The 142,493-nt window shown below is 42.9% G+C and overlaps 9 protein-coding genes across 15 annotated transcripts in view; 3 read left to right on the top strand and 6 right to left on the bottom strand.

Annotated features, from left to right (window-relative positions):
• Positions 1–7,114, bottom strand: part of LOC109868030 (E3 ubiquitin-protein ligase RNF165) — a 20,457-nt gene extending 13,343 nt beyond the window's left edge. Inside the window, exon 1 of one of the 2 annotated variants that reach the window (XM_020457401.2) lies at positions 6,928–7,114. In XM_020457401.2, coding sequence (XP_020312990.1) covers positions 6,928–6,988 — 61 coding nt within the window. In that variant the 5' untranslated portion in view covers positions 6,989–7,114. The remainder of the gene's footprint in view (positions 1–6,927) is intronic. The other variant, XM_020457400.2, reaches the window with a different exon arrangement.
• Positions 7,115–9,567: 2,453 nt separating this feature from the next.
• ark2n (arkadia (rnf111) N-terminal like PKA signaling regulator 2n) lies at positions 9,568–26,525 on the bottom strand. 3 transcript variants are annotated; one of them, XM_020458408.2, is made up of 5 exons: positions 26,237–26,407; positions 23,769–24,644; positions 13,214–13,405; positions 12,538–12,649; positions 9,568–12,178 (listed from the first exon to the last, which is right to left on the bottom strand). In XM_020458408.2, the coding sequence occupies exons 2-5, from the start codon at positions 24,571–24,573 to the stop codon at positions 11,980–11,982; spliced, it is 1,308 nt and encodes a 435-aa protein (XP_020313997.1). In that variant the 5' UTR covers positions 24,574–24,644; positions 26,237–26,407; the 3' UTR covers positions 9,568–11,979. The 3 variants fall into 3 exon arrangements, with proteins under 3 accessions (XP_020313997.1, XP_020313999.1, XP_020313998.1); XM_020458410.2 differs by lacking the exon at positions 13,214–13,405 and having other exon boundaries at positions 26,237–26,482; XM_020458409.2 differs by lacking the exons at positions 9,568–12,178; positions 12,538–12,649; positions 13,214–13,405 and adding an exon at positions 14,082–17,690 and having other exon boundaries at positions 26,237–26,525.
• A 14,432-nt stretch (positions 26,526–40,957) lies between these two features.
• Positions 40,958–43,585, bottom strand: haus1 (HAUS augmin-like complex, subunit 1). Of its 2 annotated transcripts, none has more exons than XM_020457545.2 (9): positions 43,361–43,585; positions 42,650–42,824; positions 42,298–42,433; positions 42,033–42,167; positions 41,805–41,928; positions 41,494–41,559; positions 41,337–41,408; positions 41,201–41,248; positions 40,958–41,105 (listed from the first exon to the last, which is right to left on the bottom strand). In XM_020457545.2, the coding sequence occupies exons 1-9, from the start codon at positions 43,370–43,372 to the stop codon at positions 41,028–41,030; spliced, it is 846 nt and encodes a 281-aa protein (XP_020313134.1). In that variant the 5' UTR covers positions 43,373–43,585; the 3' UTR covers positions 40,958–41,027. The 2 variants fall into 2 exon arrangements, with proteins under 2 accessions (XP_020313134.1, XP_020313133.1); XM_020457544.2 differs by lacking the exon at positions 43,361–43,585 and adding an exon at positions 42,963–43,151.
• On the top strand, positions 43,344–49,449 carry atp5f1a (ATP synthase F1 subunit alpha). 2 transcript variants are annotated; one of them, XM_020457542.2, is made up of 11 exons: positions 43,344–43,495; positions 44,806–44,884; positions 45,127–45,296; positions 45,599–45,772; positions 46,466–46,632; positions 47,190–47,490; positions 47,689–47,913; positions 48,134–48,241; positions 48,580–48,724; positions 48,949–49,099; positions 49,231–49,449. In XM_020457542.2, the coding sequence occupies exons 1-11, from the start codon at positions 43,436–43,438 to the stop codon at positions 49,307–49,309; spliced, it is 1,659 nt and encodes a 552-aa protein (XP_020313131.1). In that variant the 5' UTR covers positions 43,344–43,435; the 3' UTR covers positions 49,310–49,449. The 2 variants fall into 2 exon arrangements, with proteins under 2 accessions (XP_020313131.1, XP_020313132.1); XM_020457543.2 differs by having other exon boundaries at positions 43,373–44,662.
• A 309-nt stretch (positions 49,450–49,758) lies between these two features.
• Positions 49,759–72,064, top strand: LOC109868658 (transitional endoplasmic reticulum ATPase). The gene is made up of 18 exons (XM_020458370.2): positions 49,759–50,245; positions 55,240–55,351; positions 55,557–55,729; positions 55,850–55,992; positions 56,509–56,639; positions 59,799–59,930; positions 60,115–60,217; positions 60,458–60,591; positions 66,229–66,364; positions 66,598–66,710; positions 67,505–67,669; positions 67,903–68,025; positions 69,353–69,565; positions 69,799–69,977; positions 70,223–70,352; positions 70,632–70,787; positions 71,158–71,312; positions 71,559–72,064. Exons 1-18 carry the CDS (start codon positions 49,971–49,973, stop codon positions 71,662–71,664), a joined length of 2,679 nt encoding a protein of 892 aa, XP_020313959.2. The 5' UTR covers positions 49,759–49,970; the 3' UTR covers positions 71,665–72,064.
• A 35-nt stretch (positions 72,065–72,099) lies between these two features.
• hwa (huluwa) lies at positions 72,100–74,300 on the bottom strand. The gene is made up of 3 exons (XM_020458371.2): positions 73,556–74,300; positions 73,269–73,464; positions 72,100–72,660 (listed from the first exon to the last, which is right to left on the bottom strand). Exons 1-3 carry the CDS (start codon positions 74,159–74,161, stop codon positions 72,494–72,496), a joined length of 969 nt encoding a protein of 322 aa, XP_020313960.2. The 5' UTR covers positions 74,162–74,300; the 3' UTR covers positions 72,100–72,493.
• A 7,361-nt stretch (positions 74,301–81,661) lies between these two features.
• On the bottom strand, positions 81,662–85,903 carry LOC109868545 (dnaJ homolog subfamily B member 5-like). Its single transcript, XM_020458176.2, has 4 exons — positions 85,680–85,903; positions 84,460–84,715; positions 83,446–84,014; positions 81,662–82,589 (listed from the first exon to the last, which is right to left on the bottom strand). Exons 1-4 carry the CDS (start codon positions 85,776–85,778, stop codon positions 82,356–82,358), a joined length of 1,158 nt encoding a protein of 385 aa, XP_020313765.1. The 5' UTR covers positions 85,779–85,903; the 3' UTR covers positions 81,662–82,355.
• Positions 85,904–89,887: 3,984 nt separating this feature from the next.
• LOC109868802 (urea transporter 2) lies at positions 89,888–106,043 on the bottom strand. Its single transcript, XM_031803375.1, has 8 exons — positions 105,895–106,043; positions 105,396–105,585; positions 96,076–96,205; positions 95,117–95,182; positions 94,565–94,712; positions 93,885–94,019; positions 93,730–93,779; positions 89,888–92,957 (listed from the first exon to the last, which is right to left on the bottom strand). The coding sequence occupies exons 1-8, from the start codon at positions 106,019–106,021 to the stop codon at positions 92,709–92,711; spliced, it is 1,095 nt and encodes a 364-aa protein (XP_031659235.1). The 5' UTR covers positions 106,022–106,043; the 3' UTR covers positions 89,888–92,708.
• Positions 106,044–123,686: 17,643 nt separating this feature from the next.
• The window catches only part of LOC109868604 (KN motif and ankyrin repeat domain-containing protein 1), a 23,935-nt gene continuing 5,128 nt past the window's right edge, over positions 123,687–142,493 (top strand). The window contains exons 1-7 of one of the 2 annotated variants that reach the window (XM_020458285.2): positions 123,687–123,939; positions 124,072–124,147; positions 136,950–137,066; positions 138,124–138,959; positions 139,223–141,092; positions 141,252–141,413; positions 141,923–142,031. In XM_020458285.2, the coding sequence (XP_020313874.1) occupies positions 137,030–137,066; positions 138,124–138,959; positions 139,223–141,092; positions 141,252–141,413; positions 141,923–142,031 (3,014 nt within the window). In that variant the 5' untranslated portion in view covers positions 123,687–123,939; positions 124,072–124,147; positions 136,950–137,029. The remainder of the gene's footprint in view (positions 123,940–124,071; positions 124,148–136,949; positions 137,067–138,123; positions 138,960–139,222; positions 141,093–141,251; positions 141,414–141,922; positions 142,032–142,493) is intronic. The other variant, XM_020458284.2, reaches the window with a different exon arrangement.

Raw genomic sequence — 142,493 nt, 5'->3', positions numbered from 1 at the left:
TCAGGGGCAGAACGACAGATTTTTATGTCAGCTCAGGGATTCGATCCAGCAACCTTTTGGTTACTGGCCCACCACTAACCACTAGGCTACCTGCATTACATGTCTACGTAATGACTACGATAAGCATTGGTTCTAAATGCTCTATGGGTTCATTTTTAGCTGATGATTAGATATTTTGTAAGAAATTACACTTATTTAAATACATTTCTTTGATACAGTGGTTATTCAATTACAATCCGGAGGGTACTTCAGATCAACTCTAAATTTGGTCATTATTCCTTTTTCCCCCTTTGTACATCATAGCCTACGTAATTCAAAGCAGATTCTGCTTGGTTATCCTTTTGCTACAGTAGATATTGCCTTGAGACATAAGAACCCTAGTGGACCTCAGATCCATAAGAGGAGAAATTGTGTTTGCTGGCTGAGGAAGTAGAGCAGAATTTAAAAAAAATTGGCTTCTGGTTTTGGTGGACCACAGGATGCCGTTTCACTCCGTTCTGTCGCAATGTTTTACGTCACTGTTGTGCAAAGATACAGGGACCCCAATAACAAATGGGTTAAACAGACCCTACTAAAAACTAAGAATCAATTATATATTTTTTCCCCATTCATATAGGCAGTTAACCCACTGTTCCTCAGAAGGCCATCATTGTAAATAAAAAATGTTCATCACTGACTTACTTAGTTAAATAAAATAAAAATAATAACAAGGTGGAAACTATCAGTGCTATGATGATTATAAATCATAAATGGACCATAGAAGGAATATAAAATAGCATATCAAATGGCCTTATTTGGCACACATTGCACCTCTCACAGCATCTGCAGCATAGTCTCTCTCTGCACATAACTCTCTCAGCGCTGAGCTCGGGCTGTAAAATCTCCTGACTGGTGCATATCTGAGCTTTCAGCCCCTCCAGAGAAGCATGTGCACACATACAGCCAGCCCCTCCCCACAGTGCGGCATGTCTCCCCCGTTTGACTGACAGGCATGTAGCCCTGCCCACCCATGACTGCAGCAGTCTGACCCGGCTGTCTCTGCAGTTTTATAATCACTGCTACTATTCTCCCCAACATAATCCTCATCTACACTACACACCCCATTCCATCGGTAGCATGAGCATCCCATTACTTTACAATGCACGAATAGGGGAGGGGACGAGGTAATGTGTAGGCTAAGCAGTGCAGTAGCTATCAACCAATCCTGAAGGATTTAGTATGGTCGGCCTACCCCGGCAGTATGAAATTGGTTTGAGGGGGTAGCTAAGAAAAAACCTTATGCATATAAATAACCCAAAAGATTCAGAAGTCATTATGGATAGGTGTCCCGTGCTTAATACAGTAAAGTAAGGCACTTGTATTAATGGTATGTGTACCATTTCATCTCAGGATTAGAACGCAAATGTAAAACGAAATATAAAGCAGCTGCTTGCATAGAACACTACAGCAGTGTTGAATAATGTATGCCATTGACTGCCTAATATGACCTTGTAAGTATTTGAAGAATAAGGCGCTGACAATAGCCTTTACCTGCGTGCTCTAGGTAGGAAGGCTATGAACCTTAGCCGGACCTCTTAGTACAAGCAACTGTCATAGGAAGTCTCTCCTCACAAGAACATGAGATAGCTAGTTGGGACTACACATCACAACTATCTTAAGATGAATGCACTAATTGTAAGCTGCTCTGGATAAGATCATCAGCTGAGTGACTAAAATGTAAATGTAATGAAGGCAGTCTTGAGTATGCATGCTCTGTACAATAAATGGAGTCTTATTGAATTGGTCACGTGAAGACCAAATTGAACACAATCTAGCATACTTTTCTATTATCAATAAACAAATAGGCCTAGCCCACAAACTTTCTCCCCGTACAAATGTTTTGCCATATTCTAAATCACACTTATTTAGGCTAATTACATCAGTGTGTTAAAGTGATACACCCACAAAGAAGTCTGCCGAAGACATAGCAAAGAGGTACCAACGACACTCACTAAGGTGTAATGCTGGTCACAGACTTAATCTACCTTAGTAGGGTTTATGCAATGTATTTTACTGTCTATTTTACTGTAAATTGTATTGATATGTTCAAATCCACTTGGAATACAGTTTGATTCAAAATACAGGCAGAGAAAGTTGTTTTGCTAATTGAGTTCTGTTTGCTGCTGATTGATCTAGGTCATCTAAACAGCTAAGTGCCATTGCATAATGAACCAAAGGAGAATATGCATCTAAGTGCATACAGTGGGGCAAAAAAAGTATTTAGTCAGCCACCAATTGTGCAAGTTCTTCCACATAAAAAGATGAGGCCTGTAATTTTCATCATAGGTACACTTCAACTATGACAGAAAAAATGAGAAGAAAAATCCAGAAAATGACATTGTAGGATTTTTTATGAATTTATTTGCAAATGATGGTGGAAAATAAGTATTTGGTCACCTACAAACAAGCAAGATTTCTGGCTCTCACAGACCTGTAACTTCTTTAAGAGGCTCCTCTGTCCTCCACTCGTTACCTGTATTAATGGCACCCGTTTGAACTTGTTATCAGTATAAAAGACACCGGTCCACAACCTCAAACAGTCACACTCCAAACTCCACTATGGCCAAGACCAAAGAGCTGTCAAAGGACACCAGAAACAAAAGTGTAGACATGCACCAGGCTGGGAAGACTGAATCTGCAATAGATAAGCAGCTTGGTTTGAAGAAATCAACTGTGGCAGCAATTATTAGGAAATGGAAGACATACAAGACCACTGATAACCTCCCTCGATCTGGGGCTCCACGCAAGATCTCACCCCGTGGGGTCAAAATGATCACAAGAACGGTGAGCAAAAATCCCAGAACCACACGGTGGGACCTAGTGAATGACCTGCAGAGAGCTGGGACCAAAGTAACAAAGCCTACCATCATTAACACACTACGCCGACAGGGACTCAAATCCTGCAGTGCCAGACGTGTCCCCCTGCTTAAGCCAGTACATGTCCAGGCCCGTCTGAAGTTTGCTAGAGAGCATTTGGATGATCCAGAAGAAGATCGGGAGAATGTCATATGGTCAGATGAAACCAAAATATAACTTTTTTGGTAAAAACTCAACTCGTCGTGTTTGGAGGACAAAGAATGCAGAGTTGCATCCAAAGAACACCATACCTACTGTGAAGCATGGGGGTGGAAACGTCATGCTCTGGGGCTGTTTTTCTGCAAAGGGACCAGGACGACTGAATGGGGCCATGTATCGTGAGATTGAGTGAAAACCTCCTTCCATCAGCAAGGGCATTGAAGATGAAACGTGGCTGGGTCTTTCAGCATGACAATGATCCCAAACACACCGCCCGGGCAACGAAGGAGTGGCTTCGTAAGAAGCATTTCAAGGTCCTGGAGTGGCCTAGCCAGTCTCCAGATCTCAACCCCATAGAACATTTTTGGAGGGAGTTGAAAGTCTTGCAAACACAACAGCCCCAAAACATCACTGCTCTAGAGGAGATCTGCATGGAGGAATGGGCCAAAATACCAGCAACAGTGTGTGAAAACCTTGTGAAGACTTACAGAAAACATTTGACCTCTGTCATTGCCAACAAAGGGTATATAACAAAGTATTAAGATAAACTTTTGTTATTGACCAAATACTTATTTTCCACAATTGGTGGCTGACTAAATACTTTTTTTGCCCCACTGTATATGTCAAGGTAAAGAAGTGGCGAAGTATTGCTGTCAATATAAACATTTTACTTGCTAGTTTTGAGATATAGGCTAGCCTATAAGTTTGTTTTATATGTAACATTCAAATGCCCTGTGTTTACCCACTCTGTATAGCTATTGAATGGCTGGTGCCACTTCTGTCAAGACACTTCAAGAACAACATAGTAAACAGAACCGACATAGCATTTATATCAGTGTTTAATGTTGTGTGTTATGTCGAGGGACTTCAAGGTGCGCATTCAGCCTATCAACAATACCCCAATACTCCAATCCTGGTCAGTATCTGAAAGACGCCAATTCAAGACTAATATTTCACAAAAAAACGTAAAGCCAAATTCGTCAGTTGCGTGTGACACTGTGCATAATACGGAATAATACTTTCGTAACCCGACAGCGACAATGTTAACTTTACTAAAACCGAGACAGGCGGAAAGGATGAAAAGAGGAGCAAGTTTTGGTCACTACTGCTATAGTATAGAAGCAATGTTGACAAGAGACCGTTAAATACAGATGGAATGTGTATTGATTGGGGGGGGGGGGGGGGGGGGGGGGGGGGGGGTTGACTGTATGGTTCCTACATTAATCACTGCCTCCCATGTCTCAGTCAAAATTAATTTTCACAGCAGGACAAGAGATTTGGCTGTCCCTAATACTATGATTGGGACTCGGGAGAGAGAAGCACCTTAAAGTGCCTCTGCAAAGAGAGATGAGAGCACTGAGAGGTAGAGGGGGGACTGCCTCAGTGACAGCAAGGTGGGGTGGAAACACACATGGAAATCAGCAAAAAGCACACTGAAGGTTAGGAAAAATACTAGAAGTCTTTATTGGAAAATATTAGTATGTGTGGCACTGTGTGATAATAGTAATAATGCAACTACATGCAAATAATGACCAAAGGCAAGGCCTGACCATGCTCTGTAGGATTAACAGAACAGAAGCAGCATCCAATGAGTAGATGTGTATGCTACAGCACATTTCAGTACAGCAGGGACATCTCTACACAAAGATTACATTGTAATCTGCTGTTCAATGTGAAAACATAAACAGAATTTTAAAAATGATCATGCATTAGGTTCTAATACAAGAACATACGGTAGAGAGAAAGCACAACCAAAGAATAAAGACACTTTGATTCTAAAAGGAGTTCTACAGCAGTGCGTGATATACACATCCCTGTAAAATGGATACCATTATGTGGAGGTGTGTAAGATACTGGGGAGTTTGGCATGATAGTGGATAACAAAACGAATTTTAAACGGCGAGTTGAGTTAAGACTCGTAGATTCGCAGTGACAAACTAAATGGATTAATTAAATTAGAAGAAACAATGGCTCGTACACATGGTTAGGATTACGACTGGCCGTTTAGCCACTAGAACAGGTGCAATGGACCATCAAAGGTGGCAATTTCAGATCGTTTGAGAAATAAAGACACGCAAATTAGAATGCAGATATATTGCAGCCAGTTACTGTCCAATTGGTTTAAATGTGATTAGGATGATAGCATTTGGGAGGGGGAATGAATGTGATTTATGTTTCAAACAGGCCATCAGATATGGAAGTGGTACAATGCACCTTTGATTGAAGGGGGATGACTGGAGACAGCAATCCACAAGTTCTATCAAACCTGGCTATAATCGAATCGGGGGCCAAGGGGTCAAAATGTATCCACTTTACAGAAATTTACAGCAGAATGTAGTCTATCCACACTGAATGGGAAAATCACAACGACATTTTATAGTAATAGGCCTAATGCTACAATGGATTATGTACTAAAGAGCAACATGACAGTTTAAATAAAGACAAACTGTTTTCTAGAGAAGGTGTTATTCTTTAGTCTGTTACACAGAAGGATACGGTATGAGTGGGAGAACTCGGGTTTTAATGCCAATGTCGTCTTCAGATGGAAAGAGGAAATGAGGAAGGGGTTCACAATACAGCTAGATGCAGAGAACAGGCAGAGGCTACGGCAGACAGCAGCAGATGATCGTTAGCTACACAATGAAGGGGACAAAGGTCTGAGAAATGCGGAATGTAGCGCCAGCCTCGATACTATGGAACAGGGAAAAAGAACACAAATAAAAGCACAATGAAATCATTGGTGCTACTGCATGTATTTTAAAATGCACGTTCATATTAGTATAATTATATAATCAGCACATATAGCCTTTTGCTGCATATGGAGGATGTTATTTTGGTCAATTTGGGTAGTATGGTGTTTGCAATCGAGCAAAACAAAAGGCGGTCAGTTGTGCTCATGTTTTCCCTTGAACATATTGCTAGATAGTCTCAAAATAGAGATGGGGTTTGGTTTCGGGTTTGAGACAATAAAAACAATTTTCCAAACCTAGGGGATAGTGTTCTTGACCGTACTATATGTTCCTAATAAGAAAACGCGTCGTAGGCTGCATCACATTTTAACCCACCTGACCAGCTCCTATTGCCACGTTCAATTAGTAATTTTAGGGCGTTCATCGCATAATTAAAAATGTATATAAATATAAATGATGGATTTAGCCGATATTTTAAAAAAGTACAGCCTCAACCAATAAACACATCTAGCTACACAACAGATTCGCTGAAGGCAACAACTAACCCACCCCACACACCATGTTGTCAAGACTCGAGGCTCGCCAACACCAAAATGGATAAACAATTGATGTCACTGATGTCATGTTCGCTAACCAGCTGTTTGGTCAGATTAAAAACACACAGTTGTTACGGTATTAGTAGAGGGTGAAAAATATAATTAACCGTTAGTGGGACAAACGAAGCCACTAGCTAGTTAGCTAACGTTACATCCAAAATGACGGTATTCTACGGACTACGCGCGCGTCTATAACCAAAATATTAGCCTGTCCAGATAAACTAGCTAGCTGTCTTGTTCAGCTAGTTACCATTTTGTTTAGTTGCCTTGAGAGGATAACGTTTGACAATAATACGTGCAAGGTAGAACGGATGACAAAACATTAACGTTACTAATTCGTTATAGCTGTATTAGCTACATAGCTAACTATTTTGCATATGTCGTTTGACATGGTTCGATTACAACCTTTACTGCAAATCCGGATTTTATTCGCTCGAGCGCAGCTGTCTGGTTAGCTCAGCAGCTAGCTTTCTGGACAGCTAGCATTATTAGCTTGGCCATTGCAGATGACAGCTAGTTAGCTTTAATATTTACATATATAGGAACGAGAAGAGACAAAACTGGATAGAATAAAGAAATAACTGTACCTCTATTTCTCACAGAGCCAAATACGGGAAGAACCAAATATCCGACATGTACTAACACCATCCTGGCTCCCTTTGTTGTATCACTAGCCTGTGAGACAGATGGTCCATGGAAATGGTCCCTTCCAATCCCTGCACATTCAAACGGGACAGCCTTCTCAGCTGCATCTCAGACAAAGACCGAATGAACCAATCAATGAACACCTCTGTTCGGAAGCCTTTTCATGTGGCACCCGGGACAGCCAATCAGATTAGCGACCAGTCTTTCGCAAATAAACGGAACGTCTTATCGACGCCCAGTCTAGTCTATCAAGCTCAGATCCAATGTTGAATATCATTGCATTTATTTCATACCAATACACCTTACTGTGAAAATTTTTGCAATGTTCCTATACCCCAGAACTTGTTTGTTGTAGGTATATTGTAAGCAAGGCTATGACAGAATGATAAATTGTCATGCCATGGCATCCTGGCAAGACTCAAGTCTGCACCACCAGAATTAAGACAGGAGCTGAGCAGAGGTGCATACTACAATACAGGATCAGCGAGGATCAGCGGGGCGGTAGGGTAGCCTAGTGGTTAGAGCGTTGGACTAGTAACCGGAAGGTTTCAAGTTCAAACCTAAGGTACGAATCTGTCGTTCTGCCCCTGAACAGGCAGTTTAACCCACTAGGCCATCATTGAAAATAAGAATTTGTTCTTAACGGACTTGCCTATTTAAATACAATTTAGCGAGCTAACTTTGATTAAGCAACCAGAAATAACAATAGATTTTATGGTACATAAAAAAAGGAGCTACATTTAGATATGTATTTTTTTAATACATTTTATTTCACCTTTATTTAACCAGGTAGGCAATCATACCATGCCCATTTCCATCCTATAGAATACTTAGGCATGATCCTGCTTTGTAGTATACCCCTCAGTCTGACATGGGAACAGATGGAGAAGGGAGGTGGAGGGGTCATTAAACTCAGCCCCATATGTCACTCTCTACTCAGTGGTAACCCTTAGGCCGCCTAGCCTACCACGATCCCTATATAATCACCTCTGGTCTTACACAAAGGACCCTAAGCTCTGCTACTGCACCCCCAGCTGTACATTCTCTCTAGGCCTTTATGGAGGTCATGCTCCAGCCATTGGATCCCATTTACATGTAAAATTCATATCATTTTGACTGAACAACATTTTCACATCCCTGCTATCAAACTGACCCTTCATTTAGTGTGACACCAGTAGTCACACAGGTCATATGGATCAAATCGGCAAAAAAAGGGATAACCCTTCCTATGCATTGTTCCCCAATGAGAGGTTTGGTTGATTGTGTATTCTTGGTATAAAATATGAATATTCAGACAAACAAATAGCACTACACTGATCTCCAAATTTTAATTGGAATAAAATCCCCATCACATAGCTATCATCTATATATAAAAAGGTAGACCTGCACACAGAATTTTTGTGAGTCAAGCCATGACATATTCGTAGAATACTGTGTGTAGGCTACGATGTTATGCAAAGTGACATCTCAGTAGTCCTCCAGCAGGCAGCAGCTACCAGAAGTGAACTCAACACTATTTCCATACCTATGTTATATACTATATGGCTTTACATTGATTGCGGTACACACACACGTCCCTTTCAATAGTCTAACAAAGTGAAAACTTACATGTTCCTGAATGGCATAGAAAAGATGTGATAGAACTTTATAGACTTGTGGACAGTAAACAACATTGAATAACCTAGTATTTTACCAACAGTAAACAACATGGAATAACCTAGTATTTTACCATTCATTTCAAGGACTTACTTATTGGTCCTTACTTCCATGCACATTCCTTTGTGATTTCTGCTGGGAGAGGGCCCTCTGGTGGTCAGGTGTGTACTCTACAATCACAGATGTGATTTCAACTGCACAAACTAAAGGCTACACAAATATGCAAACACCCCCTTCAGAGCTGCATAAAATACCAGCACAGAACAATTTAATTTATTTTTTAGGCTAGTAAAATATTAGCAATTCTTCTTCTGCTCACCAATGACAAGAGGACTAGCCGTGGAAATTAGCATACAGCTGTGGTGGTGCCCTAAGGATGAGCAGAAGGGCTCCAGGGTTGAGTTTACGACAGGCAGATTGCACAGCTCTGGTCTCTCCACATGTCCTCCTAGCAGCCGGTGCCTCTTTGCCTTACCTTTGACCCTGTCCCTTTGTGGGTGAGGGGTCGTATTGTTCATGGAGAGAGGGATTTGTCTAGACAGCCTGGCCGAAGGCCAGAAAGGAACAATGAGTGATCAGCGGAACCTCAACCCCCATAACTTCTCGTGGTAACAGACACACACACACATTATCATGCATACCCTTCTACACACGTGTTGGCATTGATAGATTAACACCTTTTCCATATGCACAAAGTTGGTACTGACATGCTCACAAGCCCATGCCAATGTCCTCACAGGCACCGGTCATGTACGGCACAAATGAGTGTCAAAGAGAGAGATGGGTCAGCACACAAGCATTTTAGGATGATATTCGGTAGTCACTAATAAGACAATCAATTTTCCCCCAACAAACAAATCATCTAGTCAAACTGGGTTAAGAGAACGTGATAAGGGAGCAAACCAATTGGGTAAAAAAAATCAAAGTACTTAAATAATACTCCATTTATTTCGTTTTAAAATGGTTTCCTTTTAGTTCTACAGACATATCATTTCAAGGAAGTCAGGGACTTGCAGACAAAATAAAATATTAACACTAATTTCTTGTTAATTTAAAATACTGACAGTAAAATAAACAAAAATAAACAGAATAAAATAGTTAAATTACTGAGAACGGGTTGAAACAATGTTTTACTTGACAAAAAAATAAATGGTATGTGCAACCCTACTTGAGCATCGCTGCCCTAGTTTCATACAGAAAGCAATCCACTAAGCCTAAAGGCATGAGCAATGTCTTACTTTACTGACATTTAACAGAAATCATAATGAAGAGCTAGCTACACGACAAGAATGGGCTTAGAAGTGCTGCATGCAAGAGGTTTGGAATAAAAGCGTATTTTTCAGTGCTATCTGCATACAGTGGAGAAAACTGGCCAGTTAAGAGTCAAGGTGATACTGAAATGTTGATATAATTATGACGTCTTCATCTAATTTCTACGGCGTTTTGCTCTGGGAGGAGAGTGATGTATTCAAGTTGAACTCAACTCATCAAGAATAAATTCAGAGCTCAAAATAATTTCATAGGTGCTAAGGAAAATAAGTTGTCAAAAGCTTAAATATCACAAGTCTCTAAGGTTAAGTATTTCATTGACAAAGGTTCCATTAGACTTTGGTTCAGTTCCTGGTGTCGAGTAGGACTTTTCCCCTTTCTGTGACCAGCAGGAGTGAATTAAATGCTTCAATATAACCCTCTCATGAGGGAGACCAGGGAGGTTCATGCAGTTCAAATGGATCTGATGTGTCATATTGGACCATTGGTAAAAACTAACCAGGCCTGCAGTACTGCATGAGTACAATAAACACAAGAACCACAGGGAGTCCTGAGGAATCAGGGATAAAACCATTCATACATTAAATATGTCTCTCTATAAAGCCCCCAAATGGACACAAACTCACCTGCACTTTGCTTCTTAATATCTATGTTGTAAATTCACATCTATTATTAAAATATCATTTTTTGTAGAGACAGCAAAAATCTGCCATGCTTTAAGATAAAAGAATATACATGATTCTGAAAGAAAATAGTGCACATTCCAAGGCATTCAGGCCACCTTTGCTTTGCAATGTTCAATGGAAGATACATTTCCTCAGTTGTAAAAAGGGGGTCCCGAGAGGTTAGGAGGAGAGATATCTCATTCACACTGATATACACACAATCCATATAAATGCAACCAGTCAGCCCTGCATGGTCATACATTCACTGACTACCAGAATGACAACTGGGACACTATCAGACTGTTCTCCATAGCAACAGCTTGGCTCAACAGACAGTGGACCTGTCTTACAGTAATAGTACCGTACATAGCCTGCACTGCCAGAGGACTGCAGCAACTGCCTGAGTACTGTGTGTCTGACCACTTGCTACCCAGAGGGGAGAAAGAAGAGAACTGAACAGACCAGTGTTGTGGTTTGTTTCCTTGAATAAGACAAAAAAAAAATAGTTGATCTAGCTAGCTTGATTCAGTTACTATCTTAAACACATATGCTCCAATCATTGAAAGGAAAATTATCAATAGTACAAATTATATATATTATATATATTTTTTTACTAATCACCTTCTTTAAGCACAAAAGGGTAAACAACATAATCAATGTAGTTTGACCAGTGAGGGTAGAGCCAGTGTTAAAATCTTAACATATACCTAAGTGACATCTCTATTGGAGTACGGAGCAGGTCAGGTCAAGCCACCAAAGCTCCGTCACATGCCGGCGTATCATGCTGCAGACAGTGTACCAGCTGCCGTTAAGTATCGACTGTAAGCCCAATCCAGTCAGTTGGAGAATAGGACACCAGTCTGTAGTGCAGCAGATTTGAGCTACTGATACTGCCCTACCCTCATGCAGCAGCTTCAAGTCTTATGTTACAGCTAGCGGACAGACAGAACACAGTGCCTACCTACGTACGGACAACAGTCCTCAGGATCAATGAGGTCCAGGACAGGGAGAATATTGCTATGTGTTTTACTGTAACACCTCTGTATGGTTCAATCTGCACTAGTGTCTTGCCCTCTTGATTATGTATTTTAAATCCATGATCAGGGAATCATCTTTGTTAAAATGGCTTTGATATAAGGTTCTACAGTAGGTTAATAACATCAGAGGAAGTCCATGAGGCTGCGTCTCTAATTACACTATACTCCCTATATAGCTCACTCCATTTGACCAGAGCCCTATGAGGTATAGAGAATAGTGCGCTTTATAGGGAATAGGGTGTCATTTGAGACGCAACCCATGAGTCACAGGTGGTGGCTGTACCACTCAGGAAGGGCCTATGCCGTGGTAGGGAGAGGCTGGAGGGGGAGGAGAGGGGAGTAAGGAAGTCTTCAGTGCACGAGTTGCTCAGAGTAGGTATCTGTGTCTGGTGTCCTCGTCTAAAGTGAGGTCCACTACCTCCGGAGGGGACACCCAGTTGGGCTGGGGGGACACGGTAGTCCAGAGCTGGGAGGATTGCCTCGTGCTGTTGTTGAGCTGCTCCAGTGAGTTGGGCTTCCAGGCAGAGGACAGGCTCTGAATTACCCCGCCCCGAGGATGGGCACATCTGTTAAGAGAAAGGGCACAATAACACAACAAGGACATTAGAGCAATGTTAGAGAAACATTAGGGTAACAACATTATACTGATGACTTAGTTACGAAAACAGTTAGTTCATTGCAGTGCACCAGTTCCATGACAGTCCCAAGCAGCCATTGCCTTTATGAGCTGTTGACCGTGTTGGTGTTACACAGTAAAACTATATTGACCGTTTTGTTGCGGCAATAAAACATGACTGCATGACCATAACTCTTAAAGTAACATGTTGTAGAACAACACCATTATAAGGATTACAGTTTTGTAGTGGTTGTAGCGCAGGTAAATCTGCCCTCGACGTGTGTTCCAAGTTATGCTTTCTGAACTCACCTGGTGTTTTCTTGCACTCCTACTATTTCTACCTCACTGTCTGAGGAGTGGATGTTGATGTGGCCCTTGTGCTGGGGGGGTTCTCTGTGGGCAAGCTCTGCCTCCATGTGACCTGCAACACAAGACGTTTTAGAAAGTACAGGGACATGTAGAATAGCAGTACACCTCACGGACACAGACATTAACAAAAACAAAAGTAATTGAAAAATGATGCAATCCACACCTTTTCTGGAAGTTTGATGGACACAAATATCTGGTTTACTCTTCATTGCAGCAGATATCTATGTAAATTTACATCTATGTCAATTGACCAAATGAATTTCTATGAAATACGTGTACGGCAACTCAAAAAATAAAAGGCAAACAGAAAAAACACATTTGCAGCACCTGAAAGGAAAACACCTGTACTGTAGACAGCCTGTATCATTTCTGCTTCGAACTCCTAAGATCCCCCTTTTCAACCGTGGAGCACAGTACAAAACGTATGTTTTATTCAACTGATCTTCCACCATGTTTTCATCTCAGATGTTGGTTCCTAGTTCCTAGGCTACTGGTTGCACTAACATTATCCCTGTTAAACAATCTCCTTGCGCCTGTCAAACTGTTATCGGATTATACAGTAAGTCTTCCCAGAGAGTAGACATTTTCAGTGTGATACACCGGGTTTGTAACTGACCTGCTGAGAGAGAGCACAGATGCTGTACTCTTACTGCCCCAGAGTTTGCTGCCATAGCCTGGTCCCTGTGTGTTTTTAGCCTTTCATGTGTTATCACGGTGGTCCGGCGCACTCGCTCCGCAGTCACACTTAAGTTCTCCTGGTTAGAATCAGTGTCTGAAATATCATAGTGGCACACTACGGGAGTCCCGTCTGTAGAAACAGAAAACACTTCATTATTCAAACCACGTCGTCTCTCAGGTTAGCGAACTTCAGTGCTCACAGTAGAAAGTAGCTACCTCCATTAGCACAATAATTGCATTGCTAGTATAGCAGCTCATGATAGGATTTCAGCCTTGGTATCGGAGTGGATCGGAGACAACTTCCAATATCTTAATTGATATTCCCGACTGCTAAATGCCACCTGCCATTTATGATGAATGAAAAAAAAAACATTTCAGCTGTAAATATATTTGTTGCCAGACAATTAACAAGTTAGGTTGAATAGTAATAATTTAACTAATTGCCCCATAAAGCATTAGCATATAGCAAATATGCCTATATAACTGCTTTGTTTTGCTCAACTGTAAATGTTTGAATACAACATCTAGGCTATGAGCCTTATTCAAAATGTCAAGATGACTGAAGATGTTCATAATTCATAGAATGTGTATAATCTGTGCACAGAGTTGATGTACAACTATAGCCTATTCTGTGTGTTCTATGCATGACCTACTAATATATAGTCTGCAATTAACTCATAAACAGATTACATAATTTATTTTGGGTATCATTTTTAATGCTTTTCAAATAACAGCCATTCACAAAAAAAAAAAAAAAAAAACTACCAACGGATGCAATCATTACAAACAACAAAAAAACTGAAATGTTCTTTATACAGTTCAAAACGTTTAATTATCATGTGTATGCAATAACGCAAGTAAACAATTTAGCAGCAGTTTGACCAGTTATCAAAAACAAAAAAGCTGCTCCAAAAAAATATGATAAAATGTAACAAAGGGTTAACTTAGTTATGTTGTAGAAAAACCCTGGTAGAGTATTGGGGGACATGCGTTGGTTGAGTGTCTGCTCTGTTCTACCCTGTAAGACAAGTCAGTTACACATAGCCTAAGCCACATGACCGAGGGTCATCTAGACCAGGGTTTCCTAACCTCGGTCCTGGGCACCTTGCTGTGTAGTGCTAGGGCAAAAACCTGCACCCAGAGGGAGCCCCAGGACCAGGTTGGGGAAACTCTGATCTAGACAGCATACTTTGAGAGCGCAGACAGTGCAGTATGGGAGTCAAGTCAAGAGCAAAATGGGCACCAGTGTTACAGTGGATGCCAGGCACTCAAGTCTAATACAGCCAAAGTCATGACCAAACACCCATTTCTAAAATTGATCTTAAAAATCTGATTTTAAACCTAACCCCCAACTTTAACCACACTGCTAACCTTTTCCAGGCTGGTCAGGATTAGGAACAACTCCTGTTCCTCATAACTAGTGAAGATAAAAGAAGCTCCAAAAGTATTAGGACAGTGACATGTTTTTGCTTCTGTACTCCAGCACTTTGGATTTGAAATGATGCCTATGCAGGTTAAAGTACAGACTGTGAGCTTTAATTTGAGGGCATATATCTTAAATCGGGTGAACCGTTTACAAAATCACATTACCTTTTTGTACATGGTCCACTAAAGTTGGGGGACTAAATGTATTGGGACAATTCAATTGTATTAAAGTAGTCAAAGGTTTAGTATTTGGTCACATATTCCTAGCACACAATTACATGAAGCTTGTGACAATACAAACTTGGATGCATTTGCTGATTGTTTGGGTTTCAAATGACTTTGTGCCCAATAGAAATGGTAAAAAATGTATTGTGTTATTTTGGAGTCACTTTTATTGGAAATAAGACGTTTCTAAACATGACTACATTAATGACAAAAAAGTGCTGTAATTTCTAGACAGTTCAGCCAATACGGATGAAAATACACAAATTATAGCTGACAGTCTGCAGTTTAACCTCAGTCATTGTATCATTGTAAATCCAAATACAGAGCACCCACCCCAAAAGAAAAAGTGTCACTGTGCCAATACTTTTGGAGCTCACTGTAAACCAAGATTCTCTCTTTGGTAAACAATCTTGTGTGTTGTATAGCTTTATTTAACTCTGCATCATTGGAAAAGAGCTTGCAAGTAAACATTTCACTATAAGGGCTACTACACCTGTTGTACTCAGCGCATGTGACAAATACAATATGATTTTAATACCGGTCCCCAATGGAAAATGACCATGAAGGTATTTGATGCACTTGTAAAAATCAGGCTCTTTTCAGCGAGCTGCTGACATGATACAATACTGTGGTAAACAAATGGAAGACCATTTACAGTACTGGGATCCAAACAGGACAAGGCGGCAAACTAAATATGTCAGATGAACTGTGCATCATGAATTTGAAGGCAGGAGACGAGAGCTGGACCAAGTCCTGTTAACATAAAACCAAAAGGAAGTTGTCACTCACTACAATTCATGAGCATACGAGCAAAGGTTTACCTTGCACACACAGGCTAATCAAAAATTATTCTTTGACATATTCATGAAGGGAAGTTCACATGCAAACAGTAAAATTTTATGCAGATTAAACAGTGTGGAATTGAGAACGGTGTAACTATATTGTATATGCAGTACATTTTCATGTGCAAATTACAATCCTCCAAAAGACCACAGCCTATTGAATATGCTTCCAGCTATGTTCCTTTAGCTATGTCCTGGATGGGCAGGTAGTGTTTGAAGTCATTCTTGTTTTCATAAGTAGCTGGAGAAGGTTATTCAGACTCAAAAAGGCTGCATTGTCACCTGTATGTTATGTAGGCCTATGTAGAAACCAGTAATCATTGACATGCGCTATACTTTTCTGGAGCGTGAAACCTGGTTTCAGTTTGATAAGTCATATCAATACAACTACTATTCAAAAAAATTAAATACAAAAAAAAAGGCAGAATTTGCTTTAAGCACAGGCCAGATTGGCAGAAACTATTTTAAGGATATGGACAGACATGAAGCTCTTGATGTGTTAACTCCTATTCAGCACAAAAGATCCCACACCCATGATATCACACGAAAAAAAAAAATCTCTCTCCACTGCCATCATAGTATTAGGCCTAACCTTTCACACTCAGTGCTACCACAACAGAAGTTCAGGTCAAATTAAAAAAGTATACTTCTCTACCTACATATAAAAAAGTTCAACAATGTTCTGATTTGGACATCCAATTTCAAGGAATCGTATGGGGCAGAATATATTGTGTTAAGAATGTAATGCTCTCTAGAATGTTTACTGTTAGTAAAGCTATGCCACTAAAATAAAAGGCCGTGAAAACATTGACAAGTATTTAAATCAATGACTAACCCAGTGCCCAGTGGATGTGGCTTTAAGTAAAATGGCACTATGACAACGTTCTTATTCCTAGCATTCTGTATGACAAGGCACATGCCATGAAGCAGCCCCCTGCACAAGTGACTGTCTGGGGTTCTGTAACACACGTTATTGTATGAACTGACACAGTATGTTAGCTGGTAAACATGTATACTCTTGGAATAGGCATACTGAAAGCAATACAATGAGAGCCCTGACTTGACAGTCGGTCGATAAAATATGCATTGTCCGTGTCAATGATGCAATTTTTTCTACAAGTTGCAGTTAGAGTAAATTGGCTCCAGGAACCAATTGGATATTAAAAAAACGCATTCAAAAGACTTAAATCTCACAGTGATTCAGCACCCACAGCTGCCATGAGCCACAAAGCTCACGGAGGACTTGAGTGTCACAGTCAAGGCCATGCTTACCATGTTAATTATGTAATAACACACATATTAGGGACTTCCAGTAAAATTGGAGAGTTGGTGATTAACCCCCCCCCCCCCCCCCCTCAAAAAAAAGTGGAAATCAGATAAGCACATTTGCCATCATCACCGTATGTGTGAAACTTTATCCATTTGGAAAATACAGCACTAAACCACTCCACAAGTCCAACAAGGGAATCTAAACGTTCAAGAGGCCGGGGTCTGGAACTTCCAGATTTCCATTTTGGGTAGCCACAGGCACTACATCAGGCAGGATGTTGTTGTTGAGGGGGTCGGGGGCCATGCTGCTCATGGTGACATTGGCGTTCTCCCGGGCCAACATGTACGCCGCCATTGTCTCCTGCGACTCCGATGAGGGCAGGAAGGAGCTGGACGGACGCGGCGCCCTGTGGCGGTGCCGATGGTGCCGCCCGGGGGCGTCGCTCGAGTGGATGGACGAGTCGACGCTGTCGTCCGAGTCGAGGCGCGTCAGCTTCTCCATCCAGACGCGGAAGCGCTCTTCTGTCTGCCGCTGCATCACAGCGAAGCGAGTCATGGCCTCCTCCAGCACGCTGCCAATGCTGTTCCTGTCCCACGAGCCACCGCCGTCCAGCAGGCCCTGCATCTGAGCGCTCACTCCGGATCCCTCCGCAGCTTTAAAGACATTGAGGCCAAGCCATAAGAAACACAGTAGCACTTCATGTTCGCTGGTGGACTGTTTGTTTTATTTATAGTTATTAAAAAAAATAGAAAAATGACAAGTTTCGTTGACGTGCAGATCGACTTTTTCATGCTGATGGACTACGTTCATGCAGTTGTAGCAGTCAGGTCTGTGTACGGAATGCAGTAATGGTTGATAAAATGGAGTCCTATAGATCCACTATAGACAGAAATTGGTGTTAAGAGATTTAGTTGCTGTAACTCATTGTAGCAAGTGTACTGAAGATTTACCGTGCATAGTTTGTGATAAGATTAACTTTGTGGTTGTCTAACTTTGTACACGAATACAGCGTAAGAAATAACCCATACAGACACAGAACCAAGCACAACGGTTTTGACATTTCTCCTTGGACATCAAATGTACAGCTAGACATTACTTATTTGAACTAGCAACAATTTCAAAATGCAATTCACATAAAAGATGTCTACCTACGCAGATCTAGAAGAGTTATGTAGTTGTGGTAATCAAGGAAAGCGTGAAGGGGGAAAATGTCAGTTACAGCTGACTATTGCCATGTTCGCTACAAATTATCTTCAACTACAATATCCCTGCTTGAGTGCAAGCAGAGCAATGCACCACCAACTCCATGTTATGGCAGTGATTTAACCCAGTCTAAATTAGAACAACAACGCTACCTCAAACTAATATCTATGTTGTCACCCCAATGCCAAGATGCAATGTCAAAACTCACTTTATCAAACCAGATAGCAACATCATTGAAATACCAAGTCTTAGAAAGAGGAAATGACTCAATATAAAGTCACGAGTTTAAAGCAATATAGATCTTCATTTGATCTACAGTACTAGTCTTAGTGTATTTGAGCCATTGTACTCATTGAAGTTGAGCAACACATCCTTAATGTGAATAAAAATCTTTTCCTCCAATTATCAGGAAATCAATTCACAGGAAGTCAAAAACAAGGGCCATCAATAAAACAATGTACAATTAACACAAAAACCACAAGATAATTCATCTTAAGTGTTGTCAAATATATCCTAGCCTATGATTGATTTTTTGCTAACTTCGACAAGATGCTGTGGTTAACTAATTAATGCATTTTAAAATGAGGACATCCTAAAATGGACACCGCATTCCCAAACACAGCAGGTGAATCAGGTGCCTATTACACTTGAAGCATCTGTTTAACAGTAATCCAGAGCCTTGACGAACAACTACATCAAGACCTACTGCGCTGAAAACAGGCACTGGAGCCTAGGGGAATCTCAAAGGGCCACATTCAAATAATTCAACAGAAGTTCTCAACCGAACCAGCACGATAAGGTGCTACGTGGCAAAGGTATGGTGAATTAATGGAAGGCTCTGGGGATGGAGACATCTCATTCCATTAATCCTCAATCTCTATTTTGACCAAGGACAGGAAGAAGTCAATCACATTACAATGGAGCCTTCGATGTGAATCACAGATTTACTACTATGTTTATGTCACAGCTTTGAGATACTCCTGTATGTTTATCACAAGGTTACTACCACACAGTGAGGTCATATACTGTTGTAAAAAACAGCTCGCTATGGCAGTACAGACTGGAAAAGTAGAAATAAAACAATGACCCAATTGTAACACTCAGTAAATGGTATCTACATTCCACACAACATGCAAACAATGACAGTTTAAAAAGAACACTTCCTACGGGTGGATTACGTGAAGACGTGATTGGTTGTAACCTTCAAAATGCATGGTGAATGGAGACAAATGAACAGTTATTAAAACAATTAACATTCAGTGATGCCTGTGCTAGAAGCCATTGAAGATTAGCAAACATTCATAAACAGAAGCGTCAGTGTGTTTGCATTGGCCGGGGATGCTATTGTTACTCGACATCTCTGGTAAACGTATGTGAAATGATTCATGTGAGATGTCTGTTGCAACTGTTTATGAGAAATGGTCAAAATGATCTGTGATGTCTGTAGTAAATTGTGATTATTACCTTACAGTGCACTAAATGTGGGTTACATGGAATCCCTGAGGTACATGGGTCTTTCTATAGACTAGGGTACCAGGCTTTCCTATGCTGGAAAACTTGTTACAGCTGTTAAGTAATTGATAAGCCATTTTTTTCATGTCATTACATTAAGGGGGGAAAATACAGTAGCCATTTAACATAAAATTCACAAGTTGATTTAAAACCTGTTTATCCCTTTCTCATGATTGGCATCTTGACGGATGTCCAAAAATGTGACAAAACATTACTTTTCTGTCCTTGCATTTGTGGCAGTGTAAGATGTCCTGATATCATACATCTTTCATGAATTAGTTCAATTAGACATTGAACCCTGTAGTTGTTCTATTTCGAGATTCCAGAACTGCAATGTAACTACTTAAAAATGTTATGTAATGGGGGGAAAAGTTTATGGGCACACAAATCTCCCAAAAATGTATGTGATTGCAGAATCTAATGCTTCTAACAGAAAGAAAGTCACCGTACCTTGATACTGAAAATCTAAAGCTCGAGTCATTTAACGTGGTTCTTCAATAATTATGCATAATACATGTTGGATGCGTATTTGGTGTCCAGCTGTTTAATTATACTGTGATATTTTCACACATCTGATTCAGGAAGGAATTTTCTGAATGACGAACAGCTGTTGTGAAAGCACATGTGATGAAACAGCGCAGGTGCTGGAAAAAGGTGTCCGCAAAAGAAATGCCCAAAATATTTAGGGTCTCTCATTCCTTATGCTGGTGAAGACCGTTGTGCCTGGATCTACATTGGATCTAATATCCATGGAGAATTGATAATCTGTCTGCTAGAGTTAGAGATGGGTCTCATTAGATTTAACAGAAAGCGTCAGAGTAATGAGTATGTTTTTGTGCCTTGGATTGGACGAGTCTACTGTTTGCAATTGCGTAGGATAGACAATTGTGCAACCCCCAACTCTGTTCATTATTCTGGATATAATGACAAATAAGGCCTAATAGGCATCTTCACAATATGATCTGGTAATGAAATAACATGACAAATACATGTTAGTTTCCATGATACACCTGCAATTTTAAGCAATACAATGCACTTGAAGCAGCCTACCTAAACTTGAAGAACAGATATTCAAGTACTAGAATATGCCTACCTTGAAAAATCTCCTAGAATTTGGTGCTTGAAAAGTCCTTGTAAATGATTGTAGCCAGTTTATAAGTTCTCCTGCTCCCTGATAATGTGTGATTTCCTTTTGGATCCATTTTGTGAGAGATGTGGCCACTTCCGTTTCTTTCCAACCACTTCAATTGATGGGTGTTGCGCTACTCTGTTGCGGTAAAACCACGTAAAGTGATTATGAAGACAAGATCGAGTGCTGGCATCAACTTGGCATTCCATACAAATCCTTCCATTATAAAAGGAACTGGGGTTTTAGCCACTCATGACAAAAATCAGCCTGGCTGGGTAGCCTAGTGGTTAGAGCGTTGGACTCGTAACCGGAAGGTTGCAAGTTCAAATCCGAGCTGACAAGGTACAAATCTGTCGATCTGCAACTGAACAGGCAGTTAACCCACTGTTCCTAGGCCGTCATTGAAAATAAGAATTTGTTCTTAACTGACTTGCATAGTTAAATAAAAGGTTAAAAAAATAAAAATAAAATGGTGTGCCTGCGTCGGGCCACATAGGACAGAGAAAAACCATACATTCATCCACTTCATTTGCCTAGTTAAATCAAGGTTAATTTATTTTATTTACTATTTTTATTTTTTTAATAATAGTCAGACAAGTCCACAGTATTTTCACATTTTAGAATGTCATTTTAATATCAATGCCAAATTCTTAGTGGTAATGGCCTAGTTTGACAGTTCTATATTATGCCCTATATGTTCAATTATATAAATTAAACAATTGTATAACACTGAGATCCTTGAAAAGTACAAAAAGGGCTTGAAAACATCTGAAAGACCTTGAATATGACTTGCCAATGTCTGTATAAACCCTGCTTTAAGAATGTATAGTCCTGTTGTAGTATATATGTAGCGTTATGGGGCAATTGGCATATTCATCCAAGTACACGTGGAACTGCCAAAACTTATTTTTATTTCAACCCATCTTGAAATGTTTATCCCAACGTCACACATTGGCCCCATTATTTATAGAAAGACCCAAATGCATTAAACATGGGATACAGTGTCTCCGGAAAGTAGTCGGACCCCTTTACTTTTTCGACATTTTCTTATGTTAAAGCCTTATTAGAAAATTGATAAAAATTGCCCCCCCCCCCTCAATCTACACACAATATCCTATAATGACAAAGCAAAGAGTACATTTCTTTCATGATTGAAAATGCATTAAGAATAAAAAGTGAAATCTCACATAAGTATTCAGACCCTTTACTCAGTGCTTTGTTGAAGCACCTTTGGCAGCGATTATAGCATTGAGTGTCCTTGGGTATGATGCTACCAAGCTTGGCACCCCTGTATTTGGGGAATTTCTCCAATTCTTCTCTGCAGATCCTCTCAAGCTCTGAAGTTGGATGGGGAGAGTTGTTGCACAGCTATTTTCAGGTCTCTCTAGAGATGTTCGATCTGGTTCAAGCCAGGGCCCTGGTTGGGCCACTCAAGGACATTCAGAGACTTGTCCCGAAGCCACTCCTGTGTTGTCTTGGCTGTGTGTGTAGGGTTGTTGTCCTGTTGGAAGGTAGTAAACCTTTGCCCCAGTCTGGGGTCCTGAGCACTCTGGAACAGGTTTTCTTCAAGGATCTCTCTGTACTTTGCGCCGTTCATCTTTCCCTCGATCCTGACTAGTCTCCAAGTCTCTGCCGCTGAAAAAAAAAAAACATTCCCACAGCATGATGCTGCCACCACGCTTCACCATAGGGATGGTGCTAGGTTTCCTCCAGACGTGACGCTTGGCATTCAGACCAAAGAGTTCAATATTGGTTTCATCAGACCAGATAATCTTGTTGTTCATGGCTTCCGTCTGGCCACTCTACCATAAAGGCCTAATTGGTGGAGTGCTGCAGAGGTGGTTGTCCTTCTGGAAGGTTCACCCACACCCACAGAGGGACTCGAGCTCTGTCAGTGACCATCGGGTTCTTCGTCACCTCCCTGACCAAAGCCCTTCTCCCCCGATTGTTCAGCTTGGCCTGATCTTTGAGGTTTTAGTGGTTTCAAACTTCTTACATTTAAGAATGACGGAGGCCACTATGTTGTTGAAGACCTTCAATGCTGCAGACATTTTTTGGTACACTTCCCCAAATCTGTGCCTCGACACAATCCTGTCTTCGAGCTTAACAAACAATTCCTTTGACCTTTAGGCTTGGTTTTTGCTCTGACATGCACTGTCAACTGTGGGACCTTATATAGACAGGTGTGTGCCTTTTCAAATCATATCCAATCAATTGAATTGACCACAGGTGGACTCCAATCAAGTTGCAGAAACATCTTAAGGATGATCAATGGAAACAGGATGCACCTGAGCGCAATCTCGGGTCTCACAGCAAATGGTCTGAATACTTATGTACATAACGTCGTTGATTTTTTTTTTAATAGATTTGCAAACACTTCAAAAAACCTGCTTTTGCTTTGTCATTATGGGGTACTGTGTGTAGATAGATGAGGATATATACATGTTTTTCATCCATTTTAGAACAAGGCTGTAACATAACAAAATGTGGAAAAAGGGAAGGGGTCTGAATACATTCTGAATGCACTGTGTGTGGTGAATATTACCCCGTGGTGATTGTTACCTGGGATGTCTGTGGTGATTGTTACCTGGGATGTCTGTGGTGATTGTTACCTGGGATGTCTGTGGTGATTGTTACCTGGGATGTCTGTGGTGATTGTTACCTGGGATGTCTGTGGTGATTGTTACCTGGGATGTCTGTGGTGATTGTTACCTGGGATGTCTGTGGTGATTGTTACCTGGGATGTCTGTGGTGATTGTTACCTGGGATGTCTGTGGTGATTGTTACCTGGGATGTCTGTGGTGATTGTTACCTGGGATGTCTGTGGTGATTGTTACCTGGGATGTCTGTGGTGATTGTTACCTGGGATGTCTGTGGTGATTGTTACCTGGGATGTCTGTGGTGATTGTCTTGCCGCCTGATGTCTCGTCGTCGTCTTCAGAGGAGCTGGTGCTGGAGTCACAGGTGAGGTCGCTGTCGCTCGTACTACTGTCCTGCAGCAGGTTGTATTTCTTCCTTGCCGCCGCCTCACGCTTCTGCCTAAGCAGCCGAATACGCTCCTTGTGCTTTTGGCTCCGGTGACCTTTGACTTTAGCCAGCCGGCCGTTGGTCTGCTTCTCGACGCCTGCTCCTCCCACCACAGCGGGCTGGCAGCGGTTTTTCTTGGCTGCCATTGTGTTGGTTGACATCTCGCTTTCAGAACGTGAACGACGGGACTTTCGCCCACTTGATGCAGATGTTTGACCCCCTGCTGCAAGTCTGGTGTCGGCCCCGGGCTCTGTGGAGCCCCCCTCCACTGTCGCACGTGAGGCGGATCCCTCCTCACCAGAGGAGAGTGTGTCCGAGTCGGCCAGGTGGCCGCTGGAGGAGGGCGAGAGCATGCAGGGGTTGGAGGAGTCACTCTCGTAGGCACGGCCCGAGGTGGGCTTGTCGCTGCCGGTGGAGGCGTGCGGAGACTCAGGGGAGTTCCTTCTCAGCTCCATCATGAGGCAGGGCATGGAGAGAAGGCTAGGCTCACCCTCAGTCTGCAGGGGGCTGTCCCCCTCCTTTTCTCCTGGAGGAGAGCTGGTGGTCTCTGTTTTAAGGGGCTCCTCCTGCTCCCCCCTGACAGCAGCAGCTGACCCCCCCTGCACAGGACGCTCTGGGAAGATCTCAGCATTGACAAACTCCTCTGTCTTCTCAGTGTCTGCCATCTTCCTGCTAGTTGAGCGTAGGGCCCCGTGGTCTGACTGTTTTAAACAGGTGGGCCAGGACAGGAACTCACCTGGAACAACAATATACGATATCACAGAGATTTAACTTTGGTTCAAAAAGACCTACTCTTGCACCCACTGTAATATTGATATATCTTTAAGACTAAACACATAAATTAATCATCCTCTTGCAGGATCTTTAAAATGACGCAGCACAACAGACCGATTTATGAAAGGTGTAACTCAGTGTTTCCCAACTCTGGACCTCAAGTACCTCCAACAACACACATTGTCTTGTAGCGTGTGTTTACATTTTAGTAATTTGGCATACATTCTTGTGCAGAGCGACTTACTGGACCAAAGCTCTTAACCGCCAGGTTATCTGCCGCTCAAAAACCAATAATGAATCAAAAGGGTAACATGGGTTTTTGGTAGCGTTATCACCTAGATGATGGCAAAATCTATTCTACTGGTTTAGCTTTGAACCCCCACATGTGGTCAGCTTACAAATATCAGCTGGTTCCAAACATGTTACCATTGTGTGGAATGTTGGTCACATACCTGTAGGGAGAAGACACCTACAAATAGTGAGCCTCTTCTTTCAAACTGTATAATGAACTCTTCATTGCTCATATTCACAGCATTCAACCAAAATACACCTAAACTTAAGATAGATGTGGCCCAGCTGGTAGACTGTCGTTTAATATATTACCCAAAGTTGTGCTATGGTGCTTTCAAGAAAACTGGGAACTTGGGGGGAAACAGTCTTATCATGACGTCAGAGATATTCAGGTCGGAGCTCTAGAAAGATGCCAGAGTTTACGACTTCCGAGTTGGATGACCGTTCAAAAAATTCCCAGCTGGGGCTGGTTTTTGTCCGAATTCCCAGTTAATTTCAATGTACTGACGTGGGATAATTCAGAGTACCCCAGTTGTTATGAACGCAGCATTATAACAGTAGTTATGTGGCTATATATAAATGGTGTCATAACACCACTGTGTGGGCAACAACGAAACTCAAGTCCGGGGTTCTTTGCGCCACACCTTCCAGTAGCCCAGGAAAAGAGCAAGCTCAGACAGAGCCTCATCTATCAAGTATGAATAACATCACTGACCGTTTTAACACAAAATAACGAAATGTTGACCTACGTAGCTACCTGGATTGCTAGCTCGACAACATAACTAACAAACAATTAAACGCAACTATCAACTGGCTGGCTAGCAAGCAAAACATATGAAGCTAACGTCAACTACACTAAACATAAACCAGTATCGCGGAAGCTGGCTTCCTTCATCCTTTACTAGTGTTAGCTATCTAGCTTGATGGTAGCTTACCCGTCTGGCTAGGTAGCTAGCTAACAGGGAAATTATTTAGGCAATCTATGGTGAGGGCTTCGTTGGCTATCGAGCTATGACTAACGACGTTACCTAGTTTACTAAGCAAGTTTCCCATAAAACGTTGCTAGAGGGATTTCTAAACATAGTCCACCACCCATGCATGCATTTGTGATAGCGCTAGCACTAACTCGATAGGCAGCTAGTTAGCTACCTAAAATGGAAGCGACATATGCTAACGACGATTCCATTTTAACCCAGCCCAGCAGCTAGCCAGCCAGTTCGCACTGACGGCGTAGCTAATTTGCTAGCTAAACTAGCAACTTACTTGTGTATTACGTTATACGCTTGTTTCTTCAGTGTCCGACTTCTGTGACATCTTCATTAATTTGAACGTATCACGCAAGCGAGACATACAACTAACAAAGTAAATGTGGCTTGTAAAGTGAACCTTGGTCCACTAACGGATACCAGCTAGCTACTTATTTCAAAATGTCCCCATCAGCCGTTGTTCACATACAAATGTGTGCGTCACTTCCATGCGTGAGTGACATAAAAAAATTATTAGCGCCTCCGTGAGTCTTGGGAGAGGTATGCCGCGTTTAGGACAACTGGGAACTCGGAAAATAAACGTACTTCACTGGTAAAAATCGTTTAACGGTCACTCCGAATTCAAACTCAGGCATCTTTCTAAAGCTCCAACTTGAAAATCACGTGTGACATTATTAGAACTAGTTTTTATAACATTTTCCGACAAGATAGAACTGCCAAAGGGGATGCAGTTGCAATCTACTGCAGAGATAGCGTGTAGTCATACTATCCAGGTCTGTGCCCCCAAAATTATAGTTCTACTTTTAAAAATCCACCTTTCCAGAAACAAGTCTCTCACAGTTGCAGCTTGTTTATAGACCCCCTTCAGCCCCCAGCTGTGCCCTGGACACAATATGTGAATTGATTGCCCCCATCTATCTTCAGAGTTCGTACTGTTAGGTGACCTAAACTGGGACATGCTTAACACCCCGGCCATCCTACAATCTAAGCTACATGCCCTCAATCTAACACAAATTATCAAGGAATTTACCAGGTACAACCCTAAATCTGTAACCTCTAAATACACCTTTGCTGTCTTCAACCAGGATCTCAGCGATCACTGCCTCATTGCCTGTGTGCTTAATGGGTTTGCGGTCAAACGACCACCCCTCATCACTGTTAAACGCTCCCTAAAACACTTCAGCGAGCAGGCCTTTCTAATCGACCTGGTCCGGGTATCCTGGAGGATATTGACCTCATCTCGTCAGTAGAGGATGCCTGGTTGCGCTTTAAAAGTGCTTTCCTCACCATCTTAAATAAGCATGCCCCGTTCAAAAAATGGAGAGCTAAGAACAGATATAGCCCTTGGTTCACCCCAAACTTGACTGCCCTTGACCAGCACAAAAACATCTTGTGGCGGTCTGCATTAGCATCGAATAGCCCCCGCGATATGCAACTTTTCAGGGAAGTTAGGAACCAATACACTCAAGTCAGTTAGGAAAGCTAAGGCTAGCTTTTTCAAACAGAAATTTGCATCCTGTAGCACTAATTTCAAAAAGAGAATAAGAGCCCCTCCTCCCGGCTGCCCACTGCACTGAGGATAGGAAACATTGTCACCACCGATAAATCTACAATAGTCGATAATTTCAAGAAGCATTTTTCTACGGCTGGCCATGCTTTCCACCTGGCTACCCCTACCCCGGCCAACATCTCAGCACCCCTTGCAGCAACTTGCCCCCCCCCGCTTCTCCTTCACCCAAATAGCTGATGTTCTGAAAGAGCTGCAAAATTTGGATCAATTCTGTCAATCACCGCATTTTTATCGGCAGACTCAATAGCCTTGGAATCTCAAATGACTACCTCGCCTGGTTCACCAACTACTTCTCAGATAGAGTTCAGTGTGTCAAATTGGAGGGCCAGTTGTCCGGACCTCTGGCAGTCTCTATGGGGGTGCCACAGGGTTCAATTCTCGGGCAGACTCCTTTCTCTGTATATATCAATGATGTTGCTCTTGCTGCTGGTGATTCTCTGATCCACCTCTACGCAGACGACACCATTCTGTATACATATGGCCCTTCTTTGGACACTGTGCTAACAAACCGCCAAAACGAGCTTCAATGCCCTACAACACTCCTTCCATGGACTCCAACTTATTTTAAATGCTAGTAAAACTAAGTGCATGCTCTTCAACCGATTGCTGCCCGCATCTGCCCGCCGACTAGCATCACTACTCTGGACGGTTCTGACTTAGAATATATGGACTACAAATACCTAGGTGTCTGGTTAGACTGTAAACTCTCCTTCCAGACTCACATTAAGCTTCTCCAATACAAAATTAAATCTATAATCAGCTTCCTATTTCGCAAACAAAGCCTCCTTCACTCATGCTTCCAAACATACCCTCGTAAAACTGACTATCCTACCGATCCTTGACTTTGGTGATGTCATTGCACAAATCACTGAAGCTGGAGTCTTATATCTCCCTCTCTTTAAGCATCAGCTGTCAGAGCAGCTTACTGTACCTGTACACAGCCAATCTGTAAATAGCACACCTAACTACCTCATCCCCATATTGTTATTTATCCTCTTGCTCTTTTGCACCCCAGTATCTCTACTTGCACATCATTATCTGCACATCTATCACTCCAGTGTTAATGCTAAATTGTAATTATTTTGCCTCTATGGCCTATTTATTGCCTTACCGACCTACTCTTCTACATTATCACACACTGTACATAGATTTTTCTACTGTGTTATTGACTGTACGTTTGTTTATGTGTAACTCTGCATTGTTGTTTTTGTCGCACTGCTTTGCTTTATCTTGGCCAAGTCGCAGTTGTAAATGAGAACTTGTTCTCAACTGGCCTACCCGATTAAATAAAAGGTGAAATAAATAAACGAAGGTTAAGTATGTAACCATGGTTATGTGAGCTATATGGATCGCTCCAATATATTGGTATCACTCCGCGGGGAGGGATACATCCGAGGTGAGGATTTACAGATTTCCTCCAGTGTAGACCTGTGTCACGGCTGGGGTCTGCCTCTATATATAGACTCCATGTCTGCTACACATGTTCTCTACATCATTTTTGAGGCGCCTCTAGCACTGTAGAGGATTGGAGTGATCCACATAGCGCACATAACCGTGGTTACAGTACGTAACCTATTGGTATACCCATACCAGATTTAGTTGGTGCTAGAGGGACCTGGCCAGCCAGCGACAAAATCCCAGTGCGGGACAGAGACACAGGGCCCGTCAATGTGGAAAGGGGGGTCCCGGCACAATTCCCGGAAGCGGAGGCGACCAACCGCAGAGGGAGGTGCCACATTTACCAGATAGTACCTAGCAAAGGAGCAAGAGGAAGCCCAGCTGGCCGCAGTACAGATATCAGCGACGGGCACTCCTCTCAGTAGAGCCCGGGATGCAGCCACACCTCGTGTTGAATGTGCCACCGGAGAGCCCAGCAGTGACCTGCCAGCCAGGCAGTGTGCTGTCGTAATTGTGTCCATGGTCCAGTGAGAGAGCCTCTGCTTTGATATCCTAGCCACCAGGACTCTCTCACCATAGCAGACAAAGAGCTGGTCTGTTGTTCTCACTGACCGTGTCCGCTCCACATAGGCAGCCAGTGCCCGCACAGGGCACAGCATGCCGGAGGAAGGCCCAGACTCCCCCAACACTGCTGGGGGGGTCGTAAGCAGACAGGATAAAAGGAATGTTCACATGCCTGTCTGACAGAACCTTCAGGAGGAATGAAGGGTTGGGGTGGCGAGATGGGGTTGGGGCGGCACCCAGAACATACCCGAAAGAGTATGGAGCTCACCCATCCTCTTCATGGAAGTAATTGCTACCAAGAAAGCCACCTTCATAGAGAGGTGTTTCAGGGAGGCAGACTCCCAACGGTTTGAAAAGCGGCTTTGCCAAAGCTGCCAAGACCACATCCAGATCACCATTGAGCGAGTCCTAGGTGGACGCAGGGGACAAACCCCCTTCATAAACCTGGAAACCAAGGGATGTCACCCCACTGGCCTGTTCATCCACCACACATGGCAGGCAGATATAGTGGCCAAAAACCCTCTCAGAGTAGTTGCTGCCAAGCCCTCATCCAAGCGAGACTGCAGGTATTGGAGGACATACTGCACCCCGCATGACTCGGGCAAAACCTCAATAACAGTGCAACAAGAGCAGAACAACCACCAGTGCAACTGGTATGCCACAGTTGTAACCGGTGCCCTTGCGCTCTGCATGGTGTACATTACGCCCTCCTGTAGTCCTAACATGGACCATTGGTGCAGTTCAGCAGCCAAGCCCATAGGCTGAGGCGGTACAGTCTCGGATGCCACAGAGTTTCCCCGGCCTGCCACAGCAGGTCAGGTCTCAGGGGCTGTTGCCAAGGTGTCCCAAACAACAGAGACAAGAGAAGGCTGAACCAGGGTCGCCTGGGCTAGTATGGGGCCACCAGCAGCAGACGATGTTCCGCCATCCTCGTCCTGTCCAGCACAGTCTGGATCAGGGGAAAAGGGGGAATGCGTAAAGCTGCACCACCTGGGGATGTAAGCTCCAGTTCCAAGGTGGCGGGCCATCCCTCGAGAGCATATCTGCTGCCACATTCAGGATGCCAGGTATGTGAATGTGGCAGGATGACGGTGGTGCTTCGGGTGCAACTGGAGGGAGTTGAACCACCGTTGAAGAGCCTGGAGATGGAGCAGGCCCAGGGGAATCAGCAACGAGGCCGCCGTCAGCAAACCCAACAGGCGTTGGCAGGTCAGGGCAGATACAACCCACCCCTGTCGAAAGTGGTCGAGGCAAGATAAGATCGCCTAAACCCTTCTGGTGAGCTCACATGAGGACTAAGTCCAGTTCCATGCCAATAAAGGCCACCCTCTGGGTGGGTGTCAGATGACTTTCTTGTCATTACAGTAATGCCCAGTCCGATGTGGGTCAGGAACATGTCTCTGTCTGACAGGACCTGGGTCCTGGTCGGGGCACAAATCAGCCAATTGTCCAGGTAATTGAGGATCAACAATCCTCGGGGTGTGAGAGGTGGCCAGGACAGCGTCCATGCACTTTGTGAAAGTGTGGGGTGCCAAGGAGAGGCCAAAGTGAAGCAAATCGGAGGTACTGCCAATGAGCTGGGTGAACAGGAACATGGAAGTACGCATCCCTCAGGTCCAGCGTCACAAATCACTGGTTCCTGGACATGCCTTGCAATACGCGGGCTGGGGACAGCACGTGGAACCTCAGTACCTTCTAGTACCCATTGAGGTTGCGGAGGTCCAGAATTGGTCAAAACCCTCTGTCTCTTTTTGGGACCACAAAATAAGTTGAGTAGAACCCATCTAGCCTTTCTGATGTCTCGATCCTGCAGAGGGCACCCTTGTCCAGGAGTGAGGAAATCTCCACCCGCAGGGTTTTCTTCAGGGGGAAGGCCACCGTGGTGACCGTAAAACCCCTGAAGGATGGGGGCCGGCACCGGAATTAGAGTCGGTACCCCTCGAGCATTGTGGACAACACCCAGGGGGACTCCACACCCTCCTCCCACTTTGCCCTTTGAGACCAGGAGAAGCGGCTGAGGCCGGTGAAGAGTGTGTCAGGGATCCTGCCGGGGCCCTCCTCTCCTCTGGTGCCCCCAGCGCGTCCCTAAGGTGGTGACGGTTGACAGGTTGTTGCTCCACCGCACACACTGTGCACCTCTTCGCTGTCGTCCCTCAGCACAAGGCGATGGGGCAGGAGAGGGACCCCACTGTTATTCGGGTGAAGGTGGGTGGCAACGGTCCGTCTGCCTTGGACCCAGGGCCTAAGGAGAGGGCATGAACTGTCTCAGGGTCCAACTGTCCCTACGAACCTTATCGGTCTGCTCCAGAAAGTCATCAACCCCTGGGCCAAACATCAGCCCTGGGGTGATGGGGAGAGTGGCAAATGTGCTCTGGACAGCAGCTGGCAGACGGGATTGGGCCAGACAGCGATGGTGCTGGGAGGTAACCACCTGTGCCATGGCCCGTCCGTCGGCGCGGGTCACATCCCTCTGGAGCAGTGAAAGCAGGCGAGACACCTCCATCGCTTTCTGGAGGAGCTCCTCTGTGCCGTCCTGCAGCCGGGGCAACAGAGTCTGCAGGTAGGCCTGCAGCAACATGGTCGCGTTGGTAAGGCGGCCAAGAGAGCAGAGGGAACTATATGTGGCTTTCAAGTCCACATCAAAGACTCTGGGGAGTCCCGGCTTTGGTCACGTGTTCAGCCCTATAATCTCCCGGTCCAGGAGGACCATGGCAGCTATCATGGTGTCCATGGTAGGGTACTCCCAGAAGCCGATTGACTCTGCGCCTGCAACATAACTCCATGGTCCAGTCTCTGCTGCGAGTTGGAAGTGGCCCCTGGCAGAGGCCCAGCTCTCCTGCAAGGCCTCGCAGACTCAGCAGAGATGGGGACAGACGGAGAAACATCATCATCATTGTCCACCAGTTTTGATGTCCAGTGAAGTGGCTACCCGAGTGAGTAGGCTCCTGGGGGGTGGTGAAGCCCTGCTGCTGGCTTCTGATGGCTTGTCAGCCTGGTAGCCCCGCTCACTGTGGTGTACAGTGCCAGTTTCATCCCCCAGGAACAGCCTATCACTGGCCAACAAGGAACAGCTGTCGTCGCCATCGAAGCGATCAACCTCCTGACGCAGGGCATGCGCCCTCTGCTCAAGGTGGTCCGAGCGGTGCGACTCCTGCCCCCGTCCAGGACTGGCAGCAGATGGGCTCTGCCTGCGTTGGCTCCGGCAACACTTCCTGGGAGGGGTACTGGGCCCAGTAGAGGGACTAGCAGCTTGCTGGCGCACCACTCCTGAGTGAGGGAGCTCGTCCCCAGCCTGAGCCCGAGCCTGGCCGACCCACTCGCACATGGCCTCCAATCGAGTCAGGCTCAGGTGTTCTGAGAACACCACACAAACAGGCATCCAGTAGGGCGCTCCACCGCCCTCTATGGTGGCTCAAACCCAGGCAGTGCATACACAAGGTATGCGGATCCCCAGGGGGGAAGCCTCCCTCACACCTGTCAAAGGGAAGCCATAAGCTCAGCCAAGCCAACAATGCCACTGAGCAGGTGCCGAAGCCCTGGGGGAGCTTATGTTGTGACCCGATTGGAGGAATAGGATCCTGGTGAGGGAAGAATTACCCAATACCTCTGCAAAAATATGGGGAAGACCTGTGTGGGAAAAGCAGGCAGACAAAAAAAACAGCAACCAGCTAATGGATTTGATTTATTTGTTTTACACCACCTGCAATATTACATAACCGGTTCAATATCCAAGCAGTAAAAACAGCACCATATGATGGAGTAACTCCGTTAAGGAACTCCAAAGTTATTGTCTCAACGTAGTGGAAAGCCCACCACGATACTCTTACACTCTGCAGGGGAAAGAACAAGAAGAAAAACTCACAGGGCAGCATGTTAAAGCAATTCACAACACACATATAGAACAAGCCAGTCGGCAAGTTGTGTAAGGTAAATTACAGTTTGTGGCAGCAAGAGCCATAGTAATGGATGCACACGGAGTTGTAGTGTAAAGCTAACGAAACACAAGTATGACAAACCACGGCGGAAGATACAGATCAACCACGCGCAGCAGGTAGAGCACTCAAGAGGGGCTGGCCATGTGGCCAACTGCTCCAGGCTGCAAACAGCCAGTGACTTACCAAGCGAACTTCAGATGGTCTGTACCTGATCAAATCAAATTTATTTTTGATCAAATTTATTTATCTAGCCCTTCGTACATCAGCTGATATCTCAAAGTGCTGTACAGAAACCCAGCAGAAACCCTAAACAGCAAGCAATGCAGGTGTAGAAGCACGGTGGCTAGGAAAAACTCCCTAGAAAGGCAAAAACCCAGGAAAAAACCTAGAGAGGAACCAGGCTATGAGGGGTGGCCAGTCCTCTTCTGGCTGTGCTGGGTGGAGATTATAACAGAACATGGCCAAGATGTTCAAATGTTCATAAATGACCAGCATGGTCAAATAATAATAATCACAGTAGTTGTCGAGGGTGCAGAAAGTCAGCACCTCAGGTGCTGAACAGTTGAAACTGGAGCAGCAGCACAGCCAGGTGGACTGGGGACAGCAAGGAGTCCTCATGCCAGGTAGTCCTGAGGCATGGTCCTAGGGCTCAGGTCCTCCGAGAGAGAGAAAGAAAGAGAGAAAGAGAGCATTAGAAAGAGTATACTTAAATTCACACAGGACACCAGATAACACAGGAGAAGTACTCCCGATATAACAAACTGACCCTAGCCCCCCGACACAAACTACTGCAGCATAAATACTGGAGGCTGAGACAGGAGGGGTCAGGAGACACTGTGGCCCCATCCAATGATACCCCGGACAGGGCCAAACAGGAAGGATATAACCCCACCCACTTTGCCAAAGCACAGCCCCCACACCACTAGAGGGATATATTCAACCACCAACTTACCATCCTGAAACAAGGCCGAATATAGCCCACAAAGATCTCCGCCACGGCACAACCCAAGGGGGGGAGGTGCGCCAACCCAGACAGGAAGATCACATCAGTGACTCAAGTGACGCACCCCTCCTAGGGACAGCATGAAAGAGCACCAGTAAGCCAGTGACTCAGACCCTGTAATAGGGTTAGAGGCAGAGAATCCCAGTGGAAAGAGGGGAAACAGCCAGGCAGAGACAGCAAGGGCGGTTCGTTGCTTCAGAGCCTTTCCGCTCACCTTCACACTCCTGGGCCAGACTACACTCAATCATATGACCCACTGAAGAGATGAGTCTTCAGTAAAGACTTAAAGGTTGAGACAGAGTCTGCGTCTGAGCCAACAGGAAATGCAAATGCGCAACGCCAAATGCTAATAGTACTCGCTAAAACTCAAACTTTCATTAAAACACACATGCAGGGTACAATTAAAGCTACAGTCGTTGTGAATCTAGCCAACATGTCAGATTTTTAAAATGCTTTTCGGCGAAAGCATGAGAAGCTATTATCTGATAGCATGCAACCCCCCGAAATACCTGAAGGGAACGTAAACAAAATAATTAGCGTAGCCGGCGCTACACAAAACACCGAAATAAAATATAAAAACATGAATTACCTTTGACGAGCTTCTTTGTTGGCACTCCTATATGTCCCATAAACATCACAATTGGGTCTTTAAAAAAAAAGTCCATTTATGAAGCCCGTCTGATCCAGGAAAAAGCAGCTTTCCAAAACGCAACGTCATTTTTTAAAATTAAAAAAGTCTATAAACTTTGACAAAACACTTCAAACTACTTTTGTAAACCAACTTTAGGTATTAGTAAACGTTAATAATCGATCAAATTGATCACGGGGCGATCTGTATTCAATAGCAGCAAGTCTTGAAATCATGGTCCATATTCTCTCTTTCAAAACTTCCTCCTGTGTACTCGATGACAGGAAGTGCCTATTTCTCATTTCACCAAGGATTAACTTCAACCCAATTGCCAAGACTGGCAACATCGTGTGGAAGCTGTAGGCATTGTAAACTGGTCGCTATCTATTTTCCCTTGCCATAGACAATACAGGCAACTGGCGGAAGGATATATATATTTTTTTGGTGAACAGTTTTCCTTGGGCTTTTGCCTGCTCCACACGTTCTGTTATAGTCACAGACATGATTTAACTAGTTTTAGAAACTTCAGAGTGTTTTCTATCCACACATACTAATTCATATGCATGTACTATATTCCTAACATGAGTAGCAGGACGTTGAAATTTTGCGCGATTCTTAACAAAACGTTGAAAAAAAAGACCCGATTTTTAACAGGTTTTAAAGGTTGAGACAGAGTCTGCGTTTCTCACATGGGTAGGCAGACCATTCCATAAAAATGGAGCTCGATAGGAGAAAGCCCTGCCTCCATCTGTTTGCTTAGAAATTCTAGGGACGATTAGGAGGCCTTCGTCTTGTGACCGTAGCGTATGTGTAGGTATGTACGGCAGGACCAAATCAGAGAGATAGGTAGGAGCAAGACCATGTAATGCTTTGTAGGTTAGCAGTAAAACCTTGAAATCAGCCCTTGCTTAACAGGAAGCCAGTGTAGGCAGGCTAGCACTGGAGTAATATGATCAATTTTTTTGGTTCTAGCAGACGTATTTAGCACTAACTGAAGTTTATTTAGTGCTTTATCCGGGTAGCCGGAAAGTAGAGCATTGCAGTATTCTAACCTAGAAGTAACAAAAGCATGGATACATTTTTCTGCATCATGTTTGGACAGAAAGTTTCTGATTTTTGCAATGTTACATAGATGGAAAAAAGCTGTCCTTGAAACAGTCTTGATATGTTCGTCAAAAGAGAGATCAGGGCCTGGAGTAACGCAGAGGTCCTTCACAGTTTTATTTGAGACGGCTGTGCAACTATTAAGATTAATTGTCAGATTTAACAGAAGATCTCTTTGTTTCTTGGGACCAAGAACAAGCATCTCTGTTTTGTCCGAGTTTAAAAGTAGAAAGTTTGCAGCCATCCACTTCCTTATGTCTGGAACACAGACTTCTAGCGAGGGCAATTTTGGGGCTTCACCATGTTTAATTGAAATGTACAGCTGTGTGTCATCCGCACAGCAGTGAAAGTTAACATGTTTTCGAATGACATCCCCAAGAGGTAAAATATATAGTGAAAAACAATAGTGGTCCTAAAACGGAACCTTGAGGAACACCAACATTTACAGTTGATTTGTCAGAGGGCAAACCATTCACAGAGACAAACTGATATCTTTCCGACAGATAAGATCTAAAACAGGCCAGAACATGTCTGTGTAGATCAATTTTGGTTTCCAATCTCTCCAAAAGAATGTGGTGACGGATGGTATCAAAAGCAGCACTAAGGTCTAGGAGCACGAGGACAGATGCAGAGCCTCGGTCTGATGCCATTAAAAGGTCACTTGCCACCTTCACAAGTGCAGTCTCAGTGCTATGATGGGATCTAAAACCAGACTGAAGCATTTTGTATACATTGTTTGTCTTCAGGAAGGCAGAGAGTTGCTGCGCAACAGCCTTTTCTAACATTTTTGAAAGGAATGGGAGATTCGATATAGGCCGATAGTTTTTTATATTTTCTGGGTCAAGGTTTGGCTTTTTCAAGAGAGGCTTTATTACTGCCACTTCTGGTGAATTTGGTACACATGCGGTGGATAGAGAGCCGTTTATTATGTTCAACATAGGAGGGTCAAGCACAGGAAGCAGCTCTTTCAGTAGTTTAGTTGGAATAGGGTCCAGTATGCAGCTTGAAGGTTTAGAGGCCATGATTATTTTCATCATTATGTCAAGAGATATAGTACTAAAACACTTGAGTGTCTCTCTTGATCCTAGGTCCTGGCAGAGTTGTGCAGACTCAGGACAACTGAGCTTTGAAGGAATACGCAGATTTAAGGAGTCCTTAATTTGCTTTCTAATAATCATGATCTTTTCCTCAAAGAAGTTCATGAATGTATTACTGCTGAGCTGAAAGCCCTCCTCACTTGGGGAATGCTGCTTTTTAGTTAGCTTTGCGACAGTATCAAAAATAAATTTCGGATTGTTCTTATTTTCCTCAATTAAGTTGGAAAAATAGGATGATCGAGCAGCAGCGAGGGCTCTTCGATTCTGCACGGTACTGTCTTTCTAAGCTAGTCGGAAGACTTCCAGTTTGGTGTGGCGCCATTTCCGTTCCAATTTTCTGGAACTTGCTTCAGAGCTCGGGTATTTTCTGTATACCAGGGAGCTAGTTTCTTATGAGAAATGTTTTTAGTTTTTAGGGGTGCAACTGCATCTAGGGTATTGCGCAAGGTTAAATTGAGTTCCTCAGTTAGGTGGTTAACTGATTTTTGCCCTCTGACATCCTTGGGTAGGCAGAGGTAATCTGGAAGGGCATCAAGGAATCTTTGTGTTGTCTGTGAATTTATAGCACGGCTTTTGATGCTCCTTGGTTGGGGTCTGAGCAGATTATTTGTTGCCATTGCAAACGTAATAAAATGGTGATCATGATCAGTGATTAGTTCATTGACTATAACTGCCTTTGAAGTAAGGGATCTAACATTACGTAGCCCTATTTTGAGATGTGAGGTATCACGATCTCTTTCAATAATGGCAGGAATGAGGTCTTTATCCTAAGGAGATTGCTAAGGCGAACACCGCCATGTTTAGTTTTGCCCAACCTAGGTCGAGGCACAGACACGGTCTCAATGGGGATAGCTGAGCTGACTGTGCTAGTGGCAGACTCCACTAAGCTGGCAGGCTGGCTAACAGCCTGCTGCCTGGCCTGCACCTTATTTCATTGTGGAGCTAGAGGAGTTAGAGCCCTGTCTATGTTGGTAGATAAGATGAGAGCACCCCTCCAGCTAGGATGGAGTACGTCACTCCTCAGCAGGCCAGGCTTGGTCCTGTTTGTGGGTGAGTCCCAGAAAGAGGGACAATTATCGACAAATTCTATCTTTTGGGAGGGTCAGAAAACAGTTTAACCAGCGATTGAGTTGTGAGACTGTTGTAGAGCTCATAACTCCCCCTAACTGGGAGGGGGCCAGTGACAATTACTCGATGCCGACACATCTTTCTAGCTGATTTACACGCTGAAGCTATGTTGCTCTTGGTGACTTCTGACTGTTTCATCCTAACATCGTTGGTGCGGACGTGGATAACAATATCTCTATACTCGCCAGTTTTAGCTTTAGCCAGCACCATCTTCAGATTAGCCTTAACGTCGGTAGCCCTGCCCCCAGCTTAACAGTGTATGAACGCTGGATGATTAGTTTTAAGTCTAATACTGCGGGTAATGGAGTTGCCAATGATTAGGGTTTTCAATTTGTCAGAGCTAATGGTGGGAAGCTTTGGCGTCTCCGACTCGCTGCTTAATGGGGAAAACTAGTTGAACGTTTCTGTCGGCTGAATGAGCATTCCTACAGCATTTCCCTCCAGAAACCATGAGAAAGTAGTCCAGCTGCGGGGACCGTGCGAGGGGATTTCTACTAACGTTACCATCTGTACTTACTGGTGGCACAGACGCTGTTTCATCCTTTCCTACACTGAAATTACCCTCGCCTAACGATTGCGTCTGAAGCTGGGCTTGCAGCATAGCTATCCTCGCCGTAAGGCGATCGTTCTCCTGTATATTATGAGTACAGCGACTGCAATTAGAAGGCATCATGTTAATGTTACTACTTAGCTTCGGCTGTTGGAGGTCCTGACGAACCACGTCCAGATAAAGCGTCCGGAGTGAAAAAGTTGAATGAAAAAAAGTTGAGTGAGGGAAAAACTAAAAATATAAACGGTAATTAAAAAGTAAAACCGTAAAGTTGTCAGGTAGCAAAGTAAGGTTGGCAACAAAACGCACAGCAACACGTAAACAAGTCTGCAAGTTGTGACCGGAAATATTGGAGTGATCCAATATAGTGAAACATAACATAATCAGTACTACTTGTTGTAGGTGCACACAATCGTGACTTTACATTAAAACGGCGATATGTGAATTCTACCATAGTAGCCGTTATACCTTGGCTAGTAGAAAGGGTCTAAAGTATTTTTTAAACTAAACTGTTCTTGCAAATACACGTTTTCTTCCGAATGGAGGGGCAAAAAAGTATCTTATGTCTGTGTTCAGTTTCATATGATTCTCCAAAAACCAGAGAATATGCCTTTTGCATGCGGGTCGATCTCACAGAAAGCTGCTGAGGGGAGGACAGCACATAATGGCTAGAAGTGAGCAAATGGCATTGCATTAAACACATGGACACCATGTGTGTGTATTTGATACTATTCCACCAACTCTGCTCCAGCCATTACGACGAACCCCATCCTCCCCAATTAAGGTGCCAACAACCTCCTGTGGTAGGTCTTTGTTTTGGTCGGACTGTGTGATGTGCTACCAGGCCAGCGCATCACACAGTGCGACCAAAACAAAGATCTACACACATCCAAGAGGCATTTCTCACTATGAATATTTTGTTGAACAATCTGCAACTGAAGGTATAACGGCTACAATGGAAGAATTCACTATTTCCGTTTTAGCGTATAGCTAACACCATCTATGATGCACACTGTATTTTGGTTTAAACATATCACTAATTTAAGAAAACTACACGGAGTGTACAAAACATTAAGAATGCCTGCTCTTTCCATAACAAACTGACCAGGTAAATGCAGGTGAAAGCTATGATCCCTTATGGTAACTCTGTTAAATCCACGTCATTCGGGGTAGATGAAAGGTTAAATAGAAAAATGTAAGCCTTGCGAAATGTGTATGCCATTCAGAGGGTGAATGGGCATTGTAAATAAGAATGTGTTCCTAAATGACTTGCAGTTAAAAGTTAAATAAAAAGCGGGGTATGGTAGTAGGTGCCAGGCGCACTTGTTTGAGTGTGTCAAGAACTGCAACACTGCTGTTTTTCACACTTATTAGTTTCCTGTGTGTATCAGGAATGGTCCATCGCCCAAAGGTCATCCAGCCAACTTGAAACAACTGTGGGAAGCAATGGAGTCAACATGGGTCAGCATCCCTGTGGAACGCTATTGACACTTTGTAGAGTCCATGCCCTGACTAACTGAAGGCAAAAATCGGTGCTCCTAATGTTGAGCAAACTCAATGTAAAAAGCACTGTGCACCTAATGTTTTGTACAGTGGAAAAGGCACAGTATGGTCAATCGGTCATCTGCATTTGCCGTGCAGCATTTACGGTAATACGGCCTTCGCAGACGCCATGGCATTCATTCAACTTGCACTTCACAGAGCAGTGGTGTAGAGCTGTTGTCAAGGAATGGAGTTTGCATTTATACAGGACCTTCTGCCCCCACCTACTGTCAAACAATCATGTAAATGCAGATATATGGAGCTCTCCGCATTGTTACAACATTTGGGATGCGCAGTGATACGGAGCTCAATTTGGACCCTGCATGCCTCCGGAAGCTCTGTGATTGCATCACACCCTCCAAAAACGGAGCCTCGAACCACATTTTAGATCTCGTAAGACAAATAAGTTCCCCGTTTAGTTAACACATTTAAAAAATATATATAGCCCAAGCAGCTCATGACAAGTTGGATGAAAAACATTACGATTTTCATTGACATTTATTATCATTACATATACTTTCTACAATTACAATCCCCCAAATTCATGTGTCATTTTAAAGGCCGCCCTTTAGGCAAGGAGGAATTCATGAAGTCCACCTTCATCTCCAGTTCAGCATCAACTGCAGCCTTAAACAAGGAGAAAACAGTTCAATTAAAATATAATTGACAATGTACAGTAACATCACAATATTCCTGTTGTATTGTAGAATGGCAAAACTCACCAATTCTCGCTTTGCCTCTTCAATTTTCACTTGAGCAAGAGATGGACTCTAGGGAACAACGATATCATTAAGCAGAGCATATCACCAAAATAAAAGGAAAATTCAAAGTCAGTTAAAAAATAAAACATTTCTTAACTGGGCTCAAATCTCTGTAGGGTTCGAGTTTCTTTGACAAAGGTAGAATTTCTTGTTTCAACGTGTAGACTTGCTGCAAAGGGAAGATCAGAAACTCATTGCAATACATTTCACAGCAAAGCAGAACAGCCAACACTTCCATCATAACATGAGGATACCTCAGATAGCTCCATCAGAGCTTGGTGGGAGATTCGATTCTCCATGTGTCTGGATGTTAGCTGGTCCTGAGGATGAGATAATGAAAATGCATTGCTTATGACAAAAGATTAACATAAATGCATTTCTACCAGTAAAAAAGCCCTAACCACCTGACAATGTTTCCAAGGTTGACTTTTGACTTCCCAGCTCAATAAATCAAAAGCTACCCCAATCCAACATCTCAAAACCAGAAAGGATATCTTGACCTGTGAAGAAAAAAAGAGAGTAAACATTAACAGCACATAAGATGACAGAAGTCAAAGGCACTGACCTCTGCCTTCTTGTTTCGGTATGAGAGGTCTTTGGATTTTGCTTTGACAAAGTCCATATTCAGCAGTCTTTCTTCTGCTTTGGCACTCTCCACCTCTTGAGCTTTCATTGTTTTCTTGATGTCCCTGTAATCAGATGATTACGTAGATTAATTAACTCTAGAGCTTTACAGATGTGAGCATTTAAAATAATTTAACATTTCAGGTTCATGACTGTGTGATCCTCTTACTCTTGGAAGGTTTTCCGTAGAACAAGAACGGACCCAAGTTTATTTCTGAGGGCATTAAGCTCCCTATCAAGTCTCCTGTCCGTCTTTTCAGATTCCAGAAGCTCATTGGTCAAGTTATTCACCGCTGGCACAAAGCTAAACAAACAGCATGGATGTAAGATTATATTCTTGCAAGTTCATCATGAGAATCCATCTTGTATGGCTTTCTGTGAGTGCCATTGTGTGTACTTCTTTCAATAGGCAGCATTGTACATCAGTGCATTACCTGCTCAGAGAGGTGTCTCGGACACCAAGTACCTTAGCGTTTGCCACCAATGCTGACAGGTAGTCTGATGCAGGTTTTGACAAGCTTCCAGAGGATAAGCCCACTCCTTGTAAAACAACATTCTGGAGATGAACACCTAGAAAGATTGATTTAAAATCAAAGGAACAACATTACAGTGCAAAAAAGAAAGACCCTGTGCACAGCTGTGTGTCTAGACAACATTACTGTATTGACATGTCAGCCAGAGTGGGGCTTGAAGTTGAAACAGTGACACATAATATTCCCCAAGTGTCTCAATCATTCAGGTTACCACTTAAGATTCATTTAACAGTACATGCAATGTTCACTTTACCATCAGCCTGATACTCAGAAGTTTTCTGTTTCTGATCCTCAATTAGCAGGGAAGTCTCATTGCATCGAACTTCACTTGCTTCTGCAAGCTGGTACAGTATGTCGACAGTCCGTGTGTTAACTTCATATTCTGGAATAGTTTGATCTCCAAAGACTGTGCTGAGCCACTTGCTCACCTGAAAAGTGTAAACAAACACCAAGTTTACTGCTAACTCACTAGCTTGTTAGCATAGATTTTCAGCCCTGAGATGGTTTAAAAAAACAGAAATTTATCAAAATAAGAGCACAATCAACATCTCTGCTATTAACACTACCTTCTTGTTCTTTTCACACATATCAACGGGCAAGCCCAGACAAACAATACAGTAAAAGACTGACTCTAGGCTGAGAGTAGCTTTCTGAAAGTAATGGGAATCCTGACTGAACCGAAACGTTTCCCGCGCACCGTTCATTCAACAGCTTCCGGTTTGAGATGCATTTGATTGGATGTTTGAAATAGACCCAGCCAATGAGAAAAAAAAAAACTCTTTATTTAAAACGGAAGTAGTGTTTGGTCTGCCCATGAGTGTTCAAATAGATTGACATAAACAAGATTGCATCAGAGTTTATGATGACAATATTCATATCCAATAATATGCAGTTGATAGCATTAATTAAACAATTATTTCATATGATTTTGCAAATATTTCCGGTTCACAGTATAATTTTTTACCCTGTCCTCCATCTTCTTTACGTGATTTAACCAGTAGGTGTAGTTGGACAAATCCGCGTAGAAACATTAATAGCTATGCTGTCAGTTCGCGTTGCCGCGGCCCTTGTCCGCACCCTTCCCCGACGGGCTGGATTTGTAAGATTTTTTTGTGTTGTCTGAGTTGTGTTTTTATACTTTTTGAAACAGTTATTCCCGCGTTCATGTTCGAGTCGGAAACTCTGAAATGTCAGACGTAATAACCGGATGTAGTTATACACATGCCGCGTTCAACGAATCAGCAAGGGTTAGTGCTATCCGGGGTCCTACCTTAACCCTAATCGTAAACCTTACCCTTTTTTAAAATGGTAAATTCAATGGGGTATTGACGTCCCAAGGATCCCGGATTGCATGGACAAATGAACAAGTCGGACATTTCCGAGTTTCCTAGTTCCGATTAGCAAGTGAACACGTCATCTATGTGTTTGAATATTGGGAAATTACGAGTCCGTGCAATAACCTGTTACTTTCTTAAACAGCACGGCCAAGAAGGAGACACCTTTTATTGACAATCATAAAGAAGTATACCTTAAAATAAAAAAAATACGGGTCCGTGCATGCAGACGGCCATCTTGGACTGTTTTACACAAGCTATCTTCACCTAACGTTAGATAAATATAATTGTAAAAGTCTATACCGGTAGTGGTATTTGTAGTTTTGACACATTGATATAGCTGTGTGATCAATCAACCAGTCAAGTGACTGTATGGATGTCTCATAGGGCTGCGCACATTTGTCCCAGCGTCGTCCGGGTTTGGCCGTAACGTTAATTGTAAATAATAATTAGTTTTTAACTGACTTGCCAAATTAAATAAAGGTTACACACGTCATTCCTTATGACGAGGGAGGGGAGGTGGGGTTAGTAAACGAGCTCTAACTGTGACAAATATTTTTGAAGTCATCCAACTCGGAATTCCAAGTCGGAATCTTTCTAGAGCCCCGGTCTTAAGATCACTGATGTCATGTTTTTACCCTTTTCCGGAGTCCCCACTTTTCTTTAAAGCACTTTTCTTTTTTTACCTCGGATGACCAGATCAAAATGACAGTAGTTCACCCAAAGGCGTTACACTATAGTTAATGTAGTTAATGTTGTAATGTTATGTATCTTGTCAGCCAAGTGGTACAACTTAATTGTTTGTTATACATGCTCAGTGCATTTTGTTGATCGTTTGCGAATTAATGATGCCTATCAACATCGCAACTCATCCACTGACAGTTGACAGTGAGAAGAAGCAAGAGAAATAGGAGGCACAGTTTAATGGCAGGGTAATTTTAAACATGTATGGTAAACTAGTAACACTGTATCATTACTCTATTCAAAATATGAATATATGATGCAGATTTGAGGGTCACTATTTTGCATTTAAAGGATTTCAATTGTAACATGATCTCAACCACTGTCCTTGCAGGTTTCCAAAAATGTTTATGCTGCTGCATGTGTAGGAGCCAGGCACCTGCACACCACAAAGCCATGGATGGCCAAGACGGGTCAGAGTTATTGACTGATACATGTTGCCAAACTTTGTAGTAGCAAAGTCCCTTGAGAAAGTGGATTGTACTAAGACATTTTTTATAGCTTGGGGGTAGGAACAACCGTTATTGTCTTGAGCAGCCCATGTTCAAAATGTATTCTTGGTAAAAGTAGCATCTTTATCTTCATGGCATCTTCTCAGTTTCCCCGAAGTCTGATTACTTGGTTAACTCTCAAATGTCATGCATGTGTACTGCAGGAACAGCAGAGGTCTCGTCCATTCTGGAGGAGAAGATCCTGGGGGCTGACACTAGCGCTGACCTGGAGGAGACTGGTCGCGTGCTGTCCATCGGTGATGGTATTGCCAGAGTGTATGGTCTCAGGAACGTGCAGGCTGAGGAGATGGTGGAGTTCTCCTCCGGGCTTAAGGTGAGGCTGTCAGTTGGGTGTGATGACTTGCAAGCTGATGATGACATAAGTCTTTGCGGGGGGTGATATATACTGCAGTTGTACCATTGAGCAAGTGCCATGCTCAACGGTGATGTCTGTCAACATGCCTAGTAGATTATTTAATGAAAAGTAAATCCCTGAGGTGGACAGCTGAGAGTTTGCCATTCTGTTGATTTATTTCTACTATTCTCGCATAACGCTATCCAGCGATGTGTTGTCTGCTGGTCTATTCTACCGAAACTCTGAACTCTTGAGTAACAGTGTTTTCTAATCTCATCCAGGGCATGTCTCTGAACTTGGAGCCTGACAATGTCGGTGTTGTGGTGTTCGGTAATGACAAGCTCATCAAGGAGGGCGATATCGTCAAGAGAACCGGAGCCATCGTGGACGTGCCCGTCGGTGAACAGCTGCTGGGTCGTGTGGTGGACGCTCTGGGAAATGCCATCGACGGCAAGGTCAGGATTTGCCCTGAGGTTTACTCGTAGGTTATGATAAGCAATAGGATTTACAGCGTTAAACTGAGCCTCAGTGTTATGAGGTTGCCATGACCAGCAGGGTGAACCAAAGGCATTGCAGATGAGTGCAATGCATGATGATGCACTCGCATAGGATCAGCACATGTGCATGCGTATGCTTCTCACTCCTGCTATGCTGTGTGATGACTGCAGAGAAGATTAGCCTCTCGCTTCTCTTGCTCTTTGTTGATGTCAGCACTATACTGCAGTTTATGTTGTGCATTACTGCATCTACTTTTGAGAATATTCTGGGCCTAGATCAGTGTTTTTCAACCTATTGTCTGCTGACATCTGGTGGCCCGCGGGGGTACTGCAGTCCGAATGTTTTATTTTTATAAATAAGTTGGGACTATAATGTTAAAATGTTTATATTACTTATCACAATGCATATGTTTAGCAAAAATCCATTTGTAATAATAGGCCATTAATCTGTTAGTTGCTGATTAAATGTATTCCAAATCTGACTGCTAAGATATTTTAAGTAAAAAAAGATATCTGCAACTCCGCGAATGGTGGTCCTCAAACTTTTGACAGTGATTTGGTGGTCCCCGGAAAGGAAACGGTACCGCTGGCCTAGATACCTGATAGTGATGGGTGTAAAGTAATATTTTCTTTGCTACTGCTTCTTTGTAGGGTCCCCTTGGGTCCAGCATCCGTAGGCGTGTGGGTCTTAAGGCCCCTGGCATTATCCCCCGTATTTCTGTGAGAGAGCCCATGCAGACTGGCATCAAGGCCGTGGACAGCCTGGTGCCCATTGGCCGAGGTCAGCGTGAGCTGATCATCGGTGACAGGCAGACTGGGTAAGTCTATAGCCCTACAGGTGTGAATAGTTTAGTGACTGGCTAGGCTCGGTATTCAATTCCTAGACCATGTGAACTTGAGTTGTAGTAGTTGCTAATGGAAAAAATTGGAGGGGGAAAATGAAGGAATGTCTGTCTTATCCACTTATGTCTTATTCCTAAACCAGCAGTTCATCTTGTTGTTGAGGACAATGGTCAAGTAAAGACCTGTTAATCAGCTCCTTGTGTTTTTCATGGTAGACATGTCATATGTCGACTTATGGTCATACATGTGTAGTGGATGCGGAAATCACCTGTAGCAAATTGGCTGGAGTACATCGGTGACCTCAAACCTTCCCTAAGATCTAAAGGCAAGTGTCGCTCAGAGTGACAGACTTGTCACTTGGTGTGTTGGCTAAGACGGTTGGCTTTGAGTTGTGTGTGTTGTGCAGAAGGTTGCTTGTCCATTCCCCACTTGGAGCAGAACAGAATGCACTGCTGTTACACATGCATGTTTTGTCATTCACTTGAGTTTTTATAAATGATACAATCTTCATTCCAGTGTCTTTCCTTCGTAGCAAAACCGCCATTGCCATCGACACCATTATCAACCAGAAGCGCTTCAACGATGGCACTGATGAGAAGAAGAAGCTGTACTGCATCTACGTCGCCATTGGTCAGAAGAGATCCACCGTGGCCCAGCTAGTGAAGAGGCTGACTGACGCCGACGCCATGAGGTACACCATTGTGGTGTCCGCCACAGCCTCCGATGCCGCTCCCCTGCAGTACCTGGCCCCTTACTCTGGCTGCTCCATGGGAGAGTTCTTCAGAGACAATGGCAAGCACGCGCTCATCATCTACGACGATTTGTCCAAGCAGGTCAGTTCAAGCGATGGGGCTCGGAGGTCGAAATGTGATTAAGGTTGATCTTAAATAACTCTATTCCTCAGTTAATACACTACTTCCAGCAGCCCTATGTGGCTCTGACAATGCAGTAAAACACGATGGGGTATAGGGTGGCACTTATTCTATGCTCAACCTTCATGTGACGCAAACCTTGCTTCCCACCTGTCTCAGGCTGTGGCTTACCGTCAGATGTCCCTGCTGCTACGTCGTCCCCCCGGTCGTGAGGCCTACCCCGGGGATGTGTTCTACCTCCATTCTCGTTTGCTAGAGAGAGCAGCCAAGATGAACGAAAACTTCGGAGGCGGCTCCCTCACCGCCCTGCCCGTCATTGAGACCCAGGCCGGTGATGTTTCCGCCTACATTCCAACCAATGTCATCTCCATCACAGACGGACAGGTGTGCTAAAAGATGGATTTCATAATTAATCAGGAGTTGAAAATATAACTCTAACGATCTGATTTAAATGGAGCTACCTCAAACCTATCCTCGCATTTATTCCTGATTTGCCATTTTTGGTAATGGCACTTTGTCATTTTAGGATTGATTGACTGTTTCGGTGTTTACTCTATTGAAACACTGAACCCATGACTCCACTCATGCTTCTTTCCTCTCTCAGATATTCTTGGAGACTGAGTTGTTCTACAAAGGTATTCGACCAGCCATCAACGTAGGTCTGTCTGTGTCACGTGTCGGCTCTGCCGCCCAGACCAAAGCCATGAAGCAGGTGGGCCACTACTTTCTTTCCCCAGTATTTGTCATTTGGCTTTAGGCACCTGCCTTAGAAACTCACACGAAGGGGAAAGCGTCCCACTTTTGACTTCCGAGTGGCGCAGCAGTCTAAGGCACTGCATCTCAGTGCAAGAGGCGTCAATACAGTCACTGGTTCGAATCCAGGCTGTATCATATCCGGCTGTGATTGGGAGTCCCATAGTGCGGCGCACAATTGGGCCAGTGTCGTCCAGGTTTGGCCGGGGTAGGCCGTCATTGTAAATAAGAACTTGTTCTTTACTGACTTGCCTAGTTAAATAAAAAAATGACTGATCCTGTTTCCTCCCTGGTAAGGTGGCTGGTACCATGAAGCTGGAGCTGGCCCAGTACCGTGAGGTGGCTGCCTTTGCACAGTTTGGTTCCGACTTGGACGCTGCCACCCAGCAGCTTCTGAACCGTGGTGTTCGCCTTACTGAGCTCCTCAAGCAGGGGCAGTACTGTGAGTATCTCCTAGGATGTGATGTTCTAGTCACATTTGTATGATTTTACTCAACTGAAATGTTGATTAATGTGTGCACAGTCCCTGTTAAATAAATTGCTTGTGTAGATGAAACTGAGCTCTGTATTTCCAGCTGGTCATCCTTGGTAAAATGTCTCTGTTTACTGCTGTGCTTCATTTAGTCCCTTGCCTATGTGACTGACTGCATTCTTTTTGACCTGCAGGCCCCATGGCCATTGAGGAGCAGGTTACAGTCATCTATGCTGGTGTGAGGGGACACTTGGACAAAATGGACCCAACCAAGATCACAAAGTTTGAGAAGGCTTTTCTTCAACATGTTCTCAGCCAGCACCAGGACCTCCTAGCACAAATTAGGTAAATCAAATCAACTACCACCACGTTTTTGCCAGCTTTAGTTTTATGTTCAGTATTGTTATTTTTGTACTTTTGTATGTTATCGTACCATGGCGTGAACATATTTTAACACCTTTTGTTTCTGCTTGCAGAGCTGATGGCAAAATCTCAGAAACCGCAGATGCCCAGCTTAAGCAGATCGTCTTGACCTTCCTGGCAAGCTTTGAGTAGTCTTATTTTTGGTCAACTATTTTGTCAATGTTTGCATAGTGCGGATGTTAAACCTTAAAAACAAATCTGAAAATAAAGTGGCATTTGATATTACTGTACAGATGTCTCCTAACAGAGAATAAAGTCTTTCTACTCCAGGACCCATGGATCTTTTTTTGACTGGTTCTCGTCCTCTCTCTTCCAAAAGTACATTTTGGCCATTTAGCAGACTTACCGTGTCCAAAGTGACTTACAATCAGTGCATTCAACCTGGAAAGGTGATGAAGAGTAGCCTGGCTGATGTGGCCCACGTGACTACACAGAGCTGGTGTCAGCCAGATGACATGAGGGTCACGTACCAAGATAATCCAGTAAACACTTCTTCAAATGAGTTGAGCACAAATTAAGTGTTTACTTTCACTTTTTACTGCAAAATGCTGGATATCGCACTGACTCACTTTTTCCCAAGTTGGCCTACTCACTGAAAGGCCCTCAAAAGCATTATTTTAAAAAACAACCTTTGGCCAGAAAAAGCTAGTTTCCCAGACATCAATGATGGATAGTCATATACTAGTGTTTTTAATAAGAATCTCTATCTAGGTTATGCTTCACAATCACAAAGCATTATCAACAATAATTTTGAAGTTTCATCTGAATTTGGAACTATGTCACCTATGGCATAATGTCAACCGCAACGCCGATCGGAGCGTGCGTTCGTAAATTCACTCTGGCTATCTACTCCGATTTCAGAGCACTCTCGTCTGTGCCAGAGCGCAGAATAACTGATGAATTTACGAACACATTTAGCGCTCGCTGGCTCTCCAGAGTGAATTTACGAACGCACCTAGAGTTAGCTGTTGGTGTTGCACTCACTGAAGAGAAACACACGAGAAGAGGAAGAAATCAGGTTTTATTTGTTGGACATACCAAGCGAAGCACCATGGCTTCAGGAGGAGAGTAAGTTGGCGTTGCTAACTAATGTTGGTTTTAACTTTACCTAGATAGAATCCGGTAACCAATAATGTTCGCTTTGTTAGCTAGCTTTCGGGTTCTAGTACAAATAACTAGCTAGCTAGCTACCTTTTAGCTAATATCGGTATGTGTTTTCTATGGATGTAGCTAGGCATATAACTAGTAGAAGAGAACAGAGAATACATGCAAATAATATTGTTCCACAGAGTTATGGCCGCAAGATTATACCAGTGCCGGTTAGCAAGCTAACCTTAGCTAGCCATGTCAAAGATAAAAGCCAGCCATCTACCAAACTGTTAGCTAGCAGCTTAGGTAGATAACGTTAGCTAGCTACTTAGCTAACTGACAGCGACATGAATTTGTGTTTGTCATGTTGTGCCAACATTTGCTAAGTGATGTGTATGTATCTAGCTAATTTGACAGTGAATTTGCTACAATTGGGTAGTCAACTAGCTACCTAAATTAGCAAACTCGTGCTAATGACTGTCCACTAGCTCTCGCAGTTTTTCTTGCTGTGTCATGTGGGGCCTACACAACACTGTTAGCTAGCTAGATGCACAGCTGAATGATGTAAACGTTTAGCAAAACATTAGCATTTTGTACAGTAAACATCAGTGATGCTCCCTTTTTTTCCCGTTCAAGAGTAAATATACATCTTATGTAGTTAGTTATATGGTACCTAATAGCTACTACTCCTCCCCTGTAGGATATTGCTGAATTTATATGGAATGTCTTTAAGGAGGCAATTGATTTAGGGGTTCTGCCCATTTCTATGACCAGGCCTAATTTCTGTAATCCACAAACCAAACAAAGATCCTATGATTATAGAAAATTGGAGACCAATCACATTAATGAACAATGATGGAAAACTACTTGCATCCATCTTTGCAGAAAGACTTAAAAATGGTATTGATCAAATCATTGATGATACCCAGTCTGGTTTTATGAAGGGCAGACATATGTAATAATATCCGACTAGTTTTGGACTTGATAGATTACAATGAGCACCTTATGGCTTTATTTTATTTGTAGAATTTACAAGGCTTTTGATACAGTTGAACACTTATTTTTGAGACTATTTTTGGGGGTTTTGGTCAATATTTTCAATGTGACACTTTATAGTAATAGTAACAGCTCTTAAATTATCCCATGGAACCTCTGCGATTTGATATTAGAAGCAGAATTAAATAAGGATGCCCATTTTCTCCTGATTTGTATTGGTCACAAGTTATTGCACTTAATATCAATAAGGATAGTTTTAGGGGTATTCAGATACAAGATAAAGAGAAAATGTTAACAATTGTTTCAGGACACCACTTTTTTTCTCAGATAAGATCATAATGAAGTCAGGACAGCGATTGAGTGTATTAATGCCTTCTCACATGTATCTGGTTTATCTCTGAATATTAGGAAATGTGAATTATTTGCGTTGAAAACATGTGACTTAAACTCTGTAATATCCATGTAAAAGATGTGATCACATATCTTGGTTTTAAAGTTTGCAAAGATCAGAAAGGGCCAATTTAAATGTCTCTCCTATTGTAGAGAAAATTGGAAAAATATTTAACTCCTGGTTAAGTGATCTTTATCTAGATGTTTACTTTCGTCAAAATCTGAAGGTCTGTCCAGATTAGTTTATACCTCCCTTGCCTTGGATGTTCGTCTGTCAGTAACTAAAATGGTTGATCCTAAATTCTTCAACTTCATATGGAGGAATTAACCTTAATAAGAAAAGCTGTAATATGTAGTACCCAAAGTGAGGGAGGGTTGACTGCTCAGGATTTTAAAACCTCAAATATAATCTTTAAGATCAAATGCATACAAAACAATTTAAGAAATAAGGATTGCATTTGGAATATAATCCCTAATTTAATATTGGTGGTCTAGAGTTCTTAATCAAATGCAGCTTTGATGTGGCTAAGATCCCTATTAAGCTTGCTAACTTTCATAAATAAGTACTTCTAACTTGAAACCTTATGTACAAACAACTTTTCCCCACATAGTAGATATACAAGCTGTGATAATAAAGACATACAAAAGCAAGTCTTTCTTTTTCCAGAACTAGTTTGACAACCGCATTATCTGGGTTAAACAGTTATCAAATAATGATGGACAACCATATGATTATCCAGAATTCATTATTTAAAAATAAACTACTATTAATGTAAATTTGAAAGACTTTTATTTTGATCCAAATTATATGGACCTCGATTTGAACTTTCATTGTTAATGTTTATTTTTCATGGAAGATTCTTTATCCATAAAATGAAGTGGGCAGAGAACAAACCCGTCTTCACATTGTTTAAGATAATTTCAAACTAATGTTTCAATTCTATCAGTAAGTTTAAAATAAAAAAGCAATACCTACCATAATACTTTTTGACAAATTGAAAAAGTATCTCGACATTTAATACCCCTGTCTGTTTGTTTACTGTTTGTATATTTATGTTTTTCTATTTGTTTTATTGTTCATAAAAATAATAATACTTTCCTGTTAATTCTGCTAACTAGCTAACAGTGTGGCAGATTACATTTCAAAACCCATCAAAATAGAATGCCCATTCCAGTAGTTAGTTTCACTACTGTATAATTAGAAACTGAAAGCAACTGGCCAATAGTTATTCTATCTGTAGTCAGTAGGGACACTTTACTTTTCACCCAAAGAGACTACAGTTGATTTGATATAATAAGCACATTACGTCACACTAAGGGTTAAAGGAAACCCTTTTATCGCTTAGCAAAACTTTCCTACAGTCAACTAGCTTGTCAGTATGTCCTCCCAGGTTTAATGTTCAAGTATGTTACATCTTGCCAGCTGATATATTTAGCATCTCTTTGATTTTCCCTCAGATCGAAAAATTATGATCTATCCACAGCGATTTTAAAGCAAAAGACCAGGCCTAACCGGTTGGTTGTGGATGAATCTCTCAATGAGGACAACCGTGTGGTCTCGTTTGACAACCACATTATCTGGGTTAAACTGTTATCAAATAATGATGGACAACCATATGACTATCCAGAATTCATGAGCACACACATTGTTACATTCACTCCTGAGGAGTTTCAAATAGTTAAAAAGGTGCTATTCTTCTTTCAGGAGAATATAACAATATTCAAAGTGCAACTGCTGAGGATTTTGTAGCCTCAATTCAGCTAGAAGGAATTTACATTTTCCACACACACACACACACACACACACACACACACACACACACACACACACACACACACACACACACACACACACACACACACACACACACACACACACACACACACACACACAGAGCATTCGGAAAGTATTCAGCCACCTTCACTTTTTCCACATTGTTACATTACAGCCTTATTCTAAAATGGATTGAATTGTTTTCCCCCCTCAATCTACACACAACACCCCATAATAACAAAGCAAAAACAGGTTTTTAGAAATGTTTGTAAATGTATTGAAAAAAAACAAAAAACATTTACATAAGTATTCAGACTCTTTACTCAGTACTTTGTTGAAGCACCTTTGGCAGAGATTACTGCCTTGAGTCTTGTTGGGTATGACTCAAGCGCTGTCAGGTTGGATGGGGAGCATCGCTGCACAGCTATTTTCAGGTCTCTCCAGAGATGTTAGATCGGGTTCAAGTCCGGGTTCTGACTGGGCCACTCGAGGACATTCAGAGACTTGTCCCGAAGCCGCTCCTGAGTTGTCTAGGCTGTGTGCTTAGGGTTGTTGTCCTGTTGGAAGGTGAACCTTCTCCCCAGTCTGAGGTCCTGAGTGCTCTGGTGCAAGTATTCATCAAGGATCTCTCTGTACTTTTCTCTGTTTATCTTTCCCTCGATCCTGCCTAGTCTCCCAGTCCCTGCCGCTGAAAAACATCCCCACAGGATGATGCTGCCACAACCATTCTTCACTGTAGGGATGGTGCCAGGTTTCCTCTAGATGTGACGCTTAGCATTCAGGCCAAATAGTTCAATCTTGGTTTCATCAGACGAGAGAATCTTGTTTCTAATGGTCAGAGTCCTTTAGGTGCTTTTTGGAAAACTCCAAGCAGGCTCTCATGTGCCTTTTACTGAGGAGTGTCTTCCCATCTGCCCACTCTACCATAAAGGCCTGATGGTTGTCTTTCTAGAAGGTTCTCCCATCCCCACAGAAGAACTCTGGAGCTCTGTCAGAGTGACCATCGAGTTCCTGACCAAGGCCCTTCTCCCCCGATTGCTCAGTTTGGCCTGGCGGCCAGCTCTAGGAAGAGTCTTGGTGGTTCCAAACTTCTTCCATTTCAGAATGATGGAGGCCACTGTGTTCTTGGTGAACTTCAATGCTGCATAAATTGTTTGGTACCCTTCCCCAGATCTGTGCCTTGACACAATCCTGTCTCGGAGCGCTACGGACAATTCCTTCAACCTCACGGCTTGGTTTTTGCTCTGACCTGCATTGTCAACTGTGGGTCCTTTTATATAGACAGGTATGCCTTTCCAAATCATGTCCAGTCAATTGAATTGACCACAGGTGGACTCCAATCAAGTTGTAGAAACATCTCAAGGATGATCAATGGAAACAGGATGCACCTGAGTTCAATTTCGAGTCTCATAGCAAATGGTTTGAATACGTAATTAAATAAGGTATGTTTTATTGTTAATAGATTTCCAAAAATATCCAAACCTGTTTTCACTTTGTCGTTATGGGGTATTGTGTGTAGATGAGGGATTTTTTTTTTTTTAACATAACAAAATGTCAAAGGGTCTGAATACTTTCCGAAGGCACTGTGTAATGAAATCTCTGTCAAGATGTTACTATTCCCTCTGCTGGAATATACTGGAATGTAGCCCTAGGATAAGTGAACTGGAACAAAGTCTTGTTGTTGTCCCTTTTATCGCTTAGCAAAACTTTCCTACAGTCAACTAGCTTGTCAGTATGTCCTCCCAGGTTTAATGTTCAAGTATGTTACATCTTGCCAGCTGATATATTTAGCATCTCTTTGATTTTCCCTCAGATCGAAAAATGATGATCTATCCACAGCGATTTTAAAGCAAAAGACCAGGCCTAACCGGTTGGTTGTGGATGAATCTCTCAATGAGGACAACAGTGTGGTCTCGCTGTCTCAGGTGAGGCATTGGTGGGGTGAATGAATGGGGCTGGGACATTTTAGTGAACCCCCAGTCTGCACTTGAGTGATACATATTTGTTTCACCAGTAACTCACTCATTCCAGTTTTGTGGGCTGTGTTAGACTGTTACATCTTCACTGTGGGAGGTTCTATGTTAAATCAATAGGATTTAGTGTCTGACTGATTCCTCCGTCCCGCCCTAGGCCAAGATGGACGAGTTGCAGCTGTTCAGGGGAGACACAGTGCTGATGAAAGGAAAGAAGAGACGGGAGACGGTCTGCATCGTGCTCTCTGATGACACCTGCTCCGACGAGAAGGTCCGCATGAACAGAGTGGTCCGCAACAACCTAAGAGTCCGCCTGGGAGATGTTATCAGGTGAGATGGAACTGGATAACTTTGGCATCAATGCAGCATCATGTGTAAAACCAGACCTCTGCTCCTCCTTCAATGTACAGTAAAGCCCTGACATAATTCATTATTTTGGTGGTCCCACAGTATTCAGCCATGCCCAGACGTGAAGTACGGGAAGCGGATCCACGTTCTGCCCATTGATGACACTGTGGAGGGGATCACAGGGAACCTGTTTGAGGTCTACCTCAAGCCCTACTTCCTGGAGGCCTACAGGCCCATCAGGAAAGGTAACAGTGATCCAAACTCGGTCCTGTGCCCCCCCCCCCCTGCATGTTTTGGTTTTTGTCCTAGCACCACACAGCTAATTGAAATAATCAAAGCTTGATGATCAGTTGGGTATTTTAATCAGCTATGTAGTGCTAGGGCAAAAACCAAAACATACAGCCAGGATGGGCCCAGGACCGAGTTTGGGAAACTGTGATCCAAAGGACAACCTGGGGTGTGTTAAGGCAGGCACCATATGGGATTAAACATTTTGAAACTGAGGAGGTACTTCCTCCACTTGAACATGACCCTATACTCCAGAATAGGTTCAGGGTCATTTTCATTAAGGCATGATTTTTTTATTTGATAAGTACAGATGGTCCCTCCTTGTTTCACTTCGATTCAGAGTGTTCTTTCGATTTGTGTGTACAAACAACCCTTGTTTGCTGGCACAGCCAGTGTGTCTCACAATATGATTATGAAAAATGCCAAGGCCAGAGGATTAGGCATGTGGGTCAATGCTTAATCTCTGTTTGTAGGGGACATCTTCCTGGTGAGGGGAGGCATGCGAGCTGTGGAGTTCAAGGTAGTGGAGACGGACCCCAACCCCTACTGCATTGTGGCCCCAGACACAGTCATCCACTGTGAGGGGGAGCCCATCAAACGAGAGGTACGGCTATATTCAGTACCAGCACTGCTGCAGTTTTCTATAGATCAGCAAGTCTCTATTACTACATCTTCAGTTGGATCTTGTGCATGAGAGCAAGTTAACAGCTGTGCTCTGGACACCATATGTGAACTGATTGCCCCCCATCTATCTTCAGAGTTCGTGCTGCTAGGCGACCTAAACTGGAACATGCTTAACACCCCAGCCATCCTACAATCTAAACTTGATGCCCTCAATCTCACACAAATAATCAATGAACCTACCAGGTACCTCCCCAAAACCTTAAACACGGGCACCCTCATAGATATCATCCTAACCAACTTCCCCTCTAAATACACCTCTGCTGTCTTCAACCAAGATCTCAGCGATCACTGCCTCATTGCCTGCATCCGTAATGGGTCAGCGGTCAAACGACCTCCACTCATCACTGTAAAACGCTCCCTGAAACACTTCTGCGAGCAGGCCTTTCTAATCGACCTGGCCGGGGTATCCTGGAAGGATATTGATCTCATCCCGTCAGTAGAGGATGCCTGGATATTTTTTTAAAATGCCTTCCTAACCATCTTAAATAAACATGCCCCATTTAAGAAATTTAGAACCAGGAACAGATATAGCCCTTGGTTCTCCCCAGACCTGACTGCCCTTAACCAACACAAAAACATCCTATGGCGTTCTGCATTAGCATCGAACAGCCCCCGTGATATGCAGCTGTTCAGGGAAGCTAGAAATCATTATACACAGGCAGTTAGAAAAGCCAAGGCTAGCTTTTTCAAGCAGAAATTTGCTTCCTGCAACACTAACTCAAAAAAGTTCTGGGACACTGTAAAGTCCATGGAGAATAAGAACACCTCCTCCCAGCTGCCCACTGCACTGAAGATAGGAAACACTGTCACCACTGATAAATCCACCATAATTGAGAATTTCAATAAGCATTTTTCTACGGCTGGCCATGCTTTCCACCTGGCTACTCCTACCCCGGACAACAGCACTGCACCCCCAACAGCAACTCGCCCAAGCCTTCCCCATTTCTCCTTCTCCCAAATCCATTCAGCTGATGTTCTGAAAGAGCTGCAAAATCTGGACCCCTACAAATCAGCCGGGCTAGACAATCTGGACCCTTTCTTTCTAAAATTATCTGCCGAAATTGTTGCCACCCCTATTACTAGCCTGTTCAACCTCTCTTTCGTGTCGTCTGAGATTCCAAAAGATTGGAAAGCAGCTGCGGTCATCCCCCTCTTCAAAGGGGGGGACACTCTTGACCCAAACTGCTACAGACTTATATCTATCCTACCGTGCCTTTCTAAGGTCTTCGAAAGCCAAGTCAACAAACAGATTACCGACCATTTCGAATCTCACCATACCTTCTCTGCTATGCAATCCGGTTTCAGAGCTGGTCATGGGTGCACCTCAGCCACGCTCAAGGTCCTAAACGATATCTTAACCGCCATCGATAAGAAACATTACTGTGCAGCCGTATTCATTGATCTGGCCAAGGCTTTCGACTCTGTCAATCACCATATCCTCATCGGCAGACTCGACAGCCTTGGTTTCTCAAATGATTGCCTCGCCTGGTTCACCAACTACTTCTCTGATAGAGTTCAGTGTGTCAAATCGGAGGGTCTGCTGTCCGGACCTCTGGCAGTCTCTATGGGGGTGCCACAGGGTTCAATTCTTGGACCGACTCTCTTCTCTGTATACATCAATGAGGTCGCTCTTGCTGCTGGTGAGTCCCTGATCCACCTCTACGCAGACGACACCATTCTGTATACTTCCGGCCCTTCTTTGGACACTGTGTTAACAACCCTCCAGGCAAGCTTCAATGCCATACAACTCTCCTTCCGTGGCCTCCAATTGCTCTTAAATACAAGTAAAACTAAATGCATGCTCTTCAACCGATCGCTACCTGCACCTACCCGCCTGTCCAACATCACTACTCTGGACGGCTCTGACTTAGAATACGTGGACAACTACAAATACTTAGGTGTCTGGTTAGACTGTAAACTCTCCTTCCAGACCCATATCAAACATCTCCAATCCAAAGTTAAATCTAGAATTGGCTTCCTATTTCGCAACAAAGCATCCTTCACTCATGCTGCCAAACATACCCTTGTAAAACTGACCATCCTACCAATCCTCGACTTTGGCGATGTCATTTACAAAATAGCCTCCAATACCCTACTCAACAAATTGGATGCAGTCTATCACAGTGCAATCCGTTTTATCACCAAAGCCCCATATACTACCCACCATTGCGACCTGTACGCTCTCGTTGGCTGGCCCTCGCTTCATACTCGTCGCCAAACCCACTGGCTCCATGTCATCTACAAGACCCTGCTAGGTAAAGTCCCCCCTTATCTCAGCTCGCTGGTCACCATAGCATCTCCCACCTGTAGCACACGCTCCAGCAGGTATATCTCTCTAGTCACCCCCAAAACCAATTCTTTCTTTGGCCGCCTCTCCTTCCAGTTCTCTGCTGCCAATGACTGGAACGAACTACAAAAATCTCTGAAACTGGAAACACTTATCTCCCTCACTAGCTTTAAGCACCAACTGTCAGAGCAGCTCACAGATTACTGCACCTGTACATAGCCCACCTATAATTTAGCCCAAACAACTACCTCTTTCCCAACTGTATTTAATTTGAATTTATTTATTTATTTTGCTCCTTTGCACCCCATTATTTTTTTATTTCTACTTTGCACTTTCTTCCATTGCAAAACTACCATTCCAGTATTTTACTTGCTATATTGTATTTACTTTGCCATCATGGCCTTTTTTGCCTTTACCTCCCTTCTCACCTCATTTGCTCACATTGTATATAGACTTGTTTATACTGCATTATTGACTGTATGTTTGTTTTTACTCCATGTTTAACTCTGTGTCGTTTTATCTGTCGAACTGCTTTGCTTTATCTTGGCCAGGTCGCAATTGTAAATGAGAACTTGTTCTCAACTTGCCTACCTGGTTAAATAAAGGTAAAATAAAAAAATAAAAAAATAAAAACATCAAAGCTGGAGTTTTCAGAGATGGGATTTTTCTTGATTATTCAGGAATTCCTGATTTTTCTGATTGTAGAAAACAATTTCTTACATTTGTATGCTATCTGTAGCCTTTTGCCCTAGTTTCTTATGCTTTACTAACCACATCTATTTCTGTGTTCAGGATGAAGAGGAGTCTCTGAATGAGGTTGGCTATGATGACATTGGTGGTGTGAGGAAGCAGCTGGCCCAGATTAAGGAGATGGTGGAGCTGCCCCTGAGACACCCAGCACTGTTCAAGGCCATCGGCGTCAAGGTGAGCTAAATACACCTCTCATCCTTCACGTCAAACCTTGTGTACAATTATTAGATACATGCCTAAAACTGGTTTCTTGTTTTAACCATACATTTTGATTTGGTTTGTTTATGCAGGTGAATGAATTGCTGTTGAATTACATTTTCATGTAAAACATTTTTTATCACTTCTAATTTTCATTCAGCCTCCAAGGGGAATCCTGCTGTACGGACCCCCTGGAACAGGAAAGACTCTGATCGCCCGTGCTGTGGCGAATGAGACTGGAGCCTTCTTTTTCCTTATCAATGGTGAGAGACATCAGCATTTCGTTAAATTCCATTTCAATTCAGTCAATGCATGAAGTGGATTGAAATTCCATTAAAAATACTTAAATGTTTTTAGTTAGAATTTCAATGCAATTCAATGACTGAATTTTTAATTGATTGACCCTAAATCTGTTGTTCATTGATGGTCAGAATTACACATTCAGTGTGTTTGTTGTCAGGACGTTTCCTAGTAGTTGAACTTGTGCCTGCTAAATGTTTCAGGGCCTGAGATCATGAGTAAACTGGCCGGAGAGTCTGAGAGTAACCTGAGGAAGGCCTTCGAGGAGGCTGAGAAGAATGCCCCTGCCATCATCTTCATTGATGAGCTGGACGCCATTGCACCAAAAAGAGAAAAGGTGGGTTCACATCTTCTGATACAGTTTCCTTCTCATCCAATAGACCAATGTTCTTCAATCCTGTCCCAAGTCATGTTCGTTAGGGAGAAAGTTTTGAAACTGAGTGAAACGGGAAGGTACTACCTGAACTAAAGTTTTGCTACAATGTGTCCTACTGAACACAACCCTGGAGGCTCACAGGGTGTGCAGGCTTTTTTTCAAGCCCAGCTCAAACACTTTTTTTTTTTTTGTTGAATCAGGTGTGGTAGCACAGGGCTAGAACAAAAGCCTGCACTCCCAATTGAACGTTTGTGATACTTATGCTAAAATGTTTATTCTCCTGAGCCATTTACTTTTATTATTTCTTAATGTTGCATTGTTGAGAAGGAACCTGCAAGTAGTAGTGGAGAGTCGCATGTGCGTACCCATAGGATGCATGGGGTGTGAGTAGCTCCGTTTTGTACCGATAAAACTGGTTATATGTAGAAGCCAGACAAAAGTTTTTAAATCAAGCCCCTAAAAATCGATAGATCAATATATCCCCAAGCAACTGGGAGAGAGTGAGAGGTCAGTTGTGTACAATAGCGACCCAATCCGTTGGTTAAGCGAACGCGACGGCACTAATTAAACAAGCCATGGCTTCCCCCAGAGTAAAAGACAAGGAGCAACTTGGAGATGCAAACAATGGTAATAAACAGCTAAAGGATATCTAGGAAAACATAGCTAAAATGCTCTCAATGCCCATCAAAACAAACAAACTGCTACAAGCTGTTGTTAAAAAAGTAGTCTATCAAGGCGTGTGCATGAATGAACAAGACCACAAAATTAGCCTTCTGGTAACAAAGTTGCAAACTTTAGATTAATTGGATCAGCAAGAAATCAGAATGAGACCAAACAACAGGAGAATATTGTCCTGCCGGAAGACGAGGAAAAGGGAGACGTTTCCAGCTACCTGGTCAAATTGATAAAAGGAACTTGACGTGAATATATCACCAGAGGATCTGGAACGATAGCATAGGATGGCGTGAAACAGAAGAACACTAAATACCCTCGCATGGTAATCGTCAAGCTGTGGAACTATCAGACCAAAGTCAACATGCTGACTGCACAGGGGTGAAAGGAGATCAAAATCCATGGCCAGTCCATTCGATTCATCCAGGACCTGACTGCTAGGCTGAGAAAAAACCCGCACGGATTACATTCCCACTCCTAAACAAGCTATAAGAAACCTTTCCCGTTGAAGGAGAGCCACCTGCCCTGAGGAGAGGAAGGATCAGGAAAAAGTGATAAGCACACTAGGCTACATACCTGGTCTAGGCTACATACCTGGTCTTGGGCGTCACATACAATATTCTTTCCCCCTCCCCCAATACCATATTATACTTTGCTCAAGTAACTGCTGTTCTCTAGGAAGTAACGATGTAGCTGATGCCAATGGGTTACATGGACACTGAAAAGAAAATACAAAAAAGGAAATATAGCATGTTGTCAATAACTATTCTGTGGGTGGGTGGATGTTTGACTGTGCATATAAACAAAAACATCAACGCAACATGTAAAGTGTTTGTCTCATGTTCCATACGCACAAAAAGCTTCTCAAATTTGGTCCACAAATTTTTTTACATCCATGTTAGTGAGCATTTCTTCTTTGCCAAGATAAACCATGATTTTTACACAGGTGCACCTTGTACTGGGGACAATAAAATCCCACTAAAATGTGAAGTTCTCACACAACACAATGCCACAGATATCTCAAGTTTTGAGGGAGCGTGCAATTGGCATGCTGACTGCAGGTATGACCTCCAGAGCGGTTGGCAGAGAATTTAATGTTAATTTCTTTACCATAAGCCGTCTCCAAACATCAATTTAGAGAATTTGGCAGTATGTCCAACCGGCTTCACAACCGCAGTATGGTGTCGTGTGGGCAAGCGGTTTGCTGATGTCAATGTTGTGAAGAGTGCACCGCGTGGTGTTATGGTATGGGCAGGCATAAGCTACAAGCAACGAACACAATTGTCTTTTATCGATGGTTTGAATGCCCAGAGATACAAGGATGAGATTCTGAGGCCCACTGTTGTGCCATTCACCTGCTTCAGCATGATAATACACACCCATGTCACAAGGATCTGTACACAATTCCTGGAAGCTGAAATATTCCCAGTTCTCCCATGGCCTGCATACTCACCAGACATGTCACCCATTAAGCATGTGTGGGATGCTCTGGATCGATGTGCACGACAGCGTGTTCCAGAACCCGCCAATATCCAGCAACTTCGCACAGCCATTGAAGAGGAGTGGGACAACATTCCACAGGTCACAATCAAAAGCCTGATCCACTCTCTGCGAAGGAGATGCGTCACGCTGCATGAAGCAAATGGTGCTCACACCAGATACGGACTGGTTTTCTGATCCACACTCCTACCTGTTTTTTTTAGGTATCTGTGACCAACAGATGCATATCTATATTACCAGTCAATGAATTTCAATTGACTGATTTCCTTTATATGAACTGTAACTCAGTAAAATCGTTGAAATTATTGCTTGATGCGTTTATTCTTTGTTCAGTAATAATCAAACTCACAGGAACTATTTTAGCAGGTAACCTAAATCATGCATTCAGCTAGTGAGACAGACATGGAAATATTTTTTTTTTAAAGGGATTCAAGGAACCTCCAAAGAGGCTGAAAAACAATCTCTACAGGACACCTGGAGATTATTATTCCCAACTACAAAAGACAAAAAAAAAAAAAAAAGCTTGAATAGCTTTTTCAAGAAATGCACTCAACATTATACTGGGATCTAAAATCGATAATATAGCGATATCGGATCATTCTCCTGTATCATGCTTTTACACCAACAGAAAATACACTTAGTGACAGAATATGGAGAATGAACAGCGCATCTTCAAGACCCTACATTTTATTATATATGTGAACAAAAAATGAAGACCTTTACAAATGTGGACAAAGAAAAGCAGACCCCCAACATCATTTGGGATGTTTTTAAGGCGTACATTATCAATCTCCTAATCTCATACTCTGCAAAAGTAAAATCTTGAGTTAGAAATGTAAATTAAAGAAATAAATCTTTGAAAAAGCCCATAATTTTTTTTTTTTTTACAAGGTAAAGAAGGAAATACAATTTCTGAACTTTAAGCAGGAATTTACTCCTTGAAGAGAGCCAAAAACTGCAGGTTAAACTCAAAGCAGCATACTATTTAATGGGAAACAAACCTGGTAAACACCTCGCAGCCCTCACAAAATGAATACGCAAAACCAGTTAGTTTAAAAAAGGATAAGGATACAAACGCTATTAATAATTTTAGAAGCTTTATTAAAATAACCTTTGGACTGATCCTATAGCCGCCTTAGACTCAACAACCTTCACACAACTATCAGCAGAAAAAAGGACTAAAAATGGAAATCACAACACGCATCACTAAATTCAGTGCTTCTGAGTTCCATGTATCAAACTGTTATTTCAGTTATATTAAAACCAGGAAAATCTTGAGTCTGTAAAATAACAAAATTCTAACAACGGTATGGCAGAAGTATTACCAGACTTGACACACAAACAGGGTTTGTTAGACACTTACAAACAAAAACATGTTTTAGTATAATACAATGTGCTAAGAAACAAGATGGCGATTCATCAATAATGACTATTGATGCCGAAAAGGCTTTCGACGGTCTTGAATGGCCTTTTCTATTAACTTTTTGAAGCATTCAACTTTCCAGCTGATTGTACATTTCGCAAAAATATATACAAATGATACATTATCTGATGAAATTGCTGTAGAAAGGGGTACGAGACAGTACTGTCTCCACCCTCCTGTTTTGGACTGGCAATGGAACCGCTTGCAAAAATAAACAGGACCTAAACATAACAGGTATTAGTAAACATGAGTATAAACTAAACTTATTTGACGAAAATCTCCTGATAGACCTGAATAATATTAAACTCAATGCCTCCTTGTTAAAAATATTCTCAGAATATTCTAAGATCTCAGGATATAAAATGTACGTGGGAAAAAAACGGAAAAGGCAATAGGAAAAATAACTGGTGGACCACAAAAAAATATTAAACGTACGATGCTTAAGTGACAACACATTCTAATATTGAGACTCTTTGCTACGAGACTCGAAATTGAACTCCGGTGCATCCTGTTTCCATTGGTCATCCTTGATGTTTCTACAACTGGATTGGAATCCACCTGTGGTAAATTCATTTGATTGGACATGATTTGGAACGGCACACACCTGTCTAAATAAGGTCCCACAGTTGACAGTGTATGTCAGAGCAAAAACCAAGCCATGAGATCGAAAGAGTTGTCTGTATCGCTCCGAGACCGGATTGTGTCGAGGTACAGATCTGGGGAAGGGTAGCAAAAAAATGTCTACAGCAGCAAGGTCCCCAAGAACACAGTGGCCTCCATAATTCTTACATGGAAGAAGTTTGGAACCACCAAGACTTCCAAGAGCTGGCTGCCTGGCAAAACTTATCAATTGGGGGAGAAGGGCCTTGGTCAGGAACATGATGGGCACTCTGACAGAGCTCCAGAGTTCCTCTATGGGGATGGGAGAACCTTCCAGAAAGACAACCATCAGGCCTTTATGGTAGAGGGGCCAGATGGGAAGACACTCCTCAGTAAAAGGCACATGAGAGCCCGCTTGGAGTTTGCCAAAAAAGCACCTAAAGGACTCTGACCATGAGAAACAAGATTCTCTCGTCTGATGAAACCAACATCATTTGGGATGATAGATTGAACTATTTGGCCTGAATGCCAACCGTCACATCTAGAGGAAACCTGGCACCATCCCTACGGTGAAGCATGGTGGTGGCAGCATCATGTTGTGAGGATGTTTTTCAGCGACAGGGCTTGGGAGACTAGTCAAGATCGAGGCAAAGATGAACGGAGCAAAGTACAGAGATCCTCGATGAAAACCTGCTCCAGGGTGCTCACGTCCTCAGACTGGGACGAAGGTTCACCTTCCAACAGGATAACGACCCTAAGCACACAGCCAAGACAACGCAGGAGTCTGAATGTCCTTGAGTGGCCCAGCCAGAGCCTGGACTTGAACATCTCTGAAGAGACCTGAAAATAGTTGTGCAGCGACACTCCCCAGCCAATCTGACGGAGCTTGAGAGGATCTGCAGAGAAGAATGGGTGAAACTCCCCCAAATACATGTGTGCCAAGCTTGTAGCGTCATACCTAAGAAGACTTTAGGTTGTAATACTTAGGTAAATGTGATCAGTTTACTTCATTTTTTAGTAAAACATTTAAATGAACCTGTTTTTGCTTTGTCATTATGGGGTATTGTGTGTCGATTGAGGGGAAAACGGATGAATCTATTTTGGAATATGGCTGTAATGTAACGAAGGGGTTTGAATACTTTCTGAATGCATTGGTTGTTTATAACATCGAATTGTTATACATATAGAATCGCAGGATTCGCAGTACATATTGTATTGGCACCTAAGTATGGTGATATTGTATCATAAGGTCCCTATCAATTCCCAGCCCTACCTGCAAGTAAGCATTTTGTTGGACGGTGTACATCATGTGTGTCCTGTACATGCAACTAATACAACTTAAAACATGGGTCTCCTTGGGGTCAATAAAAAAAGTAATTAACCCTCTATATTGTCCTGTGTAGACACACGGTGAGGTGGAGAGGCGTATCGTGTCCCAGCTCCTCACACTCATGGACGGCCTTAAGCAGCGTGCTCACGTCATCGTCATGGCAGCCACCAACAGACCCAACAGCATTGACGCCGCCCTCAGGCGATTTGGTAAGATCCAAATTGTAGACCTAGAATGTAACAGGTTCGCGTCTTAAATCAAGTTCTTAGTTTTGCCAGAGGTCTCTTGTATTTGACTAATATCTTCATCCTTTAAAAAAATTCTTTGTCATTACTGCTTGTGAATCAGCAGGGTTGGTGGTAACATAGAAATACATTGAAATTGAATCTATTTATATGCTGGTTAGGGAGGCTGACCTTAACTGTGTGATGTTTCTCCTCAGGGCGTTTTGACAGGGAGGTGGACATTGGCATTCCTGACGCAACAGGCAGACTGGAGATCCTCCAGATCCATACCAAGAACATGAAACTGTCCGACGATGTCGACCTCGAGCAGGTGTGTGTGTGTGTATATAACACTACTGTAATTTACAGAGTGAGGTTGTTGTTACGAGAATTTTGTTCTCAATGTTCTTAAACTGAACATCAATTAAACTACTCAGTCTGCAACCCAAAGTTTGTAAGATTCTGGTTGAATGAAACAGAGTCCCAGCTTGCAATAGTCAGAATGTTTACTCACGGGAGCGCTCTGAAGTCCATTATACACGAAGACATCCATTTTTATAACTTACGCACATACGTCCACACAAACAGTAGATATCCTACGCACATACATACACACGAACAGTAGGTGAGTTGTATCCTTCTCTCACCACTGTTTATCACTACCCAGCCGACAGTTCCATTCCCCCGAGATTAGAGGAACCTTGAGAAGTACTCCCTGTCCTATCATAAGTTTCTCAGAGTTCTAGCCAGGTCGGGTCAAACACAGCTGAATTGTTCTCGGTATTTTCTTAGGCACACACTGTCTTGCCTATACTTCTAAATGGTAATGTCTTAACCTACATTAAATAATTCTAGTCTTATGATTCAAATACATTTCACTCCATTATACAGTGACAGGGTAGAATACTTTTAGTCATTATCTTAACATTACCTTAAACATATAAATCATTTAGTTATTATCTTACCATTACCGTAAACATATAAATCACATGAATTTCTATTATATCAGTTGTCAATTAAACATTTTGTGTATGTAAGGTAGAATGAAAAGTTGAGAGTGGGTTTAAGTGAAGTCCCCGCCATGTTGATACTGTATGTGTGACCATGTCTGTCTGTGCCCTCCAGGTTGCCAATCAGACTCACGGCCACGTGGGTGCTGACCTGGCTGCTCTGTGCTCTGAAGCCGCCCTGCAGGCCATCAGGAAGAAGATGGATCTCATCGACCTTGAGGACGAGACCATCGACGCAGAGGTCATGAACTCCCTTGCCGTCACCATGGACGACTTCAGAGTAATGAACTGGATTATTTTCTCCAACACACACAGCACTCAAAGTAGCTTCTACTGCACTGAGAACTTTATTCAACCTTCGGTTTTTCATCACTATGCAAATCTGCAGCATCCAGTATTTGTCTTTTTGCTAATGATCTGAGGACAGCCGTAACTATTGAGAATTAGAACCAGTCGTAGCAGAGAATCGTTAAGCCAGCTGCACTAACCAGTTGTATGTGGGTTGTGTTTCAGTGGGCTCTGAGCCAGAGCAACCCATCTGCCCTGAGAGAGACTGTGGTGGAGGTGCCCAACATCAGCTGGGAGGACATCGGTGGTCTGGAGGATGTCAAGAGGGAACTCCAGGAGCTTGTACAGGTAGGCCACGTTCTAGTCGTGGGGTATGTTACTGATGAGATGCAGATTTATATACCACAAAATCTAATGTCATTTGTTGATTTTGTATCATTCATTGAAAGAGTGAGGAGTCTGAATGATGAATCCCTTTACAGGTGTTATCATTCTACAGTGGTCCTGAACGTGACCAGTTTATTGTAATTTTCAGACATTCACAGAAGTAGCGATAGCATACACAATAATCCAAACTGGGAAAATGTAGCCTACATTAGTCCTAGTGCTAACTGAGGAAACCACAATATGAATTAGCTAATAGCAATTACTATTCATAATTCATCACATCACGGGTGAGCTCACGATTGATCTAAATAATTGAGTAAATCACTTTCTAGAAATCGTAAGTAATCAGACCATGGGTAGTTTGTGTGCGCCGCCATGTTTGTTTTTTCTCGTCAACCAAAGATATGAGGAGTTTGGTCTGTTTGCAAGTATGCATCATGAAGAGGGTGTGTCGTCTACGATAATTCACTTCCCTTCATTCACTTCTGGAAGTTTACCCTTCACTTCATAACATCTTTTGTCTGACAGACATTTACTTGATACCCAGAATGCATTGTCTGATGTTAACAAACATGGCTCCACACATAGCTGGCAAATAGCTTAGCATTAGCTCATTATAATCAGTAGAACATTCAAAAAGTATTTTACACACATCGGTATCCATTGCAATCTATGCAATAATCAGAATGCATTATTTATCACCAGTACTTGAAAACGTGAATAAAACTGTAAATACATTATGCTCCATTACATACCTACTGTATGCTACAGTAGAAACGACAACACGATATACAGGATATAAGGCACTAACTTTGATAGGAACGCACACATGTCTAAAGTTATTATTTGTAAGGAAAACAACAAGCAAGGCAATGCAAGCACCAAACAGAATGTCTGCATACTTGATCTGCACAAACATTGGTGAAGTGCTTGGGCTCTCCTTGAAGAGAGAAGTTTGTCTTGGTCAGTAAAGCCTCAGACATAAATTGTCCTCAACACTGAAATGTGTTACTTCTATGTGAATTAATGAGGAGGTGGAACAGACCGCTGTTGTTAAAAAAATATTACTTGTTAGAAATAATTTTAAATTGTCATGTGGAAAAATAGCCTACAGGCAGCGTGTGTTAACTGTCCTGTTACCAAACAATCACATTTTGGAATAGTGAGTGCATTCTGACATCACGTGCATAAAACAATTCCTGCCGGGAAGACTGTTAGAGATATTTGGAACTCACGTGAAAAGCTTAATTAATGGTTTGTCTAACCTTCACGATCTTCTTCTCTTCAGTACCCAGTGGAGCACCCAGACAAGTTCTTGAAGTTCGGCATGACCCCATCCAAGGGCGTGCTGTTCTACGGACCCCCAGGTTGCGGTAAGACCCTGCTGGCCAAGGCCATCGCCAACGAGTGCCAGGCCAACTTCATCTCCATCAAAGGGCCAGAGTTGCTCACCATGTGGTTCGGCGAGTCTGAGGCCAATGTCCGAGAGATCTTCGACAAGGTAAGGCTAAACCGATTTATCGAGATACCTCTAACCTCATATTTACCTGTATTATATGTTGTAGTTGTATTTTTTTTTTAATCAATTGTATGACATCTAATTTGTGTGTTACACATGCACAAAAGATGGTTAATAAATGTGAGACACTTATTCTCCTTTTCCATTGCAAAACATTTTCTGTTCTGTGCCCCAATGAACCTATATCGTACCCTCCTAAACCCTCGATCTTCCAGGCTCGCCAGGCCGCCCCCTGCGTGCTCTTCTTTGACGAGCTGGACTCCATTGCCAAGGCGCGTGGCGGCAACGCGGGTGATGGTGGCGGAGCAGCCGACCGTGTCATCAACCAGATCCTGACGGAGATGGACGGCATGTCCAGCAAGAAGAACGTCTTCATCATCGGCGCCACCAACAGGTTGGCCATCATCACCCCAAAGAAGAGCACTCTGCTTCACTGTTAATTTGAGTTTAAAAAAACATTTCTAGCACTAGGCTTGCTGCTCTACGCAATATTTTTTAGGATTTTACTTGCAATGATGATATGTGGTAGTCTTCCCGACCTCAGTTGATTGCACTTTGTTCTTAGGTGGACAATAAGGTACTGTAAAATGAGATAGAAATGTAGGTTAAGCTAAATGACTAAACTGTGTGCCGTACTAGGCCTGATATCATCGACCCGGCCATCCTGAGGCCCGGCAGACTGGACCAGCTCATCTACATCCCCCTGCCAGATGAGAAGTCCCGCATCAACATCCTCGGAGCCAACCTCAGGAAGTCACCCATCGCCAAGGCAAGCCTCTATCTATTTATGTGTATCTGACCATGCGCTGACATTGTGCTGACTGAACTGTTTTTCCGACCTCGGTCAGCATGTTCTGATTTGAGGGGTTGGGGCTCATTAAATGTCTTCATTCTAGGCTGGGCTACAATGTAATGGGTAGAAAATGGATTTGTGGGAAAAGTTGTTCATATGGAAACTGCTGTGTGTGTGAAACAAATGTATTTTATAATCCCATTTACTGTTTGATCTTTGTCTGGAAGTACTCCCTCTACCCCTGTATGATTAAAGGATGTGGACCTGGATTTCTTGGCCAAGATGACCAATGGTTTCTCTGGAGCAGACCTGACAGAGATCTGCCAGAGGGCCTGTAAGATGGCCATCAGGGAGTCCATCGAGAACGAGATCAGAAGGGAAAGGGAGAGGCAGACCAACCCCTCAGCCATGGTGAGTTTAGTCACTAATGAATCTGTATTTGTTCAATGACGCAGTCTAGACTATAGCTAACTTTGTGCATGTGAAGCCTGGATAATGTAGGATCTGGGCAAATCACCAGCAGATTTAATTTCAGGAAGACACAAAACAACATTTCTGTATTCAATATTAAATGACTGAGTAAATCAACTGGGACATTTCTTTGATTTCTATTCATTATGTATACACAGAAAATATTTATTTTACAAGGGAGAAGGGATGATGCATTTAACCTTAAACTGATTTACACACATACCGGAGGAAGAGAAGGCGTGATTGTATTTTATAGATACGTTCTTTAACCCCCCCCTTCACCTCTTTCTATCCCTCTTGCCCCCCACAGGAGGTGGAGGAGGACGACCCTGTCCCAGAGATCCGTAAGGATCACTTTGAGGAGGCCATGCGTTTCGCCCGCCGCTCCGTCAGCGACAACGACATCCGCAAATACGAGATGTTCGCCCAGACGTTACAGCAGAGCAGAGGCTTCGGAAGTTTCCGGTAAGCAAAACGCACATAATACATAGCGGATGGTGGTGTTGAATAATACTGTTACCTATCTCCGCTCCCATATATCCTAGATACACCACCACTGGGGATTTTCATTCAACTTTTCTTACAAAATACATCTATTCCATGTACAGCTAACAAGCCATGTGTTTTACATAAGGAATGTACCGACAATGGCAAGCTGGCTCCCCCTGATATTTACTGTAATGAGTAAAACAATTCCTGTCCTCGTCTCAGGTTCCCCACTAACTCTGCGCCAGGGGCCGGGCCCAGCCAGGGCTCTGCTGGTGGCAGCGGTGGCACAGTCTTCAACGAGGACAATGACGACGACCTCTATGGTTAAACCACACCATGACCCACAGTGGACCAAAACACAACCACTCTGTGGACCAAAGTTTCCTCATATACATTCTGGCAAATCTGTACAATGCCGCACAATATACACAAAAAAAATCCCATTATTTACAAACCTTTCATCCCCCTTTAATATTTAGACAGCATGTTGCAGCTTGTCTGTGTTCTGGCACTGCAGGACTTTTTCAAACCTTGTATGGATTTAAGAAGGGGGGGCAGAATCCTGTGTGAGTACTTCTGACTTCATATGTGCAACTAATGAAGGATATAAAACTAGCCTGTTATAGAGGAAAGGGAGGGGAATTGCTTATGACTTGTAATGTATGAATATATAGGGTTTAAAACATTTAAATTGTACGAAATTAAAACAATAAATTAACTGGTGAATAGTGGGTGTCAGTTTGCAATTTGTACAGATCTTTGAAAAGGGAATAAACTTCAACCATGAAACCAATCAATTATTTTTGGGAAATATGTATTGCTTGCAATACAATCTTTATTGACAACTTTAGTAGTGGATGAAATCAAATGTTCAAGCAATTTTAGTGCATATAATAAATGTGCTTATTCAAGTGTAACAATCAATGTGAATAGTAGAAGTGTCTTGGACAATGAATATACATAGTTTAATGAGAATAAATGTGTGATTTACAAAAGTGAGTGCAGTTCTTTACAAAACTGGTGTGTGTGTGTGGGGGGGGGGCAGTTACTTTTGGCTAAATGGAAAAAGTGATAATCTGTGTTAGTGCGCTTTTTAGAATTAAATATTTGGAGAAAAATATGTAGCCTAATATTAAAATATTTCATGTTCTCTGGCATCATACCCAATAATGCTTGGTATGCAATGCAGGCATGTGATGTTTCTGTTTGGGTATGTTTTTCTCCCTCACATAGCACGGGTCGTAATAGTCCCATTCCATTCCGGAGTCCCACACACCGTTGTTGAGACCGTCGCTGTCCGCGGATAAAATCCGGAGCGAGACACCTGGAGAAGCGTTTGCGTAATCAGCTTGGCAGTGATGGAAAAAGTATCAAATTGTCATACATGAGTAAAAGTAATGATACCTTAATAGAAAATGACTAGTAAAAGACACCAAGAAAAATACTTGAGTAAAAGTATTTGGTTTTAAATATACTTAAGCGTCAAAAGTAAAAGTATAAATCATTTTAAATGCTTTAAAATTATGCAAACCGGATGCCCCCCCCCTTTTATTACAGGGATAGCAAGACAATTTACAAACGAAACGTGTTTAGCGAGTCCGTCAGAGGCAGGGATGACAGGGATGTTCTCTTGATACATTAAGTGCGTGAATTGGACCATTTCGTGTCGTGTTAAGCGTTCAAAATGTAAGGAGTAGCCTACTTTTGGGTGTCAGGGAAAATGTATGGAGTAAAAAGTACACTTATTTAGAAATGTAGTGAAGTAAAAGTCAAATAGCCCAAAAAACGACTTAAGTAGCACTTTAAAGTATTTGTACACCACTGTAGGTAGGCTGTGAAAGGCCATCGCTTTCTAATGGTGGAGAACATTTGATATTCATACTTCTGTAAATGTAAAACCGCTATGTTCTAGTAGGCCTAATGATAGCTCACCGGCGCTTGCTCCAAAGTCGCTGTCCAATCCAGGGCCCATGGTGGAATAGTTGTCAGATACAACAAAGCATGACATCTCTGGAGGTATGTTACTGGTATATTCGCATTCGAAGTCGACCATATCAAACTGGTGTTCTATGTTGTTCAATAGCTCCATGGTGCTGCACCGACGCATGGGCCTCTGGTCAGATGTTACCTGCGTGCGTAAAAACAGTCATTCATCACGTGTATCCAAGACAGACTTCAAGGGTTACAAACTAACTTTAGGCTAGAAACCACGAACTAACCGTTGAGTGTGGATTATTTAGCGCAGGCGAGTTGGGTGGTACAAGGTTAGGCCGTTCTACCTCTGAATCACTTGACTGCGGTAGGACAGGGGCGCTTCTGCGCCAGTTCATTTTGTTCCTACTGTACATTCGTGACCTACGCGTCTGGTCGACCCTGGAGGTGGCCAATATGGTGCTCTGCGTCCTCAGAGACTCCAAGCCACCGCCTGTGGCCCCGTCCGGCCGGATGAATCGGATTCTCTGGTCCACTGCTGCCCTCTCCTTTGACGAAGTTCTTGAAGCGTTCGAGGGCTGTGCCCGAATTGTCTCTGCAACCGAGATGTAATCCCCTTTCCCATCTTGATTTGGCAACAATGGCGTCTCGGATATTCTGGTCATTCTCTGGCGCATCGACAGAGTAGACTGTAACATACTCTCGTAGTCCTCTCGTTGTCTTTTTCTGTTCTTCTTTGAACAAATGTGTAATTTGTAACCCAGAAACAAACAGTTCAACAACAACAGAAGAACCACACACGGTAAGAGTAGAATAATAAGTAGCGTTAAACTGGTAATTGGCAAACCATCACTCCGATTTGAGGGTGGTGTTGATGGGCCTATTTGCGACATTTCATAACAAATAGTTTATAGGATCCAATTCCAGAACACAAGATTTGTGAGTTTGTTCAAAATTACTTATCCTAATTGGTTATTTTCTGTGAGCACGCAGGTGTTTTGTGGCACCAATCAATTTCACTCTCCTGCGTTTGAACTCTGCACAATGAGTGCTTGGATTTTGTGCTTGGCCAACCCTGTGTCTATGGTCTCTTAGATTTTCTGCTTCAAGATCTATCCAATTTGTTCGTGTCACCACAATACATCTCTGCATTTAAATGAGCATATTTTACTCCCAAAATTAACTATTTGCCCACAGTCGAATATATAGACATATAGACAACCAAACGGAGGCCTACTCGAAAATGTTTGAGACAATCAGTTGTGTTGTGACAAGGTGTTATACAGAAGATAGCCCATTTGGCAAAAGACCAAGTTCATATTTTGGAAAGAACAGCTCAAATAAGCAAAGAGAAACAACAGTCCATCATTACTTTAAGACATGAAGGTCAGTCAATTTTGAAAATTGAAAGAACTTTTAAAGTTTCTTCAAGTGCAGTTTCAGAAACCAAGCACTATGATGAAACTGGCTCTCATGAGGACCGCCACAGGAAAAGAAGACCCAGAGTTACCTCTGCTGCAGAGGATAAATTCATTAGTTACCAGCCTGAGAAATTGCAGCCCAAATAAATGCTTCAGAGTTCAAGTAACAGACACATCTCACCATCAACTGTTCAGAGGAGACTGTGCAAATCAGTCCTTCATGGTTGAATTGCTGCAAAGAAACCACTACTTAAGGACACCAATAAGAAGGGACTTGCTTGGGCCAAGAAATATGAACAATGGACATTAGACCAGTGGAAATCTGTCCTTTGGCCTGATGAGTCCAAATTTGAGATTTTTGGTTCCAACCGCCGTGTCTTTCTGAGATGCAGAGTAGAGTGATATTCACATGTGTGGTTTGCACTGTGAAGCATGGGGGAGGAGGTGTGGTAACACTGTCAGTGATTTATTTAAAATTCAAGGCACACTTAACCAGCATGACTACCACAGCATTCTGCAGCAATACGCTATCCCATCTGGTTTACGCTTAGTGAGACTATAATTTGTTTTTCAACAGGACAATGACCCATCACACCTCCAGGCTGTGTAGGGGCTATTTGACCAAGGAGAGCGATGATGCTGCATCAGATGACCTGGCCTCCACAATCACCTGACTTCAACCCATTTGGGATGAGTTGGACATTAGAGTGAAGGAAAAGCAGCCAACAAGTGCTCAGCATATGTGAGAACTCCTCCAAGACTTTTGGAAACGCTATTACGGGGGCTGAGTCGCTGGCTTACTGGTGCTCTTCCATGCCATCCCTAGGAGGGGTGTGTCACTTGAGTGGGTTGAGTCACTGATGTGATCATCCTGTCCGGGTTGGCGCCCACCTATGGTTCATGCCATGGGGGAGATCTTCATGGGCTTATACTCGGCCTTGTCTCAGGGTAGTAAGTTGGTAGTTGAAGATATCCCTCTAGTGGTGTGGGGGATGTGCTTTGGCAAAGTGGGTGGGGTTATATCCTGCCTGTTTGGCCCTGTCCGGGGTTATCGTCGGATGGGGCCAGTGTTTCCCAACCCATCATGTCTCAGCCTCCAGTATTTATGCTGCAATAGTTTGTGTTGGGGGGCTAGGGTCAGTCTGTTATATATGGAGTATTTATCCTGTCTTCTCTCGGAGGGCCTAAGCCCTAGGACCATGCCTCAAAACTACCTGACCTGATGACGCATTCCTGTCCTCAGTCCCCTTGCTGTCCTCAAGTCCACCTGCTCGTGCTGCTGCTCCAGTTTCAACTTATTATTATCTGACCCTGCTGGTCGTCTATGAACGTTTGAACATATTGGCCATGTACTGTTATTATCTCCACCCGGCACAGCCAGAAGAGGACTGGCCACCCCTCAGAGCCTGGTTCCTCTCTAGGTTTCTTCCTAGGTTCCAGACTTTCTAGGGAGTTTTTCCTAGCCACTGTGCTGTTTGGGGATTTTGGCCCGGTTTCCGTACAGCACGTTATGACATTGGCTGATGTAAAAAGGGCTTTATAAATGAATTGATTGATTCCAGGTGAAGTTGGTTGAGTGAATGCCAAGTGTGTGCAAAGCTGCCATCAAGGCAAAGGGTGGCTACTTTGAAGAATCTAAAATATATTTTGATTTGTTTAACACTTTTGGTTATTACATGATTCCATGTGTTATTTATTCGTTTTCATGTCTTCACTATTCTACAATGTAGAAAATACAAAAAATAAATAAAAACCCTTGACTTACTAGGTGTGTACAATAGTTTATTTCACATTTTTATTGGGACAAAGTGATCCCTGACGGCCTAACCCTGATGATGCTGGGCCAACTGGTCGGTATTCAGCCAGGATAACTGGCTAGATTAACTACCATTAAAATATATATATGGTTAATTGTTAGCTAATTGAGTGACCTCCCTAACAAGAGAGGAACTGCTGATGCACATCCACATTTCTAAAATCACACCGGTTGTATTTTACTATTCTTACTCTCAGTAAGTTGAGACCTCGACTGAGTTCCTAAAAAATACATTTGATTCAATTTTATCGTTAAACATTGTGAAGTTTTGCAGTACAGTACTGCTCAAAACCTACTGCAACCACTGAGGATCTGCAACAGTTTACCACAGTAATCCTTTCTAGCACGATATACACTTATTCCAGAAAGCACACCAGATATACCCTGGCATTATGTGACTGAGCGATGAGGAGAAACAAATGTTTTTTGCAGAATATTTAGACAAAGCCTGGAATAAAAGAAAAAGGGCTACTTCTAATTAAATTGTACAACTATTTAGCTTCTATGTGGTAAATGGCACGTGTGTATATAGATGGTGTAGAGGCTTGTCTCCCATATGAATCTTCTATGTGGTAAATGGCACGTGTGTATATAGATGGTGTATAGGCTTGTCTCCCATATGAATCTTCTATGTGGTAAATGACACGTGTGTATATAGATGGTGTAGAGGCTTGTCTCCCATATGAATCTTCTATGTGGTAAATGACACGTGTGTATATAGATGGTGTAGAGGCTTGTCTCCCATATGAATCTTCTATGTGGTAAATGACACGTGTGTATATAGATGGTGTAGAGGCTTGTCTCCCATATGAATCTTCTATGTGGTAAATGACACGTGTGTATATAGATGGTGTAGAGGCTTGTCTCCCATATGAATCTTCTATGTGGTAAATGACACGTGTGTATATAGATGGTGTAGAGGCTTGTCTCCCATATGAATCTTCTATGTGGTAAATGACACGTGTGTATATAGATGGTGTAGAGGCTTGTCTCCCATATGAATCTTCTATGTGGTAAATGACACGTGTGTATATAGATGGTGTAGAGGCTTGTCTCCCATATGAATCTTCTATGTGGTAAATGACACGTGTGTATATAGATGGTGTAGAGGCTTGTCTCCCAAATGAATCTTCTATGTGGTAAATGACACGTGTGTATATAGATGGTGTAGAGGCTTGTCTCCCATATGAATCTTCTATGTGGTAAATGACACGTGTGTATATAGATGGTGTAGAGGCTTGTCTCCCATATGAATCTTCTATGTGGTAAATGACACGTGTGTATATAGATGGTGTAGAGGCTTGTCTCCCATATGAATCTTCTATGTGGTAAATGACACGTGTGTATATAGATGGTGTAGAGGCTTGTCTCCCATATGAATCTTCTATGTGGTAAATGACACGTGTGTATATAGATGGTGTAGAGGCTTGTCTCCCATATGAATCTTCTATGTGGTAAATGACACGTGTGTATATAGATGGTGTAGAGGCTTGTCTCCCATATGAATCTTCTATGTGGTAAATGGCACGTGTGTATATAGATGGTGTAGAGGCTTGTCTCCCATATGAATCTTCTATGTGGTAAATGGCACGTGTGTATATAGATGGTGTATAGGCTTGTCTCCCATATGAATCTTCTATGTGGTAAATGACACGTGTGTATATAGATGGTGTAGAGGCTTGTCTCCCATATGAATCTTCTATGTGGTAAATGACACGTGTGTATATAGATGGTGTAGAGGCTTGTCTCCCATATGAATCTTCTATGTGGTAAATGACACGTGTGTATATAGATGGTGTAGAGGCTTGTCTCCCATATGAATCTTCTATGTGGTAAATGACACGTGTGTATATAGATGGTGTAGAGGCTTGTCTCCCATATGAATCTTCTATGTGGTAAATGACACGTGTGTATATAGATGGTGTAGAGGCTTGTCTCCCATATGAATCTTCTATGTGGTAAAAGACACGTGTGTATATAGATGGTGTAGAGGCTTGTCTCCCATATGAATCTTCTATGTGGTAAATGACACGTGTGTATATAGATGGTGTAGAGGCTTGTCTCCCATATGAATCTTCTATGTGGTAAATGACACGTGTGTATATAGATGGTGTAGAGGCTTGTCTCCCAAATGAATCTTCTATGTGGTAAATGACACGTGTGTATATAGATGGTGTAGAGGCTTGTCTCCCATATGAATCTTCTATGTGGTAAATGGTATGTGTGTATATAGATGGTGTAGAGGCTTGTCTCCCATATGAATCTTCTATGTGGTAAATGACACGTGTGTATATAGATGGTGTAGAGGCTTGTCTCCCATATGAATCTTCTATGTGGTAAATGGCACGTGTGTATATAGATGGTGTAGAGGCTTGTCTCCCATATGAATCTTCTATGTGGTAAATGACACGTGTGTATATAGATGGTGTAGAGGCTTGTCTCCCATATGAATCTTCTATGTGGTAAATGACACGTGTGTATATAGATGGTGTAGAGGCTTGTCTCCCATATGAATCTTCTATGTGGTAAATGGCACGTGTGTATATAGATGGTGTAGAGGCTTGTCTCCCATATGAATCTTCTATGTGGTAAATGACACGTGTGTATATAGATGGTGTAGAGGCTTGTCTCCCATATGAATCTTCTATGTGGTAAATGACACGTGTGTATATAGATGGTGTAGAGGCTTGTCTCCCATATGAATCTTCTATGTGGTAAATGGCACGTGTGTATATAGATGGTGTAGAGGCTTGTCTCCCATATGAATCTTCTATGTGGTAAATGACACGTGTGTATATAGATGGTGTAGAGGCTTGTCTCCCATATGAATCTTCTATGTGGTAAATGACACGTGTGTATATAGATGGTGTAGAGGCTTGTCTCCCATATGAATCTTCTATGTGGTAAATGGCACGTGTGTATATAGATGGTGTAGAGGCTTGTCTCCCATATGAATATTCTATGTGGTAAATGGCACGTGTGTATATAGATGGTGTAGAGGCTTGTCTCCCATATGAATCTTCTATGTGGTAAATGACACGTGTGTATATAGATGGTGTAGAGGCTTGTCTCCCATATGAATCTTCTATGTGGTAAATGACACGTGTGTATATAGATGGTGTAGAGGCTTGTCTCCCATATGAATCTTCTATGTGGTAAATGGCACGTGTGTATATAGATGGTGTAGAGGCTTGTCTCCCATATGAATCTTCTATGTGGTAAATGACACGTGTGTATATAGATGGTGTAGAGGCTTGTCTCCCATATGAATCTTCTATGTGGTAAATGACACGTGTGTATATAGATGGTGTAGAGGCTTGTCTCCCATATGAATCTTCTATGTGGTAAATGACACGTGTGTATATAGATGGTGTAGAGGCTTGTCTCCCATATGAATCTTCTATGTGGTAAATGACACGTGTGTATATAGATGGTGTAGAGGCTTGTCTCCCATATGAATCTTCTATGTGGTAAATGACACGTGTGTATATAGATGGTGTAGAGGCTTGTCTCCCATATGAATCTTCTATGTGGTAAATGACACGTGTGTATATAGATGGTGTAGAGGCTTGTCTCCCATATGAATCTTCTATGTGGTAAATGGCACGTGTGTATATAGATGGTGTAGAGGCTTGTCTCCCATATGAATCTTCTATGTGGTAAATGACACGTGTGTATATAGATGGTGTAGAGGCTTGTCTCCCATATGAATCTTCTATGTGGTAAATGACACGTGTGTATATAGATGGTGTAGAGGCTTGTCTCCCATATGAATCTTCTATGTGGTAAATGGCACGTGTGTATATAGATGGTGTAGAGGCTTGTCTCCCATATGAATCTTCTATGTGGTAAATGACACGTGTGTATATAGATGGTGTAGAGGCTTGTCTCCCATATGAATCTTCTATGTGGTAAATGACACGTGTGTATATAGATGGTGTAGAGGCTTGTCTCCCATATGAATCTTCTATGTGGTAAATGACACGTGTGTATATAGATGGTGTAGAGGCTTGTCTCCCATATGAATCTTCTATGTGGTAAATGACACGTGTGTATATAGATGGTGTAGAGGCTTGTCTCCCATATGAATCTTCTATGTGGTAAATGACACGTGTGTATATAGATGGTGTAGAGGCTTGTCTCCCATATGAATCTTCTATGTGGTAAATGACACGTGTGTATATAGATGGTGTAGAGGCTTGTCTCCCATATGAATCTTCTATGTGGTAAATGACACGTGTGTGTATATAGATGGTGTAGAGGCTTGTCTCCCATATGAATCTTCTCTTTGTTCCAGACTGGGTTCAAATGCCTTCTGTTTCTTTTTTTCTGTTTTTATCTGTATGTATGGATGTATGGATGTATGTATGCATGTATGTATGGATGTATGGATGTATGGATGTATGGATGTATGGATGTATGTATGGATGGATGGATGGATGGATGTATGTATGGATGTATGGATGTATGGATGGATGTATGGATGTATGGATGGATGTATGGATGTATGTATGGATGTATGTTTGCATGTATGGATGTATGGATGTATGGATGTATGTATGGATGTATGTATGCATGTATGTATGGATGTATGGATGTATGTATGGATGTATGGATGTATGTATGGATGTATGGATGTATGGATGTATGTATGGATGTATGGATGTATGGATATCCTTTTACTGCTCTAGGAATATAATTATTGTTTGGATAACCTTTATTTACTATTATGTATAGATTTTTAACTTACATTTCTTCACTCTTTATGCAATGCGCAATGCAGAGAACACTGGATGAAGAATTGTCATTTAATTACCACAGTGAATTATTGTAATGTGTGTTTGTGTCAGTTAATCCCACAAGGGATGGATTGCCAATTGGTGATTTAACAAGAAAATGAAATTTCATTAATTCATTCACTTTTTATTTTTGGGTCAACCGCTTGATCTGCACTTGGATGTAGTCAGATAGCTCTCAGGCCTCATTGGTCTTCCATGATTTTGTGGGAGGAGACTTTGTCTTGCTCCAACTTCTGCATCCATATTCAGATTGTTTGTGTTCAGCATTGCCTGTGGCAATATGGACATGCTCTGCATGAATTGTCATTCATGACCGCTGCTGCACATTTTATACGATAATAACACCAACACCATGAGTTAAAATTCTGCTATTTTCATTTATTTAACATGCTTTTCTTTGTGTCCATTTGTCAATTTCGAATAATACATTAACATCTGGTATAAGTTAAAGCACATATATACACAAACATTTCAAATGATTCAGTTGAACATTTGACAGAGGAATCTCTTTTAGAGACAAAGTTATAAATATTTTTGTACACAAGTACACTCTTGTACACAAGTACATATTTGTTATTGTAATAAATCAATGTAAAGGTGCAGTCATATGAAAACCATACAACCATAGCCTACAAGTGGTAGAATCATTTTGTCACGTGACTATCAACTACCTCAGGTTTCTGTAATAAGTCAAATGACTCGATTGGAATACCAAGTTCCTGATATAGGCAAGCAGTATACACAGTAACAGTACCTATTCCCTTTTCATTCAAGAGAAAGTCAGTAGATGTGCCCAGACACTCAGGAGTCAATTTGCCAGTTAAACTGTAAACCTTTCTACTTGTGGCATTGTATCTGTTAAATATGCTTATGAAAAGTGCCTATAATCAAAAAAGCTTCCATCTGACCCTCTCCGGTGCCCTCTGCCATTGTCTCTAAACCGAGCACAGGGAGAAGCTGTGCTGGATTATCACAGCACCTGGCAAGGCTGTGATTTTATTGGCTCAAACAGTAGGTCGTTAGCACAATAGCATGCTAGGACGTTAGCCCATTAGCACCCAGCAAGGCTGTGTTTGATGATCTCTTTGGACTGGGGAGGGATCCTGTCAGGGAAGGCGACCTGGAATTCCACCACCAGGTCGCCACGTGTGGAGGGGGTCTTGGCGTGAGGCAGGCCCTCGCCCCTCAGCCGCCGGATGCCGCCGGGCTTGATGACATCACTGCACGGCAGCGGCATCGTCCTGTTGTCTAGGGTGGGGACGTTGACTGTGCATCCACATAGAGCCTGGAAGGAAACAGAGAGGAAGATCGAATTTGTTAGTTTTCCGGTTCCTTGTTTTATGTTGAGAGCCTTTGGTTACATAATACAGTACATGCAGCAGACGCCATACCAAAATTATCTGCAGTTGGAACTTCTGAATGAATGTATGAAACTCTTACCTAACCATGGCAATTCTCCATGTGAATGTGTTATATCACAGAATTGAATGTAGAGCATTTACCCCCTAAAGACAATGCTTTGCTCTGTTATGCAATGATAAGTGTTACAAATATCATACCGGTAATCTTCTCTGTATTCTGGCTGTGCGTGTGGGTGTCGGTACTCAACAGAGTGACTGAGTGGGCCATGGGAAGATGGAGAGGAGCTCTTTGAAGAGGCTGCCATGTCTGTGAACGCTCTCATACTAATCTGAGGAGCGTAGGACGTGGGAGTGAGTGACTGTGAGCCAGAGAGAGAGGGCGAGAGGAAGCTAAAGGCTGGCAGAGGAGTCAGTGAGGGAGCGAAGTGAAAGAAGTGTGAGGGGGCGGCCGACACAGAGGCTATATTTAGCTACAGCTGCTGCTCTCTGCAGGGTGCACTGCACTGTGTGTTCGTGGGGGTCTGTGAGCTGAGCTAAGGACAAGGTTGGAGCAGTGGTGGGTTAGCTGAGGGGGGGCTCTGAATAGAACAGTGTTTTCTCTATTCTACAGCCACCAATTTGAGCCATTGTCCAAAGTATGGAAGTGGCACACTTCAGCCGTGCCTTGAATCTTCATGTATCCTACCTAAACTAAAAGTATGGCAGTGCTGTAATTCTGCTAAGACTTACTGTGTTATACACCCAAATAAATGTAGGGTTGACACACAAACACAAACTTACTTCTTTGAGGGTGATCTTGGCTGTATACACAATGTGGGACCCATCCCTCTTGTAGTGGGGGTGTTTCTTGTCCTTGAGAACGAAGGCCACGTCGGCGGGTATGTTGTTGGGCGTCTCGTCGCCCTCTCTGGGGAAGGTGATCTTGGTACCTTCCTTCCACCCCTTCTTTACCACCACGTTCAGGACCTTGTCCTCGGTGCGCAGGCTGCGGCCGTCCGGGTTGAGACGGCGCCGAGTGATCTTCATGTGCTTGGTGCAGCCAAGGAACACCTCTTCCAGGGTCACCAGGAGTTCGTGCACCACGGCCATGCCTTGCAGACGCCGACGTCCGCGCCGAAGCTTCTCGCCAGTGGGGCCATAGTTACTGTGGTAACCACCGACGTGGCTGAAGGTGAAGCGGCTGAAGGGGTTGAAGAGCTCCTCCTCGCCGTCGGGCCCGAAGAAGATGTCGAAGTGGTCAGAGCCTTGGAAGAAGGAGGAGAATGTGGCATGGGCGTCACCGTGGTAACTGTACTGATGGGTGTTGTTCTCCTTGCCTGCCATGGACACTCCGCCTCCGTTCTTAAGACCTGAGACACAAAAGGAAAAAAGACAGTTAGTACAGTTTACTCAGGCAGAAGATGTGTGATCTTCCATCTGGTCCAATCTTCTATTCTACTTATCACTCGGAGACAAAGTTCTTACTCATGTATATTTGGTTTAACACTTCTGGAGGGCTTACAAAATTTACATTTGGCAATTTTTTAAGTTTGCAGAAACATTTTCTTGGTGGATGGCTGAATAATTTATCAGCCTGCGGTTGTCTCCACCACACATGTTGGGCTGGCTCTCTGGTGGACCAGGTTCTGCAGATTTTTTGCTAGATGCAACAGCAATTGGCAAAGGTACTGCTGCTTACCATCAACAATGCATCTGCCTGTGCTATAGTAACTACTTCTACTCAACTGACAAAGGCAAAGAGCCCTACTAGGCTACTGCTGGTTAAATTACAAGGAAGGAAGGAAAGGCTCTCACCTTCTTCTCCAAACTGATCATAGATGACTCTCTTCTTGGGGTCGGTCAGAATCTCGTAAGCTTCTGCGATCTCCTTGAACTTGTCTGCGGCGTCAGCGGCGCTATTTTTGTCGGGGTGAAACTTTAGGGCCATCTTCCTGTATCCCTTCTTGATCTCATCTTCGTTGGAGTCTGTCTCCACGCCCAGGACCTTGTAGAAATCCTTCCCCATAGGCTTGATGGACATAACAGGCACCTCTTGGTCCTTTTGGTTCTCCTGGAGAAACAGGATGAGAGAAGAAACACGTTAGATCTCTATAGCCTACAGATGTCAACCCCCTTATAAAAGGACAAATGCCTGACTGAATTACGCCCACCAATAGATTCACTTTGTCCTTTGTCTAAAAGTCAGATTTGAACTGTGCCTCAATGAAAAGATATGAAGCCAGAGTTGGTGGATAAGATGTGGTAGAAAGATAACTAATTCCCTGGCCTGTGGGTTCTAAACCGTCCTGATAGTGCTCTCGTTGCCATGCCCATGATAAAGCATTGCTAAGCATCTGTCACCTTTATGACACCCAGCAGGTGTGACATTCAACAGTTGATTGAGAATGACCAAGACAAATAGCACAGAGTCACCAATGATTATCAGGAAAGCCTACTGTGCTAGTTTGTACCAATATCAGAAGATACATACTTGGAAATGTCAGTGTTATGAATACAAATGACCACAATATCAATGTATTATTAAATATTGCATTCAGCCAATGAAAACAGTGTTATGTTAAAACTAGCCCATGGCAAATGCAATTATGTCCATTTCAGTCTTACCGACTAAAATTCAGATATTTATTTGCTCACCTATAATACAGACAATGTGAATATGGGGGGAGCTCGTGTGTATGAGCATGGTGAAGCAGACTGCAGCTCCTACCACAGATCCTGGATGCACCCTGATTGTCTCAACTAGGCTACACTGTCTGCAGGATACTGGGGAACCCATTGCTCCCATACAAGTTGAACAGGCTATAGTTCGAAAAGAACATTCAATATTTGACATAAATCACTATGCTTAATCTCAAAGACTATTCTCAGCAATTAGCAACATCTTTGAACTCAGTCTTTTTAACGACACAACCATAAGGCACAATTAATGACTATATGCGTAAAATGAGCATTGATATAATTCATTACAATCAGTAAATTACTGAAATTAATACAATTGTAAAAATATAACTTACCCCTGACGAAGAGCCCGAGCTGTCATTCCTGTTCATAACGCGGACCTTGCACTTGACATTTTTGGTTTTCACTCCAAACTGTGTCCAGATCAGAACCATAGTGTTCTCTTATTGAGGAGCTGTCCGCTGTTCTGTGGTGCTGAACGTTTCTTAGCTGTTTTAGCTGTGCTTGAGCTGTTGGTTGACTGAACCGCTGACTGCAGACTGTGCTATATACCGCCGCCGCAGCCCTTTACTATACACTCACCACCCACGCAGCGTGACTGAGCTTTCCCAAAACCCGCCCATTTTCATACGCACAAGAGGGAATACCGTGCCTACCGATTTCTCCTAGAGACCATTGGTGTTCGCAGCATTATCACGCGGATGTAACAGCCTCCTTCTCCTTCTTGAGGCTCGTTTCCGGAATTCTGAGCAGAAGCTCATGGAACAGTCACGACCAGTGAGGTGAATCCTCAGAGCTGTCGAGGGTTGTCGACTGAAGACTGACTGACAGATAGACATCCCTAGAGGCTATTTAATCCCCCTGACATGGACCATTGGATTGAACAATCCCTTGAAGCTATGTGATCAGAGAAATTAATCGTTATTGTTTTCTAGTCAAGTACTAATTTATATGACTATATATACTCTGAAGCTCAGTTGGTAGGGGATTGCGCTTGCAACGCCAGGATAGTGGGTTCGATTCCCAGGACCCCCCTTATTTAAAATGTGTGCATGCATGACTGTAAATCCATTAAGATAAAAGCGTCTGCTTACTGGTTTATATTATCATATTTAATAGGGGAACAGATAAGGACATACGATCCCAGTATGGTGACATCATGCATTCTCAATCTACTTCATAACAACAAAGTGTTTATTTTAGGTTCTGTTGTTTGTTAGATATCTGGTTAGATTAGATGTGCTTCATATGAACAAAGTATAGAATAGAAATGGACTGATGATAGATTCAAAGAAACCATTTGAGTATCCTGCAAGACTTATTTGGTGTTGTTTTGTCTAGCAGTATGAATTGTATAAGTGGACATCCAGTACAGTTGAAGTAAGGACCTGTGTTGTTGTGTACAGCAGTTTATGGTTATGGAACAAAAAGTGGACATACATGGCCATGTTTCCTCTTCTATGATGCTCACCACAGCCAATGGGAGAGATGGATTCTCCATCTTTCAGTGGAGTCTCCCATTCACTCCAACAGGAAATGGAGACAAATTTGGTCTGAACATGGGGAGTCAGGAGCGTCACTGGCTCTGGCTGGAGTGGGGCTCTTCTACAGCAGAGAGAGGGATGGTTCTAGAATGCAACGAATTAGGACATTCTGTTCTATTCACAGTATTCTCACTCTTCCATCCGCCCACGGGAACATTGGGACTGGTGGAAATCAGAGCTCGCTGTCTCTCTCGCCTTTTTTTCTCTCCTCGAATAGAAAATCACAGTTATTAATGTGTCGTGTCACACTGAGACTATGGCTGGAGGGGGCGGCAGGGGGGACGGCTCACGTGCCAAAGTGTACCAATAATACACAGACAAGCATGCAGAATGGGCGCACTCGCATGCGGTCGGTCACACTTCAGTACTTTATTTGAATCTAATTAAGCATTGTCATTGTCACATGCTAGGGGCTGTATTGTCACTGGTCTATTTATGGACTATGGAGCCGACTACAAAAGCTATCACACACAAAAATACATTGTTGTACAATACAGAATTGTTGTACACCTTTATTCTTGTCTATGTGATTTGCCTGAGGGCTGATACACTACATGTCCAAAAGTATGTGGACAACCATTACAATTTGTGGATTCTGCTATTTCAGCCACACTCGTTGCTGACAGGAGTAGAAAATTGAGCATACAGCTATACAATCTCCATAAACAAACATTGGCTGTAGAATAACCTTACTGAAGAGCTCAGTGACTTTCAACTTGGCACAGACATAGGAATGCTACCTTTCCAACAAATCAGTTGGTCACATTTCTGCCATGCTAGAGTTGCCACGGTCAACTGTAAGTGCTGTTATTGTCAAGTGTAAACGTCTAGGAGCAACAACGGCTCAGTGAAGTGGTAGGCCACACAAGCTCAGAGAATGGGACCGCTGAGTGCTGAAGATCCTAAAAATTGTCTCTCCTCGGTTGCAACACTATCGAGTTCCAAACTGCCTCTGGAAGCAACATCAGCACAATAACTGTTTGTTGGGAGCTTCATAAAATGGGTTTCCATGGCCGAGTAGTCGTACACAAGCATAAGATCACCATGCGCAATGCCAAGCATTGGCTGGAGTGGTGTAAAGCTCACCGCCTTTGGACTCTGGAGCAGTGGAAACGCTTTCTCTGGAGTGATGAATCATGCTTCACCATCTGGCAGTCAGACAGACGAATCTGAGTTTGGAGGATGCCAGGAGAACGCTACCTGCCCCAATGCGCCAACTGTAAAGTTTAATGGAGGAGGAATAATAGTCTGGGGCTGTTTTTCATGGTTTGGGCCCCTTAGTTCCAGTGAAGGGAAATCTTAACGCTACAGCATACAATTACATTCTAGACAATTCTGTGCTTCCAACTTTGTGGCAACAGTTTGGGGAAGGCCCTTTCCTGTTTCAGCATGACAATGCCCCTGTGCACAAAGCGAGGTCCATAAAGAAATGGTTTGTTGAGATCGGTGTGGAAGAACTTGACTGGCCTGCACAGAACCCTCACCTCAATCCCATCGAAACATTTGGGATGAATTGGAACACCGACTGTGAGCCAGGCCTAATCTCCCAACATCAGTGCCCGACCTCACTAATGTTCTTGTCTGAATGGAAGTAAGTCCCCGGCAGCAATGTTCCAACATCTAGTGGAAAGCCTTCCCAGAAGAGTGGAGGCTGTTATAGCAGGAAAGTGGGGACCAACTCCCTATTAATGCCAATGAGTTTGTAATTAAATGTTCGACAAGCAGCTGTCCACATACTTTACTACTGCCTTGCCTCAGTAGTATTTGAACACAATATACACCATGTGGTGTTTAACAATTGTAATCAATATGACTAAATAGTCAAGCATTGGGTTGATGCTCTTCAGGGTTTTTGCTTCCTGTGCAGGCCTCCTCTTGCATAAATGTTTTTTCCCAGTGATTTCAGCTTCACTTGACACGACCACTGTGGTGCTGAAATCTCAGATTGCTGCTATTTGCCTGTTGTTTACATCAGAGTTGTTGTGGACTGAGTCACTACAGCACTTTGCTGTGGCCCCAGGAATTATATGTATCACTCCTATTACATTTTTCTAAAATGTCTAACTTATACAGTGCCTTCAGAAAGTACTCAGACCCCTTTACCTTTTCCACATTTTGTTACATTACAGCCTTATTCTAAAATTGATGAAATTGTTTTTTTCTCATCAATCTACACACAATACCCCATAATGATAAAGCAAAAACAGTTTTATTTTTAAACATTTTGCAAATTTAAATAAAAAATGTATATATATAAAAACAACTGATTTATTACATTTACATAAGTGTTCAAACTTGGCTGTGTGCTTAGGGATGTTGTCCTGCCGGAAGGTGAACCTTTGCCCCAGTCTGAGGCCATGAGCGCTCTGGAGCAGGCTTTCATCAAGTATCTCTCTGTACTTTGCTCTGTTCATATTTGCCCTGATCCTGACTAGTCTCCCAGTCCCTCCCGCTGAAAAACTTCCCCACAGTATGATGCTGCCACCATCATGCTTCACCGCAGGGATGGTGCCAGGTTTCCTCCAGACGTGAGGCTTGGCATTCAGGCAAAAGTGTTCAATCTTGGTTTCATCAGACCAGAGAATCTTGTTTCTCATCGTCTGAGAGTGTTTAGGTTCCTTTGGCAAACTCCAAGCGGGCTGTCATGTGTCTTTTACTGAGGAGTGGCTTCTGTTTTTTTGTTGTTATTTTTTCACCTTTATTTAACCAGGTAGGCTAGTTGAGAACACCTTTATTTAACCAGGTAGGCTAGTTGAGAACAAGTTCTCATTTGCAACTGCGACCTGGCCAAGATAAAGCAAAGTAGTGTGAACAGACAACAACACAGTTACACATGGAGTAGACAATTAACAAGTCAATAACACAGTAGAAAAAAAAGAGAGTATATACATTGTGTGCAAAAGGCACGAGGAGGTAGGCGAATAATTACAATTTTGCACTCTACCATAAAGGCCTGATTGGTGGAGTGCTGCAGAGTTGCTTGTCCTTCTGGAAGCTTCTCCCATCTCCACAGAGGAACTCTAGAGCTCTGTCAGAGTGACCATCAGGTTCTTGGTCACCTCCCTGACCAAGGCCCTTCTCACCTGATTGCTCAGCATCTTCAATGCTGCACACCTTTTTTGGTACCCTTCCCCAGACCTGTGCCTCGACACAATCCTGTCTCGGAGTGCTACGGACAACTCCTGTAGCGCTCAATTCCTGTCAACTGTGGGACATTATATAGACAGGTGTGTGCCTTTCCAAATCATGTCCAATCATTTGAATTCACCACAGGTGTTTATTTTTAACCACCAGTTTTTTTTTTTTTTAAATACATTTTCTAAAAATAAACTGTTTTTGCTTTGTCATTATGTGGTATAGATTGCTGAGGATTACATTTTTAAAATACATTTTAGAATAAGGCTGTAATGTAACAATGTGGAAAAAGTCAAGGGGTCTGAATACTTTCTGAAGGCACTGTATATCATGGCCCATGGTTAATGAGAAACTGAAAGCATGAATATGAATGACAATATCCCATGAGTTAATCTTTCTTCCTCTGATCAAAGTGTTTGACCTATGACAGATGAACAGATTATGGTGTGTGTGGTAAGTGCGATCCTTCACAGTCCAGTCCACCACCTTCCCCTATGTGGGAGTAGTAGGTGCTGCTGAGTCACATTGTGCTCTCAGCATTCACAAAGGACAGTGCATTCCCAAAGTAAGTGACACTAACCCACCTCATCCCTCTTCGTCCCACTCACACACTGTCTGTCACAGTCTATTCAGTCACTGAAAGGTTACAGAGCTCAGTGTAATTTAGTGTAGATCAGTAGTGTGTTGATCTGAATAGAGCAGGGTTAGACAACTCTAATCCTGAAGTACCTGTTCATCAGTTAATGTCACTGGGTTTGTTTATCCTAGCCTGTAATCTATAAAGCACTTTGACAACTGCTCATGTAAAACATTTAAATAAAAGGGCTTTATAAAATACATTTGATTTGTAGATTGAGTGCAGAGAGTTTGTCTGCTTTTCTGAGTCTAAATCAGTCGCTGAGGTTGGCACACGTGTGAGAAGTTAAAGCAGGAATCCCTGAGGAATTCGATCAGAATCACCGATCGCTAGAGTGATGGTGTGTTTGGAATAGTCCCCAGGGTTGTCACTAGTTACCACAGCCCCAAATTCTAAATCGTTGGACTCCAATCAAGTTGTAGAAACATCACAAGGATGATCAATGGAAACAGGATGCACCTGAGCTCAATATCAAGTCTCATCACAAAGGGTCAGAATACTTGTGTAAATAATGTATTTCTGTTTTTTCTAAAAACCTTTTTGGCTTTGTCATTATGGGGTATTGTGTGTATATTGCCGAGGATTTTTAAAAATCCATTTTAGAATGTCTGTAACTTAACAAAATGTGGAAACAGTCATGGGGTCTGAATACTTTCCAAAGGCACTGTAGTAGAAATTCATGACAAAAAATGGCCTAGTTTTTTTGGTCTTAATTTAAGGTTAGGCATAAGGTTAGCAGTGTGGTTAAGGTTAGATTTAAAATCAGATTTTAAGAAGAGAAATTGTTGAAATAGGCGAGTTTAGCCATGATTATGACTATGTGGCTGTGGTAACTAGTGACGACCAGTTCCCAGAGCTGTTTTAATGAGAGTGGAGGATGTGAGGAAGTGGACTATCAAGAACGTGATTCAGTTCATTTTTTGTTGAGTAATCCTTTTTTTCAATCTCCTCGCCCAACCCCTCATCTTGTTTCTGCTCTATTCCCCTCCCTCTCTCCTGTCTGCTTTTACTCTCACGTGTCTGGGAGTGTGACTGTCACTGAACGTGTGTCACGGTTTAACACAGACACACGAGAAAATATATACAGATATACATACGTACCCACGCAAACACACACACAGTATAATTTATGCAGTTACTTCCCACCTGATGTTGGGAGGGGACTGGTGAAACAAAGAGGATTGTGGACACGTTTCAGAGAATATCTCTCACAAATGTGTCTTCTTCACATCCATCACTGTCCTTTCCAATAATATGAGTCTACCTCCGAGTGCAGACGAGGCGAGGTCGTGATGTACAGTACCGGTCTGAAAATAGCCTGGTTTTTCTGGAAGAGAACTTAATGAGAGCGCCCTTTAACAACTCACTGGCTGAACTGCTGTGATGATCTACTGCACTGTAAATTCCTCTCTACATCCAAAGAGAAGAAATGTATTTCTGTTCGGTTTCCCCTCACCTCTCTACTAATCTAATAAATAGAATAAGTAAACTTGTAACAGAAAGTGTTTCATATAAACAGTGCTTATTTTGAGATTCCAAAAATGACTCCTTCAGACACAGCAGTAGCATCGGCTTCCTTTGGTGAGTGCTGCCCTCTACTGAGCAATAAAGTTATTACAAATTAGTGGTACAGCCTGAATCAAAGCCCATACGTAAAAAGGTGTACGAGCAAAACACAACTATAAATTCTACAATAAAATATTGAGTCCAATGTAAGGATGCTAAACTTGTTGTAGTCCAGAGACTATTAGGCTCATTGCAAAAGTATTTGTAGAATATAGTGAAACTCCAATCCGGAATCATATTCAGTGTGGATTCCAGGATAGAAAAACGGTGCTTTTCAAAACAGTAGAGGAAGATGAAATTAAGTCAGAGGTTTCTTTGACTGTAAGACAATAGCTATTGATATCCTAGCCAATATGTTTTCAATGTCTCTAACTCCAGCGTTGACTATACTATAATTTGCTAACATTTTCCTATAATTTTTCCATGGGCTACCAGCAGTCACGGAGAGATGGGCTATTCACTTCATGTCCTCAGAACACACACTACTCTACTGACAGGCTGATATGAGGCTTTATCTCTTCTCTTTTCTCCAGCAGTTTCTCCTCTTTACTGATGTTCTGCTGAACCTCCTGGTGATTTTCTGGTGACCCCTCTTTGTTGTAACGCCTGTTCTCCTCAGGGTACGTCACGGCCGACAGAGGCAGTCTGTGTATGGCTCTGGATTCAGTAGTGATGAGGAGGAAGGTGAGGGCAGACAGGCAGAAAGGCCAGGTGCATGCTGGTAGCCCAAACTGAAAACAACAGGTGATATGGTAGAAGTAGAGTTAAGAGATTATATCAAGCATCTCAGAATAATAATTCTTATTTAACTATTATTTCTGTCTTTTACCTGGCACTTCTACTCTGAGATGCTTGATACGTACAACCCTAGGTATTGTTGATTGTCTACTGGGTGATGTAACAGACTCACTGACACTTCAGAAAATTGCCCTGGTTAGGTAAGAATGTTTCATACATGAATTCAGAAGTACTGCAGCTAAGTTTCAACTGTTCTGCCTTATTATTATTCGACCATGCTGGTCATTTATGAACATTGAACATCTTGACCATGTTCTGTTATAATCTCCACCCGGCACAGCCAGAAGAGGACTGGCCACCCCACATAGCCTGGTTCCTCTCTAGGTTTCTTCCTAGGTATTGGCCTTTCTAGGGAGTTTTTCCTAGCCACCGTGCTTCTCCACCTGCATTGCTTGCTGTTTGGGGTTTTAGGCCGGGTTTCTGTACAGCACTTTGAGATATCAGCTGATGTACGAAGGGCTATATAAATAAATTTGATTTGATTTGATTTAATTATGGTATAGGGTCGGGTGCTTGTACTGCATTATGTAACCAAAAGCTCTCAACATAACAGGAACCGGAAGACTAACCAATCAAAAAACATTCACTCTTTATAGGCTGAAATTCATTTTTGTTTGACTTATTAGACAAGTACAGCGCATTCAAATTAGTGGCAGCAGTACATTAGATGTTGACCAAGAATGAAATTAAAATGTAAGTACTTACTACGGACATCAGATTTGAAATGGCCAAACCCATGTACGCACAGAAAAAGGCTGAAAGTAGAAAAACAACAACTGGCTTCATTGAATGGGTGTTCATGAAGTAGACTGCTTGTCTGACAGCATTGAGTAAGGTGAAGGTGTTGTTTCTGAACCTACCACAGGTAATAGCCAGTAGATGACTCTGCCATGTCAGTGCATAGAACACCCCTCCAATAGCGATGCAGGACAGACAACTGTTGTAGCCCCACAGTCCTGAGTAGATGTCCTCATGAGGAGCAGCCAGAACAAGACCTACATCGAACAGGACATACAATAGAGCTAGGTCCAGATTTCCCTGCCCATGTGATTTGACCATGAAAAGCTCTGGGCCCTAGTACCTAGTTCAACTCCTGGCCCCAATTATAGCCTGTGAATAAAGAATTGCCAATATATGGCTTAGATCTACATTATTTTGCTTCACGATGATGCACAACAAATCAGCTTGGGATATGTTGAATTTAACTTCAAAATTGACTAATGAACATGAAAACAATAGCATACTTCTGATGTTTCTAATTCGGTGTACATAAAAAAAAGTCATGTTCACAACTGTTATGCTCCCCAGTTATTTTTTGAGACGCGCTCTTAAGACAGTTTTTTAAAGTACAGCTCCTGTTGTGTTCTGTGATGCAATTTATACCACTCTCGGTTATATCTCTAAAGAGCATGTCCATTGGTATTGTTAATGAGTATAGCCATTAAAACCAAACGTGTTTTGTATCCCAATCAGTATTTTCACAGTATGTGCTGGGATTAGAGGTCAGGTGTACACAATTCTCTGAGAGGAAGTCTCTTACCGGACACTACACCAACAATAGAGCCCAGTACAGCATGCATGCAGATGGTTGGGGAGGAAAGCAGCAGGGCTATGATGAAGATTCCTCCTGTCCAGGGGCAGTCACAGCCGTACACCTGACCCACGCCAACTGGCACCGCCATCAAGAGCTGCACCAGGAAGTAACCAACAAGCAGGCTATCACCAACCACTGATCCTGGGTAAGATCTATTTCCCTTCCTCACTTTGGGTTAGGATTGGGAGTAAGGTAATCTGATCCTAGATCTGTCACTTCTACCTCATGGTAGCTAACACCACAAGCTACCATAATCCTACATCCACTCAATACACTTTTGTTAGAAATCTAATTTCCTGCTCTTGGAAAGTTCAGTGAAATTGTTTCTTTGGACTATATCTGTGAGAATTATGTGTTTGACCTATTTTTGTTTCTTAGTTGTTGAAGTGACAGAATCATCTAGAATATGTTGGAGAGGTTGTTTAGAAACACACAAGGTTACAGTGTTGTGACTCGGAGGCTGTCCTAATATGGACACCGTACAGGGTACTGTCCTACCTGAGGTATGCTTCGTTCTGCCAAGGTTGTGTTCAGATGGAGGGAGGACTTTGGCTGCACTAGCACCTGGGGAAAGCAGAAACTGAGGGTATTAGGATATTGGGAGGTGTGTGTGTGCGTGCGTGTGTGTGCGTGTGTGGTATGTAAGAGTGTGTGAGTGCATATGTACACTACCGTTCAAAAGTGTGGGCTCATTTACAAATGTCCTTGTTTTTGAAAGAAAATCAAAAAGAATATTGTCCATTAAAATAACAACATTTATCAGAAATGCAGTGTAGACATTGTTAATGTTGTAAATGACTATTGTAGCTGGAAACGGCAGATTTTTTTTTGTTTAAATGGAATATCTACACAGGCATACAGAGGCCCATTATCAGCTGAAGTGTCAGCCTAGAAAGCCAACATCCTGGAGTCGCCTCTTCACTGTTGACGTTGAGACTGGTGTTTTGCGGGTACTATTTAATAAAAGTGCCAGTTGAGGATGTGAGGCATCTGTTTCTCAAACTAGACGCTCTAATGTACTTGTCCTCTTGCTCAGTGGTGCACCGGGGCCTCCCACTCTTTCTATTCTGGTTAGAGACAGTTTGTGCTTTTCTGTGGAAGTCGTACGAGATCTTCAGTTTTTTGGCAATTTCTCGCATGGAATAGCCTTCATTTCTCAGAACAAGAATAGACTGACGAGTTTCAGATGATCAATTAGCCTTTTTAAATGATAAACTTGGATTAGCTAACGCCTATGTAGATATTCAATTTTTTATTTTTTATAAATTTGCCGTTTTCAGCTACAATAGTCATTTACAACATTAACAATGTCTACACTGTATTTCTGATCAATTTTATGTTATTGTAATGGACAATTCTTTTTTGATTTTCTTTCAAAACAAGGACATTTGTAAGTGACCCCAAACTTTTGAACGGTAGTGTACCTCTTTGTGTACGTGAGTATATTTTGGGCCTACCTCTGGAAAGTAGGGGTGGTTAGACCCCATGGCAGCCATGTGCAAACACACAAGGATGTTGAATGGTAGAGTGAACACAGGGAGGTCCCATTTGCTGAACACTGAGCCCAGGGCACTGGAGACTATGGGACTGCACAGGAACAGGAAGTGAAGAACACACAACAAGAAGCTTGAAATATGATCATAATCAGGTAGAGGAAAAAAGGAAATGGAGGGTTGGATCATTATTTAGAAGTTAGGGTGTTTCAGTTTAATTCAATTTTAGCGTTGTTTCAGCTGGCTGTGAACACATTGGACAATAGTGCATACAGTGTTTTTAAGGAGACATACAAAACAGGTCTGCTGAAACTTTTGAGGCCTACATGGATATACCTGGCTACCATACTCTGCACTGGAGCCTGCACTGGGGCATTATCTGAGCAGAAACCTGCCTACTGCTGCTTTCATACTTCCACTTGACATTGTGTCTTGGATGTTTTTAGACTACTGCCAAACAGCAAAGAAGCCACTTCTCTTCAGGAAAAATATCAGGGACAGACTGATATTCGGCAAAAGGTACAGGGATTGGACTGCTGAGGACTGGGGTCAAGTCATTTTCCCTGATGAATCCCCTTTCCGATTGTTTGGGGCATCCGGAAAAAAGCTGGTCCGGAGAAGACAAGGTGAGCGCTACCATCAGTCCTGTGTCATGCCAACAGTAAAGCATCCTGAGACCATTCATGTGTGGGGTTGCTTCTCAGCAAAGGGAGTGGGCTCGCTCACAATTTTGCCTAAGAACACAGCCATGAATAAAGAATGGTATAAACACATCCTCCGAGAGCAACTTCTCCCAACCATCCAGGAACAGTTTGCTGACGAACAATGCCTTTTCCAGCATGATGGAGCACCTTGCCATAAGGCAAAAGTGATAACTAAGTGGCTCGGGGAACAAAACATCGATATTTTGGGTCCATGGCCAGGAAACTCCCCAGACCTTAATCCCATTGAGAACTTGTGGTCAATCCTCAAGAGGCGGGTGGACAAACAAAACCCCACAAATTCTGACAAACTACAAGCATTGATTATGCAAGAATGGGCTGTCATCAGTCAGGATGTGGCCCAGAAGTTAGTTGACAGAATACCAGGGCGGATTGCAGAGGTCTTGAAAAAGAAGGGTCAACACTGCAAATATTGACTCTTTGCATCAACTTCATGTAAATGTCAGTAAAAGCCTTTGACACTTATGAAATGCTTGTGATTATACTTCAGTATTCCATAGTAACATCTGACAAAAATATCTAAAGACACTGAGCCAGCAAACTTAATATTTGTGTCATTCTCAAAACTTTTGGCCATGACTGTCCATCCCTTCCAATGTGCTTCTCTCCTGGCTATCATACTGGTAACATGGCCTCCGTTGCGTTACTCTTTTGATTGGCCCCAGCATTTAATGGCATTGAGTACAGGGGCTTGCGAAAGTTTTCAACCACTTGTCATTTTTCCTATTTTGTTGCCTTACAATCTGGAATTAAAATGGATTTTTTGGGGGGTGTGTATCATTTGATTTACACAACATGCCTACCACTTTGAAGATGGAAAGTATTTTTCATTTTGAAACAAACAAGAAATAAGACCAAAAAACAGAATACTTGAGCTTGCATAACTATTCAACCCCCAAAGTCAATACTTTGTAGAGCCACCTTTTGCAGAAATGACAGCTGCAAGTCTCTTGGGATAGGTCTCGATAAACTTGGCACATCTAGCCACTGGGATTTTTGCCCATTCTTCAAGGCAAAACTGCTCCAGCTCCTTCAAGCTGGATGGGTTCCGCTGGTGTAGAGCAATCTTTAAGTCATACCACAGATTCTCAAATGGATTGAGGTCTGGGCTTTGACTAGGCCATTCCAAGGCATTTAAAAATATGTTTCCTTTTAAACCACTCGAGTGTTGCTTTAGCAGTATGCTTAGGGTCCTTGTCCTGCTGGAAGGTGAACCTCCGTCCCAGTCTAAAATCTCTGGAAGCCTGAAACAGGTTTCCCTCAGAAATGTTTGTTTGTTGTGGTGCCATACTCTTTAAATTTTTTAATTTATGTATTTAATGGTGCTCCGTGCAATGTTCAAAGTTTCAGATCTTTTTTTTATAACCCAACCTTGATCTGTTCTTCTCCACAACTTTGTCCCTGACCTGTTTGGAGAGTTCCTTGGTCTTGGTGGGGCCCCTTGCCTAGTGGTGTTGTAGACTCTGGGGCCTTTCAGAACAGGTGTGTATATACTGAGATCATGTGGCATTTAGATTGCACACAGGTGGACTTTATTTAACTAATTATGTGACTTCTGAAGGTAATTGGTTGCACCAGATCTTATTTAGGGGCTTCATAACAAAGGGGGGTGAATACATATGCACTCACCACTTTTCCATTTTTTTGTATTCTTTGAAACAAGTCATTTTTTTCATTTCACTTCACCAATTTGGACTATTTTGTGTATGTGCATTACATGAAATCCCCCCCCAAATAAATTTAAATTACAGGTTGTAATGCAACAAAATAGGAAAAACGCCAAGGGGGATGAATACTTTTGCAAGGCACTAAGTTACTGCTCTCTCCTTACTGTTGTAATGCTGGCCAGTTTTGTGCCTTGGTTGTATTTATTGTGGGTGTTAGTGCTGGATGGTTTCTAGTCTGTGGTTGGGTTCTGGCTTACTGCCTATAACTTTGGTGATCCTACAAACTGTGTCATTCAATCTTACTATTACACTGTGTGGATTGACTTTTAGCTGATTCTTCGCCAACCTATTTTATTTGTGTGTATTTTAACTGACTTTTTCAAAATGGCATCAACCACTTTCCGCCATTTGGGGAAACAGACTTTTTCCCAGATTGGCGGCTACCACCTTCAGAGACTACATTGATCGTTTCATCTCATGTAGGAGCGTCACCTATTTTACACTGTTCTGGGATAATATTGACCAGGCAAATTCCCAATGTGATAACTGTCAGCTTATTGAGGAATATTTATGAGCTGGACATCCAGAGTAAACAAATTGGGTCATTGCAGTGTATCCTGGATAGGTTCCACTAAAGACCTTTTCTACTCCTCAGCCTAGTCGTTGTGCCACTGCCTCGCCACTGTGATGCCACTCTCCGATTGACTGACCAGGACTGCCCTGCTGTCATGACGTTGGCCTTTTGGGGGAGGTTTATGACCCCCATAAATACCTTTCCCCTTTTTCCTCTCTCTACTCTACCGATGTGACTATTGAAAATCGCTTTGTTAACATAGAGAGTCTGGGAACATCAAAAGGTGGGAAACGGAACCGTATTTCGGTAATCCAACCAGTTGAAAATATGTGTTGATACTTAATGAATATGATGTCAGATCAGTTGGTGTCTGAGACATTATTACTGATGATAGGATGACAAACTGCACATTCTAGTTATCATCATATTCACATGGAATTGTGCAATTTAAATGTTTAAATATGAAACTATTTGTGAAAAGATTAAATGTAATTTTAGCTTCTAAATGAGAGAATTGGTTTTCATGAGTGAACTATACTCAATTCAGTGGCCCTGCCCATGTGAACAGATATTGGTTGTAAACTATGAAACACGGCCCTCTCTCCCAACCCTATATAAGCCCCTTTTCAAAAATGTAACTTTCTGTTCGAAGGAAGTGAGGACTTGCGGTCCCTGCGTTAAAAGGACAAGATCACCAACAGAACCAAGCCAAACAGCGTGAGCTCTGGTTGAACGACAAGAACCTAACAAAATTAGCATCGAATTTCAACGTGAAGATGACGATCAACACACCGAAAGGATGAATTTCGACTATACCAGCCAGAATATAGCACGAGCTTCAAGTGTGGCAACTTGGTATGAACTTTGAACTCTTATTCACCTAAAGAAGTGATACCTCCAAGCCAATGTGTTAGCAACCGCAGCTCTAAACGTGGGCTAGGAGAGGACAGACAGAGTATCCATTCTACCATGCTCCAGTTAACTACTAGACATTCGTCAGAGGACAAGAGATCCATGCTGGACAACTTCTATCTACGACCAATCTACCAAAGCGCAGCTCAGAGTAAATATTTATTGCATTTTCCTTTTTAAAATGGCCCTTTATTTAGAATGCATAAGATTCTGTATTTACGATAGCATAGCTGCCTACGGCCCGATAGAGAGACAAAAGAAATTAGCAGCTTACTTCATAAACTGGACAACATCATGATCTGGGCTATGCAGACAAATCCAGACATTCTGGTATTGGCTGAAACTTGCATCTATGGGGAGTTTGTGTTCAGAGATGACAGACAGGGTAGAGTCGGTGGAGTGGCCATTCTTATTAAATGATTTCTTTGTCTCCTAACTGAAAACCATTTTCCTTGCCCAAAAATGTTAGCTACCATCTTTAAGGCTTTGAGTGGGGAAACATGTATCTGTAACTGTTATAGGGGTCTACCGTCTTTAGTCTTATTTGATTAAATCAGAAGTTATTATCCTGGGTGTCTTTGCCCAAGACATTAGTGACCATTGCCCAGTTGTTTGTGTTAAAGATGTGAGAATACACAAATCTGAATCCTCATTTCATCACAAAGAGGAGCTTGAAAAACTTTAGTGAACAGGCTCTTTTTTAAATTATTTTTTTACATCTCTATTTTAGTGACCTTGATTTGTATTTCAGCTATCTTTGAACCTGAATTAGCTATGAGACATTTAGCAGATGTCTTCAATAACCATGCTCCCTTCAAAACATTAAGGGTTACAGGTAGATTGAATGCCTGGTACACTCTGGAATTATCAGAAGTCATTCATGAAAGAGATGATGCTTGGGTCAAGGCCAGGAACACAGGCTTTCAGTGTTTTGTACCAGCATCTTGCCTGAGATGCAGTGTCTTAGACCACTGCGCCACTACTTCCTCCTCTCTGCCACAACAAATTACTTCAGACACTGGCCTCATTACAGGAAACAAATTACACCATTGATGCATTCAATCACCATTTTATTTCAGCAGGCTCTTTGAAATAACTTCTAAGCCTATTCACAATGATATTGGTCTGGATGCTGATTGGGGAAACTTGCTGAGTGATCAGAGAAATGACAGTCAAAGCTTTTCTTTTAGGCTATTAACAGAAAAATAAGTCATGGATGCTTTGCTAGCAATAGACAAGAAATCAACAGGGGCTGACCAATTGGATCCTGCCTACTTAACTGTGCAGCGCCCATCATTGTTGGCTCAATAACCCACATTTATTAAACATGATCTTAATCATTATCACACCATTTCAAGGCTTCCTTTTCTAGCTAAGATTTCTGAATCCTTGGTAAATGTATACATTTACTCTTTATTTATCTGAGAAATATATTTTGAATGTAAACCAATCTGGGTTTAGGCCTGGGCATAGTGCTATTAGTGCTACAACTTTAGTTGTTAATGATCTTGTCAATGCTTTAGACACTCAAATTAAATGTGCAGCTTTGTTTGTGGACCTGTCTAAAGTGTTTGATACTGTTGCTCATGTTATTGTATTGAATAAGTCGTCTACAAAAGGCCTGAACTCTGACTGTTCATGGTTTCATGATTATATTAGTGCCAGAACTAAGGCCATGGTGATTGATGGGGTTGTATGCATTTTTTGAAGTACATGAAGGTGTACCACAGGGATCAATTTAGTAAATTGGTCAATCTGTTAAAAATGTGACTTTTAAAAAACATAGATGAGCTAAGGGTTAAGAAGCTAAGATTTAACGTTTGTTTTTTTCTACAGACACAGATCGTGCCTTTCTCTAAGCAGTGGGAAGTAAATGATTCAGCCAACCTTTGTTCTTGATTATTTTGATATTATTTATGCTGCTACTACTCTTAAACCTTTGGATGCCATCTACCATATTTCCCTTCATTTTGTTACAGGTGACAGTTTTTTTACTCATCACTGTATCAAAACCGAGCTAAGTAAATCTGCATTTTGTTTTTTTGTTATTTATTTTTACCCCTTTCTCCTCCTCAGTTGGTAGTTAGTCTTGTCCCAACGCTGCAACTCCCATACGGACTCGGGAGAGGCGAAGGTCGGGAGCCGTGCATCCTTCAAAACACGACCCAGCGAAGCTGCACTGCTTCTTGACACAATGCCCGCTTAACCCGGAAGCCAGCTGCACCAATGTGTCGGAGGAAACACGTACACCTGGCAACCATGTCAGCATGCATGCATGCGCACGGCCAGCCACAGGAGTCGCTAGAGCGCGATGGGACAAGGACATCCCGGCAGGGCCAAACCCTCCCCTAACCTGACAGAGCCGGGACTCGAACCAGGAACTCTAGTGGCACAGCTAGCACTGTGATGCAGTATCTTAGACCACTGTGCCACTCCCTGCACCATATTGCTGGAACAAAATTCTACATACATTTTATTTCATCTTGATTTTCTGGGTGTCATTCAGGAAATTTAAAGTATTGATTCAAGATTTATTTGTGGAGGTGATTTGTGATGTTTTATCTATCTATATATCTCTATATAGTGTTGAATTGTGTTTGGTAAATAAAGATAGACATGGTTTAAAAAAGTAGTGGTAATATTTAATTCAGTACAGGTACAGTGCCTTGCGAAAGTATTCGGCCCCCTTCAACTTTGCGACCTTTTGCCACATTTCAGGCTTCAATCATAAAGATATAAAACTGTATTTTGTTGTGAAGAATCAACAACAAGTGGGACACAATCATGAAGTGGAACGACATTTATTGGATATTTCAAACTTTTTTAACAAATCAAAAACTGAAACATTGGGCGTGCAAAATTTTTCAGCCCCTTTACTTTCAGTGCAGCAAACTCTCTCCAGAAGTTCAGTGAGGATCTCTGAATGATCCAATGTTGACCTAAATGACTAATGATGATACATACAATCCACCTGTGTGTAATCAAGTCTCCGTATAAATGCACCTGCACTGTGATAGTCTCAGAGGTCCGTTAAAAGCGCAGAGAGCATCATGAAGAACAAGGAACACACCAGGCAGGTCCGAGATACTGTTGTAAAGAAGTTTAAAGCCGGATTTGGATACAAAAAGATTTCCCAAGCTTTAAACATCCCAAGGAGCACTGTGCAGGCGATAATATTGAAATGGAAGGAGTATCAGACCACTGCAAATCTACCAAGACCTGGCCGTCCCTCTAAACTTTCAGCTCATACAAGGAGAAGACTGATCAGAGATGCAGCCATGATCACTCTGGATGAACTGCAGAGATCTACAGCTGAGGTGGGAGACTCTGTCCATAGGACAACAATCAGTCGTATATTGCACAAATCTGGCCTTTATGGAAGAGTGGCAAGAAGAAAGCCATTTCTTAAAGATATCCATAAAAAGTGTTGTTTAAAGTTTGCCACAAGCCACCTGGGAGACACACCAAACATGTGGAAGAAGGTGCTCTGGTCAGAAGAAACCAAAATTGAACTTTTTGGCAACAATGCAAAATGTTATGTTTGGCGTAAAAGCAACACAGCTCATCACCCTGAACACACCATCCCCACTGTCAAACATGGTGGTGGCAGCATCATGGTTTGGGCCTGCTTTTCTTCAGCAGGGACAGGGAAGATGGTTAAAATTGATGGGAAGATGGATGGAGCCAAATACAGGACCATTCTGGAAGAAAACCTGATGGAGTCTGCAAAAGACCTGAGACTGGGACGGAGATTTGTCTTCCAACAAGACAATGATCCAAAACATAAAGCAAAATCTACAATGGAATGGTTCAAAAATAAACATATCCAGGTGTTAGAATGGCCAAGTCAAAGTCCAGACCTGAATCCAATCGAGAATCTGTGGAAAGAACTGAAAACTGCTGTTCACAAATGCTCTCCATCCAACCTCACTGAGCTCGAGCTGTTTTGCAAGGAGGAATGGGAAAAAATGTCAGTCTCTCGATGTGCAAAACTGATAGAGACATACCCCAAGCGACTTACAGCTGTAATCGCAGCAAAAGGTGGCGCTACAAAGTATTAACTTAAGGGGGCTGAATAATTTTGCACGCCCAATTTTTCAGTTTTTGATTTGTTAAAAAAGTTAGAAATATCCAATAAATGTCGTTCCACTTCATGATTGTGTCCCACTTGTTGTTGATTCACAGTGCAGGTGCATTTATACGGAGACTTGATTACACACAGGTGGATTGTATGTATCATCATTAGTCATTTAGGTCAACATTGGATCATTCAGAGATCCTCACTGAACTTCTGGAGAGAGTTTGCTGCACTGAAAGTAAAGGGGCTGAAAAATGTTGCACGCCCAATGTTTCAGTTTTTGATTTGTTAAAAAAGTTTGAAATATCCAATAAATGTCGTTCCACTTCATGATTGTGTCCCACTTGTTGTTGATTCTTCACAAAAAAATACAGTTTTATATCTTTATGTTTGAAGCCTGAAATGTGGCAAAAGGTCGCAAAGTTCAAGGGGGCCGAATACTTTCGCAAGGCACTGTATGTGTAGGCGGCTTGACTTACAGTACCCTGTCCCGTAAGTTGTCCAAAAAAAAGTGGGCTCCTGGCACAAGCTGCATTTTCAAAACTGGAATGTTTACATGAATTCGGATTATTTCCAGGGATAAATAACACCGGAAATAAATGTAGATATCTTTGTTAGAATACTATATTTCCCTTGACGGAAAGTATATTTTTAAATGTCTCAACTTACCCCACTCTCCCCTACATTGATCAAAATACTGAGAACATTCTTACTGTAACATACCATAACATGGACATGAACATATTAGGGAGCAGAAGCCACCAGTACCAGTCCCCTTTGGCTGAGAATACACACATCAGCATTCCAACCAGGGTCCCATTGTAGCCATATAAACCAGCAGATATGGCACCCCTGAAGCACAGACAACAAACAAATCAGAAAAGACACAGCTACAAAGAAATACAATGATATTGAGAAATGTTAGGTGCAAAAAAGACCAAGTGAGTGGGAGGGAAAGCAAGGTATTGCGAGAAATGATACATCTGGTGTGAGTTTCAGACTGAGACAAACAGACTTCCCCAAGCCAACCTCAGTTTGCAGAGCATATTCAAGATTACAACTCCTGAGGGGTATACTACAAACCAGGATCTCTGAGTTAGCAAGCTAACTTTGATAAACATCTGGTTCATTAAGAAATCTATACTTAGATATTTTTTGGTTGTTGTGTTAAGTAGACCATGCCCATTTCAAGCTTATCCTTCTAAAAAAGCAAAAGACTAACTAATTGATCCTGCTTTGCAGCATACCCCTCTGGCTGTGTGAGACTTTTGCCAGGGATATTTATATTCGGCCTAATTGGAAGTAGATTACTGGTCTTGCCATAGACTTACATGTTTTGTCTAATCAGGAGTGCAGACAATGTGGAAGCGAGGGATCCTAGCAGTCCGTTCAGGCCCCACCAGGGGTTCTGCAGCACCAGGCCAAACGTGATGAGCAGCCCACTGAGGGGGTTGTTGACAAACATGACCTGGGCCACCCCACGTAGGACCCAGTCCACCACCTGGACCACCACAATCTGCCCTGCAGCAGAGCAACAGAGAAAGACAGACAGGCAGTCATTGATTGACCATTATATCCACTCTCTGAATCAGTCTCTGATTAGAGGGTAAGGATGAAAACCTGGCTCACATTCAGTGAGGAGTAAATGTTGGAAACAGCGTAAAACAGGGAGGGACTACCTAATCGTGTCTAATAAGAACACAGATTTACATTTCCCTCAGCAAAAGTTTTTGCGACAGTGTGCCTTACTTAACATGACCCAGAAGTGCAGGGGACTTTAAGGCTCGGATTTTTATATATTTACTTTATCATATATTGAACATGTCTTACTTTTTATCCATTCTCCATACACACGCATGTCCCCAGTAAGCAGATTGAGTGCTCTGGAGAGATGGGATGTAAGAGTAGCCCCTTTCTCCACAGACCTCGCCTCCTTCTCCATCGCTGGGGTCATCATTAGTGGCTTCAATTCCTGCAGGGCAGCTATAATAATACACAGATAACATTCAATAATGAAATGTATCATATCATTACAGTATCTGGCCTAGGGCCAGACTGAGGTTCAGAATGTTCCAAAACAATGTTCTAAGTTATCTGGATATGCTGTCATGACCATATTGTTGATTTACTAACTCCACAGTGGAGTGATAAAAGCTAAACTCCAAACAATTGCAATGTGATACCTTTGGACAGAAATGTTTTTAAGATACTGTGCTGCTATGCCATCTGGTTTGCAGTAAATTATTTGGTTTTGGCTGGATATCTGGAGCATGCTAACAGGGGTCCTACCTACCACTCCCACTGCCTGACTTCAACAATGCTAGCGAATGCTATTCAATAGATACTTCAAATCCACAGTTTGGGTCATTGGCTCTCTGGGTCCATAAACTACATTCAGGGTCAGGAATGTGAAACCCTGAACTAACACACCCAAGTCAAATAAGCAACGAATCATGGTACAATCTAGTCAAGAGTTGGCCAACCGTGTTCTATGTTTCCATAAGATGAGGAGTCTTTGATCTAGATGGGCAAACCTTTTAACATAGCATTTACCAGATGCATTGATCATGACACAAGTTACACAAAATATCTCTCTCAACTCTATTACCGTCAAAAGACTTATTAGAATCAGCATTCCATATACGTAAAAGCAAATTACGTTTTGAAAAGTCCCATGAACTCCATAAACTAGATTAGCTAGTTAGACAGAAAATAGTAAACACATACAGCAGCGTTTCCCAAACTCTCTAATGTTTTTGTCCTAGCACGACACAGGTGATTCGAACAAATCAAAGCTTAATGAGGAGTTGACCATTTGCATCAGCTGTGTAGTTCTAGGGCAAAAACAAAAATGTGCACCACTTGGGGTTCCCAGGATTGAGTTTGGAAAACTCTGACATACATAATAGTTATGGGTATGTTGCTTTTAATTATAAATCAGTTGTTACCTGTGATATATGAGCCAGGAATAGAAGTGTCCAGATCTCCATGAACAGCGACGCCTGTAATGCCCGTAGTTTACTTTAGAGACAGTCGTGTGTCAACAACTCCTCCCCTCTACCCTCCCTCACACGTGCTATTCACAATTTAAAAATATAAAAAAACACACCACCTAACACACACACACACACACACACACACACACACACACACACACACACACACACACACACACACACACACACACACACACACACACACACACACACACACACACACACACACAGCTATGTCCTGTTATTCCACGTCAAGGTCAGTTTTATTCCTGCTGGATCTTAAATTAGCATAATTCTTTTTAGGTCCTCAGTCAAAGGTTAAATCAGAGGTTTGACCCCATTCCCACTCCGTCTGGTGCCCATAACTAATACTGCCCAATTTACTATACAGTGCCTTGCGAAAGTATTCGGCCCCCTTGAACTTTGCGACCTTTTGCCACATTTCAGGCTTCAAACATAAAGATATAAAACTGTATTTTTTTGTGAAGAATCAACAACAAGTGGGACACAATCATGAAGTGGAACGACATTTATTGGATATTTCAAACTTTTTTAACAAATCAAAAACTGAAACATTGGGCGTGCATAATTTTTCAGCCCCTTTACTTTCAGTGCAGCAAACTCTCTCCAGAAGTTCAGTGAGGATCTCTGAATGATCCAATGTTGACCTAAATGACTAATGATGATAAATACAATCCACCTGTGTGTAATCAAGTCTCCGTATAAATGCACCTGCACTGTGATAGTCTCAGAGGTCCGTTAAAAGCGCAGAGAGCATCATGAAGAACAAGGAACACACCAGGCAGGTCCGAGATACTGTTGTAAAGAAGTTTAAAGCCGGATTTGGATACAAAAAGATTTCCCAAGCTTTAAACATCCCAAGGAGCACTGTGCAAGCGATAATATTGAAATGGGAGGAGTATCAGACCACTGCAAATCTACCAAGACCTGGCCGTCCCTCTAAACTTTCAGCTCATACAAGGAGAAGACTGATCAGAGATGCAGCCATGATCACTCTGGATGAACTGCAGAGATCTACAGCTGAGGTGGGAGACTCTGTCCATAGGACAACAATCAGTTTTATATTGCACAAATCTGGCCTTAATGGAAGAGTGGCAAGAAGAAAGCCATTTCTTAAAGATATCCATAAAAAGTGTTGTTTAAAGTTTGCCACAAGCCACCTGGGAGACACACCAAACATGTGGAAGAAGGTGCTCTGGTCAGATGAAACCAAAATTGAACTTTTTGGCAACAATGCAAAATGTTATGTTTGGCGTAAAAGCAACACAGCTCATCACCCTGAACACAACATCCCCACTGTCAAACATGGTGGTGGCAGCATCATGGTTTGGGCCTGCTTTTCTTCAGCAGGGACAGGGAAGATGGTTAAAATTGATGGGAAGATGGATGGAGCCAAATACAGGACCATTCTGGAAGAAAACCTGATGGAGTCTGCAAAAGACCTGAGACTGGGACGGAGATTTGTCTTCCAACAAGACAATGATCCAAAACATAAAGCAAAATCTACAATGGAATGGTTCGAAAATAAACATATCCAGGTGTTAGAATGGCCAAGTCAAAGTCCAGACCTGAATCCAATCGAGAATCTGTGGAAAGAACTTAAAACTGCTGTTCACAAATGCTCTCCATCCAACCTCACTGAGCTCGAGCTGTTTTGCAAGGAGGAATGGGAAAAAATTTCAGTCTCTCGATGTGCAAAACTGATAGAGACATACCCCAAGTGACTTACAGCTGTAATCGCAGCAAAAGGTGGCGCTACAAAGTATTAACTTAAGGGGGCTGAATAATTTTGCACGCCCAATTTTTCAGTTTTTGATTTGTTAAAAAAGTTTGAAATATCCAATAAATGTCGTTCCACTTCATGATTGTGTCCCACTTGTTGTTGATTCTTCACAAAAAAATACAGTTTTATATCTTTATGTTTGAAGCCTGAAATGTGGCAAAAGGTCGCAAAGTTCAAGGGGGCCGAATACTTTCGCAAGGCACTGTAAGTTGCATTATCAAATGCTTTGCACATAAAAACATATGTACAGTGAAAAACACTTTCCACAAGCAATATATCCTAGTGTGGCAAAGCTTTAAAAGGGGGGCATGACTTAGCAATTATTACTTAGCCAGTATTACTGAACTCAAAGCCAAATTGAAAGAATCATTATGTTAACCCCTCAAGGAAACCAACCCCTCCTGTTCCAGTATGTAAGGTACAGTAAGGTTATTCAGCACATAAACAGACATAGTTTAACTAACTCATTCATTCATTACACAACAATAGGAAATGGAAATAGTTCTCCCCAACTCACGCCCTGTATGATAATCTAGAGGTAAAACACATAAAACAGCCCAATTATGATATAATTATTATATTATCGGTTCATACTGTAACATGCATTCTCACCAACTCTGAGTTAGTCAAGGATCGGACAAAAATCATCTTTAAAGCCAATCCATGAGTGAATACAGAAAACCTAGAAATCCAGCAATTTGGTTGGATTTGTTTTTATTTGCGATACCCTGCATATAGGAAAATAACATGTCATCTAATTATTCTCACAATCAACTCAGAGACTCTTTGAACAAAATAAATCAAATTACCGTAAGTATTCAACGCCTCAAGAAAGATCCATTAACTCAGCGTCCCACTACTCTTCTGAGTGTCCTGTTTAAATCAGCAGCTCAGGGACTGGTAGCCTACTCTCCCGTTCAGATCTTCTAGGAATCTTATTTAATTATATGCCCTGCTTTCCCTCTCTCTCCACTCTCATGCCATTCTCTTTCCCCCTCTCGCTGTCCACTCCCCTCTCCCTGTCCTCTCCCCTCTCACTGTCCTCTCCCCTCTCACTGTCCTCTCCCCTCTCGCTGTCCTTTCCCGTCACTGTCCTCTCCCCTCACCCTGTCCTCTCTCTGTCCCATGTTTGGCTAAATTCTCTCCCCTGTCTCTCACCACCTTCTCTCCTTACCTTTACCCTGCATTTGGGAGACTTTCCTTCCAAGCAGCTAATCAGGGATCAGAATCCAGAATTATTCTAAATCACCTCCGGTTTATTACTACCCCAGTGTGGTGGGCTTTCCTTCTAAACACTTCCAATAGCAGATTCCCAAAGAGTTTAACATAATTACAGTGTAGAGATGAGGAATTTACCACCATCTTTGGTTAAGGCCGGTCAGGTTTTTTCCTGTACATGTGACCTGAACAATAACATCTCTGGACTCCGGTATAAACAGAACGGTGAATGGATTTTTTTAGGTCGTGATTATAATTTCTGATTGACTTATTAAACAAAACAAATTTCGCTGACTCATTGACATGACTTACTATGAAATTCCTAATACTATGATGTTTTTGCTTTCTGCAGTCAAAAATGTGATTTTTATTTATTATTATTTTTATATATATTTCCAATCATTCTTCTCAATCATTCTTAAATGGAAGAAGTCTGGAACCACCAAGACTCTTCCTAGAGCTGGCTACCCGGCCACACTGGGCAATCAGGGGAGAAGGGCCTTGGTCAGGGAGGTGACCAACAACCCAATGGTCATTCTGACATAGCTCTAGAGTTCCTCTGTGGAGATGTGAGGGTCATCCACAAGGACAACCATCTCTGCAGCACACAACCAATCAGGCCTTTATGGTAGAGTGGCTAGACGGAAGCCACTTCTCAGTAAAATGCACATACCAGCCCGCTTGGAGTTTGCCGAAAGGCACCTAAAAACTCTCAAATCAAAAATAATGATATAGCCCTTCTGACATCAGCTGATATCTCAAAGTGTTGTACAGAAACCCAGCCTAAAACCCCAAACAGCAAGCAATGCAGGCGTAGAAGCATGGTGGCTAGGAAAAACTCCCTAGAAAGGCCAGAACCTAGGAAGAAACCTAGAGAGGAACCAGGCTATGAGGGGTGGCTAGCCCTCTTCTGGCTGTGCCGGGTGGAGATTATAATAGAACATGGCCAAGATGTTCATATGTTCATAAATGACCAGCATGGTCAAATAATAATAATCACAGGTCAGCATCTCAGGAGTAAATGTCAGTTGGCTTTTCATAGCCGATCATTGTGAGTATCTCTACCGCTCCTGCTGTCTCTAGAGAGTTGAAAACAGCAGGTCTGGGACAGGTAGCACGTCTGGTGAACAGGTCAGGGTTCCATAGCCGCAGGAAGAACAGTTGAAACTGGAGCAGCAGCCCAGCCAGGTGGACTGGGGACAGCAAGGAGTCATCATGCCAGGTAGTCCTGAGGCATGGTCCTCCGAGAGAGAGAGAGAGAGAGAGAGAGAGAGAGAGAGAAAGAAAAAGAAAGGGAATTAGAGAGAGCATACTTAAATTAACTCAGGACACCGGATAAGTACTCTAGATATAACAGACTGACCCTAGCCCCCTGACACATAAACTACTGCAGCATAAATACTGGAGGCTGAGACAGGAGGGGTCAGGAGACACTGTGGCCCCATCCGATGATACCCCTGGACAGGGCCAAACAGGCAGGATATAACCCCACCCACTTTGCCAAAGCACTGCCCCCACACCAGTAGAGAGATATCTTCAACCACCAACTTACCATCCTGAGACAAGGCCGAGTATAGTCCACAAAGATCTCCGCCACGGCACAACCCAAGAAACAGGGGGGGGGGGCTCCTAGGGACGGCATGGAAGAGCACCAGTAAGCCAGTGACTCAGCCCCTGTAATAGGGTTAGAGGCAGAGAATCCCAGTGGAGAGAGGGGAACCGGCCAGGCAGAGACAGCAAGGGCGGTCCGTTGCTCCAGTGCCTTTCCGTTCACCTTCAAACTCCTGGGCTAGACTACACTCAATCATAGGACCTACCTAAGAGATGAGTCTTCAATAGAGAGGCTGCGTCTCTCACATGGGTAAGCAGACCATTCCATAAAAATTTAGCTCTATAGGAGAAAGCCCTGCCTCCAGCTGTTTGCTTAGAAATTCTAGGGACAATTAGGAGGCCTGCGTCTTGTGACCCTAGCATACGTGTAGGTATGTACGGCAGGACCAAATCGGAAAGATAGGTAGGAGCAAGCCCATGTAATGCTTTGTAGGTTAGCAGTAAAACCTTGAAATCAGCCCTTGCCTTAACAGGAAGCCAGTGGAGGGAGGCTAGCACTGGAGTAATATGATACATTTTTTTGGTTCTAGTCAGGATTCTAGCAGCCGTATTTAGTACTAACTGACATGTATTTAGTGCTTTATCCGGGTAGCCGGAAAGTAGAGCATTGCAGTAGTCTAACCTAGAAGTGACAAAAGCATGGCTTAATTTTTCTGCATCCTTTTTGGACAGAACATTTCTGATTTTTGCAATGTTACGTAGATGTAAAAAAGCTGTCCTTGAAACATTCTTGAAATGTTCGTCAAAAGCAAGATCAGGGTCCAGAGTAACGCCGAGGTCCTTAACAGTTTTATTCGAGACGACTGTACAACCATCAAGATTAATTGTCAGATTCAACAGAAGATCTCTTTGTTGCTTGGGACCTAGAACTAGCATCTCTGTTTTGTCCGAGTTTAAAAGTAGAACATTTGCTGCCATCCACTTCCTTATGTCTGTACACAGGTATCGAGCGAGGGCAATTTTGGGGCTTCACCATGTTTCATTGAAATGTACAGATGTGTGTCATCCGCATAGCAGTGAAAGTTAACATTATGTTTTCGAATGACATCCCCAAGAGGTAAAATATATAGTGAAAACAATAGTGGTCCTAAAACGGAACCTTGAGGAACACTGAAATTTACAGTTGATTTGTCAGAGGACAAACCATCCACAGAGACAAACTGATATCTTTCCGACAGATAGAATCTAAACCAGGCCAGAACTTGTCTGTGTAGACCAATTTGGGTTTACAATCTCTCCAAAAGAATGTGGTGATTGATGGTGTCAAAAGCAGCACTAAGGTCTAGGAGCACGAGGACAGATGCAGAGCCTCGGTCTAACGCCATTAAAAGGTAATTTACCACCTTCACAAGTGCAGTCTCAGTGTTATGATGGGGTCTAAAACCAGACTAAAGCATTTTGTATACATTGTTTGTCTTCAGGAAGGCAGTGAGTTGCTGAGCAACAGCTTTTTAAATTGTTTTTTGAGAGGAATGGGAGATTCGATATAGGCCAATAGTTTTTTTGTATTTCCTGGGTCAAGGTTTGGCTTTTTCAGGAGAGGCTTTATTACTGCCACTTTTAGTGAGTTTGGTACACAGCTGGTGGATAGAGAGTCGTTTATTATGTTCAACATAGGAGGGCCAAGCACAGGAAGCAGCTCTTTCAGTAGTTTAGTTGGAATAGGGTCCAGTATGCAGCTTGAAGGTTAAGAGGCCATGATTATTTTCATCATTGTGTCAAGAGATATACTACTAAAACACTTGAGTGTCTCCCTTGATCCTAGGTCCTGGTAAAGTTGTGCAGACTCAGGACAACTGAGCTATGAAGGAATACGCAGATTTAAAGAGGAGTCCGTAATTTGCTTTCTAATGATCATGATCTTTTCCTCAAAGAAGTTCATGAATTTATCACTGCTGAAGTGAAAGCCATCCTCTCTTGGGGAATGCTGCTTTTTAGTTAGCTTTGCGACAGTGTTGTTCTTATTTTCCTCAATTAAGTTGGAAAAATAGGATGATCGAGCAGCAGTGAGGGTTCTTCGATACTGCACTGAACTTTCCAAGCTAGTTGGAAGACTTCCAGTTTGGTGTGGCGCCATTTCCGTTCCAATGACAAATGTTTTTAGTTTTTAAGGGTGCGACTGCATCTAGGGTATTGCGCAAGGTTAAATTGAGTTCCTCAGTTAGGTGGTTAACTGATTTTGTCCTCTGACATCCTTGGGTAGGCAGAAGGAGTCTGGAAGGGCATCAAGGAATCTTTGGGTTGTCTGAAAATCTATAGCACGACTTTGGATGATCCTTGGTTGGCGTCTGAGCTGATTATTTGTTACGATTGCAAACATAATAAAATGGTGGTCCGATAGTCCAGGATTATGAGGGAAAACATTAAGATCCACAACATTTACTCCATAGGACAAAACTAGATCCAGAGTATGACTGTGGCAGTGAGTAGGTCCGGAGACATGTTGGACAAAACCCACTGAGTCGATGATGGCTCCGAAAGCCTTTTGGAGTGGGTCTGTGGACATTTTCCATGTGAATATTAAAGTCACCAAATATTTTAATGTTATCTGCCATGACTACAAGGTCTGATAGATATTCAGGGAACTCAGTGAGGAATGCTGTATATGGCCCAGGAGGCCTGTAAACAGTAGCTATAAAAAGTGATTGAGCAGTGATTGAGTAGGCTGCATAGATTTCATGGCTAGAAGCTCAAAAGACAAAAACATTGTTTTTCTTTGGTAAATTGAAATTTGCTATCGTAAATGTTAGCAACACCTCCACCTTTGCGTGGTCAACAGTGTAACCAGGAGGGGAGGCCTCATTTAACACAGTAAATTCATCAGGCTTAAGCCATGAGAAACAAGATTCTCTGGTCTGATGAAACCAAGATTGAACTCTTTGGCCTGAATGCCAAGCGTCATGTCTGGAGGAAACCTGGCACCAAACCTGGCACCACCATACGGTGAAGCATGGTGGTGGCAGCATCATACTGTGGGGATATTTTTCTAGTCAGGATTGAGGGAAAGATGAGGGAAAGATGATCGGAGCAAAGTACAGAGAGATCCTTGATGAAAACCTGCTCCAGAGTGCTCAGGACCTCAGACTGGGGCGAAGGTTCTCATTCCAACAGGAAAACTAGCCTAAGCACAGAGCCAAGACAACGCAGTGGCTTATGAATGTCCTTGAGTGGCCCAGCCAGAACCCAGCTTCATACCCAAGAAGACTCAAGGCTGTAATCGCTGCCAAAGGTGTTTCTTCAAAGTAGAGTAAAGGGTCTGAATACTTAATAAATGACACTGTAAAGTCCATGGAGGATAAGAACACCTCCTCCCAGCTGCCAACTGCACTGAGGATAGGAAACACTGTCACCACCAATAAATATACGATAATCAATCATTTCAATAAGCATTCTTCCACGGCTAGCCATGCTTTCCACCTGGCTACCCCTACCCCGGTCAACATCTCAGCACCCACTGCAGCAACTTGTCCAAACCCCCCCGCTTCTCCTTTACCCAAATGTAGACAGCTGATGTTCTGAAAGAGCTGCAAAATCTGGATCCCTACAAATCAGCTGGACTAGACAATCTGGACCCACTCTTTTTTAAATTATCCACCGAAATTGTTGCAACCCCTATTACTAACCTAGTCAACCTCTTTTTCATATCTTCTGAGATCCCCAAAGATTGGAAGGCTGGCGCGGTCATCCCCCTCTTCAAAGGGGGAGACACTCTAGACCCAAACTGTTATAGACCTATATCCATCCTGCCCTGTCTTTCTAAAATATTCGAAAGCTAAGTTATTAACAGATCACCGACCATTTTGAATCCCACCGTACCTTCTCCACTACGCAATCTGGTTTCAGAGCTGGTCATGGGTGCACCTCAGCCACGCTCAAGGTCCTAAACGATATCATAACCGCCATCGATAAAAGACAATACTGTGCAGCCGTATTCATCAACCTGGCCAAGGCTTTCGACTCTCAATCACTGCATTCTTATTGGCAGACTCAATAGCCTTGGTTTCTCAAATGACTGCCTCGCCTGGTTCACCAACTACTTCTCAGACAGAGCTCAGTGTGTCAAATCGGAGGGCCTGTTGTCCGGACCTCTGGCAGTCTCTATGGCGGTACCACAGGGCTAAATTCTCAGGCCGACTCTTTTCTCTGTAGATATCAATGATGTCGCTCTTGCTGCTGGTGATTCTCTGATCCACCTCTACGCAGACGACACCATTCTGTATACATCTGGCCCTTCTTTGGACACTGTGCTAACAAACCTCTAAATGAGCTTCAACAACATACAAAACACTCCTTTCGTGGCCTCCAACTGCTTTTAAATGCTAGTAAAACTAAGTGCATGCTCTTCAACCGATTGCTGCCCGCACCCTCCTGCCCAACTAGCATCACTACACTGGACGATTTTGACCTAGAATATGTGAACAATTACAAATACCTAGGTGTCTGGTTAGACTAAACTCTCCTTCCAGACTCACATTAAGCATCTCCAATCCAAAATTACATCTAGAATCGGCTTCCTATTTTGCAACAAAGTCTCCATCACTCATGCCACCAAACATACCCTCGTAAAACTGACTATCCTACCGATCCTTGACTTCGGCGATGTCATTTAAAAAATAGCCCCCAACACTCTACTCAGAAAACTGGATGTAGTTTATCACAGTGCCATCCGTTTAGTCACCAAAGCCCCATATACTACCCACCACTGCGACCTGTATGCTCTCGTTGGCTGGCCCTCATTACATATCCGTCACCAAACCCACTGGCTCCAGGTCATCTATAAGTCTTTGCTAGGTAAAGCCCCACCTTATCTCAGCTCACTGGTCACCATAGCAACACCCACCCATAGCACGCGCTCCAGCAGGTATATTGCACTGGTCATCCCCAAAGCCAACGCTTCCTTTGTCCGCCTTTCCTTCCAGTTCTTGGCTGCCAATGACTGGAACGAATTGCAAAAATCTCTGAAGCTGAAGTCTTATATCTCCCTCTCTAACTTTAAGCATCAGCTGTCTGAGCAGCTTACCGATCACTGTACCTGTACACAGCCAATCTGTAAATAGCACACCTGACTACCTCATCCCCATATTACTACTTACACTATTGCTCTTTTGCGTCGCAGTATCTCTACTTGCACATCATCATCATCTGCACATCTATCACTCCAGTATTAATGCTAAATTGTAATTATTTTCACCTCTATTTATTGCCTACCTCCATATTCTTTTAGATTTGCACACACGGTACATAGATTTTTTATTTTGTGTTAATGACTGTACGTTTATTTATCTGTAACTCTGTGTTGTTGTTTTTGTCGCAGTTGTTTTTGTCGCTTTATCTTGGCCAGGTCGCAGTTGTAAATGAGAACTTGTTCTCAACTGTCCTACCTGGTTAAATAAAGGCATTTTTTTTTTACATTTCAGTTTATTTTATTTTTAATACATTTGCAAAAATGTGCGTACATTGATTAACATTTTTATTTTTTAAATACATTTTAGAATAAGACTAATGTAACAAAATTTGTAAAAAGTAAAGGGGTCTGAATACTTTCTGAATTCACTGTAAACACCTACTGTATGTCTAAGACTGAAACTAGGCAGAGGAGTAGAGTTTATTTGGGAATAATTGATGAAGTCAAGCATCTCCATTGGCCTCAGGTGAGGGTTGAGGTCCCTGGGCCAAGACCGGTAGCCGGGCTGATGCAACTCACGTGGTACACCTTGAGGGAGAGTTGTGACACACTAATGTACTATAAATATTAAGTCCAATGTGTTTCCATTGCATTTTAAAGCATATGGATAGTTTTGTTACAAAAACTGTTGCATTAAATGTGCCTACTCTGGTCTTGTCACATGCACTCTAGCCAACAGTTCACAGTTACATATATATTTTTTAACCTTTATTTAAGCAGGCAAGTCAGTTAAGAACAAATTCTTAATTACAATGACAGCCTACCCCGGCCAAACCCTAACCCGGATGACACTGGGCCAATTGTGTGCCGCCCTATGGGACTCCCAATCACGGCCGGATGTGACACAGCCTGGAATCGAACCAGGGTCTGTAGTGATGCCTCTAGCACTGAGATGCAGTGCCTTAGACCGCTGCGTCACTCGGGAGCCCAAATACAGTGCGGGTAGGCTAATCTACATTATGAGATTATTTAGGATAAGAGCAAGAATATTTGTATATGTCAAATGGCAGTCAAGTGTCAATCGTCATGTCACCATGACCCACAATACTTACTGGAAAGGAGCATCAAGCTCATCACTGTGCACTTTCACCACCATGTGATATTGATCATAATTTATTTCATCTGTAGCCTAATAAACTGCATGGTTTCCCAAGTTGTAGTGGGACGACCACACACCAACACCATATCTTCTCATGACTCCAAGTTTACTTTAATATGATGGTTATTATATCAATATATTTGCACATAAATGCATTTCCAGTGCCTTTTCTCACGTAATACATTTTACAGACACAAAAAGATCCCACCATTGTTGCATCAAGGGTTAAAGGAAGCGGGTTCTTTTTAGTTATTGCAAAGAGAAACTCAACAGAATAAAGCATTAACATCATGAAGACGGTTCATTTCCAACATGACAGCGGATACAACTCCATCTGCACACGCTCAAAGGTAGCACACTTGAATACCCTTGCCTTATCAGCTCGGGGGTTTGAACTTGCAACCTAGTCCAACGCTCTAACCACTAGGCTACCCTGCCGCCCCAGGTGAGGACCTGCCTTACAACAGGCCTACAAGCCCTCAGTCCAGCTTCCCTCAGCCTATTGTGGACAGTCTGAGCACTGTTTGATTGTGCGTTCCTGGTGTAACTCAGGTAGTTGTTGTTGCCTTCCTGTACCTGTCCCGCAGGTGTGATGTTCAGATGTACCGATCCTGTGCAGGTGTTGTTACACGTGGTCGTCAACTTCGAGAACGATCAGCTGTCCGTCCTGTCTCCCTGTAGTGCCGTCTTAGGCGTCTCACAGTACGGACATTGCAATTTATTGCCCTGGCCACATCTCCAGTCCTCATGCCTCTTTGCAGCATGCCTAAGGCACGTTCACGCAGATGAACAGGGACCCTGGGCATCTTTCTTTTGGTGTTATTCAGAGTCAGTAGAAAGGCCTCTTTAGTGTCCTAAGTTTTCATAACTGTGACCTTAATTGCCTACTGTCTGTAAGCTGTTAGTGTTTTAGAGACCGTTCCACAGGTGCATGTTCATTAATTGTTTATGGTTCATTGAACAAACATGGAAAACAGTGTTTAAACCCTTTACAATGAAGATCTGCGAAGTTATTTGGATTTTTACTAATTATCTTTGAAAGACAGGGTCCTGAAAAAGGGACATTTCTCTTTTTTGCAGAGGTTATATCCATACTATGACCAATAAGCATACTATGTACTCAATTCACGTCACAAATAGTATGGTTAGTACGAGTATTCGAACACAGCTCTGGTGTGCATAATAACATTCTGCTTATCTCTCAAACACTACAACCATGTCTAACGAACAAATTTATAAAATTGCAACAAAACCCCGTTTCCATCACAGCATGTTTTTTAAAAATACGCTATGACTTTACTCGCATAAAACTGTGGAAAGGAAACATGGTTACTGTTACATGTATTCATCTCAAACTGTATGGTAGCACCTGGCCACATGAGGCTCGTGATGGGAGGACTACTCATTGTAATGGCCGGAATGGTATCAGACACATGGACACCAGGAGTCAAAATATGCAGTGCTTACCGTGAATGCAGTCTCCACAAACGCGGGAAAACTGGCTTTAAATTTCAATAGCCTATGCCGTGGATGTTCTGGACTATTTCTGGTATTGTATTGCACTTTGGCAAAGTGAGCAGAAAAAAAGAAGATTGAAGGCAACCATATGCAAAGAATTAATTTAATTAAATTGTTGTCCAAACGTTAAATTGAATGTGTGAGTGTGATGAGTAGGCATTTAAGCTACTCATTCTCTTCCTGCCGGGCGCAGGAGCAAACAGCCCTCCAAAGTCTGCTTAAAAATCGTCGGACTGCCCCTTTCTTTGCTCGGCTTGGAGGATCTTCCGGAAAGACCAAGGAGAGAGACAGTCTCACAGAATGTAAAGAAATTCTAAACTTAGGTTCTAAACACAAGCTAGTTGAAAGACACCAATATATCCTGACAAAAGACATGGCAGTATTACTCAGCAGCCCTTGTCAACAGAGACGACGGGCACCACAATTACAGCACCAGCCTCTGCATCCGGAAGGATGTTGGGGAGGTAAAGTCTGCGGTGACCTGCTGGGTAACCACTGAGGTGACTTCCTGATACTTTAGGTGGGCGGCGACAGCAACCACAGCAACAGTCTCTGGAAAGACTATGGAGAGGGACACAGTCTCACAGAAGGTAAACAAATGCAAAGCTTAGGTTCTAAACACTGGCCAGTTGAATGCCTCTACTACAAGGTACCAAGATATAACAGATGAAGGCATCTGTCAGAGTGCTCTATGTCAGAGTTACTCATCAGCCTCAGTGTCCAGGGTGACGTTATGGAGCTTCACGTTGGTGTTTGGCGGGGCAGGTTAGCCCAAGGTTAAACTGACCCAGCAACATCCCGAGGATCATGTCTGCCACACGGAGATACCTCTCCCGGTTCTCAGTGAAGAATTGGAGGGGCAAGCTACGGTCCAAAGAGAACATCCGCTGATACTCCCCACAGAAAATGTATCCCAACTGGTCATTGGCCTCATACTCCCAACAGAGCATGTATCCCAACCGGTCAGTGATCTCATACTCCCTACAGAGCATGTATCCCAACCGGTCAGAGGCCTCATACTCCCTACAGAGCATGTATCCCAACCGGTCAGTGACCTCATACTCCCCACAGAGCATGTATCCCAACCGTTAGTGGCCACCTACGTGGGCGCAGACAAGATCTCCAGCTCTTGACCAAGATCTTGAGCTGGTCGCCCAGGGCGAGGGAGGAACTGGATGTCTGCTGTGGTGACGGGATACATCCTCTCCACAAACCTGCACAGAATCCCTCTGAGACAATCAGGTACAATGAGGTTGGTGGCTGGGTAAGCACTGGCTATTATCAAAGCCAGATTTACTCACAAATAAACCTTGATGAAGCCCAAGTTCAACATACAACAGAGATAACTCCAACAACCAGTGACATAGGTTATTAACCGAAATTGACTAACAATTTTCACCAAATGTAAATACTAATGTAGCCAAGATACACAAGCGATAGCCTCTGATGGTGGCATACTTCAGAGCTATCATCCGACAAAATGACACACTTCTCAACTGAGCTCAGCCATAGTAGCTGATGTAGCATTCACAGTTACAACTGATACTAGGTGGCACTAAAAGACCAATATATGGACACATTTCATCTGAATAATTCGGATACGTGGCTTTCAGATCACAGACATCAGAAATATAACACAATATAACAACGTCAAGGATACATATAGTTAGCTATACATTTTTAAGAAACATTTTATTTATATTCAAATGAAACAAACCAAAGTATGGCGCAGTCAGCCAGCTACACTACCAGTAGCTAGCTAGATGCTAACGTGGCTTAAAAACAAATTAATCAAAACAAGTATTACATACAGTAGTAGCTATAACACTTGCATACATATTTACAACTAAATAGCAAACACAACATATCACTTCATATCTAGCAAGACATATTAGCTATTTCACCTTTTCAGCAGGTCGATTTTGAATCTAGCTACGTATTGACCTCTTTCTAGCTAGCAAGCGTTCTCCCCTTTGTGAATGCAAATACGAGGTTCACTCTTGACACTGACACAAAAAGCAATTCCCATTCCTTAAGTTCACAAAGCAAAAGTAAATGTCCAAGATGTGTATAAGTCTGGGTAAAAAGTATGAATTGGTAATGACAGTGAGGGAGAAGGCAGAGAAGAAGAGGGTCCACTCCTGTCAAAATCTTTCCACACGGGAATACAGAGATAAGCAAACCAATAAGCGGATCGCCTGCCTTCACGCCTTTGGGACGTCTCTCATTGTTAGGGCGGAGACAAGACCATCTCGTAATTATATACAGTATCTATGGAGAGGATGTCATGGTGGTTGCTTGAATGTGGTGGTTGCCTCCTCCCGAGGCAATGCCATTTTTGAAGACATTTATTTTCATTGTTAGTGGCCACTAGAGTATCTGGTCAGTATAATGGATAATCTGTGGATATATCCAATAAAAAACCTTCTGTATTTTTGCTTCCTAGGCGCCTTCCCCAGTCCCAGCTTCACCTGTGACTGCAGCGGCACTGTCCACTGCCATGTGGTATGGAAGGTCAGATCTCGGTATCCAGGTTGCCTCTGTACATGGTGCTGAAATCTACAATTGCTGCCATTTAGTTACCTTTGCCTTTAACTTTTGTGTGGTAGTGATATTTATTGCCTTTGTGTTTCGCTATTGGCCTACATTTGTCCACTTTATTAATGAGGGTAGCCTGATATTATTTCAATAAAGTGCTCCACATTATCCTATAAGAGTGTAAATATAGAAATTGTGAAGGTAATGAAGCAACTTTGGCTGTTGGACTTGGAGATTGGGATACACTTTAAAAAAATGGTTATTGAGAGGTTCTTTGAAGTGATTAATGGTTCTATAGCAATGGAGGCTGCTGAGGGGAGGATGGCTCATAATAATGGTTGGAACGTAGCGAATGGAATGGCATCAAACACATGGAAACCATGTGTTTGATGTATTTGATACCAATCCACCGCTTCCTCTACAGTCATTACCACGAGCCCGTCCTCCCCAATTAAGGTACCACCAACCACCTGTGTTCTATAGCAGGGTTGGGGTCAATTCCGTTTAAATTCAGGAAGTAAACAAATACCTATTCCAAATCTACCTAAATGAAAAGCTTTGAAGAAAATTAGGATATTTATTTCAGTGTAGGCCTACTTCCTGAATTGACTGGAATGTAAATGGAATTGACCCCATTCCTGGTATATAGCATTAGTTCTACAAATAACCCTTTTCTTGGAGAGGGTTCTTTGCTATCCATATGGTTGCAACAACAACAGAAAATTCTAGAGTGTTGTGGAAAAACAAAAAAAAGTTTGAAGTTTTGAGCAATATGGTTCAATATAACATTGAACCATATTGCTCAAAACTTCTAACTTTTTTTTGTTTTTCCACAACACTCTAGAATTTTCTGTTGTTGTTGCAACCATATGGATAGCACTATTTCTATTCGAACAGCACTTTTTAATGTTTTTTTTTTTCTTCTCTCGCATATAACACAAGCTGACCTAAACTATTTTCATTTGGGGTTGTCTGATTTTGCTGTTCCTTAATCGTCTTGTTGGCGGAGGAAAAATACTTCTCGCAGCACCTCTGCTACATGAATACAGAGGAAACAAACACTGATACTTGAGCATACTTACAGTACAGGCACAAAGAAAAATGCTATAAGGAAATGAATTCACATGAAACAGTGTCACATGGTATGAAAATTACAGAGCAGAACTGCCAACATTATTTGGAATGTTTAAATCTAGTCCCTCTCCAAATGATTTGTCTCAGCCTCTTGACAAATTTGCAAGCCAGATTAATGAATCAATGTGAATCAATACATTCTTTACCTGTGAGGTTTTGATACTCTGTATAGCATCACCCACCTACTCAAACAAAAAAAGTTAAAAGTTGTCAAGTAGAATAGTTGTAACATCAAGAAAACAAGATAAACCCTGTGTTTAAATGATGTGTGTGTGTCTAGGTGCCGCTGCCCTACAATGATAGACTATGTTGTCCTAACTCACTCACAGTTCCACATTGTGTCACGCATCTGTAAATAGACACCAAAAGGATGTAGGCTACTTTGCATTTCAGAACCAGTCACCAGCGGTTTTGAGTCAGCGTTTGAAAAAGCTTCATCAATATTTCATCCATATGGAATCAACCCATTCTCACCATCAACAGAAGCACGAGCGTCGCTCAGCTCTCGGTTGTGCTTTGTTGACAACTTTCTGCGCATGGGCAGTGAAAGGGCCGGTGGATAGTGAAACATTGGATCGCACAGAATAAATGAGTGGCGCACCAAACTGAAGGCCAAAGGAAGTGAAATTGGATGAAAAGTAAATTATGTAGCGTGAGTGTTCACGAGAAGTTGTAAAACGAGTTGTATGCACGATTTTTTAAATTTGATTTTTTACTTTAAACACTTATTCAACAATGGCATGCTAAACGTTTGCACAACTCTCTGAACCAGGTGAGTCGAATTAATTAGCTAATTATTTAAACGTTCATGCATTATTGTGACTTTTGTTGTTAAATATTCATAGTAACTTTTACCTCTTGTCTGTATATATAAACATTTGTCTGCCATATAAACCTATTGTAGGAAAAGGATTTCGATATAGACCTATGCCAACATGCTGTGAACGTTTTATTGCACCCAACCGACCACTACACTCATGGTAACGTACTGCTGTACATTTGTTTTTACTTTCGATATTCTGAGTTCGGTCGTCAATAGCTCTCCGGCGGGAGGTCCTAGGATGATGAGTGATATATCTAGTATAAGATGACTCTAGAGGACAAAGTACACCCTTTGTATTTACCTATAGTAGGACTATTACCTTAATAACAGAGCCGAAGGAGGCAATATACTGTGTTCTAGCGCTCAGGTGTTTTAGGGACCGTCGTAAAGGTGCAATACCGGCGTTTGCACGAAAGAAAAAAAAAAGAAAAAGATTTGCATTCTCACCCTGGGGTAGCCCTACATGAATATTACACACACTGCTTCCAGTCACTGAATGGACTAACATTTGTATTAGTAACCTCTAACTACTGTGCTATATTTGACCCATTTACAAGGATACTTTTCAAAAGCTGCCTATCCATGTGAGATGGATAAAACCACATAATATGAAGTCACTGACATCGCTCATCCATGCTACAGAACATTCATTAGAATTCCAGTTCACCAGTTACCTGATTTTTTATAGGCATATTTTTTTATGATGGGTAGGTCTGGTGCAGTGTGTTCCTTGACATCTCAAATTAAAGGTACACCTTTTATTTTTTTCATAATTCCCCACCTTTTGATTTTCTACAAATATTTATCCTATTACAGCTGTGGTTAATAAAATGACATACAGATCAAATGTTCAATAGCTTCCAGTCCAAATGACATGTACAACTTGATGCTAGGTCACCTCCACTGACCTCCTTCATATTTAGACTAAACAGGGAAGAATACTTGTTTTCAGTTTGGATACAACTGGGCTTATCACTACTTTAGGGCACCACAACGGTGCTGCCGATAGAGGGCGGCTTGAGAACGTTCATAACAATGGCATGACGCGACCAAGTGATGGAGGTGCAACCTATGAATAGGGGAAATGTTTCTAGAAAATCTAAGAAAAAAATGCTTTCATAATAAAGGTCAGGGAACACACATTTGTCTGTGGATCGGAAGCCATTATAATTACTTACATTATATATTACTTTAAAATGTGAATTCTAATGGGGGTATCATGGATTATGGACATCAGTCACTTTGCTACAAGTGATTTGAGCTATCTAGGTCATGCAAGTAGGCTACAGTAGGTTGTGTATGAGTTAGAAATGTGACCCAATTCAGGAAACTAGGCATATGTCGCAAGTCACGACTTCACAGGAGAGCCATTTTGAATGTAAAAAATATATATTTATCAAATGCGTTTTTTGTCAGAAATGCTTTCTCGGACATGTGAACGTTCATGTGCCTTAATAACCAACTTCTGTAAATATGAATAAAATTGTTCAATTGTGAGCCTTGTTGGTTAAGTCACAGAAAAAGTTAGCAACCTTCCCACTAGCCATGATTGGCTGAGATGAGTATGTATGATAGCTAAAGAGATGGAGAATACACCTGTCTCCGGATTACATATTCAAACTAAGGGAAACTGTGGCATGGCATTCCTGACAGGGAGACGTGTCCATGCATGATGATGTGTGTGTGTGTGTGTGTATATATATATATAGAAAGTTGTTTCATTTCAAGCTGAAGTGTACTGTTAGCTGGCTGGCTCCCTAGCTTTAGCTAACAAGCCAGCCAGCTAACTTTAGCTAGTTAAACAACAATGAACAGTGCCAACAAGGCCACAGCTTGTTGGCTCCCTAGCTGACATTATTATTTGTTTCCCAGAGCCGTTTGCTGTTCTAGTTAGAGCCTAATGTTAGCTAGCTAACATTAAACATGGTTGGTTAGCTGCCAGCACTGTGGCCTTGTTGGCACTGTTCATTGTTGTTTAACTAGCTAAAGTTAGCTGGCTGGCTTGTTAGCTAAAGTGATGTGTGTACAACACCCGTTGAATATGGCCAGTGTCAGTAAACGTCTGCAAAAAAAGCCAAATTAAATTGTTGATAGCAGAGCTGGTTAGGCTGTTTTCATGTTATCAAGGGGGAACCAAATCATCAGCCAGAGCGTCAAGTGTGCGCTTTGAGAGCAAAACAAGATGGGTAGGGCTAAAGCTTAAGAGGGTGTCCTCACTCGATAGCAAAACTTTCAAAGATGATTTTCTCAAAAGTGAATTTACCAGTTGATCAACTTTCAAAGCAGAATTACTTTCCCATTGTTCCTCACATGCAGTGTATGATATACCATTTTGTAGCTGTGAGTCTCTACTTTTATCTCATGTAAAAAAATAATAAAAACATTTGCTACATAAGACCAAATCCAAGTGGTGAGTCATAAATATCATAGGCCTGTGTTTTTTTAAGCTATATTTTTACATAAAATCCTTTAAAATGAAACGATCACATTTTAACATGTAATTGTTGTGGGAGAAGACATAATTAGTTTAAGATCTCTAGATAATTTGAATAGTTAGAAGTAAAAATGTTTAGCTGATGCACTTTTAAGACGGTCCCTTAGCCTGGAGTGCACAATTTCACCCATTGAAACCAACTAAAGTCCCTTTTTGAAAACATGGGGAAGGGAGGGAAACGTCTGTACTTTGCTCTCTATCGTTATCTGATTCTAGGTAAACTCAGCAAAAAAAGACATCCTCTCAATGTCAACTGCGTTTATTTTCAGCAAACTTAACATGTGTAAATATTTTTATGAACATAACTAGATTCAACAACTGAGAAATAAATTGAACAAGTTCCACAGACATGTGATTGAAATTGAAGATGTGTCCCTGAACAAAGGGCGGGGCGTCAAAAATAACCCCCCAAAGGGCGGGGGGTCGGTATCTGGTGTGGCCACCAGCTGCATTAAGTACTGCAGTGCATCATCTCCTCATGGACTGCATCAGCTTTGCCAGTTCTTGCTGTGAGATGTTACCCCTACTCTTCCACCAAGGCACCTGCAGTTCCCAGACATTTCTGAGGGGAATGGCCCTAGCCCTCACCCTCCGATCTAACAGATCCCACACGTGCTCAATGAGATTGAGATCCGGGCTCTTTTCTGGCCATGGCAGAACACTGACATTCCTGTCTTGTAGGAAATATCGCACAGAACGAGCAGTATGGCTGGTGACATTGTTATGCTGGAGTGTCATGTCAGGATGAGCCTGCACGAAGGGTACCACATTCCTTCGACGATAAACGCGAATCCGACCATCACCCCTGTGAGACAAAACCGCGACTCGTCAGTGAAGAGCACTTTTTGCCAGACCTGTCTTGTACAGCGACGGTGGGTTTGTGCCCATAGGCGGCGTTGTTGCCGGTGATGTCTGGTGAGGACCTGCCTTACAACAGGCCTACAAGCCCTCAGTCCAGCTTCTCTCAGCCTATTGTGGACAGTCTGAGCACTGATGGAGGGATTGTGCGTTCCTGGTGTAACTCGGGCAGTTGTTGGTGCCATCCTGTACCTGTCCCGCAGGTGTGATGTTTGGATGTACCGATCCTGTGCAGGTGTTGTTCCACGTGGTCTTCCACAGCGAGGACGATCAGCTGTCCGTCCTGTCTCCCTGTAGCGCTGTCTTAGGCTTCTCACAGTACAGACATTGCAATTCATTGCCCTAGCCACATTAGCAGTCCTCATGCTTCCTTGCAGCATGCCTAAGACATATTCATGCAGATGAGCATGGACCCTGGGCATCTTTCTTTTGGTGTTTTTCAGAGTCAGTAGAAAGGCCTCTAGTGTCCTAAGTTTTCATAACTATGACCTTAATTGCCTACCGTTGAAAGCTGTTAGTGTCTTCGAGACCATTCCACAGGTGCATGTTCATTAATTGTTTATGGTTCATCGAACAAGCATGGGAAACCATGTTTAAACCCTTTACAGTGAAGGTCTGTGAAGTTATTTGGATTTTTATGAATTATCTTTGAAAGACAGTGTCCTGAAAAAGGGACGTTTCTTTTTTTGCTATGTTTATATCATCCTAGGACCTTCTGTCGAAGTAATCTCTGAATATCAAACCAATCATTTTTTGTTTTTACTTTGGCCTGAAACTTTACAAATGTGTTCTTCCCAAATTATGCTATTCTCCTATTTTTGTTTTTTATTGGACCAATGAATCATGCCTCAATCTACATCACTGTAAAACATGCATATTCATTTAGTGTTTGGACTGAGCGGCTGAAAATGATGGATGTGATGGGCTATTATGGTCTAAAAAGGCTTGATCGATGGATGGATGGAGAAGTTAAGAAATAGGACTATTCTGTACCAGTACCCCAAATCCAGGTAATCCATAGATCTGGCAAAATTGTTCCTGGTTGTAATTTGTACCAAGTAGAGATAATCTCACACATCAAAGCATTCATGCACTGGTCTGGTTAGAGATTTCTGAGAAACCATAGGGTAGAAGTATTTTGTAGGACTTTTATTGGATATTTAGTCTTTTTAACAATATGAAAACATTCCTCTTTGCATTCAGCAAGGTTTAAGTGGGATTACTTCCAGGGCTGGGACATCCAGTCACCATATGCATGGTTTATAGTTACACGCTTTCTGACAATCAGGTCTCCCTTAGTGTCTCCCATCTGTGTCAGGAGCTTGTTCATTTTGGATCATAGTGAAATATTAGACTGTAGTGAGGAAGTTTCAACATGGTTTCAGTCACAAGGAAATGAAAATGACTTGGAGATGGGTCACAGCTCAGAAACATTCAGGATCCACTGTCCTAGAGTGCTGTGTAGAGTTCTAAAGGCTTGGTGTGTGTGTGGTGTTGGTTGTTCAGCCTCCTCAGCTCAGTGTCTGTTATAAAGGCCCTCTCAGAGAAAGGCCCTCTCAGGTTTCTGCCCTCACAGCAGACTGGGCCAGGGAAGGATCACCTTGGCAACAGGGCTTCCGTGTCAACCAGTGTGCTGAATGGGAACATCCTCGCTGAGGGAGAGAAAGATAAAGATAAAATAGGTGCTGGAGGTCTTTTCTCAGGACAATATCAGCATGAAGCCTTATCCTTGTTCTCTTCCATTTCCTCCCCCTCTATCCTCTGTCATTTGTCCCTCTCTCCTTCAGTTTGTTCGTCCTTCTTTTCATCCCATTCCCTACAACTTCTTTTCAACTTCGTTTCACCTCGTACCAAAGAACACCCCTTAGCAGTGGTATATTGGCTATTATAAACTGGTTGCCAACATTAATAGAACAATAAACAAGTATCTATACATCATACCAGTGATATATTGTCAAGACTCAAACTTGAATTCATGTTCCAGCTGTGTGGTGCCCTCCCAAGTCTCCCTCCAAGCACATTCTATGCATGCTTTGAGGCAGACAATAACGAGCCATCCAGGAAGACTCTTGCTGCTCCGCACGACCAGATTCTTTCGCTCTCCAAGGCTGATGTGAGAAACTCTCCAAAAGTGAATACTCACAAAGCCGCTGGTCCAGATGTTATCCCTGGTCGTGTCCACAGTGTTCTGACCAGCTTGCAGACATCTTCTTTGAGATCTTCAACCTGTCCCAGGCTGTAGTTCTCACCTGCTTCAAGGAGACCATCGTCACAGTGCCCAAGAAAAACAAGGTGACATGCGCATGAAGTGCCTCGAGAGGCTGGTCATGGCCCATATCAAGGCTTGCATGGCAGGCACACTGGACAACTCCAATTTGACTACCGCTCCAACAGATCAATGGAAAATTCCCACTGCTATTCACATAGCCGTAACGCATATGGAGAAGAGAAACATCTATGTGACAATGCTGTTCATTGACCCACAGTTCAGCATTCAACAGTATTGTTCCCACCAAGCTCAGAGCCTGGGTCTGGACACCACCCTCTGCAACAACTGGATCCTGGACTTTCTGACGGGCAGACCACAGGCTGTGAGGATTAGCAACAACACCTCATCCACACTGACCCTTAACACCCCTCAGGGGTGTGTCCTCTGCCCTCTGCTGTGCTTCCTGTTCACACACGACTGCGTGGCTTTGCACAAAACCAACTCGATCATCAAGTTAGCTGATGACACCAAGGTTGTAGGCCTGATAACCAACAACAACGAGTCAGCCTATAGGGAGGAGGTAAGTCAACTGGCATTGAGATGCCAGGACAACAACTTTGCCCTCAACGTCAGAAAAACAAGAGTTGCGGAGGAGCGAACATCAACAGGACTGCAGTAGAGAGAGTCAGCAGTTTTGAGTTAATCTGCGTCCACATCACTGAGGACTTGACATGGACCAACAACACCACCACTATTGTCAAGAGGGCGCAACAGCGTCTTCTTCCTAAGGCAACTGAATAAATTCTCTCCAAATAATACTGCTGCACTATCATGAGCATCCTAACTGGTTGCATCATGGCCTGGTGCGAGAATTGCTCCTTCCACGACCTCATGCCCCCCCAGCGGGTGGTGAAGATGGCCCAGTACATCACTGGGACAGTGCTCTCACCCCTCCAGGACATCTACTGGAAATGGTGCCTGAGGAAGGCCCACGGCAACATCAAGGAACCCACACACACCAGCCACGAGCTGTTCATTCCTTTAACATCAGGCAGACGCTATCGGAACATGAGGTCTGATACCAACCGGTTCAGAGACCGTTTCTATCTACAAGTCATTAGACTGCTGAAGACGAACTGGACTGACCACCTCCGCTGACTCTCGGGACCTTACCGCACGCAGACACACATACAGTACCAGTCAGAAGTTTGGACACACCTACACATTCAAGGGTTTTTCTTAATTTTTTACTATTTTCTACATTCTAGAATAATAGTGAAGACATGATAACTATGAAAAAATCTAACTTTGTCACATGCGCCGAATACATGTGTAGACATTACTGTGAAATGCTTACTTACAAGCCCTTAACACTGCAGTTCAAGAGAAAGTTAAAATATTTACCAAATAAACTAACTCAATAACGAGACTATATACAGGTTAGTTGAGGTAATTTGTACATGCAGGTATGGGTGAAGTAAATAGATAATAAACGGAGTGTAGCAGAAGTGTAAATGTATTAATTTTTTTAAATGGGGGGGGGGGGGGTCGTTGATGTACATTTTCCGGTGGCCATTTGATTAAATGTTCAGCAGTCTTATTGGTTGGGGGTAGAAGCAGTTAAGGAGCCTTTAGGTCCTAGACTTAGCGCTCCGATACCACTTGTCGTGCGGTAGCGGATAGAACAGTCTATGACATGGGTGACTGGAGTCTTTGACAATTTTTTTTTGAGCCTTCCTCTAACACCGCCTACTGTGTATATAGGTCCTGGATGGCAGGAAGCATGGCCCCTGTGATGTACTGGGCCGTACGCACTACCCTCTGTAGGGTCTTACGGTCAGATGCCGAGCAGTTACCATACCAGGCGGTGATGCAACCGGTCAGGATGCTCTCGATGGTGCAGCTGTAGAACCTTTTGAGGATCTGGGGACCCATGCCAAATCTTTTGTCTCCTGAGGGTGAAAAGGTGTTGTGTTGCCCTCTTCATGACTGTCTTGGTGTGTTTGGATGATGATAGTTCATTGGTGATGTGGACACCAAGGAACTGGAACTCTCGACCTGCTGCAGCACCGTTGATGTTCGGCCCGCATTTTGCTGTAGTCCACGATCAGCTCTTTTGTCTTGCTCACATTGATGGAGAGGTTGTTTTCCTGGTACCACACTGCCAGGTCTCTGACCTCCTCTCTATAGGCCGTCTCATCGTTATTGATGATCAGGCCTACCACTGTTGTCGTCAGCAAACTTAATGATGGTGTTGGAGTTGAAGAGGGAGTAAACCAGGGGACTAAGCACACACCCCTGAGGGGCCCCAGTGTTGAGGACCAGCGTGGCAGTTGTTGTTGCCTACCATTACCACCTGCGGGCGGGCCGTCAGGAAGTCCAGGATCCAGTTGCGGAGGGATGTGTTCAGTCCCAGGGTCCTTCGCTTAGTGATGAGCTTTGTGGGGACTATGGTGTTGAATGCTGAGCTGTAGTCAATGAACAGCATTCTCACATAGGTGTTCCTCTTTCCCCGATGGGAAAGGGCAGTATGGTGTGCAATTTGATATTGCGTCATCTGTTGGGGTGGTATGCGAATTGGAGTGGGTCTAGGCGTATATGGGAGGATGCTCTTGATGTGAGTCATGACCAGCCTTTCAAAGCACTTTATGGGAAAGGGAGATACCTAGTCAGTTGTCCAACTTAAATGTGTCTTCTGCATTTAACCCAACCCCTCTGAAACATAGCGGTGCGGGGGGCTACCTTCGGCGCCCGGGGAACAGGGACAGAACGACAGATTTTTACCTTGTCAGCTCGGGGATTTGATCCAGCAACCTTCCAGTTAATGGCCCTGGCTACTGACGTGAGTGCTACGGGGAGGTAATCATATAGGCAGGTTACCTTCGCTTTCTTGGCTACAGGGACTTTGGTGGTCTGCTTGAAATATGTAGGTATTGTAGACTCGGTCAGGGAGAGGTTGAAAATGTCAGTGAAGACACTGGCCAGTTGGTCCATGCATGCTTTGAGTACACGTCCTGGTCCTGCAGCATTGTGAATGTTGACCTATTTAAAGAACTTGCTCACATCGGCTACGAAAGTGTGATCACACAGTCGTCCAGAACAGCTGGTGCTCTCATGCATGCTTCAGTGTTTCTTGCCTCAAAGCGAGCATAAAAGGCATTTTGCTCGTCTGGTAGGCTCGCGGCACTGGGCAGCTCGCCGCTGGGTTTCCCTTTGTAGTCCGTAATAGTTTTCAAGTCCTGCTTGTTTGATGGTTTGTCTGAGGGCATAGCAGGATTTCTAATAACGTCCGGATTCATGTCTCACTCCTTGAATGCTCTAGCCTTTAGCTCAATGTGGATGTTGCCTATAATCCATGGCTTTTGCTTGGGATATGTATGTACGGTCACTGTGGGGATGACGTTGTTGATGCACTTATTGATGAAGCCGATGATTGAGGTGGTATATTCCTCAATGCGATTTGATGAATCCAGGAATTATATTCCAGTCTGTGCTATAAAAACATTCCTGTAGAGTAGCATCCACATCTTCTGACCACTTCCGTATTGAGCGAGTCACTGGTACTTCCTGCTTTAGTTTTTTCTTGTAAGCAGGAATCAGGAGGATAGAATTATGGTCAGATTTGCCAAATGGACAGCGGCAGGGAGCTTTGTATGCATCTCTGTGTGTGGCGTAAAGGTGGTCTAGAGTGTTTTTTTCCCCCTCTGGTTGCACATGTGACATGCAGGTAGAAATTAAGGAAACATTGATTTAATGTCCCAGAAGCTCTGCTTCTGGATGAGCATTTTTTTTGTTTGCTTATGGCCTTATACAGCTGGTTGAGTGTGGTCTTAGTGCCAGCATCGGTTTGTGGTGGTAAATAGACAGCTGCAAATAATATCGCTGAGAACTCTCTTGGTAGTGTGGTCTACAGCTTATCATAAGGTACTCTACCACAGGGAAGCAATACTTCAAGACATCATTAATATTAAACAATGTGCACCAGCTGTTATTGACAAATAGATACACACCCCCGCCCCTCGTCTTACCAGACGTAGCTCTTCTGTCCTGCCGGTGCATGGAAAATCCCACCAGCTCTATATTATCCATGTCGTTTTTCTGCTACGACTCGGTGAAACATAAGATATTACAGTTTTTAATGTCCCATTGGTAGTATAATCTTGATCGTAGGTCATTCATTTTATTTTCCAATGATTGCACATTGGCCAATAGAATGGATGGCAGTGGGGGTTTACTCACTCGCCTACGAATTCTCAGAAGGCAGCCAGATCTCTGCCCCATTTTCTCCATATTTTCTTCACGCTGTTATGTTCTAATTCTCAGAGTTAAAAAAACTCAACGGACACTATGAAAGCTTAACCAAGTTTAGTCTTCCAAGAGGATCAATACAGCTGCTTTAGACAGACATTTTCACACAAGCATGGATATTTAACTGTTCCTCCTAGGCTGAGTCTCCTCCTACACATCTGAACACCCAATGCATTTCTGTTGCTAGACAGAACCTTAGTGATATCTGTTCTTCCTCACTTCATCTGACCTGACCTCTACCCCAAAGTTCTCACTCCTCCCCAACTCACGGCTGTCATGGTGCCTGGTACCAGACTGTGTCTCTTCTCCACCCAGAAGATCCCTCCCATAGGATCCCTGATGGCTAACAATAACATATCCTGACATAATGTAAACGTTATACATTACCCGCTCTCCTTCAGTGACATGAATAAGTATATTTGATATTCTCAGAACCCAACAATGCAAATGATAGGGATTTGGGCCCGTTCCCAAGAAAGCAGTATATCCTTCGCGTTGGACTCGTTAAAGTACAAATCTTCTTCCAGTTCGAGGTGAGTAATCGCTGTTCTGATGTCCAGAAGTTATTTTCGGTCAGCAGATACGGTAACAGCAACATTCTGTATAAAATAAGTTACAAACAATGTGAAATAAAATAACAAAATAGCACAGTTGGAGCACGTAAAACGTAAGCCATCCCCTCCGGCGCCATTCTACCTGAAATAACACATGGAATCATGTAGTAACCGAAAAAGGGTTAAACAAACCAAAGTATATGTTTAACACTAAGTAGCCACCTTTTGGGTTGATGACAGCTTTGCACACTCTTGGTATTCTCTCAATCATGAGGTAGTCACCTGGAATGCATTTGAAATTGTTCCCCAGATCCTCAACGTTATATAGCTTCACCATCGAGAGCATCCTGACCGGTTGCAACACCACCTGGTATGGCAACTGCTCAGCATCCGAACGTAAGGCGCTACAGAGGCTAGTGCGTACGGCCCAGTACACCACTGGGGCCAAGCTTCCTTTCATCCAGTACCTAATATACTAAGCGATGTCAGAGGAATGCCCAAAACATTGTCAAAGATTCCAGTCACCCAAGTCATAGACTGTTCTCTCTGCTACCACACGGCAAGCGGTATCGGAACCTTTAATCCGCTACTCGCTGTTTTATTATCTATGCATAGTCATTTTACCCCTACCTACATGTACAAATGACCTCCACTAACCTTTACCCCAGCACATTGACTCAGTACCGGTATCCCCTATATTTAGCCTTATTATTATTTTTTTTTTAACTTTAGTTTGTTTTGTAAATATTTTCTTAACTCTATTTTTTGAACTGAATTGTTGGATAAGGGCTTGTAAGTAACCATTTCATGGTGAGGTCTGAACCTGTTGTATTCGGCACGTGACAAATTAGATTTTGATTTGACACACGGCTGAAATGCTGTAATAGCCAATCAGCATCCAGGACCCAAACTACTCAGTTTATAATGAAGTATAGAACACCAAGTTTGTTCTTTCTTCTCTCCTGAAGTTACACAGCCAGCTTCCATCTCACACAAGCAGACATCCATAATTGACCTCTGGCATGCTTGTGAGTTTTTCTGTGGCTACTTAGTGTTAAATGTCCCAAACTCCCAGTTGTCTGCCGAGGAAAATCTGAAACAAATTGCATTCACTGACTTCATCCAAGAGGATGTCTTTTAAGAAATAGACCCAGTACAAACAGCCATATATCCAAATTCTGCCTCTTCACCCAACAATGGCAGGACCTGTGAACCTCTAAATATAATATAAGCTGTTGATGAGTGTGTTCTTCAGGCCACCTGGCCCTGATGCAGGTGTCTTGGACTGGGTCAATAAGGGTTGGCTTGGCTCAGCATAGCAAGTCTCTGACTGCCCCTGTCCTGGATGTTCTCAGTTTGGCCCTGCATCATGGACTCATTTCCATATCTGTCTATTCTGTGTGACAAAATAGTCTGATTTGGGCTTGAATGTATTTTTTTCTAATTTTCATGATTGGCCAAATCAAATGTTGCCAATTCTGCTCAGCTCTTACCAAACATGTTCTTCTCCAAGCCCTACAGATGGCAGTGCAGGGTTAGCTTGGGTCGAGGCAGGCTGCTGCTGCATCTGTTCTGCCTTGGCTCTGAGCTGGAGCCAATGGTGGCTTCTCACCACCACCTAACAGTCCTAACCAGAGTCCTCAAATAGAGAGCTTTTTATGGGGCAGAGCGGAGCGTTTCCAACCAAAATCAACCCTCCCTGCCAGCTTCACCCCATACATAAACGATGCAGTGATTTGAATGGGATCATAAGGACTTCGAGCAGCCTGACAGAATTTGACATACTTTTAATTTTAAAGTTGTGAAGTGTAGTTCACAAGTCCCAATGCCAAACATGTCCCTCCTTACCTGCTTCAGATTGGCATGTGCTGATTAAGTGCTAGGCTGCATGCATTCCTCACAGTCCTAAGCCAGTGTGTGTTCAGAGTCCACCCATAGAAATAGAAGTTGAACACCATTATGTATTGAGTTGACACTACTGTTGTCTGCAGCACTACATATGTACCTGGACAGTGTCAGAAGTTGACAGTAGGAATTGGCTGGATTAGAAAGGTGTGAGAAAGAGCAGGTTCATAGGACAGAACTCTTGTCGTGTGTCCCAAATAGCACCCTATTCCTTATATGTAGTGTACTACTCTGGTCAAAAGTAGTGCACTGCATAGAGACTTGCTGTGAGGAATAGCCTTTTTATAAGAGAACCCCTTCCTAGTAGAAATGTTCCTTCAATGAAATGACATTACTCTCTAAAGAAGACAATGGTCTGTCTTAATCAGACTGGGTGCTTCTTCTTTACAGGAAAAGGGATACAGTATTATAATGCGGGTGACAAAAGCATACTAGTGCAGTAAGAACTGTTTGATTCTAAGGATTGGTGTTGAGCTTTGTTGTCTCTGCAGAATTATCCCTCATACAGTATACAGCACTGTTTATCTGTTATTGACTGTGTGTGTGTGTGTGTGTGTGAGAAAAGGAGAAGATATGCTTTATATTCTTCCAAGATGTTATAAGATATTTCTGTCTGATATTTCTGTCTAAGATGCACATTAGGCCTTGAGCTGGACTTCACACATGGATGGACTCAGAACCATTTCTTTGCCATAAGGATCAACTGTACCAATGGCTCAAGACACACACATTTACAGAAATGGCCAAGGTATTGTACAATTGTTGTTTCTGTCCTTACCTAAGTGGTGTCCTAGTCATTCACCGAGGTTGTGAAGGAGTCGTAATGCTGTGAAGGACAGTAAACTACTGATAACCCGAATTCTGATATGCATAGTTAGTCAATATCCTTATGTAAGTGAGCAGCTAAAATATTTGTAAAAGGAGCGAGTTTATAGAATGAATGCCAAGAAAATGGTTGGGCAATATAATTACTTGCACAGTAATTATAGAGTTCAGTTGGTCCAGTCTAAGTAGAGAGGCTTACTGATTGGAGGGTTCTGTCAGCCAATGACGTTCCATTCTGTGTTGGTATAGTCTACTCTTGGCCGATCTCATTTTGCCTCATTGGAGAGACTGGAGAGGATAGGGTATTGTCAGAAAAGTTAGGAGAGGCAACAATCTTAATACAGGGAGGAGAGAACCAAGGACAACAATACCATGTAGGCCTACTGGATTGAAAATTATGTGTAACATTTAGGTAAGGCTGATGCCACTCAGTACTGTTAAATTTGAAAAAATACTTTGTCGTTACTTGAACTTGTATCTTCCTTTATTTGCCTTACAAATTTGAGAAACATATGTGCAAATGTTCTTGGTTAGAGTTAGCCAAATATGTCTTAATCTATATTGTAAAGAAATATCTCTAAAGAATCTTGATTCAGACAATTAATTAATAAATTGATTCAAATTGAATGCTTTTAGATCTAGGTCATCGGACGACAAATCAAATACTGGTATGTCTAGGCCTATTGCATTCAAAATCTTTATTGCAAACTAACAGTAGTTCTACATGATACAGTTTGACAACTTTGTCTTCTACATTTAACTGAATCATGATTTCTACCCTATGTTTGATACCAGGGAAATTTCCACATTCCTGCCTGCTGTCTTTCATTTCCTCATACCAACCAACCCAATGTTTTGTTTAATATTTCTTCATGAATTCAAGAGCCATAACATAACTTCCTGCTTTCTTCTCCTCTGGTCCTGATGGTAGGACATGTACAATTGAACAATAGTAATTTTCTTTAACTCTCTTCTACCAGGTAACAGGGGAAGGTCAGTCAGTGCTACTGAGGAGACCACCCCCTACTATCTGGAGACGCCTTACGGATACCAGCTGGACCTGGACTTCCTCAAGTACGTGGACGACATTCAGAACGGCTCCACCATTAATAGGCTGAGGAAGAAGCCCCTCAGGGCGACCAACAGCAGGGCAGAAGCACAAAGTGGCACCACACCCAGCCAATCATGGACCTCATCGGAATCCCTGTCCTCGGCGAGTAGTGGTAACACGCGGGTGAGTCAGTCTGCCATGTCGACCGGTAACCGAGGGAGACCCCCTCTTCCTCCACCCCACAGTGCCTCTACCACCAGCAACACCACCCCGTCTAGTCAGGAGGGGTCCTCCGTCCCTCTGAAACCCCAAGAGGGGAAGCCTGCCCCGGCCGTCCGCTCCCTGAACACCCCCAGGTTCAACCCTCTAGTGGAGAAGACCCTGGTGGAGACCCGTAGGCGCTTGGAGCAGGAGAAAACCTCCAGCACCACACCAGCCCAGCCCCACCCTGAGCCCCATCCCCGCCGGCGCCTAGCCAGCTTCGGGGGAGTGGGCTCCAGTGGCTCCCTGTCCGCCTTCACCGGCTGGGGTTCCTACAACCAGAACAACAGCGGAAATGTCAACAAGCCTCATGCTGAAGGTGAGCTTTCCCTGCCCCTATCCCTCCACCACGGCTCTTCCCTGGGCAGCGGAGGGTCCCTGAGACCCAGCCCCCAGAGCTCTGGCAGGGATACCCCAGTCACGGGCCTCAGCCCCCTGCACCTGCAGCATGTCAGAGACCAGATGGTGATGGCCATCCAGAGGCTGAAGGAGCTGGAGGAACAGGTCAGCATTGAATTAAATAGAACACTACAATGGACATTGGCATCAGGTGTAAAATGTTAGCCATCTTGGTCAGGGAATCTTTCATTCTAGAAACTGACTTAATGTGGTAAAATAAAGTATAAAATTATATTGTGTGTTTCAATCCCAGTATTAATTTTATGTTTAAAAAATATCAGTATAAAGATTTTGTAGATTTGCTTGCACACTGTTAGTTAGCTAGCTAGTCAGTTTTAATTAGCTGATTTTAATGTATCTTTACGCAGGTGAGGAGCATCCCTGTTCTACAGGTGAAGATCTCTGTCCTCCAGGAGGAGAAGAGACAGCTGGTCTCTCGGATGAAGAACCAGGACCAAGAAGAGCTGAGTGACGTGTTCCGGAAGAGAGCCCACAGCACGGGCAGCGCCGGTCGGTTCCGGGTTGGGAAGGGCTCTGAACTTCTAGGGAAACCTGAAGATGGGCTGGAGAACAAGGCAGAGCACAACAGTACCTCCTCTGGCCTGAAGGAGTTCCAGCAGCTGACTGCTGAGATGGAGGCTTTGGAGAGGACCATCAAGGGTGATCGCTTGCAAGCACGGCATGGCCTCAACCAGAACACATTACGCAGCAACTGCAGAGCTCACAAATCAGTAGCCATCGGCATTGATGAAGACTTGGATGCCATCTTAGATGTCAGGTCCTCAAAACAACACAGGGACATCGCCATGAAGACCAAGCCCACAGACACACGATGCATAGAAACGGGTGTAACTGAGGCCCACCTCGTTGTCACCGCGGATAAGGGGTCGGAGCTAGATGCCCAGCAGAGAATCATAGAAGCCCTGAAGGAGAGGGTGTGTCAGTTGGAGGCAGAGGTAAAGGAGTCCACCCTGCAGACGGAGATGGGCAGGCTGAAGCTGGAACTACAGGCTGCCGGGGCCAGGAACAAGGCTGATAAAGGCTCCACCGCCAGGCTATCCACCCACAGCACCTCCACAGCCACGCAGGCCCCGGAGGCCAGGCCCAAGGCCCAGACCAGGAGCCTGGGGGTGGGCAACCACACAGAGGTCCAGGACGCCTCCGCTGGAGGTAGGATGGAGGTGGAGTGGTGGGGCTGTAGTGTTGGAGTGTCCTGTAGGCCGGAGCTGAAGAGTGTGAGCTCAGGACCAGAGGTACCGATGACTTGGTGGGTGGTCAGAGAGAGAGTGGAGACCCAGGACCAATGTGTTGGGAGACAGGTGGTGATGGTCACCCAAGGTGTGGGCACAGGGGTGAGGGTGTGTGAGGCAGGTGTCAACACAGATCTGACCATGGAGAGTTTGGCTGCAGCGAGAAGAAGGGGGATGGGGGAGTGTCAGTTGGTGTCGGTGGGGAGCGGGGACTGTACGGTCGACGACGTGCTGAGTGCTGTAAAGGAGGTCGGCATGGCAACCGACCCTCCAGTCAGAGGGGTGGATTCAGGTGTCACGGTGTCACCTCAGACGGTCTCCCAGCGCACCAACACATCACCAACACTCAGCTCGGTCTCCCGTTTCACAAACACCTGCCGCTTGTTCAACACCACCTCCAGCACCAACACCGTGCTCAACACCCAGGAGAAACACACCAACACTGTGCACACCATCACCCGGAACATTGCTGTTGGCAACAGCAGGGTCCTAGAGCTAATCCAGACCGTTGCTAAGACCCGCTCCGTTGGCATTGGAACGACCAATGCGGCCGTCACCAAGGCAACGACCAGAGACGCTGGGGTCGGGATGACTAACGTGAACGACAACTTCCTGGTTGGACTGAAAACCCGGAACATCGCCTGTGGTCCTTCGTGTCTCCCTGACTCCACCAAGACCAGGAGTATTGGGATCGGGGTGGGTGAGGGGCGCATACGGGATCTTGCAGGACCACCATCACTGACACAGACATCCCATTCTCACCAGGCCCAGGGCCAATCCCAGTTAGAGCCTGGTCTGGACCACTACATAGAGAAGATGCAGTGTCTGCTGAGGGAGCAGCAGGGCCTGCTGACTGAGAGCTACAGTGAACTGGGAGAGGTGTTCATCCAGCCGGCGTCAGACAACACCACCCTCATCATGTCACCCGTCAACTCTGCCATGATACAGGGAGGCACGGAGGACAGGCCAATACCCTCACAATCCACAGGTATGGATATAGTCTGTCTAGTCTTTACACTCACAGTTTGCATCTGCGGTGGGTATTTACTAGGGATAATTGTTTGGTATCATGGACATTTTTCTTTATACACAATAATCCAGTGGGTGATTTCTTCCTCTCTCCCTTCTCTCTGTCTCCCTTGTACAGATTGTGTACAGTTCCAGTCCATCGCAGGGCCCGGCCAGTTCACTAACACCTCACCTAAGAGAAACACAGAAAGCTCAGGGGTCAGCCAGCGTGTCACTAAGGAGTCAGAGGTCAAGCAAAAGATACTACGCATAGAACACCAAACGTCCTCTGCATTGCACGGTGTGTTTTTTTTGTTTTGTTGGTATGTGTCAGTTTGTGTGTGCATGTAAGGGGCTGAATGCAGTTGTATCCCAGTGGTGCCTTTAAATAGTTCCATAATGTTGATGGGTTGAGAGCGGGAGAAAAATAGAAACTAAAGGAGCATTCTGCTGGCAGACCGCTCCCTAGAAGAAGCCTGGCCTCCTTTGAACCAGTAGAACCATGGAGGAGGAAATAGCTCTTTCTCTGGTTTGGCATTGGCTCTGGAAGACCTACTATTGAAATATTTGGGTGGATGCTGAGTTTTGGAAAGCACACATCTCTCACTACACAGCGGTCTGTGGCTGACAGGCTAGAGCTGAAATAGTATGTCTATGTATGAGTGTTTGTATATGTGAAAGAGTTTGTACTCTCTGTAGAAAGTACTAGGTGAAGTAGACATTCAATAAGTAAAACAAATTCTCAGAACTTCACAACAAGTGGTTCACAACAATCAAATTAGTATTCATTGGGAAACATTAACCCTCCAGGTCAGCCCACGACCGCCAACATGCTGAGGTCCATCATGAAGAAACAAGATGGTGACCGAGGCTACACTGGAACCAGGAAGAGCCTGAAGTTTGTGGGCGTGACCACAGGGTGAGGGTCTGATAAAACAGTATCAGTCAAAAGTTTGGACACACCTACTTATTCAAGGATTTTAAAAATGTATTTAGACTATTCTACATTGTAGAATAATAGTGAAGACATCAAACTATGAAATAACACATGGAATCATGTAAAGATTTTTTTTTAAATAAAATGAATATATTTTAGATTCTTCAAAGTAGCCACCCTTTGCCTTGACAGCTTTGCACCCACTTGGGATTATCTCAACCAACTTCACCTGGAATTTCCAACAGTCTTGAATGAGTTCCCACATATGCTGAGCACTTGGCTTTTCCTTCACTCTGCGGTCTAACCCAAACCATCTCAATTGGGTTGAGGTCAGGTAATTGTGGAGGCCAGGTCATCTGATGCAGCACTTCATCACTCTCCTTCTTGGTCAAATAGCCCTTACACAGTCCTGTTGAAAAATAAATCATAGTCCCATTAAGCGCA

This window comes from Oncorhynchus kisutch, linkage group LG23 (genome assembly GCF_002021735.2).
Source record: "Oncorhynchus kisutch isolate 150728-3 linkage group LG23, Okis_V2, whole genome shotgun sequence".
NCBI classification, from domain to species: domain Eukaryota; kingdom Metazoa; phylum Chordata; class Actinopteri; order Salmoniformes; family Salmonidae; genus Oncorhynchus; species Oncorhynchus kisutch.
This window is presented reverse-complemented; position numbering and strand designations above follow the sequence as displayed.

What these genes read in the sequence shown, in the direction of transcription:
- haus1 (XM_020457544.2), bottom strand. Translation starts at nt 43,100, where the DNA reads ATGAACGGTGCGCGGGAAACGTTTCGGTTCAGTCAGGATTCCCATTAC. An exon ending in CTACGGAAAACCTTCCAAGA is followed by an intron (nt 41,929 to 42,032) that starts GTAAGAGGATCA and finishes ATCTGATTACAG; the next exon opens with GGACATCAAGAAAACAATGA. An exon ending in CTCTGATGGAGCTATCTGAG is followed by an intron (nt 41,409 to 41,493) that starts GTATCCTCATGT and finishes TTCCCTTTGCAG; the next exon opens with CAAGTCTACACGTTGAAACA.
- LOC109868658 (XM_020458370.2), top strand. Translation starts at nt 49,971, where the DNA reads ATGTCAACCGCAACGCCGATCGGAGCGTGCGTTCGTAAATTCACTCTG. An exon ending in TCACCATGGACGACTTCAGA is followed by an intron (nt 67,670 to 67,902) that starts GTAATGAACTGG and finishes GTTGTGTTTCAG; the next exon opens with TGGGCTCTGAGCCAGAGCAA. An exon ending in ATCATCGGCGCCACCAACAG is followed by an intron (nt 69,978 to 70,222) that starts GTTGGCCATCAT and finishes GTGCCGTACTAG; the next exon opens with GCCTGATATCATCGACCCGG.
- LOC109868802 (XM_031803375.1), bottom strand. Translation starts at nt 106,021, where the DNA reads ATGATGACCCCAGCGATGGAGAAGGAGGCGAGGTCTGTGGAGAAAGGG. An exon ending in CTCCTGATTAGACAAAACAT is followed by an intron (nt 96,206 to 105,395) that starts GTAAGTCTATGG and finishes GTTCCTGTGCAG; the next exon opens with TCCCATAGTCTCCAGTGCCC. An exon ending in TTTCAAATCTGATGTCCGTA is followed by an intron (nt 92,958 to 93,729) that starts GTAAGTACTTAC and finishes TGTTGTTTTCAG; the next exon opens with TTTGGGCTACCAGCATGCAC.
- atp5f1a (XM_020457542.2), top strand. Translation starts at nt 43,436, where the DNA reads ATGCTGTCAGTTCGCGTTGCCGCGGCCCTTGTCCGCACCCTTCCCCGA. An exon ending in AGACCAAAGCCATGAAGCAG is followed by an intron (nt 48,242 to 48,579) that starts GTGGGCCACTAC and finishes CTCCCTGGTAAG; the next exon opens with GTGGCTGGTACCATGAAGCT. An exon ending in CCTCAAGCAGGGGCAGTACT is followed by an intron (nt 48,725 to 48,948) that starts GTGAGTATCTCC and finishes TTTGACCTGCAG; the next exon opens with GCCCCATGGCCATTGAGGAG.
- LOC109868545 (XM_020458176.2), bottom strand. Translation starts at nt 85,778, where the DNA reads ATGGTTCTGATCTGGACACAGTTTGGAGTGAAAACCAAAAATGTCAAG. An exon ending in GCTCGGGCTCTTCGTCAGGG is followed by an intron (nt 84,716 to 85,679) that starts GTAAGTTATATT and finishes CTGTTTCTCCAG; the next exon opens with GAGAACCAAAAGGACCAAGA. An exon ending in CCAAGATCACCCTCAAAGAA is followed by an intron (nt 82,590 to 83,445) that starts GTAAGTTTGTGT and finishes GTTTCCTTCCAG; the next exon opens with GCTCTATGTGGATGCACAGT.
- ark2n (XM_020458408.2), bottom strand. Translation starts at nt 24,573, where the DNA reads ATGGCAGACACTGAGAAGACAGAGGAGTTTGTCAATGCTGAGATCTTC. An exon ending in AATCACCACAGACATCCCAG is followed by an intron (nt 13,406 to 23,768) that starts GTAACAATCACC and finishes CTGTTTCTACAG; the next exon opens with ACGGGACTCCCGTAGTGTGC. An exon ending in TCTGTGCTCTCTCTCAGCAG is followed by an intron (nt 12,650 to 13,213) that starts GTCAGTTACAAA and finishes CTTGTGTTGCAG; the next exon opens with GTCACATGGAGGCAGAGCTT.
- hwa (XM_020458371.2), bottom strand. Translation starts at nt 74,161, where the DNA reads ATGTCGCAAATAGGCCCATCAACACCACCCTCAAATCGGAGTGATGGT. An exon ending in TAAATAATCCACACTCAACG is followed by an intron (nt 73,465 to 73,555) that starts GTTAGTTCGTGG and finishes TTACGCACGCAG; the next exon opens with GTAACATCTGACCAGAGGCC. An exon ending in CGACTTTGGAGCAAGCGCCG is followed by an intron (nt 72,661 to 73,268) that starts GTGAGCTATCAT and finishes ACGCTTCTCCAG; the next exon opens with GTGTCTCGCTCCGGATTTTA.